The sequence below is a fragment of the Cloeon dipterum genome, chromosome X (genome assembly GCF_949628265.1).
Source record: "Cloeon dipterum chromosome X, ieCloDipt1.1, whole genome shotgun sequence".
NCBI classification, from domain to species: Eukaryota; Metazoa; Arthropoda; class Insecta; order Ephemeroptera; family Baetidae; genus Cloeon; species Cloeon dipterum.
Window position 1 is genome coordinate 28,128,885 of NC_088790.1, and position 144,179 is coordinate 28,273,063.

The 144,179-nt window shown below is 37.1% G+C and overlaps 7 protein-coding genes across 7 annotated transcripts in view; 2 read left to right on the plus strand and 5 right to left on the minus strand.

Annotated features, from left to right (window-relative positions):
* Nucleotides 1–903, plus strand: part of LOC135945775 (uncharacterized) — a 5,586-nt gene extending 4,683 nt beyond the window's left edge. Inside the window, exon 9 of the mRNA XM_065493640.1 lies at nucleotides 1–903. This exon is cut by the window's left edge and continues 307 nt beyond it. Coding sequence (XP_065349712.1) covers nucleotides 1–140 — 140 coding nt within the window. The 3' untranslated portion in view covers nucleotides 141–903.
* Nucleotides 904–967: 64 nt separating this feature from the next.
* Nucleotides 968–2,156, minus strand: LOC135945776 (uncharacterized). Its single transcript, XM_065493641.1, has 3 exons — nucleotides 1,990–2,156; nucleotides 1,467–1,932; nucleotides 968–1,321 (listed from the first exon to the last, which is right to left on the minus strand). The coding sequence occupies exons 1-3, from the start codon at nucleotides 2,024–2,026 to the stop codon at nucleotides 1,069–1,071; spliced, it is 756 nt and encodes a 251-aa protein (XP_065349713.1). The 5' UTR covers nucleotides 2,027–2,156; the 3' UTR covers nucleotides 968–1,068.
* Nucleotides 2,157–2,447: 291 nt separating this feature from the next.
* PIG-V (phosphatidylinositol glycan anchor biosynthesis class V) lies at nucleotides 2,448–4,961 on the plus strand. The gene is made up of 4 exons (XM_065493581.1): nucleotides 2,448–2,672; nucleotides 2,795–3,622; nucleotides 3,870–4,115; nucleotides 4,428–4,961. Exons 1-4 carry the CDS (start codon nucleotides 2,598–2,600, stop codon nucleotides 4,662–4,664), a joined length of 1,386 nt encoding a protein of 461 aa, XP_065349653.1. The 5' UTR covers nucleotides 2,448–2,597; the 3' UTR covers nucleotides 4,665–4,961.
* On the minus strand, nucleotides 4,938–9,261 carry LOC135945733 (leukocyte receptor cluster member 8 homolog). The gene is made up of 8 exons (XM_065493580.1): nucleotides 8,986–9,261; nucleotides 8,865–8,931; nucleotides 8,470–8,811; nucleotides 8,113–8,417; nucleotides 7,561–8,056; nucleotides 6,060–6,480; nucleotides 5,257–5,464; nucleotides 4,938–5,196 (listed from the first exon to the last, which is right to left on the minus strand). The coding sequence occupies exons 1-8, from the start codon at nucleotides 9,045–9,047 to the stop codon at nucleotides 5,034–5,036; spliced, it is 2,064 nt and encodes a 687-aa protein (XP_065349652.1). The 5' UTR covers nucleotides 9,048–9,261; the 3' UTR covers nucleotides 4,938–5,033.
* Nucleotides 9,262–22,369: 13,108 nt separating this feature from the next.
* Nucleotides 22,370–23,770, minus strand: LOC135946372 (uncharacterized). Its single transcript, XM_065494582.1, has 4 exons — nucleotides 23,659–23,770; nucleotides 23,353–23,621; nucleotides 22,727–22,766; nucleotides 22,370–22,674 (listed from the first exon to the last, which is right to left on the minus strand). The coding sequence occupies exons 1-4, from the start codon at nucleotides 23,768–23,770 to the stop codon at nucleotides 22,370–22,372; spliced, it is 726 nt and encodes a 241-aa protein (XP_065350654.1).
* A 29,694-nt stretch (nucleotides 23,771–53,464) lies between these two features.
* LOC135946734 (mast cell tryptase-like) lies at nucleotides 53,465–63,784 on the minus strand. Its single transcript, XM_065495087.1, has 5 exons — nucleotides 63,594–63,784; nucleotides 62,898–62,952; nucleotides 60,879–61,116; nucleotides 57,470–57,698; nucleotides 53,465–55,298 (listed from the first exon to the last, which is right to left on the minus strand). Exons 2-5 carry the CDS (start codon nucleotides 62,903–62,905, stop codon nucleotides 54,781–54,783), a joined length of 993 nt encoding a protein of 330 aa, XP_065351159.1. The 5' UTR covers nucleotides 62,906–62,952; nucleotides 63,594–63,784; the 3' UTR covers nucleotides 53,465–54,780.
* A 2,075-nt stretch (nucleotides 63,785–65,859) lies between these two features.
* On the minus strand, nucleotides 65,860–110,552 carry LOC135946091 (ankyrin repeat and SAM domain-containing protein 1A-like). Its single transcript, XM_065494138.1, has 9 exons — nucleotides 110,392–110,552; nucleotides 105,288–105,454; nucleotides 95,048–95,128; nucleotides 92,334–92,408; nucleotides 92,134–92,274; nucleotides 71,811–71,942; nucleotides 71,658–71,740; nucleotides 70,348–70,648; nucleotides 65,860–66,347 (listed from the first exon to the last, which is right to left on the minus strand). Exons 1-9 carry the CDS (start codon nucleotides 110,480–110,482, stop codon nucleotides 66,153–66,155), a joined length of 1,266 nt encoding a protein of 421 aa, XP_065350210.1. The 5' UTR covers nucleotides 110,483–110,552; the 3' UTR covers nucleotides 65,860–66,152.
* Between the last annotated feature and the right edge of the window lie 33,627 nt (nucleotides 110,553–144,179).

Below are 144,179 nucleotides of genomic sequence, written 5' to 3' on the forward strand. Positions count from 1 at the left end.
AGTCCGAGTTCAACAACATCGTGGCCGACACGCCGTCCAAGTACGACATGTACAAGTGCCGTCTGTCCTCGGGACACGCCACCAGCGCCGGCCTCGCCCTCCTCCTGGCCGCCCTCTTAGTCCACGTGCTCAGCTTGTAGATCTGATTTTCTGGCAATAATTTTTTGTAAGTCCGTCCATACACACGAAACTTATGATATTCTTTTTATTGTTTGGTAAATGTTTGAATGTCGAGTAATTCAAGATCTGATTTTTAGGAAAATTATTTCTTTAAGGCATTTCAAATAGAACGGAAAGAAGTATTTTTTAAAATAATGTTTTGAGAGATTTGGCAAAACTATATCAGTTGGTTAAAAGACGATAAATTTATTTTTAAACCTAACCGTCCGAGTTTTAATGCGGTTTGCATTAAAATGATATTATTTTAGTCTGCACAAAGTTGTCAAATATATATTTTGCACTCAAAATGTGAGTTTTATAAGCGATTTTTGTGACTAGTTCTTCCGCAGCTTAAAATTGGCTACAATAAAGCCAAATAAATAAACAGGTATATAGTGTAAACAAAAGTATTAAAATTTTTGTTTTAAAGCCAAACTCACTCTGTTGCATTGCCAAATTTTGGCCTGCTGTCATTTTGACCATTCTAGTTTTAAGTGCAAATCAAACTTAGTCCGTCCGACAACAATAAATTTGTTCGTATTTAGAAAAAGGGACCATTTATAGAGTGGTAATGTAAAAATAAATGTTTAAATTTAATGGATTGAGCAAGCGAGTTATGGTTAAACCCAGTTTTAATTTTTGACCATTTATATTATGTCGACTCATTCCTCATTTTGTTCTAAAACATGTTTCTGTGGTTTGTTTGATTTATTTTATCATGGTTTTTGATACACTCTTGAAAAGAAAATCATTCCATTTTATATTGTACTGTTTAAACTGTTGAGAGAAAGAAATAAACCAACGTCAGTCATGTTTATAATAAATTTGCACCTTGTTCTTTCTTATTTATCTTTACAAAAAGAATTAAAATTAGTTTCACAGCGCAATTTCACTTCCACTGAATTTTGTCTACCGACTCGACGACTGCGACCGCTGCGGCCTCGAAAAGGTCTTCATCATGGATTCGATTTTGTCCAGCTGAGAGTCAATTTCCCGCCGTTTGTTCTGCACCCGAAGCGTGTTTGAGCGCACCGGCAGCCGGTTCAGCTCGGCCAGCAGCTTTTCCTGCGCCGTCCGCAGCTGATCCAGGGTCTGCAGCCGCTCGTTGTCGCTGAACACCACTGAACCTTGATCACAGCCGCCCTTAGCTGACTCTTTGACCCTGACAATTTTAAAAACTCAAATTAAAACACTTTTAACACCACCATTACACATTCCTAATTGCCAAAAATAATCCCTTTTGACATTATTTCATCATTTCAGGGTCAATTAAAATCAATCCAGGGGCAAAAATACCGAAAACATACCCTGAATCAGAGCTGAGGTCCCACCGCACGAGTTTATCCCCCGAACTAGACGTTCTCTGAGTCACCTCGGGCCCTTCCGCCAGGTTCAACCTGAGCTCTGAGCGCTGCTCCCAGGTGCCAGCTGACGCCGAGAGCTCCTTTCCCTGATGGACGCCCCTGTCGTCGTCAGTCTGCGTGCCCTGGCTGCGCAGGATTTTCGCCTCTTCGCAGCACTGGACGGCCTCGTCGCAGGTGCTGACGGCGGCGGACGCGGCCCTCCGGCTGCCGGTCGAGTCCGTGCGGGTGGACGGTGCGGCGTACGCCGAGGCTGGACGTCTCACGGTCTGCGTCTGGATTTTGGGCTGCACGTTGGCGTATTTCTGGCTGCGCAGCGGCGCCCGCGGCTCGTCGATGTGCGTCTCGCGAAACTGCTCCTCGAGCTTCCTCACCTGCCGCTTGTTCTCCTTCAGGAAATTTCTTTTTGGTTCTGCATTATGAGATGTGAATTAAATTCTGGGGGTTTTTAACTGGATTTTGTACTCACTTGAGGTGTTTCTGCGAAAATAGCTCAGAGAATCCATGCTACTAGAAATTTTGACCGGCAACAATCGACGTCTGGCCTCGCCGGACCAACAATCGAGAGGAAACAATGCTAAAAGCCAAATTTATCAGGCCAAATTCCACAACATCGTTGACAGTGGAATGGGGGCGTGGCTATTCGCGCGCTTTTCACTAAAGATAGGAAGTACCGGTATTTTTCATTCAAAACTGGTTAAAAAACCCGAGAATTCGTGTTGAAATTAAATATTTAATTGGTTTTGCTAATATTAACATAACAAATATCCATTTTTAGGGTCAAAAACTAAATTTTTTTTCGGATTATAGTTTGTTTTCTTCTGTTCATTTTTGAGAACCGGTATTCTTGCTATCGGATCGACATTCTGTTGTTGAAAGAAGGCGTGTCTTGGCTTTGGTTACGCCCCCGAAACTGTCAAACAGAACTCAATCTCCGGTGCTGCAGGTGCAGGAGCGAGAATACAAAGTTGTTTTGATCTCTTTTTGTTGAATTAAATATTAATTCCATGTAGCGTGCGTGACTTGACAAAGAATATTCGCTTTTATATTTGATGACTTGACCGACATCGGCGTAAAATGGAGAGAGTAGCCGAGAGGAACAAAATCCGCCGATTGGCAATCGCTTCTCGAATTGCCGTCCTCTCGATTCAGGTTTGAATTATTGGCTTTTTCTGTTTTCTTATAAATTCTTCTGTAGGAAACTGAAAATTACTCTTAATTAATTCGAATTGCAAAATTAAAAGAAAAAAGATAATAAATGAAAATGTTTTTAGTGTTTGGCCAGCAACCTGCTACCCCACCACGAGACGGACGTCTTCCAGGCGGCCAAGAGCCCTTTGGATACGCCGCGGCCACTGGACCCCGTGGTCTCCTTCCTTTTCGGCGGCCTGATGCGTTGGGACGGCCAGTATTTCCTCCACGTCGCCCGGCACGGCTACACCTACCTCAACACCCTGGCTTTCTTTCCCCTGCTGCCGATGGCAGGTTCTTTCCTGGCCTCGCTTGCCTCCCCTCTGACAGTCCTGCTGTCGCCTCCCCTTCTGCTGCTCCTAATCTTCACGGGGCTCAACCTTTACTGCTTCGTACGGGCCGCCCTGGCGCTGTACGACCTGAGCGCGGCGCTGATGCCGATCAGGTCGATCCTGCCGTACCGGGCGGCCGCGCTCTTCTGCCTGTCGCCGGCCTCCATCTTCTTCTCGGCGCCCTACTCCGAGTCCCTGTTCGCCATGCTCACCTTCTCGGGCCTGGCGCGCCTCAACACCCTGCAGCCCTTCCCCTCGTCGGCCCTGCTGCTCGCCCTGAGCACCGCCTGCCGCTCCAACGGCCTGCTCAACCTGCTGCATCCCATCCACCAGCACCTCCGCTTCCGGCGGCCGCACCTGGCGCTGCTGTTGCTCCTCGTCCTGCCGCTGCCCTTCATCCTGTTCCAGATTTTCTCCTACGGAAGGTTCTGCCTCGACCCCCACTACTCGCTACCGCTCTTCCTTATAAAACACGCTCATGATAATGACTATCTGGTTGCGGGAAGCACTCCTCCTCCGCCCTTTTGCCTGCAGTCCATTGCGCTGCCCTACCAGTACGTCCAGAGCTCCCACTGGCAGGTGAAATAAAATATAAAAAAAATTAAATTAAATTATTACATCGCATAGTGAAATAATGTAATCATCTTTGAAAAAAAAGGTTTGATTTTATAATTTATTTTTCAATATCCCTTTGATTTTTCTTGTTTCTTTCAAAATATTATTTTTTATTATCAATTCCCCATAAATTTTTTTCTTTTATTATAATTTACCGGTTTTTATCGCATGAATAAAACTTTAATAAAACTAAATTATGACTATTTGGCAGGTGGGCTTCCTCAGGTACTTCGAGTGGAAGCAGCTGCCCAACTTCCTGCTAGCGGCGCCGCTGCTTTTCCTGGTGATATCGTGCGGCTGGCGATTTTTCCTCGACTACACAGGGCACTGCCTCACGCTCGGCCTCTCAGTGACGAGGCCTAAGTCGGTGCCGGGACAGCTCCCACCGCACACGCTGCCAATGGTCGTGCACACTGTCTTCCTCGCCCTCTTCTGCTTTTTCTGCATCCACGTCCAGGTAGAAAATGATTTAATAGCCGCTTTTATTATTTTACTAGCGTTAAAATCCTTGCTCACAGCTTGAAAAAAAAATGGTTCATAATTTTCAAGTCTAGTCTGAATTTTTTGAAGCAATTAGACTCTAATATCTTGACTAAACTCCTTAAGGTTTTGATTATTGGCAAATAAATTCGAGTTTAATTTTTTAAAAACAATATTTTCCAATGAAAATGGCTATTTAATCAGTAAAAAAGTGATTCGGAAACTAGATTGTCAAATTATTTAATTCAGCGATTCAGTATATTGGTTTTAAAAAATAATTCTATTTCAGGTGACAACGCGGCTAGTAGCCTCGTCATGTCCGGCGTTCTACTGGTTCGCCGCAATGTGGTCTAGTCAAAATGAAAGCAGAATTGCCGAGTCTAAGGAAAACATCAAGAGCAGTTGGCGCTGTTTTTTGCTGTGCGTCCGCCCCCAAGACTGGAGAGGCGTTTTCGTGCGTCTCTACTTCCTAGGCTACTTTCTAGTCGGTTCTATCGCGTTCAGCGTCAACCTGCCCTGGACGTGAGAGAAAAAAACCAAGTCCCTATATAATTTAAAATTTTATACGGAATGGGCGGTTCAGAATGGAAATTGTCCACACAGATTTTGGTTTAACTAATTATATTTGGCTTCTTAATTATGAGCTGAAATAATTTTTCCATGAGAATTAAGATTAAGTTGCATCATTTTGATCAATCGTAATTGCTAATAACTGTCCATTGTTTCGTTAAATTTGTTCAAACATGTGTCTCACATTAGTCAAGTGTGTGTGAATTTAAATTTAATTAAAAGACACAGGTTCTATAACGAGTAAACCTGAAAATGAGAGTTTATTATTAATAGGAAGGAGAACAAAAAACGGGGCCGACGAAGGCAGAGAAAAAAATCACAGAATTCACAGGGCGGCGACGGCGGGCATGCTGGCCTTGCAATCGATGAGCGTGCGATCGTCGCTGGTGTAAACGAGCGGCATTGACTGCGAAAAAGTAAACCAATCTTCATTATTCTCAAAAGCCAGCTGAGTTACGACAAATGACACGGGCAAATGCTGCCGATACCTGTTGAAAGAGAATAAATTAATTTTAAAGATTTTTTTATTAAGTTTAGAGGCAACTCACGCTTTAATCAGAATTTTGACTGCCACCTTGCGCTCGCGCTCTGCAAACCAGTCCATTAGGTAGCCGGACATGAGCGGCGCGGCGCGGTACAACTTGAACATTTTGTTATAGTCTGAATCGAGCCACGCTCTGTACACTTGGATGGCGTGTATCATGGCATCAGATTTTTTCTCTTCAGCCGTGATCTCCGCCAGTGTCGTGGTCAAATCTGCGAAAAGGAATATTTTTAGTAATGGGATAACTTTTACGGCAGTGTTGATTTTTTTAATTTTCATCTTCCGCGATATTGAAAGGGAATATTATTTTTTTTTAAATTGTTCCAAGACATGTGCGAGCTTGTGTATGAATTCTAGAGTGTTGTTTGCTTTTCCCTATTAAGAATTGGCATTTTAAAACTCAGTAAAAACGATTTTTTCAATCTAGAAACTATTTTCAGCGCCAAATCTCTTTTTAAAATGGAAACATTGATTTTTTTATTTTAAAAAATGATATTACATGATAAGTTAACCCTAACCGACCAGTTTTTTCTTATTTTACCGGTTACGCCCTCTAGCAAAGGAAATTAATTGCTTCCGGGGCGAGAACAATTATGAAAATTTGACAGTGAGAAGATAAAAAGTAGTAATTTAAGTCTGGAAAGATTTTTCAAAACTTTCAGCTTTTCAAGAGAGGACTTTTCTTGGCCTCATAAAATTAACCAGTTCATAGTAGCGTAAAAATAACTATATTCAGAAAGATGACTTCTGAATTCCGTTTATTTTTTCTCAGAAATTTAAAAAAAAATCCCCTAAAATTGTTCATACCTAGTGTATTTTTGGTGAAAACATAGTAGAGGAGTCTGTAGGCAGTGAACTCGTTCTGGTTTCTGCCGCCGCACTCCTTGTACAGCATGCGCAGCTGCGTCTGGCACTGGTTGAACTCCTCGGGGTCTTTGCTCTCGAGGGCCACCCTGGCGTGCGTCTCGTAGACGAGCGCGGTGAAGGGTCCGCGCTCGCCCTGCACGGTCAGGTCCTGCCGGATCGACTTGAACTGCTCGCACGCGTAGTGGTAGTCGTGCTTCAAGATCCACTGCCGCTTCACCCACTCGAGCGAGCGCCGCAGCACCTCCACCGGACGCACCGCCGACGCCTCCGGCGCCTTTGTCAGCCGCAGGTACGGCTTCTCCACGTTCTGGCACGTGCCCACGATGTGCATCGTGCTCCAGTCCGCGCTTTCTTCGTTAAACTGTGGGCAGAAATTGAAATTTTGATTGATAGACGACATGGCAGTACACCTTGGCGGAAGAAATAGTTCAATTTATTTATCTTTAAGGCAATAAGGAAATTATTTTCACGAGTAGTATTGATATTCAGTCTGTGAAAGGGGATTGATAATGCAAAACTCGTGAAAAGCCTTGTTGCTAATGTATAAACTAATTTCTTAAGCCGTAATTGAACTTGTTAGCTCTGTATTTTTTTAAGTTAGCATTTTTTCTAAGGGCGAGGACTGTGTTCCTTTTGCAAAAAGAGTTTCCCCAAGAAGTGTAATGCACCATTGGATAAATCTCGACATAAATGAACCAAAACCTGCCAATAAAATGTGGCCAAGCGCTGTAAATTTTGGATTTCAAATGTAGTAAAATCCTCTTTTGATAATTGCAAAACGTAGAGAAAATTATGAAAATAAACAATTTGATGAACTGTGCGTTCTAGCCAACAATTCCAGTTGTTACTTTAACTGTTGACTCATGTCAATCCACTGAAAGTCCATGGCAATTCAATTCAGACGATTGAATATTGAGCTGCTGACGTAAAAACTTTTAGTTTGATGGTGAATTTATTGAATTTGTGTGACCTGACTTGCTGCGAATTTAAATCAATGGTTCAAATTATTCGTTTAGAAACTTTTAGCAATTTAAGGTGGATTAAATTTAACTATGAATAAATTACCATTTTTAAATAAATTAAAATTAGTGTTAATTTAAGAATGCGGAAAAGATTTAAGGAGACAAATCGATTGATAAACGTTTCTTGGTAATCTTAATGAACGACGCCATTATTTAAAAACGTTTAGGTCTTCAAAGTTTTCATAAAATCTAATCGTTAAGCATATTTATAACTCTACGAATTCCCTATTTTTATTATCGCGCCGGAACAAATTCTTCTAGCAGGCAGGGTTTTTGGAACCCAGCCTGCAGTACACTTATATATTAAAATGATTACATTTTTTTAGTAAAATATTTTGAAATTTAAATCATATTTTCAAATTTTACTCTCTGAAGAGTAAACTTTGAAGGGGGTTAGTGTGTGTGTGTGTGTTTCTCACCTGAATGGGCGTCGGCTTTTGCGTTTCCCCCCTGAGGTGCTGCTGGAAGCGGGCGGCGCGTCGTTGGAGCTGCGCGGCGTTCGCCTCCGGAGGCGGATTGGTGAACGGTTTTCCGGTGGCACCGCCGCGGCGCCGCTGGCCGAGGCGTCCGGCGACGCCGCCGGCCCTGCCCCTCCCCCTGGCGCCGCCGGCGCCTCCCCTGGCCTTCTTGGCCGAGCCGCCGCGCACCGGGCTCGGCGACGACGAGCGCGAGGAGGAGGAGCTGCTCGAGCGGCGCCGCCGAGAACTGCCCGACGACGAGGAGCGGCGCCGCCGTCGCCGCTGCTGCTGCGCCTGAACGAGGTGCAGCGGCAGCTTCTCGGCGCTCCAGTTGTGCATGGACAGCGCGCCGGCACCGAGCTTTGCTTTTTCCGTTAGCATTTGTTTCAAGTAGATGTCAACTTTGTCCCGGTCCTCTTTCGAGTCGCACATTGAGTAGCAACGCATGACGTAATTCCTGCAACAATAATTAATTATAAATAAATCAATTAAGTGAATAAATAATAAACCTACTGAAGAGGTATGGGCCATTCCTGGACAGTGGCGATGGGCGAGGGCGACGGTTCCTCGGGCTTTCTCTCTGAAACAGGGGGAGTAGAAGGCGGTGGCGGAGGAGGAGGGGTCGGGATGCTTTCAGGAGGGGGTGGAGGTGGGGTGTTTGGCGTGTTCGGGGGCAGCGGGGGCGGCACGAACGTGTGCCGCGGCACGTAAGGGTTGTTCAGCTTGTTGCCCATTTGAAACTGCATCTGTTGCTGCTGCTGCTGCTGCTGTCGACGGGCTTTTTTGTTTCGGTTTTTACCTCGCATACCTTGCTGGTGCTACAGAAAAAAATTATTTACATCAATTTAATCGAATAAAGTAATTAATTACCATATTTTGCTGGAACTGGGACTGCTGCTGATTGTAATTATTTTGGTTTTGATTGGGACTATTCTGCGGAAAGCCGAGGCCTGGTCTTTTTCCCAGGTTGAATCGCAACGGGGTACCGTACGGCGGCGGAGGAATGTTCATCGGAGGCAGCGGGGGCGGGGGAATCGAGGGTGGAGGCGGCACGGGAATGGAACTAGGGGAGGGTGGGGAGCCGGGGGGCAGCGGGGGCGGGCTGTCATCACCCGGCGGGGTCGGTTCCTGGCTCTGCACGGGAGGCGGCGGTCGCTCAAACGGTCTTCGGGGGCCGGGACCAGCTATCCGGAAGGGCATGAAACCTGTCGACTGGTCGAAGAGAAAATTGTCAAACCTGAAAATTCGCAAGAATTTTAAGTTACCTTAATTGGCGGAAAAGAGGGCGGCGGCGTCATTTGAGGTGGAAATTGGCTCTGAAACCGCGGGTTCCTGCGTTAAAGAAAGGATTAGTGGCGTGAATTGCGCGCAAAAAGAGCGACAAACCCTGGGTGAAGCATTGGATGGAAACCGGAATACCATCCGTTCTGGGGCGGTTGGTCGCCCATTTTCACACGCGAATTTGAGCGCTAAAGAACGGCGGAGAGAGACAAAAAACGGGAAATTAAGCAAAACGATACGAATCGGCGCTAGACTAAAAGATTATTCAGCGCAAATTCGATAATTCACGGCCGGAAATCACGAAAATTCGTCATACAACGCACTCGAGAACGAATTACGAACGAGACATCAACACTGAAAAAGTCACAAGAGTGATAGATGAGGAGAGTACTTAATCCAACTCCATTGTTTTGGAGTTAAACTTCAAAAGCGCCGCACCTCTTTGTGCTTATTTCATGAATTCATTGATAATGATGGCGTCGTTCCAGTCTTTTCAGTGAATGTAGCAGCAGATGAGCGCATTTGCGCACTCGGCGATGCGCTTTTGTTCAAAATTTAAATGCCTGGCTGGTGCGGGAAGCGGGAATATCACAAGAATTCGTATGAGGGCAGCTGAACTAGTTGTAAGAGTAGCGGCCCAGCACACGAAACGGAAACGGTGAACAATTAAGAATTATAGAATTCAAAACTTGCACCGTTGCCGCGGTGCTTATAGTTAGCAACGGACCAACAATTTATTTATTAAGAAGAGTAAAAATGACAACAACTACTACTATAACTTAGTAGCGATCAAACGAGAGATCCGCCCAGCAACAGCCAGTCACCGAGACGGGAAGGAGTGCTCCTTCCCCTCTCTCATTGTCAGTGACTCTGGCTGCGTTGCTTCTCATCTCCTAACTTTTAACGCTTTTTACTTTAGAACACAGAAGGGCGAAGTTGGTGGTTGACGAACAATAATAAACAAAAGTTGAGGTGATTGATCTGCTAAACATAAAATGCGACATCGCCGTCATCGATCGCTGGCTGATTCGCCGGCCGGTATAACTTTTTTGGACGTTTTAAATAATGGCGCGCTTTTTGATGTTAAAATATTTTAACTGTATGTAATTCTTTGCGGTTTTTGGCCTAAATTGTTAAATGTTAGAGGTACTAAATCACTATTTAATATTGAATATAATTAAAACCAGGCTTTCACTATTTAATATGTTTGTACTTTGGTTCAAATAATGAATTTTAAAACAAAATGTAATTAAAAACGATATTTGTGTTGAAAAATTGTCTCAAGTTTTATTTGCAGTTGACATAGATATGCATGGTATCATATATAATACTCGTGAATAAAATATACTATAGTAAAATACTAATCAATTTAATGTCTTGTAACATATTAAAAAAATATTCAATCATCCATTAAGTAAAATGTGCAACAAATTGACCATCATAATGGACAATCAAGTCGAAATGACTCGATAAACTTACAAAAATCACAATCTAATGTTAAAAAGATAATTATAAAACTAAAGACCTAGCTTTATAACCTCTATCTACACTCCCAGCAATTCCAGGGTTGCAAAAATCACGCATTTTTTTGCAAAATGTAGTGCAGCGGTAGAAAAGGTTTTTTCAATTTTTACCAGTTTTTTTACCTTTTGCACCTTATCTTTTAACAATTTTCAAATCATGATCTCGGCTTGAAAAATCGTTAGAAAGATTTTTTAGAGAAATTGAGGCAGCAAATGGAAACTAAACAGAAAAAATCTGCACAAGAGACGAAATTTTGAGCACTCCGGCCGCAAATTTTAGACTTTCACAGTGGAAATTTGAAATAAATTAATGTCTTGCATTTCTTGGTAAGAAATTGGTGAAAATTGAGTGGAAAAAAAACCAGTGGTGAAACAACAGAGGGTGATTAGCAAATGCAACCCTGAAAATGCATTCATCAAAGCCAAGCAAACCTTTTTAAAAAGGCGATTCAAACTAGTCAAACTATAGCATGATATATCCATCATATGAATGAAAATATACATCAAACAAATAATCATTAAGATCGGTGGATCTTCAAATACCTAAATCCAAGTAATAATAATACTACCTTTAGCATGTTAAGTTTTTAAGTTTTAAAAGGCAAAAAACGGTCCCTGCGAAGTAGCAAAACCACTATATAACACTTCTATAAAAAAATAAAGGAGAGCGACACCAGATCAACAAATCTCTGCCTGCTATTCACTCGTGAGAAATTTGTTTATACAAAATATATTGAATGTCATCCAAGGATCTACAAATATAATCTAATTCTTACAAAACTTGACAGTAACAACAGGACCTTTAGCGTCCATAATGTTAAGTTTTACCAGCAAAAAATCAACTCGGCGAAATTTCTACATATTTACACATCAATTTTTAGTAAAAAAGGCAAAACGAAGAGGAATTTCCTATTCCATTCCGAGACTTAATTTTTCTCGATGAATTTTTCGAATAAGTTCACTCTGTGAACAATGGACGGGTCCAGAGTTCTTTCATCGACTCCCATGGCAAGATTTACTTCTTCGTCCCACCACCAATTTACGCGTGCAGTTCCACTAAAACTGAGAACGGAGTCAGGATGACAATCAAACTGCGAAGTACCATTCTGGAGGTTGAAATAGTACTTCCTTGAGCAAGTCTTGCTGAACGATACAGTCCAGGGGTCCAAAACGACCTTCAAAAACATAATGCCACCCACCGTGAAGAACTTGTCCTCACTGTCGTCGAGCACGTAACACACTTTTCTTGCTCCACCACACTGCTTGATTCTCTTAGAGTTAATCTTTTCAAACAGAGGATCCAAGTTGTCCAATGTGAATACTTCCTTCACACAAATCCGAGCCAAGTCGGTTCTGAGCGGCTTGTCGTGGTTCTGGGCAAAAAGTTTGCATAGTCCGACACGAGCATCGAAACCAAAGTAACCAACGCGATGGCCGTCTAGCATGTGAGCATCCATCACATGCAATGCTTTGATGCATGTTTGTGCATCCCCCTCTCCATGGAACTCTGAAACTAGCTCTCCAAAAAGCAGCGTTTTCGCAGGAAGGTCAAGTTTCACATTTAAAGCGCTAACGTTGACCCAACTGCTGGCTTCGTCTAGAAAGTAGACATTTCCTTGTCCAACGCCTGCAAGAGAAATGATTTAAGTATTGGATTTATGCACATGATAGTTTGACTTACTTAAGAACAAGGTGCAATTCTTTGAATTACGCTCCGAACTCGTAGCATAACACCTCCATTCGAGGATTTTCATATTCTCCTCTAGAATTATCGGTGTCAATTCGAAGGAGTCATGGCTGAATTCGATATGAAATCCAGCGTACACAGGTTCTGGCCGCTCCAATCTAGAAGCTGTTCGTTCCATATTGGCCAAAATATCCCTGGCAATAGTATATCTGGAAGGTCGCCGATTGTTTCCTGGAGTTTCTTCGTCTCCATTTTCTATAACAATCAGAATGACTTATCTGATTATAATTTTGTTTTTGAATTGTGGTCATATTTACAGAACAGGTGTCAAATTCTAAATAAAAATGATCTGACAATTCTTAATGAGGCAGGCATTTAATTGATACATATGTATATTAACCAATTTAGGTTATTTCTTCAACCTAACAAAAGTTTTACCCTGAAAAACGTGGAAATAACATATGAAAAAACAGAAATAAAAACTGGACAAAACACCGTGCCAAAAATCTTCATTGTTTTAATATTAAGGCCATTATTATTTCCCAATGATCATTATTGTTTTAATATTGGTATATAATATTGTATCAATGTGAAAATGTGACGCTTTTTAACATTGTATTAATATTGGCCACAAATATTGACCGCTATCATTGCGTTAATATTAATTTCCAATGAAAATCAAATGATCTCCTAATTTCCGTAGAATTTTGGTAATTTAGGGTTTTTTGAATTAGAAACATAGTTTCATTGAATTTTAAAATTTTATTTATTATATCAAGACATATTTTTGTACCACCTGAGTCACAAGAGTAATTTAAGTTTTAAAAAATTATTTACATTATATAAGCAGTTGGGTTTATGTATTACAGTCACAGCATTCAGTTGTTTGTATATATATACATTCAGCGTACAGCAGAGATTGAGACAAAGTTGGTTTTAAGTAGGGATATACTTATAATCTGTGCTACATAATAAAAATTAGTAACTTTGTCCAGTCGTCGGCCAGGCGAGTCACAGCGACGTTGACACCGGCACTAAAAGGGGCGGTCAGAAATTGATGAGGGACGTGTTATGTGCTAATAATGACCTGAACTTTACATTTTACAGAGCCACCATTATTGTTTCCCTATTTTTGACGCTGTCAATGCTGCTCGTCGGGCCAAACGATTCGACAAAGTCAAAAGTGGCATGATATTAAACATTAATTTTGCGTTAAAAAGTTTCAAAATTCGTTAATAACAAAGCTCTAGAACAAAAAATTATCAGTTTTATATAGCTGCTATGAAAAATATTTTTAAAGACCGTCTTTGACGAAGTTTCTGAGCACACCAATCGATTCTTGAAGGTCGAATTAGGTAAAAGGGATGTTTTTTCCGTCGAAAAAGTGCAGCGCGGCGTGCGTAGTTCAAGTATAACTTTTTCCCACCAAAATAATATGAACGTATGTGTGAGAAGTGCGCATGCGCGTCGGAGCTATTTGAGCACTTGCAGAGAGACCGCCTGTACAAATGACTTCTTTGTCAGATCCAGCCAGCTCTGACGCATGCGCAGTTCTCACAAATAGGGAGCAATTTGAGCAATTTGAGAAATTCGAGCCACTAAACTAACCACTTTTTGCCATTTCTGCCGGTGACTCTTGATGACATAAACTTCCACATCGCGTGCAGTTTTAAAATTAAAGACATTTTTACCTTCCAAACGTTTCCGCATCTTTCGTGTGTTCTCCTGCGGCATCATTATGGATAGAAGGCTGTTTAACAAGTTGGTTTCTCCAAATCCTAAAATGAAAACAAGGTTTCCTGTATTAAAAAGTGTATAAACCAAATGAGATATTTTTATATAATTTAAGGATTCCAATAAAAAATAGCAATATTGCGATTTATTAACCTGACATATTTATTTAAAAATCTTATAGGTGCGGTTTACCCGATATGCTCAAATGCATGGGGACTCCACGGGTTGGGTTGGTTTCCAGCGGCTTTATTATGGATAAACGTTTCAATTAAGTCCACATATTGGGCACAAGCTCCGCCGCGGCCACTCGGGCCCCTTTTCATCCGCTTTGGTGGTGTTATTGATACTACCCAGAGAGCTCATAGATGATCACGGCCAGTTCTAAAGAAAATCAACCCTTTAAATGTTACCGACGTATGTTTTTCATGTACTTCTGACCAAGAGTGCCCCAAAATCTAATTTCTCGAATTTTTCTGGTTACGCCTTCTTTTTTGAGCAAACGAAATTAATTGCTTCCGGGATGAGAAAAATTATGAAATTTAAAAGTAAAAGAAGATAAAAAATAGTACTTTTGAGTCTTGTAAGATTTTTTTATTTTTTTAAATTGCAGATTTTCGAAATGGATCTGTGTTTAGCTTTATTAAAATTCACCAGTTCATAGCAGCGTAAAAAACTGCCTAAATTCAGAAAGCTGATTAAATTTCCAGATTTTTTCCTTTTGAACCGAATTTTCGCAAAAAAATTTGACTGAAAATTTCAGCTCGCCACTAAAGAACGTTTATTTTGTTTTATTTTTTGGGGGGGAAAAATCAAAATACCCAAAATAAAGTTAATTTTTTTAAGAATCATCTGAAAAAATGTATTTTTCATTTAAATAGTTTCTATGATTTTCAGAGGCGTACTCGGACCCTTTTTGCTATCGGAGACTGCGTAAAATACAAAGAAAATAATATTATTGATTTTCAAGAACGGATTTATTATTTACCACATGCGAAAATTTCAAATTTTTCAGACAGTTAAAACATAATTAAAATGATAACTGGGCGAAGTTGAGTTGCGCGCCGGCCATCTTCTGTATTAGAACCAGAAGCGACAGCGTGAAACACGCCCCTCTGTTGGCCAGCAGCGCTGGGCGCTGACCAATCAGATGGTTTTTGCCAATTTTCTCCGAAATGTACAGTGCAAGACTCGTTCTCCCACCAATATAACTCAATAATAGTGGAGAAAATAGATCATCGCGACACACGCGCTCTACTAAAGCAAATTTCGAATAGCTTTTTATTTCCAATTAGCACTGACCGGCGAATATTACGCTTTCAGAAATAATCGGAAATTTGAATATTTCGGGATATTTATTTTAAATATTTCAGTGATAAATCAAAATTTTATTACGATAAAAATGCGTATATTTTAAGGAAAAAATTAATAATATGTGATTTTTAACTCGTGCCGCATAGACCCGTGATTGCGCAAGAAAGTTAATCTCATGTTCTGTACGAACATGGTGCACATTGCACAACAATATTTCAACGATGGTCAATGCTCAATGCAGGCGTAACATTGCTCAAGTGTGGTATAAATTTCAGGCAGTATGACATGCATAGAAAATGTATTCCCAAGCAAAAAGTGTACGATATAAATTACGTATTTTAATATTTTCTTCAAGTGAAATGTGTTATTAATAAAAAACAATAAGACATTTCACCTTCTGCAATAGCAATGTGATTGAAAATAATTGGGTTGTAACGCGCGTGTCTAGGGGACTTTGTGCTACGCGTTACTATCTGGCGCGGCTTGAAGAGCCGGCGCCCAGATCTAGCCTGTTCTGTTTTGGGCTGCGGGAACTCTCTCGTGGGAGTTCCCGCTATTAAACTGAATTCGGACTCTTTCGGCCGGTCATCGGCACCCAGAGCCGGGCACTCGCCTTGGTCGATCTCGTGGTCGACAGGCGGTGTCCTCGAACTCCGTCACTGTCAGACGGACAGTGCTCAAATGCGGAGGATTACGTAATAAATGAATTGCTTTAAGCCAAACTTACTATTATTCAGGACGGTCTCAAACAATTATACGACACCCTTATAATTTGAACACTTGAGATTCTTTATTATCAGATACGACGACCGCCGCTTGCGACGGCCTAGTTTACAATACCTCCTCCCCGCTCGCTAGCGCACAGAGGGATCGCCTTATACATAAGGTGGTAGTAGGGGAAAAGGTGGCTCCTACAGGGTGCAACGAATATAATTGAACTTATGCAACCTGAGCTGCATTTTTGGGGGTTTACTACTGCAAAAGTTCCAGTCATCCCTTGTATTTATTGGAGTCTAAAGTTATAAGAAAAAATCCAGGGGTGCACTTGTCGTTCAGGAGAAATCGCCTGTTTATTTATCAGGGAGCTACTGACCGTGAAAAATTGAGGCATTGAGGCAGAGAGAACACAATACATGTGTTCAGCCAGGGTTGAATGAGAAGGGGAGGGAGCAAGGCTTTGTAAAAAGGGACAATAGGCCGCACGCTTCCTCACCCGCTCAGCAACTTTTCGAATAAAATGCTCTTTCCAAGACTCAGAGCATGTTTGTGGGATTTTTCTGTAAAAATGCGGGTTCTTGCGAACGCTGTACTGGTCACCAAGATACCAAAAACTTTAACTCTCCATTCAACATTTTCCAAAATATTGACTTTTTTGGCACGGAATATTTAACTTTTTTGAGGTTAAATTTGGAAAAATTCGTATAAAACCAAAATTAGTGTTTTCCAGCTGCTTTTTTTGCGCAAAAAAACAGTGGTGCATTTTTGCGTATTGCAAATTTGGCGAACTCTGATTGCTTCCTTTCCTCCTCAGACTGACAAACTGATAATCTTTGGCCTTTTAATTTTAATGCTGCCATTGCTGCCGATAAAACTGTCCCTCGTCCCGCTGCAGTTTGTCCCTGTCCCCAAATTCAAAATTCGTCCCGTCCCTCAGGGAATCCATCAGGGACGGGACGGGAATCCCGTAATCCCTGTCCCTGGTCCCCTCTCTACTTTTAGTGACGCGTTTAAGTGGCTGCAAGAAAATTTGACGCAAAATAGGCGATAATTATATTAAATAACTTTGGTCTCGATATGTAGACTTAGGAAGCTCATTTTTTCAATACTTGAATTTTTTATTTTTTAGAGCATGATGTGCTAAGAAAATCTATCCCTCCATTGTCAAAAATTGGCAAAAAGTTCAGAAAATTAAATAATTGTCCGAAAAAAATTCATGATTATTAACGCAATAATTAAAATCTTTTGTCATTTTTCGAAAAATGTTTCAAAATTTGCAATTGGAGCGGAGATATGAAATATTGAAAATCAACCACTCATGAAATTTTTAAACGCCTCTAAGCATTAATAGACGTTCACGCTGGTTTTTAGCTCCGCAGATATTCCGTATGAAAAAATGTTTTAACTCACATAGTTTAAAATCTGAAAGCTTTGGAGGCACGAATCATTGAAACTTGGCTTCGAAACTCTTAAAACTAAATTTATTTTCTGACAATCATTTTTCTAATTTTAATATTTCAGGCATAACACACGCCAAAAGCAGATAATTTATAATACAAAAAGCATTTTTTTTTAATAATTTAATTCTGATAATTAACAACGCTGCAAGCTGCAACGTCTCTCAAATGCTTCTATGTTGCAACTTTCAGCACGAATGTGTATGAGAGAGGGGTTTGCAACCCTGTGCGCCCAGTACAAACATGTTGCTGGCAGTAAACAGCAAAATATTTCTTTACAAAGAAATACCAATCTTCAGCGTGCTTTGAAAAATAAAACGCAATAGGCTTTTGGGGGCAAAAGAAGAGGAAACAGACTACCGCCGCCTGACGGGATGTAGGATTATGTTTTAATAATGAGGGTTCCAACAAAAAAAATAACACACGATAACAATAAAAGGAGTTTCTTTATATACGCTTGATTTAAGCGGGTGGAAGTTTTGTGCACATTTGAAAAGAGGAAAAAAGAGCAGGGTGCATTTTGATACTAACACACCTGACACGCAATTGCATATTGCATAATATATTGTCGAACAATATTACAAAAATTTAATGGCGGAATGCGGCTTTTAAAATGGATTCTTTCCAACTAGAGGGAGGGGTTATCTGGTGACAATTATTCGTCCACAGTGATTGGTCACATGTTTGTGCGTACAAAAATTGTTACAACACATTTCAAGCGTCATTCCTCATAAGCGATATCAGATCATTATGTTATTGCTGCATTATTATATACTCACGAACAAAAGTACCACAGAATAATGATGTTAACACGCACTGATTTTATACACACTTAAACACATATTTTTTGCAACGAAGTGAGGATAAAAACAACCACAGCAAAACTTTAATTAATTGTGCCATGTTAGTAAAAAACACAAAATGAGCAAACACGGTCCGACAGCAGAAGCATATTTTGCCAAAGCGAAAATGTGGATTACGCTTGCACTTGAAAAACGTGATAGATTATTTAGGAGATCAAAAAGTAAAAAGACAAACATTATACAGGACCAAAAATTATTATATAGGGGCCCGGGAAGCCCCCTCAAAGCAGGCGGCCTCCCTATGCTCCTGTGTAAAAAAATCGCCAAAACGGGGCCGATCGGAGTGAAACTCGCGTGGTCGACCGAGGGTCACCAACAAACGTGTAAACAACGGAGAAACCAGCGATTCCTCCCATAAGCGAATTTAAATAAAAATAAAACCAAAATGGGCCTTTTTGAGGGTCTCACGGGGGCAGCGGGGGGTACGCTGAAGATGGGGGGTTGAAACTGGTGCCATCGGCCGCAGAATTTATCGGCGGATTTAATGAACACCGGTTTAAGCCCACAACTCCCATAGGTGCCGAGATATAAAATTCTAAAGGCCGAAAAACGTGGTTTAGACAATAATTTTTTTTGAGGAGCCCCCGCGAAGGCCCGCGACGTCCGACGGCCCGCCGCGACCTCTCATTCGAAAGAGACTGCAATTAGCTTAATTTTGATGTGCGGGTTCGCCATCCTGCTTGAACCGCGCGAAGGTGGAAGGGCCGAAAGTGTTAAAAACAGGCAAAAGTCGAAACTCCCATAAGATTAACACGGGAGCCCACTTTGTTTGGGATCAAAATTCCAAGATAGCCAATCTTTAAGTTTGCCCAAAAAACTAAGGCACAGCGAGTATGAAATCCGTGTGACCTCCTCAGGGTCAGCGGTGACCCTTCAAAGTTGAAAAACGCGATTTTACGTACTCGAGGCCCCCCGCGGGGTCCCTATGGGCCCCAGCGCCCCCAAACTCGAGATTCAAGCAGGCGACAAGTAGACAAAGCCATCGGTGTGCGGAAAAGATTTTTCCGCCCCATAGCGAAAAAGTTATTAACCGGGCAAATTTTGCCCATTTTCCATTCCGTAACTTTCGCCAGACATATCTTCGGACCTGGGCAAAAAATGAAAAAAATGGCTCTACCATCGATGCGCAATTTATCTGCGATCATTTTAAGACCAAATTCGACCTGATCGGTTGAAAAACCTGGGAGGAGTAGTCTTTGGCGCGCGGCGCGGAAGGGTTTTTTTGCCTCCCTTAAGCTTAACATGGGAATTTAGAATTCAGATTTCGGGCAGAAAAAAATTCTTTTGGGCCACGATTGCAGTTTCATACTCTTCCGCCCGACTAACAGTCCCTGCAATCCGATTTTGGCGGAAATCCGGCCCATAGGCAAATTACGGCGGAGCATTGAAAATCCGCGATTTGCCGTGCACGCAAATGGCCACGCTGTAAATACGCGCGGCGCCGCCGCGGAGCCGCCGCGCATTTAAACTCGAATTTGACCATCGGACCCACACGACTTAGTGCGCGGGGGTCTGAAACCGAATTTTGACCGGTCTAACTCTTCTCAAATTCATTTTATAGGCGATTTTTGGTTTTTGGTGTGCAAATCGCGTGCACGGCAGCAGCAGCGTGCGGCGCGGCACCGTGCCGCACGGATTTATTTTTGCCAAAATTCGAGTTTTCGCCGCAGCGTCGACCGCGACCCCTCATTCGAAAGCGACCGCCGAGCGCTTCAACCTGGCGTGCCCAAACGACCTTCCCCAGGATCCCCCGCCCAGAGTTAGCATATACATCGGAGCTCAAGTGCGAAGCGCTCTACGTAAGTAAAGTTGGCGATATCGCCAGCCCATTTTCAAAATTTTTAAAAGTAGTGATATCGCCAAAATTCGATTTCAACAAAAATACGTTCAGAGGGTTGAAATTAACATCAATACACCACCCCCGAACACACAAGTGGTTCAAAGGGGTTAAAACAAACGTAAAAGCCGTAGAAAACAGATAAAAAGAAAATTCAACACTCAGAAGGGTTTAGCCACCTTGAAACCTCCTCAGGTGGACTCCAAATTTTATGTAGAACAAGATAGGATGGGTTCCGAAGTGGCTAAACCCTGCACTCTACCCTTGAAAAGGGACGAAAGGGTGAAATACGATGTTTTTTCCGCATTAAAACTATTTTGAACACAGTCTGCAGGGTTTAGCCACTTCTGCACCCATCCTATCTTGTTCCTCGGTGAGGAGGAGTGGGCTGGGTCCCTGAAATTTGCGGCCTGGTGCGCCCATAACATGTGTTATTGGGACCCGGGGGTTTCAGCATTCGTGCTAGTGCAGTGCGCGCCCTTCCCGCTCCGAGAGGCCAGGGATAAAAAGAGAAAAAAAATAAATGTGCACTGTTTGCCAGAGATGAAAAGCAGGTACAGCCGATTGTACAAAAAGCTGCCTTGGGTCTGGTTTTCTGATGGGTGGTTTTCCTTGAAAACCCTCCCCTCTGCCTCTATAGCGCGATCCATCAAACGGCAGGGAGTCCATTCAGGCACAAAATAACAATATAACATTCTCTGCTCGCGGGGGGCAGGCCATAAAAGAACGTGCATACTTGTGAACAATAACATACAGAGGTTTCCCCTCTTTTACCAACCCCAGGAGAATCCAAAGCAAATCGTTTACCTAAATATGGCAGAATTAATTAATTTTTATGATGCTATTCTCTTCGATTCTGGTTGGACTGTAAGCCAATTTCGTCCTCTAGCCCGTGAAACTTCTAAATAGTAAGCAAAATACTGCCCAGCAGTATGATAATTGAATCTATCATTATTGGGGTTTACATGATTAAATTTTACTTAGAAATAAAAAACAAATCTGACGGAATCTAGTCCTGTGCGCACGGGCGCCGCAACTGGAAATGAATCGCGGATAATTAGCCGTAGTTTAGCTCTAATAATCGTTAGGTTTCGGCGACGCCTTAAAACAAGGCTCTATTTCCGGATGGGTCGGAGGAATTGTCAGTATCTTTAGTCTCTTTGTGGAAATTATTAGCTTTTGGCCACCGTCCGCACGCGGTAAATGAAAGGACTTGATATATATCATGCTAACGCTACGCAAATTGTACTTACACGAGTGAAACTAAAGTATTGCTCTTGAGAGCGAGAACTGAAACCACTGATGTTCGGCGAAGGAATGACTCCGTGAAGGGAGGAGATCGTCGCACTGCACTGATGACGCTGGCGGGCCGCGGGCATCTCTGGCCGCTGCTTATTGGTCAATCACATTTTCATTGATGCACATTGCCAACGATCGTGAAACCCCGTCGAGTTAAGAGTGTATAGGCAACCTGACAAACCTTCTAGCAACACATCATATCCTGATATGCGCCTACAGATTAGAGGCGCGGCCGCCACGGCATAAGCAAATATGATTTTTTTAATGAAAACCAACGATCCTGTACACACCACTTTGACTTGTTAGAGAGCAGAGCTAGATTACTTTTGCTGCAAACCAAAAATTTCATAATTACGGTGCTAATTGGCGTAGAATAATCGAATTTGATTTATTTGTTTTATTTTGGATTTAGGATTTTTTTAGTTATATTCAGAACTAAGCTTAACCCAACAGGAGCAGAGACATTAATTAATTACGTTAACAACAATTGAAATATAAAATGTGAGCGGTTTGATAAAAAATTTGTTTCTTTAAATAGCACAGTATTGTTGTCTGTTATCAGCTTAATTTTTTTTAAAGTTCACCTAATTTTAATCAATTAATTTAACATTGAATCCGATTTGGATTAGTGCAAAACAAAATATTTACAGATTAAAAATTGTTTTAATTATTCATAAGTAACAAATATATTTTTAAGCTTTTAAGCCAGTTGCAAATCCTAATTGCAAGCTTCTATTTCTGAATTTGAATTGGAACTTTGGTGCAGCGTAATACTTCCCGCGCCTGACCACGGCTTCTTAAAACGAGAGGCTACCGCGATGAAGCCGATGCATGCGATGGTTTAATCTTGACAGGTTTTCATTAAATAACCACCGCAATGCCAATTTTCCAAAAAATATTGTCTACCGATAGAACCGCTTTAGGTAAAACCGATATTAATTCAAATAACCCAAATAACACAAGACATTATCAAAACAAGGGATCTAATTATTTCCACAGAGGCTGTATCTTTTTTCAAGATTAAATTTTAAAATTAATTATAAAAACTGTTCTTAAATAAATCATAGTAAAAGAGCGGCTTTTCTCACCTGGAGGTGGAGGACCCTGTTGAGCGTAACGATCCGCACTCCCATGACGACAAACCCGGCGTCGACGTCGGACACGGCGGGCCTCAAGCTGAAGTGCCTGTCCGAGTAGGGTCCGTCCTCGTCGCACACGCAGAAGCAGAAACTACATTTCTTGAGCAGCAGTAACTGGTACCAACTATTGAGAAGCACGGCCGGCGTAGAGCACTTGGGCACCGAGCCTCTCGTGTCCGAGAACACGAGCCGGTCGTAACGCCGGTGGCGCTGCTCGGACAGACACGCTGCCGGACATGCCCAGCGGCTCGCACTTGACCACTTTGCCCCTGCACAAACGCTGTCTGTAACACAACTCGGCATCGCTGCAGCTGAAGACCTGGATGGATTATTTAATTGTATCAGGTTTCACTGATTTACGAATTATTTGAAATAAATAATTGCTTTAGTAAAGCGATCAGAAAGTTGAATTTTATTTTATGTTAGCATTAAATTTATTTTAAATAATTTTATTTTTCGGTGTTCTATGTCATAGGTGGAACAGAAATTATTGCTAAAATTATTATATTTAAAAAAAGTAAATCACATTAAAGAATAACAAAACAATACCTTTATAAAAATAAATAAAAAATTATTAACTCTCTTTCCTATCTAACAGCGGGGGTCCAGATATGCGATAAAATTGGTTCGCACTGCGCAGATCCAAGATGGCGTCTGAATGTGGGAAAGAAAAAGCTCTCTTTGGATTGCCGTACAAGTGTCAAGAGTTTGTTTTTACGATCAAAAAGACACAATTAGTGCAATTATGTCACAATATTGACCAAAACTTTGGTTATTTTCGCGCATTTTCACGTGACCGTTTTTTCGCGCCATACTCCACCAGACGCCATATCTGCGCGTCGCACGAATCTGGCCCCCGCTGCTATCTCATATAAAAATGTTCCAAAATCATGATTTTTGTCCACCTTAGTGTAGGTGTAATATCCGCAGGTGCTCGTGCAAGCCTGATCAGAGTTGAGGTCGCGCTCGTTCTGCACGTAGCCCTGCAGCAGCTCGGTCAGCTGGACGAAGGTCTCGTTTTCCACGTGTTTCTCAGGGTCACACCGCCACACTTGCCGACCAGAACTCTTCATCGCCGCGATCGTCGCCGCCACCTTTTCAGTCGATCTCTGCTCCGTCGTCTCGCGCAGCAACTCTTCCTCCGCGTGAAAAGTCTCTGGAAAATTATTATTACCTAATTTTCTTATTTTAATTCAAGAAAATATATATACCATTCGTGAAGTAACGCTGTAAAGTGAGCGAGTACTGCATCATTGCGTATCCTTTGAGCTCGGCAAGAGCGACCAGCGTGTATATGTTGTGAATCACCTGTTGCGGTGACATTCGCAAATTGCACACGATGCTCTCGTAATTCTACAACAATGCAATGGAAAATAAAAGTAATTATTGTGTCGAGCAAGTACATGCAGTACGATTCGAATTTGAGAGAGGAAGAACGGGAAAAACTTAAACATTCAATTTTTATTTTTCATTGCCTGAAAACCACAATTCAAATTAAAACAAAGAGAAGGAAGTAAAGTTTGGTTTGGAAGTGGAAAAGAAAGTGGGTTTTCCCGAAAATGAAAAAAAATAATTTTTCTCAGATTGTTCTCGAATAAATTAACTAATTTTTTGGTATTTTGATATTTCCTACAAAAAATTGAAGGTTCTCTGACAACCAGTTGGAATTTTCAGACGAATTTTGTGAGAAAAATGTTGCTAAATATAAAAAACTGGAAATGAAATCAGCTTTCTGAATATCTTAATGATATTAAAATGGTCTAAAAACTACAGAAGTAGAATAAATTAAGCCTCAAGTCGATTTTCTCTCAATTTCCGGTTCTTGTCGCTGAGGCCACTCCATCAATTGACCTTCTCCGCTACGCTTTTATCTTTTGCAACTTTTCTAAATATGTTGCAGTTGGCTTTTTACTGTTCTTTCACCTGACAGGCCTTAAAAAATTCACTCTGTGTTGCAAGAAGGTTTGTCAGGTTGCCTAATATACACATTTCACTCGCAGGTGTTTCACGATTTTCGGCAATGTGCATGAATGAAACGTGAGTGTCCAATAAGAAGTGGCCAGCGTGTGTGCTGCGCGTCGTCTCTCCCGGATTCATTCTTCCAGCGGACTTCGGTGATTTCAGTTCTCGCTCTCTCTCAAGTGCAACACTATGGCTTCAGCTTTGTAAGTAAAATTTATTGCGTAGCGTGTAAGCATGATATATCAAGCCCTTTTATTTACCGCGTGCACACGGTGGCCAAAAGCTAATAATTTTCCCAAAGAGACCAAAGATACTATAACCATTCCTCCGACCCATTATTTTAAGGTGCCACGCCAACCAATCGATTATTGTAGATCTAAAATATAGCTTATAATATCCGCGGCTAATTTCCAGTTGAAGCGCCCTTACCGCGCCCGGCACTCGGACTGGATTCCGTCGGATTTATTTTATTTTAAAATAAAATTTAATCATACAAACCCCAATAATTATAAATTCAACTATCAAACTGGGCATTACTTCTTTTCTTGCGTACTGTTAAGAAGTTTTACGAGCTAGAGGATTAAATTGGCTCACTGATCAAGCAGAATTGACGAGAATATAGCATCATAAAAATTAAGTCTGCCATTTATTTGGCTGACTCCACATGGAGTCAGTAAAAATGGGAAACTTCTGTTGGGAAAGGCATTGTACAGTACACAACAAGTATAAACGTCCTTGTGCCTGCAAATGCACCCTCAAAGCATACCCTCCCTCCCGCGAGCAAAGAATGTTATTGTTATTTGCCCCCATGCCCCATGAATGGACTTCCTGTTTATCTGAAGGTTCTCGCTAGGCACGGGATGGGGGGTTTCAAGGGAAACAATATAATCCATCAAACCAGAGACCCAAGGCAGCCGTTTTTAAAGAGCTGCTGCTTTTTTCCAAGAATTGCTTGCAGTGTGCTTGCGTTTCTACCCAATTTCCTTGCTTTCCAAGCTCTCTCTTTTCCTTTCTCTAAAGCGCTTTTTTCGCTTTTTCTTCTCGCTCTAGCCGCTTTTTTCCAAAAGTTGCTTGCAGTGCTTGCTTTTTTTTCCAAATTTTCAAAATTGGTTGAAAGCAGGGAAGTGCGGGTGCATTACCTGCTATAAAAAACAAGCCATAATAGAGGGAATTGCAGCAGCAGCTGGAGACAAAAAAAGAGGGGAAAAATACTCTTTTCCACTTTTTATTATCATACACTTTTGTTGGATAATAAATAAATATAAGTAAAATAATTAATTTATTGTTTGATAAAAAAAGCAAAAAATGTAAGATATAAAGCGTGTAAAAAAGGGTGTATTTTCGAGCAAGAAAATTGCCGAAAGCCAAAAAAGCAACTAATAATGACTAAAAAAGCGAATAAAATAAAAAAGCAGCCGCGAAACCCCATAGAAAAGTAAGAAACAGTATGCACCGTATACGCGTCATCCAGCCAGCCACAGAAATCAGCATTTTTGTTCTTGATATTGGGCGTCTCTAAGCAAGGTCACTAACAGGCCAGAGAGGGTGTTACAACAATTTCACTGAGCCTTAAGTATTTTATTGTCAAGTATTAATTCCGATAAAAAACTCATTCAATTAGTTTACTCCGTTCCTACTTGCATATCAGTTATTTCAATAGTGTTCAAGAGTCAATGATTTTGAGGGAAATGAGGGAAAAAACTACACACAACTCAGACATTCCGGAAGCTAGTTCAACCGTCGATTTTCCCCCTCAGTTGTTGGTTGAATTTAAATAAATTTAAAATGTAATAAAACCGTTCCCCTTTATTTGTCTAAGTCTCGCCTACGCTAAATTCAACCTCAGTAACTTAAATTACGGCCAACTTCGCGATCGCAAGTCTTTCTTTTCTGTTATAGAGCCATTTAGAACCAATAAACCAAACTCAACCAATTTTCTAAAGTCTTAAATTCTTGTGTGTTAATTCTCTCTTGTCCTACTTGATCTTGATTATTACGTCGAGAGCCACGCGAGGCCACAAGCCGAGAATAAGCAGGATGTGCAGCGGTTATCAATCTAGGTAATTTTCTATGAGCTTTAAGACAGTTAAAGGGTGCTCCTCGTCCTGCGGCCAGAGTTAAAACCTGCGGACGCGAAGGTTGCAACCTAATTCTAGATAAAAGGCACCTTCTTGAATAAATAATCAGTAAGATATAAGTCCTGACCAAGTTGCTATCATAGGCGATCGGTGCATGTAAGTAGGTCAATTAGTGTAAAATATAAATAAAACTTAAATAATTAAATTGTTAAAATATGCTATGTATACATTTGCTTTACAATTTGGTTGGGAGGTTGTTGTATACCATTTACGGTTTATATGGTTTTTTCCGGATTTTTCCACGATATTGGCCACTGCCACTTGAGGTGTATATCGAATAAAGTGTATCTGTGGCAGCGCCTTTTCCCAGCATATCGCGTTGGCAACCAGCGTCCATTCCCTGGCAATTCCATTCCCAGCATAATTTTTCCCAGCATATGCGCCAATAGGGATTTTACAGGAGAAACAAAAAACGGTGCTGTTCACACATGGCTGTCTAGATGGCGTAAAATTGTCATATTATTGAAAGAAAACACCGAAATGAACATTTTGACGTACTTTTATTTTGATTTTATTGCGTTGGCGCTTAACTACTCGCTCCCAAAGTTCAAGAATATGGGATCAATAGGTTTCCACTTCATGTTAAACGCACATAATGGCAATAAAATTTAGTTTTTAATATCCAAAACAGTTCTGGAAGACTCACACTTTTCGACAAATTCACACTTCTCGATAGGATAGTACTCTAAGATTTGTATTCTTCGCATCAGACCGAGAAGTCTAAAATGAACGGAAAAGCGTGAGTCGACTCTAATAATTTTAGTAGGTACAGAGAAATCATCACAGTTAACCTAAAACCCCTATCCCTTGATATTAAATAAAATAATGTTACTGCCGTTGTGCTAAAAAATAATATGAATAAATATTTGCCTATTTTCCATCGCCAAAACATCTGAAATTAATTCTACCAAAAAGTATTACGAAAACTGCACATCGTGCGACACTGTTCATGGTTGTACAAAATATTCACTTCACTTTTGCAGGGGGGTTTCACCATGATGTTGTGCATCAATGGAAATGTGATTGACCAATAAGCGTGATGCCTGCGGCCCCAGCGTCAGGGCAGAGTGGTGCAGAGAGCGTCTCACAGATTCTCATTCCTTCCCCGAACATCAGTGGTTTCAGTTCTCTCTCAAGAGCAATACTTTAGTTTCACTCGTGTAAGTACAATTTCCGTAGCGTAAGCATGATATTATAACAAGTCCTTTCATTTACCGCGTGCGGACGGTGGCCAAAAGCTAATAATTTCCCCTAAGAGACTAAAAGATAATGACAATTCCTCGAACCCAACCGGAAATAGAGCATTATTTTAAGGCGTCGCGCAAACCTATCGATTATTAGAGCTAAAATACAGCTAATTATCCGCGGTTCATTTCCAGTTGCGGCGCCCGGCGCACAGGACTAGATTCCGTCAGATTTGTTTTTTTATTTCTAAGTAAAATTTAATCATATAAACCCCAATAATGATAGATTCAATTATCATACTGCTTGTTTACTATTTAGAAGTTTCACGGGCTAGAGGACGAAATTGGCTTACAGGTCAAGCAGAATCGAAGAGAATAGCATCATAAAAATTAATTAATTCTGCCATATTTAGGAAAACGATTTGTTTTGGATTCTCCTGGGGTCGGTAAAAGAGGGGAAACCTCTGTATGTTATTGTTCACAAGTATGCACGTTCTTTTATGGCCTGCCCCCCGCGAGCAGAGAATGTTATATTGTTATTTTGTGCCTGAATGGACTCCCTGCCGTTTGATGGATCGCGCAATTGAGGCAGAGGGGAGGGTTTTCAAGGAAAACCACCCATCAGAAAACCAGACCCAAGGCAGCCTTTTGTACAATCGGCTGTACCTGCTTTTCATCTCTGGCAAACAGTATGCGCATTTATATTTAATTTTTTTAATTTCTCTCTTTTTATTCCTGTCCTCTCGGAGCGGGAAGGGCGCGCACTGCACTAGCACGAATGCTGAAACCCCGGGTCCCAATAACACATGTTATGGGCGCACCAGGCCGCACATTTCAGGGACCCAGCCCACTCAAAAGGGTCGCTTGCCTCCGCACCGAGGACTGAATTGAAACGCTATGCACATTCAGAGTGTTGTCATATATTTATATACATTTTTTTAACTTTCAGGATCAACAGCCAACCTTGATTAAAATAAATTATTGCCCATACTGCCAGCAATATTATTCTATCATGGGACACCGCTTCCACTCCAACTGCCCAACTTACCATCGCATAAATAATAATAATAAACTTAAATTTTGAAACTAAATGAAATGGCAAGAAATGCGCAGTCGTCATTCAGGTCGTCAAATCCTCCCGAAAGAAATGCAACAGCAGGGCAGCCAGTCGGGCAGCAAATGTTTCCATACCCGGCGGGATATGGTATAGCTATATAAAAAATCTAGCTTTATTTATTAAAAATTATAAATGCACTTTTTCTCTACTTAAGGCAAAATTAAGATGGAGCAGGGGATTGCCCAGCAGCAGTGCAGTTATTCACACCCTGGACCAAGCAACCAAAACATGTCAACAGGAGTTGCAACGCAGAATGCATCATCAGGTACAAAAAAAAATCAAATTATATATTTCTAAATTAAATTTAATTGCACTTATCTCTTCCAGTGCCGCGTGACAAAACCAACCAATGACTGGCGCGTATAAAACTACTTAATCGTCTCGACCTCCACCAACCCCTTCAACCACAAAGCTGATTCTTTGAAAATAAAATTCATCAGGCTCTCATTGAGTATTTTTATTATTTAATTTCCCCGACATAATTCGCGGTGAAGTCCTAAGTTCTAAATATACAATATAGAATCTCACAAATCAAGTAAAATAAAATATTTTTGATCTGCCTTTGATAGATAAAATAATATTTTGCTGACAAATACTAAACTCAAATTTAATTTTTGCCTCCTTGTTGAAAGCTATAGGCAACAATCAATAATATGTGAGCAGTGAAAAATAGGCTATCAAAGTACTCAATACTCGATATTTTGACTGGAAAAATCATTTATATGATTCTCAGAGCTGAGAGCGTAGTCCTCCAGGAAGTTTGAGGAAATTAAATAGTTTAAAAAATTATTCTACGCAATTATGAAGCTAATTTTCGGGGATAAAATGGTACAGAAAAATTCAGTCAATAAATTACCACTCTGTTGCTTTTTTTACCAAGCTTAAAATTGACCCATCTACATTTCTTTTATAAATTCAATTGGACCTCAGATTCGTGCAAAAAAGCCGAAATTTTCCGCTGCTCAAATGAAATATTGTAAGGCTCGATAAGAGGTGTTCCAGACTATGAAATATCATTTTATGGCACTTTTCGAAAGACTTTTTTATTTTCTAGAAATTCAGCGATAACTCCATTCCTATGATAGCTACAGAGTTTTCGTGGATTTACGAGGAAATGAATAATATTATCTGGTCTTGAAATTTGATTTGCTTAAGCCTAGACCGACGAGAAAGTATTTCGATATTTTTTTAAAGTGAAGTTTATTTTAACAGAAGGAATAACGATACATATAAGGCTGAATTATTTCTCCGCAAAATGCGCCTCCTCGGAATTTTTTTTTTTAGAAACAAAAAATGTAGGCCTGAATGCGTAGAATCAAATGGTCAAGAGAAATCGATGGAGACTCTAATTGATCGGGAGATGTTTTGAATTTAAGGATTTGTGGCGGGCGCGATCGGGCGTCCGGCACGACGAAAACATCATGCGACGATTTTACTTTCGAAATTTACGTCGGAATTTGATCTGTAACCCTACATGTTATGCATATGATTACCTTGAAAAATAAACGAGCTTTCTAGTGGTGTCCTTAAAACTTTTTTGGGTCTCAAACTTTTCAAGTAATAGCGGCGCGCGAGAAGAAAACAGAAAATGTTCAAATATTGACATTTTCGCAAGTCTCATATCTCGGGTTCTAGCCGTCAGGATTGCAAAAACTATCCACCGTTGGACTCGTCTCGACCTTCCCTGACCAGCTAATAGGTTTAGGGGTGTTTACTCTCCACCCCTAAGTTGCTAAGCTTCAACCCCCTAGAAAAAAAACCAAGTTGGAAGTTTATTGATCAGAATATCATCAGAAACACATGTTCGATTTCGAACACCCTTTTCCCTCGATTGTACTCGGTTATTCCCTCTTTTCGAGTCAATTTTCGCTCTTTTCGACTCAATTTTTGATGAGAAATTATTTAGATGAGAATGGATTCTGATATGAAATGAAAATAAACTAATTAATTATAAATTATCTTTATTGTCTTTTGGTGGGGGTCATACATCAAAAAAGGTTACAATTGCGTTCATATGCCGGCCAATTGCAATTAACTCACAAGAAATAAACTGTTCAAGTTTATTCGTTCGAAGCACAAAGCGCAGTCACCTTTTTGGCCAAAAGAACAGAAATCTGCAAATAGAATGTGTAAATTTTAATAAAATTTCCACGGTGGGTGCATTATATGACTTTTAGCAGATATGGGATGAAATAGAGCAAACTTAAAAATTTTATGTGGGCACGAAAAAATGGAATATTATTTGTAGAAAATTAGAATGCAATTTAATTCACTAAAAAACTAAAAACTCGTGTAAAAAATAATATTAAACTCACTGTGTACTCAATGAAACTGTTTGGAAGCAATGCGATTCAGAATCGAAATTCTTGGCTCCCAAAAGCACTAGAGGTTGCAGTACAGATAACCAATATTTGTGTTGCAAGCAAAAGCAAAGTAAAAACCCCAGTCACCTCCATTACAGCTCTTCTTGCGCCAGCTTCTAAAAAAAGGTTCATATAAATTATTCTGATATTGATAATAATTTTGATTTAATCGAAATAAAATATTCAAAAGATTGCACGCTTACCTACGAATATTTCCCTTGGTTCCTGGCATGTTTGAATCCGGAGTAAGGCACACATCTTGACATCACGAGGCCAAAGTTGCTTTGAAAGGTGTCTGTGCCCGTATCTGTAGTCAGTGAATTAATTAATTAAAAAGCCACATCACATTTGAGAGTATCCCTTACCTGAACATATATGCAACCTGCAGCTCATTTCTTGCTCGTCGTAGTTCGTCCATTCGTCGGTGCGAGGGTCGTGAGGGTGTGGGGTGCGCTGTCGTCGCGTCTTTGGCTGAGCGGCTGGACGAGCACTCTTTCCCGCGTTTTCAATTTTTTCGGGTAAAATACTGAAAATAGAATCAATATCAGATTGGGAAAACCTTTAAATTTCACATAATTACAAGGCAACTGAATTCAAATTCCAGACCCAATTAATGTTATTTTCAATTAATTCGAGAGAAATAATTTTTTTACTGCTCGCAATCAACGTAAGGATAAACATAAAAATATGCTTAATAAACTTGATAAAATCGTAACAAAAACAGCTAAAACATTGCGCCCTGTCAAAGAATTGATTTTCTTACCTTCACAGCAAGTTGGAATATGTGGGAGGTCCATAATTTGGGTATTTCTGCTAAAACACTGGATTCTTGGAGTAAAACACTGATCTCACGTCCAACTACTCTTGAAGCGCACAGAAAACTGGAGAGAGCGCAGTGTTTGCCTATAACCGTGCACGGATGGTCATAAATTTTCTTTTGACAGCAGCCTCTTTGTCGCATTTGGGGGCTGCAGGCGAGTGCATGTGCACGAGAACAATATCGCGCGCCGCGCACCAGAGTGACTCGAGAGCCATTCAAAGGAAATCGAAAAACATTTCTCGGCTAAAATCAATTAATACAAGTGTTGCTGCACCAACGGAATATTAATGAGGGAAAATTAATATGGCTCGAATGGCACTGTCAAGAATGTACTATTAATTTAACCTTAAAAATATTATAAAATGATTATTTGGATTAAAAAGAAAATTACAACTCTATTGCGGCTGCTTAAAAAAAGGGTCAAATTGTGTAAGAACAATTTGCAGTTTAAACTAAATTATAAAAAAACGAGCACTTCATGCAAGTGCGACTGATAGAAAAGGAAATATATACAAAAAATATAATCAAAAATACATTTAAGTATTTTTTAAATAACTCTTTAAATGCGGGCGGCGAAGACCGACGCTCTGTTCGAGGGTTTCAGGTCGGGGGACCCTGAGAAAGGTCGGCCGGTTGCGGCGGGTTAAAGATCTCGGCGGGCACTTTCGATTGAGGGGTCGTGGTCGACGCTGCGGCGGATACTCGAATTTTGGCAAAAAAATGATATACATTGTGTCTTGGCGCTGGGCGAAATGCGCCTGCAGTGCACCCCCCATCTCCAACGCACCCCCCGCTGCCCCCATGAGACCCTCAAAAAGGCCCATTTTGGTTTTATTTTTATTTAAATTAAATTCGCCTATGGGAGGAATCTCGGGTTTCTCCGTTGTTTACGCGTTCTTGGGCAATCCTCGGTCGGCCACCCGGGTTTCGCCCCGATCCGCCCCGTTTTGGCGATTTTTTTACACAGGAGCATAGGGAGGCCGCTTGCTTCGAGGGGGCTCCCCGGGCCCCTATGGGGCGGCGGCCAAAAACCTCTCGGGCCCGGACCCACCTCGGCCCCCCCTTCCCGCCCCAGGCCCCCGCCCCTTAACTCCGCCCCCCCCCTTGTCGATGGCTATATTATATAAAATAAGTTTAGCGGAAAATTGTTCATGACCAATCAATTTCTAAACTAAGAGTTGAACTATATTTTTTCAAGACCAAAGCGTTTACGCCAATTAGAACCGAAAAAATAGATCGATGTGGCGCAAAATAAAATCAGGCAGCTCTCTTGAATGAATCGACGCGGGCTTTTACGAGAAGACCAAAGTCGGTATAAAATTGCATTTTTTTCTTATTATTTCACTCCCTCATACAATTAAATCAATGATTATTTTACACAAGATAAAAATCACAATTCTATATACAAAAGTTAATTACGAGTTTGCCGAAAAAAGCAACGATCTAGACTTAAACTACAATTTTATAATTTGTGTGTATTTGATTAGTTGTTTTTGTTGATGCAATAGCTGATGAGAAAATACTGCACGCAGCTCAAAAATTCTGGAAGTTTGTTCAACCGTTGATTTTCCCCCTCAGTTTTTGGTTGAATTTAAATAAATTAAAAATGTACTAAAAACGTTACAAAGACGTGGAGCTATTAGGCTTTATAATTTTGCAACGAATTGTCAGATTGACACCATTGAGGTCAGTTTATGTACCATTTCACGAGTAGTATTTTAAAGCCCACCAGAGGTCAAGATCAGCCGCTGCCCTCTTGGCATAATCAACGCTCTCGATCTAAATTAGCACCTATAATTAAAGTCAATTTTCGTTCTTTCCAAAAATGTTACTCTGCTGGAAATCTTCGCGAGTTTAATCAGAAAAATAATTAATCACAGACACGGACTCTCATGAGACCGCTGATGAGCTCTGTGTGCTCGCTTCTCGCAGCTGCTGCATGGCTATTGAGAGCCGAGTGATTCCATTATTTTCCATTGCACTAAGTGTGCGATGTGCGGTCAATCTTTTTCGCAGATAGCAATAACCATAATTTGCAAAATAAGGACATTGCCGCATATGCTATTATTTTATTGCAAAGATTTTTTTATTTATTTGGCCGTGCTGCCATATTTTCCATAAAAAACATTTATATCGAGTTAATACTTCAGAGAGTAAAAATATATAATGGAATTATCTAGGCATTGACCGTTTCACACTCTTAAATTTATCGAAACAGCTATAAATAAAGAAATAATTTCTCTAGTGCGTTAACCCCGAGCAAGGAGGATGTCTGTTCACTTCTTGATTTTTCACGCACCCCCAGCATCGCGCCAGTCAATGCATTATTGTCAAAGCACACAAAAGCGGTCGGCTGCAAAGGAAAAGTTTGACCTGCGAGCGACTTTTTTAATTGTGAAGCAGCGCGCCCCCTTTTGATGCACAGCCTAAATATGTGCACGGGCTAAACACCCTGGATCGGAGGGTGCTGCGTTGCAAGCTCGTCTCTCGGTCACAGTTGAAGCGAGTGAACGGCAAGTGTGACTCGCGGCAATCGTGCCCAAAGTAAAATTTTCAGAATTTAATTAACTAAGAGCAGACTCGATTGCCGCATGTTATTATCTTGAAATCAACACACATTTTGAATATATTCGATGCGAATTAAGCAGGAAATCAACGATATTGTAAGCAAATTTTTTTATTTAAAGTAGCATTATATTTAGGCCACAACCACCCTCGAAAGACCCTCCCTAAAGACGAAACCCTGATGCCACACGCCTCCTCTTCCCACCATTTTAACTTAGGGCACAGTTGCCGCGGGTCACAGTTGCCTGTCACTCATTAATATCTCCCAACATCAATGATGAAATTAAAGGAAAATGATAAAAATTAGGATAAAAATTATAGATTACCAAAAGAATTCCCCAAGTTTTTATTTTGCAGGTCAATTTTCTTACGGGATTTAACAAAGCAAATTGTTCAAAATCGAATTTTGGAGAAATTCATGAAAGAATTTGTTAATTTCAATACTCTATCCATTAAAAACTTAAAAATTTAATAAAAAAAATCAGCTATTCCTATCTAAAATGTCTAAAATGTCGAAAATCGGTTTGATTTGTCTGATCAAATAATGGTTTTAAATCAAATTCAGATAAATTCAGCAAACACAATATATTTTAAATAGGTTCTCAAATTTTTCATCAAATTAAAAATAATATTTAAATCACTGATATTAACGAATCGACACATTTACCCCGCGTACGATGAAAATGTTCACTGTGTTGCAAGAGGGTTTATCAGGTTGCCTAAATACACTTATTCACTTGCAGCGGGTTCACCATGTGTGCATCAATGGAAATGTGAGATTGACCAATAATCAGCGGCCAGAGATGCCCCCGGCCCGCCAGCGTCATCAGTGCAGTGCATCTCCTCCCTTCACGGAGTCATTCCTTCCCCGAACATCAGTGGTTTCAGGTCTCTCTCAAGAGCAATTCTGTAGCTTCACTCGTGTAAGTACAATTTGCGTTGCGTAAGCATGATATTATAACAAGTCCTTTCATTTACCGCCAAAAGCTAATCATTTCCCCAAAGAGACTAAAGATACAGACAATTCCTCCGACCCATCCAGAAATAGAGCCTTGTTTTAAGGCGTCGCGCAAACCTATCGATTATTAGAGCTAAAATACAGCTAATTATCCGCGGTTCATTTCCAGTTGCGACGCCGTGCCCCGCCCGGCGTACAGGAGTAAATTCCGTCAGATTTGTTTTTTATTTTTAAGTAAAATTTAATCATAGAAACCCCAATAATTATAATATAAATTATAAATTCAAGTATCAAACTGGGCAGTATTTTTTCTTGCTTAACTGTTTAGAAATTTCACGGACTAGAGGACAAAATTTGCATACAGGCCAACCAGAACCGACTAGAATTGTATTATAAAAGTTAGATCTGCTATTTTTTCACGGAGATTTATTTGGGTAGCTTCTAGTGGAGCGAATTTAAGAAAAAGACATGCCTCGCCCAAGTCCGATTGAAGTTTATGCAAAATTTATTGGCCCCATAATTCATAGTTTCTTATTTATAGATTCAAGAAATGATTTATTTGCTGTGTCGTTCTAGATGGTTCGGCGAAAAGACTTCTGTAGGGAAGGGGATTATATTCATTATATTGAGCACAAGTATGCACATTCTTTTTTTGGCCTGCCTGAGTGTCGGCAATGCACAATGCACCCTAAATGCACCCCATGCGAGCAGAAATTGTTATTTTTATTTGGTGCCTGAATAAACTCTCTGCCATTTGATGGATCGTTCTAGGCCGGGGAGGTTTTCCAAGGCAAACAATACGCGTATACCCAACAATAGAGACCCCACGCAGGCTATTGTACAATCAGCTTTACCTGCTTCTCTGCAGAGAAGCAGGCAGTCCGCGTGTATTTCGTGACGCCCGTGGAATTTATTTTGAACGTTGTCCATCGGTTCAATGTCAATGATAGAGGGTGCAGGCTGCTTAAACTGACAGTCAACGCAATAGTTTTCAAGCTGCGCGTTCCATGGCAAATGTGTGTATCTCTTATTGTACCAATAAATAATTTCGCAATCGAAATTTCTGCACGATCTTTGTGCCATCAGAATATTTTTCATCTTTTTGGGTAACAAAAAAATCCCATCTTAAAGACAAAGATCACCTGGATTATTTAAAAGGTGGCTCCTACAGTTTCATTTTAAAAACACTCACACAAATTTACTACTACCTTTTATAATTTAAGTTACAATGTATAAAAGATCCTATTGTGAATAGCATATTTATATAAATGTTTGTATCAATTTCAGGAACAGTAATCAATCTTCAGTAAAATGAATTGTAGTATCGAAAGCTGCCAGCTAAAATTAAATATTGACGGCTTCTGCACAAACCTGTACTGCCCAAAGTACCGTTTATGCAGAATATTACAAAATGCGATGGCTTCAAACTCATCAGGCATCGCTTCAAATCACTGCGAAGGAAATGGAAGAGAGCAGCAACTCGAGCAGCAATATTTTCCTTACCAGACAGCAGGAAATGGTAGCTAATATAATTCTAGTTTTATCTATTCAAAATTAAAAATGCATTTTTTGCTCTACTTTAATGCCAAATTATTTCAGGCATTGCTTCAAATCACTGCGAAGGAAATGGAAGTGAGCAGCAACTCGAGCAGCAATTTTTTCCATTTTTTCCTTACCAGACAGCAGAATATGGTAGCTAATATAATTCTAGTTTTATCTATTCAAAATTAAAAATGAATTTTTTAATCTACTTTCAGGCCAAAGTAATATGGAGCAGGGGAATTCTGAGCAGCAGTACAATGCTTCAGCCTACTATTCATACCCTGGACAAGAAGGCAACCAACACATTTAAACAGGAGTTACAACACAGAATGTATCATCAGGTACAAAAAAATCAAATATATTTCTAAATTAAACTTAATTGCACTTATCTCTTCCAGTGCCAACACGTGATTAAACCAACCACTGACTGACGCGTAAACCTATGGCCGCCAAATGCACCCTCTATCTCTCTCCCCATACGAGTAATCGAGGAGGCTGCATTTGGGCTTACTCTTAGAAGACGGTTTACGATCTCGGCCCAGAAGCAACCACCAGTCAATTACGTGTCAATAAATCACATTATTAATCATTATATCAAACTCACACCACTGTATATAATTTGTACTTTCCATTTGAGAATTCAAAGATCATAAAGTAATTTATAGAAACGAGATTAATTATTAGCCAATCAGTTTTCGATTTTCATATTTTGCTAATTTTTGGAGAAACTGGACTATTTTATTTGAGTTTAGAGGTTGATAAAGGAAATTCAGGAAATGCAAGGCCAGCAAGACTCACAATCTATTCTGAAGATTTCTGACTTCTGACTGCTCAAGCAGGTATAGTGAGGCTATTAATATTTCTAACGTCTCATAATTATTCCAACTCGCTACCGCGCCTGACAATGAGCAGTCGAGATGGTAATAATTCTGACCGATTTTTGGCATTATTATTTTTTTTGCTCTTTTTATCCCTGTCCTCTTGGAGCGGGAAGGGCGCGCACTGCTGAAACCCGGGTCCCAATAACACCGCGAACGGATAACATGGGCGCACCAGGCCGCACATTTCAGGGACCCCGCCCACTCAAGGGCCACTTGCCTCCGCACCGAGGACTGCATTGAAACGCTAGACATTCGCCGATAGCGACGTCAATTTGAAACACTGTGCATATTATTGCACCAAAAGCTATTCCCGCCATCTCTATATGCGTTGAAAAACCATCTGGCGACGAAGCACAACTTGATTGAAAGGCCCTTTGAATGTGATTTATGCAATAGAAAATGTTACCAGAAATCTGATCTGTCAAAACATATTGAACTTGTTCATTTGAAAAGTGTCCGTGAAAAGTGTGCAATTTGCGGCAAAGAATTGAGCGCTTTGTCGATGAAAAGACACCTACTTAACGTTCATAACAAATGCTGAATCTGAGAAGTTGGAAGAAAGTCAGTGGAAATTAATGTAATTAGTATGAATCAATGAGTTGCAACCTTAAATTTTTGTTCAATTCATAAATGCAATTGTAAATATGATTAAATGGTTTGTATTTTCAAACCAATAAAAATGCTTCTTAAAAATTAACGCTCATTATGGTTTTCTTTCCTTCATATTCAATCTGTAACATGCAGGAGGGATGATTAATTAAAAGAATTGCTCTTTAGACAAAAACTCTATTTCATTCATAAAATCAGCTTCTGTTTTTTCCACACACTTGAAAACATTCTAGAGATGGTAAATAATTTACATGAAAGGGTTTCTACACAGGCATTTACAAGGGTATACAGCATTATGAATATATACACAGGAGAAGGAATATAAAATACAATAAGTAGAAACTTAATACATTAGTAACAATTCGTTTATCTGCACCAACTGTGACCAAATCATCAAATTAATTTCCATTCTTAATAACATAATATTCCCTCTCTGAGCAGGATTTTGTACTTGGTCATGATGAGGGTGCCATTGTTGAGTTGCTCGTCGGCCTGCGCTATCATAAGATTTATTTTCTCGCTGTTCGCTGTGGTCCTGCGCATCGTCGGCGGGCTCAGCTAACAGGGCCCGCAGGTCCACATCCTCGGAGGAGTGACGCCGCTCCCTGCCCTCCTCTGAAAAAAAAGGAAAAAGTGCAATTTTAATAATTTTCAAGCTTGAACTGAAACAAAGCACCCAAAAATTTATTTCAAATTTATAGCAGTGACTTTAAAGTCAAGTGAAGATAGAAAAGATAAATCATTACTGACCTTTGTTTGGTAAATGCGTTGGATGCACTGGACTGGACCCTCATCCGAGTAGCCGGCACCTCTAAGGGACGTTTCAGGTTCCAACCTCGACGTCGTGAACGCAGAATCCCGCGAGCCCGGGGTAAAACTGGGCATCAGCTCGCTCAACTTGGACGTCTCACATGACGGGCCTGTGATGCAATGCACTGCAAGTCAGGGGTGAGAAAATGTCACTGCGCTGCAGTGAGCAAATCTCACCCCACCGCATGTCACTGCAGTGTGGTGCGAAAAACTCACCATCGACACCCCATGAATAGTGACATGCGGTGTGGTGAGATTTTCTCACTGCGGCGCAGTGACATGTTCTCACCCCTGACTTGCAGTGTGAAAATTAAGAAACAGCAGAGTTTACGCCCGCCTGCGCCGAGGACGCCGGGGGCGTTCAACTCTGCTGAGAATAAATAAAAAATGGAAATTTAAAAAAAAACAGCAGAGTTTTCACCCGCCTACGCCAAAGACGTCGGGAGGCGCTCCACTCTGCTGAGAATTTAAATAAAAAAAGGAAATTTAAAAGAAAAAACAGCAGAGTTTTCACCCGCCTACGCCGAAGACGTCGGGAGGCGCTCCACTCTGCTGAGAACTTAAATAAAAAAAGGGAAATTTAAAAGAAAAAACAGCAGAGTTTACGCGTTAAACTCTGCTGAGAATTTAATAAAAAATGGAAATTTAAAAGAAAAAACAGCAGAGTTTTCACCCGCCTACGCCGAAGACGTCGGGGGGCGCTCCACTCTGCTGAGAATTTAAATAAAAAAAGGGAAATTTAAAAGAAAAAACAGCAGAGTTTACGCGTTAAACTCTGCTGAGAATTTAATAAAAAATGGAAATTTAAAAGAAAAAACAGCAGAGTTTTCACCCGCCTACGCCGAAGACGTCGGGGGGCGCTCCACTCTGCTGAGAATTTAAATAAAAAAAGGGAAATTTAAAAGAAAAAACAGCAGAGTTTACGCGTTAAACTCTGCTGAGAATTTAATAAAAAATGGAAATTTAAAAGAAAAAACAGCAGAGTTTTCACCCGCCTACGCCAAAGACGTCGGGGGGCGTTCCACTCTGCTGAGAATTTAAATAAAAAAAGGAAATTTAAAAGAAAAAACAGCAGAGTTTTCACCCGCCTACGCCAAAGACGTCGGGGGGCGTTCCACTCTGCTGAGAATTTAAATAAAAAAAGGAAATTTAAAAGAAAAAACAGCAGAGTTTTCACCCGCCTACGCCGAAGACGTCGGGGGGCGCTCCACTCTGCTGAGAATTTAATAAAAAAGGGAAATTTAAAAGAAAAAAACAGCAGAGTTTTCACCCGCCTACGCCAAAGACGTCGGGAGGCGCTCCACTCTGCTGAGAATTTAAATAAAAAAAGGAAATTTAAAAGTAAAAACAGCAGAGTTTTCACCCGCCTACGCCAAAGACGTCGGGGGGCGCTCCACTCTGCTGAGAATTTAATAAAAAAGGGAAATTTAAAAGAAAAAACAGCAGAGTTTACGCGTTAAACTCTGCTGAGAATTTAATAAAAAATGGAAATTTAAAAGAAAAAACAGCAGAGTTTTCACCCGCCTACGCCGAAGACGTCGGGGGGCGCTCCACTCTGCTGAGAATTTAATAAAAAAGAGAAATTTAAAAGAAAAAACAGCAGAGTTTTCACCCGCCTACGCCAAAGACGTCGGGAGGCGCTCCACTCTGCTGAGAACTTAAATAAAAAAAGGGAAATTTAAAAGAAAAAACAGCAGAGTTTACGCGTTAAACTCTGCTGAGAATTTAATAAAAAATGGAAATTTAAAAGAAAAAACAGCAGAGTTTTCACCCGCCTACGCCAAAGACGTCGGGAGGCGCTCCACTCTGCTGAGAATTTAATAAAAAAGGGAAATTTAAAAGAAAAAAACAGCAGAGTTTTCTCCCGCCTTCGCCAAAGACGTCGGGAGGCGCTCCACTCTGCTGAGAATTTAATAAAAAAGGGAAATTTAAAAGAAAAAAACAGCAGAGTTTTCACCCGCCTACGCCAAAGACGTCGGGGGGCGTTCCACTCTGCTGAGAATTTAATAAAAAAGGGAAATTTAAAAGAAAAAACCAGCAGAGTTTTCACCCGCCTACGCCGAAGACGTCGGAGGGCGCTCCACTCTGCTGAGAATTTAATGAAAAATGGAAATTTAAAAGAAAAAAACAGCAGAGTTTTCACCCGCCTACGCCGAAGACGTCGGAGGGCGCTCCACTCTGCTGAGAATTTAATGAAAAATGGAAATTTAAAAGAAAAAACCAGCAGAGTTTTCACCCGCCTACGCCGAAGACGTCGGAGGGCGCTCCACTCTGCTGAGAATTTAATGAAAAATGGAAATTTAAAAGAAAAAAACAGCAGAGTTTTCACCCGCCTACGCCAAAGACGTCGGGAGGCGCTCCACTCTGCTGAGAATTTAAATAAAAAAAGGGAAATTTAAAAGAAAAAACAGCAGAGTTTACGCGTTAAACTCTGCTGAGAATATAATAAAAAATGGAAATTTAAAAGAAAAAACAGCAGAGTTTTCACCCGCCTACGCCGAAGACGTCGGAGGGCGCTCCACTCTGCTGAGAATTTAATGAAAAATGGAAATTTAAAAGAAAAAACAGCAGAGTTTTCACCCGCCTACGCCAAAGACGTCGGGGGGCGTTCCACTCTGCTGAGAATTTAATAAAAAAGGGAAATTTACAAGAAAAAACCAGCAGAGTTTTCACCCGCCTACGCCAAAGACGTCGGGAGGCGCTCCACTCTGCTGAGAATTTAAATAAAAAAAGGAAATTTAAAAGTAAAAACAGCAGAGTTTTCACCCGCCTACGCCAAAGACGTCGGGAGGCGCTCCACTCTGCTGAGAATTTAAATAAAAAAAGGAAATTTAAAAGTAAAAACAGCAGAGTTTTCACCCGTCTACGCCAAAGACGTCGGGGGGCGTTCCACTCTGCTGAGAATTTAATAAAAAAGGGAAATTTACAAGAAAAAACCAGCAGAGTTTTCACCCGCCTACGCCGAAGACGTCGGAGGGCGCTCCACTCTGCTGAGAATTTAATGAAAAATGGAAATTTAAAAGAAAAAACAGCAGAGTTTTCACCCGCCTACGCCAAAGACGTCGGGAGGCGCTCCACTCTGCTGAGAATTTAAATAAAAAAAGGAAATTTAAAAGTAAAAACAGCAGAGTTTTCACCCGCCTACGCCAAAGACGTCGGGAGGCGCTCCACTCTGCTGAGAACTTAAATAAAAAAAGGGAAATTTAAAAGAAAAAACAGCAGAGTTTACGCGTTAAACTCTGCTGAGAATTTAATGAAAAATGGAAATTTAAAAGAAAAAACAGCAGAGTTTTCACCCGCCTACGCCAAAGACGTCGGGGGGCGTTCCACTCTGCTGAGAATTTAATAAAAAAGGGAAATTTAAAAGAAAAAACCAGCAGAGTTTTCACCCGCCTACGCCGAAGACGTCGGAGGGCGCTCCACTCTGCTGAGAATTTAATGAAAAATGGAAATTTAAAAGAAAAAACAGCAGAGTTTTCACCCGCCTACGCCAAAGACGTCGGGAGGCGCTCCACTCTGCTGAGAATTTAATGAAAAATGGAAATTTAAAAGAAAAAACAGCAGAGTTTTCACCCGCCTACGCCAAAAACGTCGGGAGGCGCTCCACTCTGCTGAGAATTTAATGAAAAAGGGAAATTTAAAAGAAAAAAACAGCAGAGTTTTCACCCGCCTACGCCAAAGACGTCGGGAGGCGCTCCACTCTGCTGAGAATTTAATAAAAAAGAGAAATTTAAAAGAAAAAAACAGCAGAGTTTTCACCCGCCTACGCCAAAGACGTCGGGAGGCGCTCCACTCTGCTGAGAATTTAAATAAAAAAAGGAAATTTAAAAGTAAAAACAGCAGAGTTTTCACCCGCCTACGCCAAAGACGTCGGGAGGTGCTCCACTCTGCTGAGAATTTAAATAAAAAAAGGAAATTTAAAAGTAAAAACAGCAGAGTTTTCACCCGCCTACGCCAAAGACGTCGGGGGGCATTCCACTACGCTGAGAATTTAATAAAAAAGGGAAATTTAAAAGAAAAAACCAGCAGAGTTTTCACCCGCCTACGCCAAAGACGTCGGGAGGCGCTCCACTCTGCTGAGAATTTAAATAAAAAAAGGGAAATTTAAAAGAAAAAACAGCAGAGTTTACGCGTTAAACTCTGCTGAGAATATAATAAAAAATGGAAATTTAAAAGAAAAAACAGCAGAGTTTTCACCCGCCTACGCCGAAGACGTCGGAGGGCGCTCCACTCTGCTGAGAATTTAATGAAAAATGGAAATTTAAAAGAAAAAACAGCAGAGTTTTCACCCGCCTACGCCAAAGACGTCGGGAGGCGCTCCACTCTGCTGAGAATTTAAATAAAAAAAGGAAATTTAAAAGTAAAAACAGCAGAGTTTTCACCCGCCTACGCCAAAGACGTCGGGGGGCGTTCCACTCTGCTGAGAATTTAATAAAAAAGGGAAATTTAAAAGAAAAAACCAGCAGAGTTTTCACCCGCCTACGCCGAAGACGTCGGGAGGCGCTCCACTCTGCTGAGAATTTAAATAAAAAAAGGAAATTTAAAAGTAAAAACAGCAGAGTTTTCACCCGCCTACGCCAAAGACGTCGGGGGGCGTTCCACTCTGCTGAGAATTTAATAAAAAAGGGAAATTTAAAAGAAAAAACCAGCAGAGTTTTCACCCGCCTACGCCAAAGACGTCGGGAGGCGCTCCACTCTGCTGAGAATTTAAATAAAAAAAGGAAATTTAAAAGTAAAAACAGCAGAGTTTTCACCCGCCTACGCCAAAGACGTCGGGGGGCGTTCCACTCTGCTGAGAATTTAATAAAAAAGGGAAATTTAAAAGAAAAAACCAGCAGAGTTTTCACCCGCCTACGCCAAAGACGTCGGGGGGCGTTCCACTCTGCTGAGAATATAATAAAAAATGGAAATTTAAAAGAAAAAACAGCAGAGTTTTCACCCGCCTACGCCGAAGACGTCGGAGGGCGCTCCACTCTGCTGAGAATTTAATGAAAAATGGAAATTTAAAAGAAAAAACAGCAGAGTTTTCACCCGCCTACGCCAAAGACGTCGGGAGGCGCTCCACTCTGCTGAGAATTTAAATAAAAAAAGGAAATTTAAAAGAAAAAACAGCAGAGTTTTCACCCGCCTACGCCGAAGACGTCGGGGGGCGCTCCACTCTGCTGAGAATTTAATAAAAAAGGGAAATTTAAAAGAAAAAAACAGCAGAGTTTTCACCCGCCTACGCCAAAGACGTCGGGAGGCGCTCCACTCTGCTGAGAATTTAAATAAAAAAAGGAAATTTAAAAGTAAAAACAGCAGAGTTTTCACCCGCCTACGCCAAAGACGTCGGGAGGCGCTCCACTCTGCTGAGAATTTAAATAAAAAAAGGAAATTTAAAAGAAAAAACAGCAGAGTTTTCACCCGCCTACGCCGAAGACGTCGGGGGGCGCTCCACTCTGCTGAGAATTTAATAAAAAAGGGAAATTTAAAAGAAAAAAACAGCAGAGTTTTCACCCGCCTACGCCAAAGACGTCGGGGGGCGCTCCACTCTGCTGAGAATTTAATAAAAAAGGGAAATTTAAAAGAAAAAACAGCAGAGTTTTCACCCGCCTACGCCAAAGACGTCGGGAGGCGCTCCACTCTGCTGAGAACTTAAATAAAAAAAGGGAAATTTAAAAGAAAAAACAGCAGAGTTTACGCGTTAAACTCTGCTGAGAATTTAATAAAAAATGGAAATTTAAAAGAAAAAACAGCAGAGTTTTCACCCGCCTACGCCAAAGACGTCGGGAGGCGCTCCACTCTGCTGAGAATTTAATAAAAAAGGGAAATTTAAAAGAAAAAACAGCAGAGTTTACGCGTTAAACTCTGCTGAGAATTTAATGAAAAAGGGAAATTTAAAAGAAAAAAACAGCAGAGTTTTCACCCGCCTACGCCAAAGACGTCGGGAGGCGCTCCACTCTGCTGAGAATTTAATAAAAAAGGGAAATTTAAAAGAAAAAAACAGCAGAGTTTTCACCCGCCTACGCCAAAGACGTCGGGAGGCGCTCCACTCTGCTGAGAATTTAATGAAAAATGGAAATTTAAAAGAAAAAACAGCAGAGTTTTCACCCGCCTACGCCAAAGACGTCGGGGGGCGTTCCACTCTGCTGAGAATTTAATAAAAAAGGGAAATTTAAAAGAAAAAACCAGCAGAGTTTTCACCCGCCTACGCCGAAGACGTCGGAGGGCGCTCCACTCTGCTGAGAATTTAATGAAAAAGGGAAATTTAAAAGAAAAAACCAGCAGAGTTTTCACCCGCCTACGCCAAAGACGTCGGGAGGCGCTCCACTCTGCTGAGAATTTAAATAAAAAAAGGGAAATTTAAAAGAAAAAACAGCAGAGTTTACGCGTTAAACTCTGCTGAGAATTTAATAAAAAATGGAAATTTAAAAGAAAAAACAGCAGAGTTTTCACCCGCCTACGCCAAAGACGTCGGGGGGCGTTCCACTCTGCTGAGAATTTAATAAAAAAGGGAAATTTAAAAGAAAAAACCAGCAGAGTTTTCACCCGCCTACGCCAAAGACGTCGGGGGGCGTTCCACTCTGCTGAGAATTTAATAAAAAAGGGAAATTTAAAAGAAAAAACCAGCAGAGTTTTCACCCGCCTACGCCAAAGACGTCGGGAGGCGCTCCACTCTGCTGAGAATTTAAATAAAAAAAGGAAATTTAAAAGAAAAAACAGCAGAGTTTTCACCCGCCTACGCCGAAGACGTCGGGGGGCGCTCCACTCTGCTGAGAATTTAATAAAAAAGGGAAATTTAAAAGAAAAAAACAGCAGAGTTTTCACCCGCCTACGCCAAAGACGTCGGGGGGCGCTCCACTCTGCTGAGAATTTAATAAAAAAGGGAAATTTAAAAGAAAAAACAGCAGAGTTTTCACCCGCCTACGCCAAAGACGTCGGGAGGCGCTCCACTCTGCTGAGAACTTAAATAAAAAGAGGGAAATTTAAAAGAAAAAACAGCAGAGTTTACGCGTTAAACTCTGCTGAGAATTTAATAAAAAATGGAAATTTAAAAGAAAAAACAGCAGAGTTTTCACCCGCCTACGCCAAAGACGTCGGGAGGCGCTCCACTCTGCTGAGAATTTAATAAAAAAGGGAAATTTAAAAGAAAAAACAGCAGAGTTTACGCGTTAAACTCTGCTGAGAATTTAATGAAAAAGGGAAATTTAAAAGAAAAAAACAGCAGAGTTTTCACCCGCCTACGCCAAAGACGTCGGGAGGCGCTCCACTCTGCTGAGAATTTAATAAAAAAGGGAAATTTAAAAGAAAAAAACAGCAGAGTTTTCACCCGCCTACGCCAAAGACGTCGGGAGGCGCTCCACTCTGCTGAGAATTTAATAAAAAAGGGAAATTTAAAAGAAAAAAACAGCAGAGTTTTCACCCGCCTACGCCAAAGACGTCGGGGGGCGTTCCACTCTGCTGAGAATTTAATAAAAAAGGGAAATTTAAAAGAAAAAACCAGCAGAGTTTTCACCCGCCTACGCCGAAGACGTCGGAGGGCGCTCCACTCTGCTGAGAATTTAATGAAAAAGGGAAATTTAAAAGAAAAAACCAGCAGAGTTTTCACCCGCCTACGCCAAAGACGTCGGGAGGCGCTCCACTCTGCTGAGAATTTAAATAAAAAAAGGGAAATTTAAAAGAAAAAACAGCAGAGTTTACGCGTTAAACTCTGCTGAGAATATAATAAAAAATGGAAATTTAAAAGAAAAAACAGCAGAGTTTTCACCCGCCTACGCCAAAGACGTCGGGGGGCGCTCCACTCTGCTGAGAATTTAATAAAAAAGGGAAATTTAAAAGAAAAAAACAGCAGAGTTTTCACCCGCCTACGCCAAAGACGTCGGGAGGCGTTCCACTCTGCTGAGAATTTAATAAAAAAGGGAAATTTAAAAGAAAAAACCAGCAGAGTTTTCACCCGCCTACGCCGAAGACGTCGGGAGGCGCTCCACTCTGCTGAGAACTTAAATAAAAAAAGGGAAATTTAAAAGAAAAAACAGCAGAGTTTACGCGTTAAACTCTGCTGAGAATTTAATAAAAAAGGGAAATTTAAAAGAAAAAACAGCAGAGTTTTCACCCGCCTACGCCGAAGACGTCGGGGGGCGTTCCACTCTGCTGAGAATTTAATAAAAAAGGGAAATTTAAAAGAAAAAACCAGCAGAGTTTTCACCCGCCTACGCCAAAGACGTCGGGAGGCGTTCCACTCTGCTGAGAATTTAATAAAAAAGGGAAATTTAAAAGAAAAAACCAGCAGAGTTTTCACCCGCCTACGCCAAAGACGTCGGGAGGCGTTCCACTCTGCTGAGAATTTAATAAAAAAGGGAAATTTAAAAGAAAAAACCAGCAGAGTTTTCACCCGCCTACGCCGAAGACGTCGGGGGGCGTTCCACTCTGCTGAGAATTTAATAAAAAAGGGAAATTTAAAAGAAAAAACCAGCAGAGTTTTCACCCGCCTACGCCAAAGACGTCGGGGGGCGCTCCACTCTGCTGAGAACTTAAATAAAAAAAGGGAAATTTAAAAGAAAAAACAGCAGAGTTTACGCGTTAAACTCTGCTGAGAATTTAATAAAAAAGGGAAATTTAAAAGAAAAAACAGCAGAGTTTTCACCCGCCTACGCCGAAGACGTCGGGGGGCGTTCCACTCTGCTGAGAATTTAATGAAAAAGGGAAATTTAAAAGAAAAAACAGCAGAGTTTTCACCCGCCTACGCCGAAGACGTCGGGGGGCGTTCCACTCTGCTGAGAATTTAATAAAAAAGGGAAATTTAAAAGAAAAAAACAGCAGAGTTTTCACCCGCCTACGCCAAAGACGTCGGGAGGCGCTCCACTCTGCTGAGAATTTAATAAAAAAGGGAAATTTAAAAGAAAAAAACAGCAGAGTTTTCACCCGCCTACGCCAAAGACGTCGGGAGGCGCTCCACTCTGCTGAGAATTTAATAAAAAAGGGAAATTTAAAAGAAAAAAACAGCAGAGTTTTCACCCGCCTACGCCAAAGACGTCGGGAGGCGCTCCACTCTGCTGAGAATTTAAATAAAAAAAGGGAAATTTAAAAGAAAAAACAGCAGAGTTTACGCGTTAAACTCTGCTGAGAATTTAATAAAAAATGGAAATTTAAAAGAAAAAACAGCAGAGTTTTCACCCGCCTACGCCGAAGACGTCGGGAGGCGCTCCACTCTGCTGAGAATTTAATAAAAAAGGGAAATTTAAAAGAAAAAAACAGCAGAGTTTTCACCCGCCTACGCCAAAGACGTCGGGAGGCGCTCCACTCTGCTGAGAATTTAAATAAAAAAAGGGAAATTTAAAAGAAAAAACAGCAGAGTTTACGCGTTAAACTCTGCTGAGAATTTAATAAAAAAGGGAAAGTTAAAAGAAAAAACAGCAGAGTTTTCACCCGCCTACGCCGAAGACGTCGGGGGGCGCTCCACTCTGCTGAGAATTTAAATAAAAAAAGGAAATTTAAAAGAAAAAACAGCAGAGTTTTCGCGTTAAACTCTGCTGAGAATTTAATAAAAAATGGAAATTTAAAAGAAAAAACAGCAGAGTTTTCACCCGCCTACGCCGAAGACGTCGGAGGGCGCTCCACTCTGCTGAGAATTTAATGAAAAATGGAAATTTAAAAGAAAAAACAGCAGAGTTTTCACCCGCCTACGCCAAAGACGTCGGGAGGCGCTCCACTCTGCTGAGAATTTAATAAAAAAGGGAAATTTAAAAGAAAAAAACAGCAGAGTTTTCACCCGCCTACGCCGAAGACGTCGGAGGGCGCTCCACTCTGCTGAGAATTTAATGAAAAATGGAAATTTAAAAGAAAAAACAGCAGAGTTTTCACCCGCCTACGCCAAAGACGTCGGGAGGCGCTCCACTCTGCTGAGAATTTAATGAAAAATGGAAATTTAAAAGAAAAAACAGCAGAGTTTTCACCCGCCTACGCCAAAGACGTCGGGAGGCGCTCCACTCTGCTGAGAACTTAAATAAAAAAAGGGAAATTTAAAAGAAAAAACCAGCAGAGTTTTCACCCGCCTACGCCGAAGACGTCGGGAGGCGCTCCACTCTGCTGAGAATTTAAATAAAAAAGGGAAATTTAAAAGAAAAAAACAGCAGAGTTTTCACCCGCCTACGCCAAAGACGTCGGGAGGCGCTCCACTCTGCTGAGAATTTAATAAAAAAGGGAAATTTAAAAGAAAAAAACAGCAGAGTTTTCACCCGCCTACGCCAAAGACGTCGGGAGGCGCTCCACTCTGCTGAGAATTTAAATAAAAAAAGGGAAATTTAAAAGAAAAAACAGCAGAGTTTACGCGTTAAACTCTGCTGAGAATTTAATAAAAAATGGAAATTTAAAAGAAAAAACAGCAGAGTTTTCACCCGCCTACGCCAAAGACGTCGGGAGGCGCTCCACTCTGCTGAGAATTTAATAAAAAAGGGAAATTTAAAAGAAAAAAACAGCAGAGTTTTCACCCGCCTACGCCAAAGACGTCGGGAGGCGCTCCACTCTGCTGAGAATTTAATAAAAAAGGGAAATTTAAAAGAAAAAAACAGCAGAGTTTTCACCCGCCTACGCCAAAGACGTCGGGAGGCGCTCCACTCTGCTGAGAATTTAAATAAAAAAAGGGAAATTTAAAAGAAAAAACAGCAGAGTTTACGCGTTAAACTCTGCTGAGAATTTAATAAAAAATGGAAATTTAAAAGAAAAAACAGCAGAGTTTTCACCCGCCTACGCCGAAGACGTCGGGAGGCGCTCCACTCTGCTGAGAATTTAATAAAAAAGGGAAATTTAAAAGAAAAAAACAGCAGAGTTTTCACCCGCCTACGCCAAAGACGTCGGGAGGCGCTCCACTCTGCTGAGAATTTAAATAAAAAAAGGGAAATTTAAAAGAAAAAACAGCAGAGTTTACGCGTTAAACTCTGCTGAGAATTTAATAAAAAAGGGAAAGTTAAAAGAAAAAACAGCAGAGTTTTCACCCGCCTACGCCGAAGACGTCGGGGGGCGCTCCACTCTGCTGAGAATTTAAATAAAAAAAGGAAATTTAAAAGAAAAAACAGCAGAGTTTACGCGTTAAACTCTGCTGAGAATTTAATAAAAAATTGAAATTTAAAAGAAAAAACAGCAGAGTTTTCACCCGCCTACGCCGAAGACGTCGGGAGGCGCTCCACTCTGCTGAGAATTTAATAAAAAAGGGAAATTTAAAAGAAAAAAACAGCAGAGTTTTCACCCGCCTACGCCAAAGACGTCGGGAGGCGCTCCACTCTGCTGAGAATTTAAATAAAAAAAGGGAAATTTAAAAGAAAAAACAGCAGAGTTTACGCGTTAAACTCTGCTGAGAATTTAATAAAAAAGGGAAAGTTAAAAGAAAAAACAGCAGAGTTTTCACCCGCCTACGCCGAAGACGTCGGAGGGCGCTCCACTCTGCTGAGAATTTAATGAAAAATGGAAATTTAAAAGAAAAAACAGCAGAGTTTTCACCCGCCTACGCCAAAGACGTCGGGAGGCGCTCCACTCTGCTGAGAATTTAATAAAAAAGGGAAATTTAAAAGAAAAAAACAGCAGAGTTTTCTCCCGCCTTCGCCAAAGACGTCGGGAGGCGCTCCACTCTGCTGAGAATTTAATAAAAAAGGGAAATTTAAAAGAAAAAAACAGCAGAGTTTTCACCCGCCTACGCCAAAGACGTCGGGAGGCGCTCCACTCTGCTGAGAATTTAATAAAAAAGGGAAATTTAAAAGAAAAAAACAGCAGAGTTTTCACCCGCCTACGCCAAAGACGTCGGGAGGCGCTCCACTCTGCTGAGAATTTAAATAAAAAAAGGGAAATTTAAAAGAAAAAACAGCAGAGTTTACGCGTTAAACTCTGCTGAGAATTTAATAAAAAATGGAAATTTAAAAGAAAAAACAGCAGAGTTTTCACCCGCCTACGCCAAAGACGTCGGGAGGCGCTCCACTCTGCTGAGAATTTAATAAAAAAGGGAAATTTAAAAGAAAAAAACAGCAGAGTTTTCACCCGCCTACGCCAAAGACGTCGGGAGGCGCTCCACTCTGCTGAGAATTTAAATAAAAAAAGGGAAATTTAAAAGAAAAAACAGCAGAGTTTACGCGTTAAACTCTGCTGAGAATTTAATAAAAAAGGGAAAGTTAAAAGAAAAAACAGCAGAGTTTTCACCCGCCTACGCCGAAGACGTCGGGGGGCGCTCCACTCTGCTGAGAATTTAAATAAAAAAAGGAAATTTAAAAGAAAAAACAGCAGAGTTTACGCGTTAAACTCTGCTGAGAATTTAATAAAAAATGGAAATTTAAAAGAAAAAACAGCAGAGTTTTCACCCGCCTACGCCGAAGACGTCGGGGGGCGCTCCACTCTGCTGAGAATTTAAATAAAAAAAGGGAAATTTAAAAGAAAAAACAGCAGAGTTTACGCGTTAAACTCTGCTGAGAATTTAATAAAAAATGGAAATTTAAAAGAAAAAACAGCAGAGTTTTCACCCGCCTACGCCGAAGACGTCGGGGGGCGCTCCACTCTGCTGAGAATTTAAATAAAAAAAGGGAAATTTAAAAGAAAAAACAGCAGAGTTTACGCGTTAAACTCTGCTGAGAATTTAATAAAAAATGGAAATTTAAAAGAAAAAACAGCAGAGTTTTCACCCGCCTACGCCGAAGACGTCGGGGGGCGCTCCACTCTGCTGAGAATTTAAATAAAAAAAGGGAAATTTAAAAGAAAAAACAGCAGAGTTTACGCGTTAAACTCTGCTGAGAATTTAATAAAAAATGGAAATTTAAAAGAAAAAACAGCAGAGTTTTCACCCGCCTACGCCGAAGACGTCGGGGGGCGCTCCACTCTGCTGAGAATTTAAATAAAAAAAGGGAAATTTAAAAGAAAAAACAGCAGAGTTTTCGCCCGCCTACGCCGAGGACGTCGGGGGGCATTGAACTCTGCTGAGGATTTAATAAGAAAGGGAAATTTAAAAGAAAAAACAGCAGAGTTTACACCCGCCTACGCCGAGGACGTCGGGGGGCATTGAACTCTGCTGAGGATTTAATAAAAAAGGGAAATTTAAAAGAAAAAACAGCAGAGTTTTCACCCGCCTACGCCGAAGACGTCGGGGGGCGCTCCACTCTGCTGAGAATTTAAATAAAAAAAGGGAAATTTAAAAGAAAAAACAGCAGAGTTTTCGCCCGCCTACGCCGAGGACGTCGGGGGGCATTGAACTCTGCTGAGAATTTAATAAAAAAGGGAAATTTAAAAGAAAAAACAGCAGAGTTTACACCCGCCTACGCCGAGGACGTCGGGGGGCATTGAACTCTGCTGAGGATTTAATAAAAAAGGGAAATTTTAAAGAAAAAACAGCAGAGTTTACACCTGCCTATGCCGAGGACGTCGGGGGGCATTGAACTCTGTTGAGGATTTAATAAAAATGGGAAATTTAAAAGAAAAAACAGCAGGGTTTACGCCCGCCTGCGTCAAGGACTCCGGGGGGCGTATAACCCTGCTGAAAAGAAAAAAAGGAATTCGACTCACCTGAAATTTGTGCGCGGTCCTCGATGGTCATCTGGTGGTCGCTGCAGTCGCCGGCCCCTCAGTCATCAAGCGCGGCTGCAGACCGGCACCGCGCACGTCCTCTTCCCGTCACTGCCAGTTAAAGACTAATGAGAGTGAGAGTAGGAGAAGCGAAGCAGCAGCCAGTCATCAAACGAGGGGAAGGAGTGGGGGCAATCGTCGCTTGGTCGCCCCCACTCCTTCCCCTCTTATGGTGACTCTTCGCTCCTCCCACTGCCAGAGCCAACGCCAGTTGCCGACCACGCATGCGCACTATTAATTTCTCGTGGCTTCAGTGCTTTTCTGAAAAGAACATTTTTTATTGAAATTCAGGAACCATGATGGATTACATTAAGTTAAATGTTTTGAAACAAATTTATTTGTATGATTTTAATATAAATTTGCAAATATTTGTCATTCAATTCCGTTATTTTATTTTCGTTTGGCAACTGTGATTTTTATCATTCCAAAATTCACCTGGCTTATTTTTTGGTGATTTTTTGCTGGGTGATTGCAATAAAAATGAAACAAGTGAAGGTTGGTTCAAGCATCGAAATATTTTAGTACACATTGCAGATACAAAAGGTATAAAAATAACTGTAAAAAACATTATAAGTAAGCAGGCGCATGCAGCTCATCAAGTCTTGTCGTGCAGGCTACAGAAGAGCGAGCAGAGATCCGTATCACAGTCTCGAGATTAAAAATGTCCGGTGGCGCGTCCTTCCTGCGGTTACCTTTGCGTACACATTGTTGAACAACAATAAATTACGTATAAAAAATGCCGTAAAAATAATTAGTCTCAAAATTTATAGAAAACAGCGTGCGAATCCGCAGCCGGGAATAAATAATATGAATTACAGTAGTATAAAAATATATAATATAAGCCGTCCTAAACGTATACACATTAATCAATAGAACTAGATGTTGCTGACTAGTCTGTTGCGAAACCGCAACTCATCGGCCGGCCGAAGAGATGAATTTTATTTTTACAAATTTGCGCGGGAAAATGTCCCGTCGAGATAAAGATACCGTACAGTTGAGCTTAAGTTTTTAAAATAATATATTATCAGAAAATTTTCAGTAACAAGTAGACCTGTTCCAGTGCGAGAGAGGGGGCAGGTGTGTGATTTCACACCGGGGACGCAGATATGGCGTCTGGTAGAGTTCAGCGGGAAGTTTCAAACGTAATATGAAATTGGTTTGGAAAATTTAACATGAAAATACCGTCAGCACAATGAATATTTTTGGTGTTATTTCCTTGCTAAGAGCTGATTAGTCCGGTAATTGGTGAATCGACCGTTAGATGGCATATCAGGCCAATGGAAATGTAACAAAATACGCGGGAAATGAAATTATTAGGTCGGCACGCCTCTTTTTTGACGCTTCTGATTGGCCGCTGGACTGTATCCTGATAGGCCTCCATTATTTGGACGCCATATTGACTTCTGACCGGTGGGAACTAACACAGATCGCAACCCGGACCCCGGTGGGAATTACGACTGCGCAGAACGTTTTAATTTGGGTCACGCGTGCGCAGTAATGAGTTTCAGCCTCTCTGAGATATGAAGAAGCGATCAGATCATACTGCGCATGCTTACGATGCGCACAAATTTACTGCGCAGCTTCAAAATGCGGGAATATTCAAACAACTATACATTTCGACGCCATATTGACTTCTGACCGGCAACAACCCGGACCCCGGTGTGATTTCACAAATTTAACGATTTATATTTATTGATGAATTATTCTCTACAGTATCAGTGCTCATCCGGTGGGCAGGCGTCGCAAAAATTATGGTCCTAATTCAGTTTCGCGCATGACAATCGTGGTTGGCCGCCGCTAGCAGCGGCCATCTTACTCGCGGTTCACCGAGTCGATCCAGTCGATGAAGTGAGACACCTTGGTGTAGACGCCGGGACGGTTCTTCTTGCCGCATCCGTCGCCCCACGAGACGACGCCCATGAGCACGTGGCGTCCGGAGGACTCGCAGGCGAGGGGGCCGCCCGAGTCGCCGCCGCAGGCGTCGATGCCGCCCTCGAGCGAGCCCGCGCACAGCATGCTGTCCAGGATGGCCTGTCTGCGGCCGCCGTACACCTCCGGACGGCGGCACTGCTCCAGCGGCACCACCGGCACCGACGCGGCCCGCAGCACCACCGACAGACTGTCCTTGTCGTCCGAGTCCTGCGCGCCCCACCCCGTCACCGTGCACCACGTGTCGCGCTGCACGTCCTCGAAACTCTCCGGAAGGCAGATGGCGCGCACGTGCGTGTCGAACTGGATGGCCCGGCCGCGGCTCGAGGCCAGGTGTCCGTAGGAGGCCACCGCCGCGTCCTTCACGCGGATCACCGCGATGTCGTTGCTGTACGGGCCGGCTGTAAACAAAATTCGCACTCTCTCAAGTACAAACTCAGAAAGTCATAAAAGGAATAAATATTTTGGATGAAAACGATTTTTGAAGAGGCCCAAAATGTCCAAATCTCGCTAGTTAATTATTTTAGTTCCAATTTCCAATCAGAAGCGATTAAAAAATAAATTTTTTACTACGTTAACTGTTATTCAAACTAGAATTATTTATATTTGTAACGTGATCGATGCGCTAAATAAGACCTAACTCTCGTTTACAAATTAAAAAAAACTTGGTTAATTTTCTTTTTCAAATAGTTTCAGCTTCGACCTTATTTCATAACACACAATGAACAATATTAAAAAATATCTAAATAAAATTAATAAAATCAAAATGTTAATTTAAATTATATTTTAGTGAATTAAATTGTTTGTGACGCCAAAAATGTTGTTAAACAGATGGCACCAATATAATTAGGACAATTTCAAGGCACTTTCGCCGTGATTCTTTTAAGTCTCAATCCTGATACTGTGTATTTCGCAATCACGCTCTACAACCAACTTTCTGTCATGTGAAATTTGCATTCGAGCGCGATCCTGTGTTTTTGTCTACCAATCATTTACGTATGTACAACCCACCCTTCCGCTGAAATATCCAGCCTACATGTGAATCCACTTGGGGAATCTTAGTTGCTTCTGTCTCTCTACTCATTTTGCCAAAATTATTATTTTAACCACGGTTTGACACTGCACAAAAATGCACCACTATATTTCTGCATTTTTCCGAATTTAACCCCAAAAAAGCAGGGTTCGCCAAAAATCCCACAGCATTGCAAAAAAATGTTTTTTGTGGTTTTTTTCTTCAACTTTTCACATTTTTCCCGAAACAAGTGTATTCGTAATATTGAAGATAAAAATTTCCCATTATGGATGACCAAAAATAGGGATTTAATAAAGAAATCAGCATTTAAGCTATTGGTTTCACCAGAAGACCAATAATTTCAACTCTCGCAGTAATTTTCCAAATTAAAATTTGTGTGCAATATATGACTTTTTTGGGTTAAATTAAAAAAAATGCGGAAAACTCAAATATGGTAGGTTTTTCCAGCTGTTTTTTCCGCCAAAAACCAGAGGTGCATTTTTGCGCATTGCAAAATTGGCAAACCCTGCAAAAAGGTCAAATTTTTTGCCAAACAATTAAGAAGTTTTGGAAAATTACGAAGGTTTTGAATATTTTTGGGTTTTTGTTTAAACTAATAGTTTTTATACGGATTTTTTAAAAATCCCTCATTTTTATCTTCAATAAAAATGTGCAAAATTGCATTAAAACAGCTCAAAACAGTTTTTTGCAATAGCAGAGGGTTTTTTCCAGAACATGTAGGTTTTTTTATTTGCGCAAACCAAAAATTAGTAAAAAATGAGTTAAATTGCTGTAGAAACGTAAAATTTTAAATAATAAATCTTGGCTGACGTTCCTACGGCAATTGGCTAAACTATTTTTTATTTTAAGCAAATAAAAATATTTCTTTTTTGGCAGAGAATGCACAGTTGCAGGATTAAATCTAAAATAACGGCGAAAGTGTCTTAAAAATTAAAATAATCGCAAGCGCCATCTATCAAACATTAAGAGCCATTTGCAACTGGTGAATTATTGCTCCAAAATATTTAAATTAATTCCAGGGAAAGAGACACGTGAACTTCATAGTTTCAACCATCCATATGTGAATTCTAACGTTTCCTAGAGCTATTTTTAATAAAAAGTTGGTTTTTGAGAGCGATATAATCATGTATTATTCAGACGATATTGGATTTCCTGAGGTGTTGGTTTTTTAAACCAGGTATTAATTATTTCTTATTGCGGTGTCTATATAAATTTTAGTATTTTATCAAATTAAATTCCTAAAAGTCTCCTGTTTCTATCAACATCTGATCTAATAATTAGGTTTAAAAACAATTCGCTCACAGAAAATTATCGCCAGAAGTTTTTCTCAATTTATAACTGCAGGAATAAAAATATAATTTATACACCTTTTGAGGAGTAGCAGATTTTTTCCTTTTTTCTTTCAATTATTTCCCTGGAATTCTTTCATACTATGCATTTCTCTAGCTTGCAACGGCATTAAATCTTAGACAGCATCCAAACTAATCACATATTTAGTTCCTTTCGAAATATATTAAGAATTAGGGAAAGGGTGCATACACTTCCTGAAGTCAGGGTGGATGACGACGGAGCTGGCCTTGAAGGTCTGCTCGTAGGCGTCGGGCTGGTTGCGTCTGTACTGGCCGATGGCGATGCGCAGCAGGCGCGGCTTGACGTCCTCGTCGGCGACGCAGTGCGCCGCGGTGAGCACGAGCAGCGAGCCGATCACCGCTCCGCCGCACTGGTGTTCGTACCGCGACTTTTTAGGTCGCCAGACGAGCAGCTCCACCTGCAGAGCCCATTCAGTCAGTTAGTCAGGGTTACCAAGCTCAAATCAAACGGGAAATTCTCAATTAAGAATATTTTTTACTGATTTAAAATTGGGAGAAAGTGGATTGATTGTGATTTTTTTATTTTAAAATAAGATAAATCTTGAAAAAGGCTATTTTTTCATGTGCTTCCGACCAAAAGTGCCCCTAAATCTAATTTTTCGAATTTTACCGGTTACGCCTTATTTTTTTAGCAAATTAAATTAATTGCTTCCGGGTGAGAAAAATTATGAAAATTTAATAGCTGAGAATATAAAAAATGGTGCTTTTGAGTCTCGAAAGAAATTTTTATTTTTTTTTAAAAAATTGCAGATTTTTGAAATGGGTCTGTGTTTGACCTGATTTAAATTCACCAGTTGATAGTAGCGTCAAAAACTGACTGAATTCAGAAAGCTGAATAAATTTCCAGTTTTTTCCTATTGAGTAAATGTTTATCAAATTTACTATTTTCGCCCAAAATTCGTCTGGAATTTCGAACTGGCCGTTAGAGAACCTTTAAAAATTTATTTTTAAAACTTTAAATGGCCAAAATTAATTTAATTTATTCGAGAATCATCTCAGAGAAATTAGTTTTTCATTTTAATAACTTTCAGAGGTGGCTATTTTGGAAAGAATGAAGAGCAAAATTTAAATTTTGATTTTTTTTAAAGAAGCTATCATTATTTTTAAGCGTAAATCTTTCCCGAAACAAAAAAAAAACACTGTTTTTCTTGCTCAGATTTTTTGTTTTAAACCTGTCTAGCGCATGGTCTTATTTTTACTTTCGATTTAAATTTTTTTTCTAATTTTTCGGCTGCTGGCAATCCTAGCCACGGTCTTGGCAGACATCGCGGCGACTGCTGACTCGTTAGCCCCGATTGCGTGACGCATCGAATGGACCACTTAACGCGCGTGTTTGTTGTTTGCCTCTCAACAATCTCTCTTTCCGACGAGAGACACTTTTGTTTCGCAACTTCACCGTTTTCTGTCAGAAAACATAAATAATATAAAAGTTTACAACAACACGTGTGCAAAACTGCGCCTTACTCGGTCTGAGAAATAAAGAAAACGTGCGTGTTTTGTCGTGACAACCGTAACAACGTGGTAAGAATGTGGAAAAACACCGATTCACCGTTGCCCAATTACAAAATTTATGAAATCGGTTTTATTTTTCGCATTAATTAGTAATTTACGAGCGAAAACCAGTTCCTTGTTGAGTCAGGCATCAGGCGTGATGACGATTCTTTCTAAAACGAGCCTTTCTTATTGTTGTATAGGGCTAACGTGAGTAAGCAAATCTAGCGGACGCAAATTAATTATGCGTCCGTAATTTATTTCGAAAATAAATACATTAATCAGTTTGTTGCGTTGAATTCCGCTGCTCGTTTGCTAACCACGCAATAAAACGCGCAAGCAGCGAGCAAAGCAAACACGTCTTGCCAGGAGAGATTTGTACGTGGAAATTCATTCTCTTGGGGCTCGCGTTCTGTTCGTCTAAATGAAATCACGTTCTGGCGAAACAGCTACAAAAAAAACACACATGTTCAACCGCACGAGGTTTCAATTAGACACTTGAGTTAAATATCAATATTCGCAGGAATTAAAATTTTAAAAATTGAAAAAGGACGGTGTACATCATGTATCATATTTTCACACATTATTTGCATCGTTTGCACAGCAAAAATATATTTTTAATGTTATATCAACAAATTAAATTACTTTAATCTGCGCTTATGACTGTGAATTTTTGCAATAAATTTAACAAATTCAATTCTCATCTTAATTTTAACAGAAATGATTAAAAAGAGAAAAGCAGAAATTATAAATTTCAATAAATATGGTTTAGTATTAAAATCTTGTCACAATATAACTGAACTAAAATGCAAAACACATAACAAAGAAATTTTCAGCTTTGGCCCCTCCTTTCTATAGTTTATTTCATCATTTACAGAGCCAAATAATTAATAATTTAAAACCGTCTTTAATCGAAAAGGAGGATTTCAATTTATTTTCAACAGTTTTGACTGCTAGTCGAGGCTAAATAAATCATTCTCTCAGAGATGAAAATAGCAATAAATAGAGAGGATTTTGAGCTCAATCATGACTTTCATAAATTAAGAATGTTTCAAATTTTAAGCTCTTCCAAAAAAATAACAATTTTATGAAGAGAGTGAAAATTTAATGAATTTCTAGAGTGAAAATTCTGATTGCTTGGAAAGGAAAACTACACTTTTAAAGTGAATCAGTTGGTTCAAAATATGTTGATTTGAAAATTTCACTTAACAAATTTGAGTTTATCAGAAAGCTGCAATTTTTAAGAGAAACAAAGCTTTAAGTACAGAAGTAGAAGCACATTTTTATACTTTAAATTTCTATTTAAATTAAATTAAAGGTTGATTACAGAAGTAATTTTTAGTTTTGATGGATTTTAAAAATATTAATAAATTCAAATTCAGTTTTAAAATCGTCTATAGCCAAAACGGGCGATAAATTTTTTTTAACAACAGTCAAAGTTAAATAATTGTTCTCGGAGATGAAAATAGCGAAACATAGACAGGATTTGAGCTAAATCGTGCCTTCCATTTTTTAAGGAAATTTTATGAAGAGCCAAAAAACTTTTATTTTAAAGGGAAAATATTTCCAGAGAGAAAATACTGATTGCCCAGAAAGGAAGGGTAGAATTTCAAAGTGCATTGTACAATTTTTACCGCGTTTTCGCAATAGAACTGATTAAATTTAAAAAAAGTTGATTTTAAAACGTCACCTTAAAAATTAGATTTTATAAAATTAATACCGTTTAGAAATTAGAGGGTTTATTTTCTTTGCAATTATTTTCTACTTGAATTCTATTAAAATTAAATTACAAGTTGATTATAAAAATATTTTATATCTAGTTTTGATGAAATTTAAAAATATTGACTATCTAAAATTTACTTTTAATTCAAAGCTACCCCAATCATACTGTTTTCATTCATTAAATTATTTTAAAAGATTAATATTTATTTGCCGATCCGATTCTGACAAACGATAGCACGTTAAGAAAACACATTTTATAAAATCTTGTTTATTTACACTTTAAATTTAATCAAAGTTATAAAAATCAGTGTAAACATTATGAGTTGATCAGGGAGAATTAATTAAAAAAATCTGCCGTGACTGACCTGCCAGGGGTAGGCGCCGTAGGGGGATGGGGCGCCGCCGACGATCTTGGCCAGCACGGGCGAGTGCGACGAGTTCCTGGGCGGCGAGAAGCTGACGCCCCTGGTGCCGCACGCGTGTCTCGGGGTGGCCTGCGGGGGCGGCGCCACCAGCGACGGGAACTTTTGGAAGCCCCCGCTGCGGGGCAGGCGGGCCCCCGACGCCAACAGCGCCGGCAGCAGCAGCACGAAAAGGGCCGTCCTGTCGGCGAAAGCAGAGAAAGAAAGAAAGAAATAATTATAATTAATAATTGCGTCAGCGCACGGATCTCGGCCGGTTATAATTGATGCCGCCGCGCCGACGGGATAGGTTGAGGCAGGTCGGCCCGCGGCCTTGGCCCTCGTGTCTCGCCGAGAAAGCAGCGATAGCACAACTAATCAATCACGCCTTTTCCGATCCACACTCAATTGTGAAATAATAATAAAAATAATGAAAGAGAAATTTAATTGTGTAAATTAAATCATCCTGTTTGAGGTTTAGTTTATTTTATTATTATGACCAGAATGGTAATGAAGTAAAAAAAACGTGAAAAGTGGTGCGTTTATTTTTTTCTATTTATAAAAAATATAAAAAAATAAAGAAAAATATAGTTAGTTGTGCCTTTTAATTTAAATTCTAAGATTGAAGGCAATGAGTATTTTTTCTTTTGCATCTAATTAATTTGTAGACAAGAAATGAGCACGAATGACACAATTTAAAAATTATAAATATGTACTTTATGATATTTAAAAAGGTCATAACGGCCTTCAATCGATTGAGGGGACAAGAAAGTACTATAATATAAAAACAAGAAAAAATATTCCTTATTGTGTATTATGGGATTTATTTGATTTAAATTTATTATTATTACAAATTAGAACAGATCAAATAAAAATTTTCTTTAAAATTTTTTCCGAGTTTGATAGCAAGAAAAATTTGTTTGAAATCTTTTTTAAAACGCGAAAATAATGAATAAAATTTATTACTTAATTTTCTTTTTAGTTATAATTATTGTAATTAATATAAAAACAATTTTTTATTTTATTATTTTGTAAAAAAATCCTTTTTAAACAATTCAAGTAGCTAAAAAATTAAAAAAAACAATAAATTAAGAAATAAATAGTTTAGGATTTTCACTTTACTCAATGGAAATATACATTATTATTAACTTCAAATCATCGGATGAATAAATTAATACAATCAGTGGAAATTAAAATATTAATTCTTGTCGCGCGTCTACAAGGAAACGTCCACTGAATTAAAAAAAGTGTCACGAAAGTTATGTCAAAGTCAATTGAGCAACATCAATTGAAGTAGGATTGTCGCATGTGTGAGTGTGAGTGCAGACAATAGGCAGTTTAATTTCTGGAGCATTGTGCCAAGGTGATAGATTATTCGATCATTTCTCGTCGCGGTGAAATTGACCTGACTTTGACACATTTCGATTGCCAAAAATTTGAAACGCACACGTAACGTGTTATAAAATACTCAGACGATGAGTTCGCAATAATTAAAACACGCGCCCAAAAGGATTTATTTAATTACCAAGTAAATTTCGGATTTTAAATTTATTTGCAATCATTTTTACCGTTTAATTTTACGGTGGATCGGACACTACAATAGGCAATTGAATGTCTTTGTTGCATTTTTACTCGCGGATTTTTTTTCTCTTCGTTTCCAGACAGACACAATGTGCAATTATGGGTGCAGAAGAGAAATTTTCCCTGTGTGCTATCGATCAACAATGGCCACGAGAAAAATGAATATGAAACCGCTTAAAATGCAAGTCGCTTGCAGATATAAAAAGTTTTCTTCCGCTCATTCAGCATCAAATGCCAATTAATTGCAAAAAGGCGTGCCACCAAACCAATAATAATTGGAAATAATGTCACCGCGCGCGCGAGGCGCCGAGCACGCGCGGAGAAAGCTTTTCGTATTATGGAATATACATATGTATACGATAGCGGAAAAGCCGATTCGCGTGCAAAAATTAAATTACATACCTGATCATTTTTTTGTGTGTTTGTTTTGTTTTGGTTCGAGTGTTGATTCAAGTTTCTGAAACAAATTAAATTGTGTGTTTGGTTAATTTAATTTACACGCGCAGGAGTGGAAAGTGGTTTGAGATCTATTTTGAATTAAACATCATTTGCACATCACTTTCAAATTTCATAGAAGCCGTCAGACGAGAATGTCTTGCTTTTACTTTCAGTTTCGAAGGAATAGAATTAGTTTTCTAGTGCGGAAAACGGTGGAAATTAATATTGGTTCATTTATTCCTAAAACATTAACAGATAAAAAATAAAATTTCGGATAGTTAAATTAAATTTTTAGAACAGTTAAAAACTGAAGGGTTTAATTTTTAAAAGCGATTAAATTTGGAGCTATTAATGAATTTTATTTACGAGGCAAAATTTATATTAGATATAATTGTCGACGCAACCAGCAACAACGATTATAATTTTTTGTTTAGAAATTTTAATTCTGCTCTCTAAATATTATTATTAATTAAAAAATATCTACCAACCCCATTTTAAAATTTGTAAAATTAGTCATAAAATGAATTAATTTATTTTATACAAAATAAAAAAAATCTGCAAATTATGCAACAATTTGTTCAGCAGAAGCTCATTATCAGTAAGCAATGCGTGTGCGGTGCGTCGTATTGCGCCAATAATGAAAAGTGAAATTGGAAATACCTTTTGCTGGGTGTCGGCGTCGGTTCGATGGTTGTTGGGTCTTGCTGGCTTCTTGCTTCTTGGTGTGCGTTGTTGGCCGAGCGGCGCGCGCGATTGTGTTGGACTTGAGTGTGTGACGGAGAGTGCGGAGAAAAGGTAACGAGCAAGCGGCAACGGCACGACTCGATCTGGTCGCGCGTGGTTATTGTAAATCACCTTTATACATTCGCGCCGGTCGCGTATTTGTAAACAAACGCGGTTGCATCATCCCTCCTCTCTGCCGCGCGCTTGTGCTCGCGTCGTTCTCGGCACCCGCATGACCTAAAACGCTGATAAAAGCTTCGAATCTAGGACGGATCCAGCCGCTCGAATTCGATCTCTCGCCACTTCGCCTCCAATCACGGCCACGCCGTCCCCGACCACCCTAATTTCGCACTTGGAAACTTTTATTCAGCACTAAGTTATTTTTTTTTTAAATCGTAGACACCAAAATTGGAAATCGGTTTTTTATAATTATTGTGAAATAATTTAAAATTTAATTAAATTGCTTTTATTTATTTATCGTTTTAATTATATGTAATTTTGAGGTGAATCTTTTGTTTGTTTTAATTTCTAACTAATTGTAAGCAAGACTTGTAGGAAGAATCAATAAATAGATAAAAATATTATTCTATTTCGGAGACAAGCATCAACTTTCGAAGCAAAGGAAATTAAAAAACCAGAAAAAATAATTAAAATGTTTTAATATTTTATTAAAAATTGAAAAAATTCTAGGTTTGTTACGACAGTGACATGATAAACAGTAACAATTGATTCCGTCCGCGGAAAATTCCACTCTATTCAGCAACAATTTGAATGGTTTAATAAATTCTAAAAACAAAAATTTTTAAATTAAAATAATAATTCTAATTTTGAAATCGTCATTTAAATGTAAATTTGCCTAATTAACATATTGGAATTTGATCAATATATTGAATTAAATTTAAAAATATAATTGGATTGTTTCAAAATCCACAAAGAGCGCTTTTATCACACATATTTTTCACATTTTTTACCTTTAAAAAAATAAAATCACAGCTCAAGCTCTACTTTAAAACTAATTAATCTAATTTTAATAGGAATCATTTAACAATACTGTTGTATTATTTATTTTAAAACCAAAGGAAAATCATCTTCGGACAATTTTTGACCCACACTTTTAAACATAAAATTTTTTTATTCAGCTAAAAATATTCATTGCCCTATAAAATAAAAATATATTGTTAAAACTGTTTAAATAATTAATTTTCCACCTCCTGTCATTAATACATTTTCTGACAATTTTCAAGTGCGTATTAAGTTTTGAAAATCATGGTGGTTTTAGTATTGTTTTTATTCGTTAAATGTCAATGAATTGGAAATAAATAAAGTTTAATGGACAGGCTAATCGCCATGCAGGAGCCTGAAGTGCGAATTTGCTAAATGTGTGCGTGACAGGTGGCAATCGTCACGTTACGCCGAATTACGAATGAGCCGTTTCCCGCCAAATCTGTAATCAGCACGTGCCTCGCGCCTCGCTCGAGCCGCCCACGATGGAAAGTTTTGATTTGGTGAAATATGCGCCGAAATTTACGTTATTCAAGACTGATTTTTATTTTGAATGCTTTGACAGAAAAATTCGCTGAAATATTTTATGGGTTTATTTTATTATTTTCAATGCAGAGAATGAGATATTATTAAATATTAAATGAAATACTACAAATTCAAAACGAGCAGGAAAAATGAAATTCAGTATTCTTGATTTTTCACTTATTTTAAATTTAAAAAACCCAGTGGGGTCCAGATGTGCGATAAAATTGGTCCCCACTGCGCAGATCCAAGATGGCGTCTGAGTGTGGGAAGCAAAAAGCTCTCTTTGGATTGCTGTACGAGTGTCAAGAGTTTGTTTTTACGATCCAAAAGACAAAATTAGTACAACTAATGAAAATTATGTCACAGTATATTGACTCGCACTGTCACGTGACCGTTTTTTCGCGCCACACTCCACCAGACGCCATATCTGCGCGTCGCATGAATCTGGCCCCCGCTGAAAAAAAACGGCTTTATTGAAATCTGACACTAAAAGACATTCTTTAAGTTAAATTTTCTTCTCTTATCATTTTTCATTAAAAAACCAGACTTCGAAGAACGTTAATAGATTATTAAATTTTTAATTTGTTTTGATTTTGTTAAATTTAAAAATATTGGAACGTGCAAACGAATGGTTTTAGTAGTTTAAATATTAAATCTAAAATGAAACAAACAAAAATTGGCAATGATATATTCCATTTTATTCTGACGTCAAGCCAATATTAATAGTAACATTATACAATTATTATCAGAGAGTCTACACAATAATCGAGTTGGTCGATTCATTTCTCAAGTTCAGTGTGGAAGCGGCGCCGGCAGCTCTCAGCATATTTGAATTTTCGTTTTAAAACAAATTGGATCATAATTTGACACGAACAAGTTTCGTTTCGCTCAGCCGTCGGATTGGGGACTAGGGTCTGATGAACGAATTCAGTCTCGGTCGGCATCACAGTCGAGGGGGCCGGAGGTGCGTCACGCCAGTTCGGCCATCATGCGCCGGAAGTCGGCCAGCGTGTTGTAGTCAGGGTCGGCGTCGGCCTCGGCCGCCGACGGCCGCGCGAAGCTCGGGTTGTACCGGCTCAGCGACAGCGGACACGGCAGCAGCTCCGGCATCACCGAGTGATGCGTGATCAGCGCCATCATCGAACTGAACTCCTTTGTGAAACCCTGAAAACAGAAAAATTACACGAAAATTAGCAACAAATTAAGAATTCTCTACAATATTAGATGCGTTTTACTAAGAATGGATTACAAAAATCTAGTTAATGGTGCATTGGCGGGAAAATCAAATAATGGGCGTGACAAGTGGGTGTGGCTGGCAATATTATGATAACAGAGGGAATTATAATAAATGAAAGATAAATTTTAGTTGTTTAAATTTTGAAATAGGGCAGTTCTAGGAGGTTTAGCGCCATTTTTGACCTTTAGACAACTCACTATGCCCCCTTTTATTGCGGGAAGTACGAGAAATAATGCATGGAACATTTTAAATAAAATCCAGAATTGTTACGGTCGAAAGGAATATGCAAGAATTAAATTCTTGCGATTTCTATGTCATCGGAGCACGATTTTCAAATAATGGGCGTTAAAAGTGGGCGTGGCAGGTAAAATTCTGAGGAAATGATAATCGAAGATTGAGTTTAAGACGTTTTAACTTTTAAATAACGTAATTTTCGGAGGTTGGTAGCCTTTTCTTGTAAATATTAATCACTGTTACCCTCTTTTCCATGCTGGAAGTAAGAATAAACCGTTTACAATAGTTAAATTCTTGCGATTTGAAAGTGATTCGAGCAGAAATTTCAAACTATGGCCGTTAAAAGTGGGCGTGGCAGGTAAAATTCTGAAAATTCTAAGGGAATTCATGCCGAAGATTGAGTTTAAGACGTTTCAATTTTTAAATAAAGTATTTCTCAGAGATTGGCAGCCATTTTTTGGTCTAAACCAAACACTCTGACCCCCTTTCAATGCTCTAAGTAAGATAAAAACCGTTTAACATTTTTTTTTTAAATATTAAATTATAATAGAAATTTAGAAATAAAGAATTGTAACGATTTTCTCTATGTCTGCCTGCAGAAGGAAGCATTATTTATGAAAAAAAAAACGTTTGAATAAGTTTAAAATGCGTTTGGATCACCGATCCACGTGAACAATGAGGCTCAACTGAGCCAACTCCGGTAAGGGAAAGGGGGGCTTTGTGTGCCAGTTTTTTAAATCTTTAAACCACATTCAGTAGAATGAATTTCAATCTGAACACCCCAGTAAACTAACTCAAATGAAGGGGATTTTTATATATAATGCTACTGAAGCAACTCCAGTAGGTGGAGGGGGGCCAAGAGTGTTGTGCAATTATCTCTAGGAATTCTTCGTTTTGTCTCGTTTGTAGCAATTATCCCAAATATGAGTTGCATCTTAAATTTCACGATTCAGAAAGAATTGTTATTATCTTCCATCCCCTTTGGCCTTGCTGCATCTTTGTTTTCCTCATCTTTATATTCCAATAATTTCTCTCTCGACGAGGAAAAAACACGCGATCACGACCACACGACTAAATGTCAATTGCTATTACGTCGGGAGCGAAAATATTTGTTGCCTTCTGCGCAACAATTTGCACGTGTCGCTCACGTTTTCTCCGTGTATACACATATTTTGCCTGTGAATGAAAGAATAATATAACTGTTCGCAATAAAGTGAAATAATAATAATAAAAAAATGTGTTCAAGGTGAAATCACACGCGTGAGCGCCGCCGCGATGACAATGTTTCTGATAAATCAAACGAATCGTGCAGAAGCGGCCGCGGCGGCATTATTGGTTTATTGTTGTTGTGCGCAGTTATACTTTGCACAACACGTACACTCTGTCAGCAGGCAAATAAAAATTTGTTTTCTGCGCCTGCCGTCCGGAACGGCGCAAAAATTCAACTGCGCCGCACTTTTATTTCTTTTCCCGCTTAAAATGTGCGCCGCCGCCTTTGCAGCCGCCGCAGCCGTTCATTCATTCGCACGCACTTTCATTTTCTACGTAAAATCACGGAGAGCCAGCAGACTGGCACAATTAAAATCGGGTAACGCGGCCGCGGCCTTTGTCTCGCCGCCTTCATTTCGAATAATTAATTTAAATCGAGCGTGTGTGTGTGTGTGTGTGTGTGTGTGTGCGTTACGTGTCGCGCGAGGCTGCCGCTCTGCTTGGGAAAGGCGCCGCGATGACACATATTTCACTCCCGTCCGTAGAAAGTGCATTTCCAATATTTATTATTATTCCTAAGATTTATTGGCGGCGATGAAAATTCCGTATTAGAAATCACTTGGCTGCACTTCGCTTCTTTCGATATTTTATTGATCATCTCTGAGATTTCCGGGAAGCTGCCATGATGATTTCTATATAATGATTTCACTCTCGTTTTTATTTCATGGCAAATGTGAATGCAATTTTTTTATTCTTAAAATATGGTTTCTTTCAAATCTTTGAATTTTTTGCCTGAATTTTTAATAATTATTGGATAAAATCACCTAACTGTCACTAGCTTTTTTGCTCCAGTAACAAAAATAAAATTAAAAACCAGTGCCATATAATAATAGCGCACAAAATCATGGCTTTGCACATTTTGAAAACGTTTGGCGTCCCAGGAAGATAGTAAAATTTGTTAAAAAAATTGTTAATTTTCTCTTTTTAAACTGATGTTGTGTTTTTTATGCTGTTTCGTGATTGGAAAATACATTAATTAATTAATAACGGAGATGAATTTACACTTAGAAATGATGAACTTTAATTTCCTCTTGTTATATCTCTCGGTCCAAAGCAATTTTTATGTATTGAAAAATATTTGAGTTTGTATTATTAAGTTAAACAAATTTGATCAAATAATTAGAAATACTAACATCTACTCTGTTAAAATTTAATTTGTAAAATATAATTATTTTTTTAATAATTAACATTTTGTTTGCAGATAATTCAAAATAATGTTTTAAAATAAACAATAAAATATTACAAATATTGTTAAGACATAATAAATTAGTGAACTCAGTTTAATTTGACAACTATAAATAGTGATAAATGGCAAAGTACCACCTTTTATATGTCAAAAATATTTATATTCGATTATTTTAATTAATAATTAATTATTTAATGATTTGAGCGAAAGAAAAACAACTTAATTGATTATACTGCGTTCATTAGGAAGATTTTAAAGAGTAAATTTACGGTTCATTTCGTAGACGTAAAAGTCATGTCAAAAGTTTGGAAAAGGGCTATTTTAGAGAGAGTTATTTGGTTTATTTATTTTTATTTAGCTGTGTGTGAGCTCCTTAAGGTCAGTAGACGAAGTTAAGATTATATTCTACGCAATGGCGGTTAGTTTTAGGAATTCCTCTTGATAACAACCAAAACTGAGCGAGCATTTTTCCAATATTTGAAAAATCCGTGATTTTATTTCTAGTTTAAAAGATGAATCTCTCAGTAATGAAAAGCAAAAACTACTCACTAAATTTTTCTCATAAATTCACAATAGTTGAATTTCAGAAAACTGTCATAAATTTTGTTCATTCCTTCAGGTTAGGACAATTTTGAGTATGGATTTCAATTTTTTTGGCAATACAAATTATTCTGCACAGGTTTTCTAGCAAATTAACCTCGCCACTTGTTGGTTTGTATATTCCCAGCATGCGTAAATGAATTATACGGGACCAAATTGTAAAAATATTAAAGTTTGACACAATTTAAATGTTTTTAGAAGATAATTTCCCGGAATAAATCAGTTGGGTAAGCCGCCAGCAGATGGTGCCACCGTATACTTTAGATTTTAAGGCACTTTCTCTGTGATTTCAGTCCCAATCCTGCCACTGTGCATTCATTACTTAAAATTTAATACTTTTGACGTGCTGGAAACCAAAATCAGTTAAGCCAATCGCCTTAAAATACTATTTTTTGAAGTTAAAAATATTTTCCGATTGTTTCTACAGCGAATGGCTGGACTGTTTTTGGTTTTCAGCACGTCCAAAGAAATAATTCTAAAAGCAGAATGCACAGTGACAAGATTGAGTCTGAAAACGCAGCGAAAATGCCTTAAAATTAAATTTATTACGAAAGTATACGGTGTTTCCATCTAACACTAGTGTATTGACGAACTAAGCAGTACATTTTGGAGTGTGTGTTTATTTTTAAGCAGCCCACCTTGATTCTGTATCCGCGGTTGGTGCGCAGGATGAGGTAGTGCGCGATGCCCGAGGGCTGGAAGTCCCTGGGCACGCGCAGCGAGAGGGCGTAGCAGCCGAACTTGGTGGTCGACTCGCGCACCATGAAGCTGCCGACCGGCTCCTGGGCCAGCACCTCGAGCGCGATTTCGCGCGGGATGCCCGCCTGGAACCACGGCGCCGCCAACAGCGCCCGCTCCTCCTCCTCCGCCTTTCCGCCGAGACTGTCCACGCGTTCCGGCGGCAGCGGCGGACACACGCCCCACACGCTCTCCTCGCCACTGAAAAATTTATTAAAAATGAAAATAGGGAAATCGGAGCTTGATTAAAATGGATCTTCTTGGCAGTGTTATGCTAAAATTAGATACAAACAAAAATATTCAAAAGGGGTCTCTATGCAATTTAATTTAATTTTACGACAAAATTTTAAATTCCAAGCAATCATAACATTTTCCCATTTGTATAGTAAGTCTCAACAATTAACCAGGGTTTGTAATTTTGCCGTGCGGATTTTCCTGAAGAAACTTTAAGAGAAAATTTGATATAAACTTACAATGAGCCTGCCAGCCATATTTAATTTTACAAGACTAAGGAGCTTAATTGATTAACTTTGTAATTTTTAAGAAACTTCTCAGTTATCTCCAGTAAAGATTTCTTTAAAAATTTAAGGTATTTTTTTCATTGAATCATTTGGACCTTTTTTAAATTCGATACTTGTTTCGATATTGCAAACTAAAAGTATTTAATTAGAAAAGTAAGACTAGATAGCGAAAAATTGCAATTTCCTCTTTGAATTTAATATGGATGACTATAATCTATATATTTATATAGTCATTGAAGCAATTAATGAGCGCAAACCATTTGAATCATGTTCAAAATTGTCTTAATCAGCGTACAATCAGCTAAAATAATTGCATTTTTTTAAAAATATAGAAAATGAATTTATTTACCAAAAATCTATATTAAAAGTCGCTTTCTAATTAAAATAAAAGTTAATTTGAGGTACAAATGACAAATGTTCTCAATGTAAATTGATTGTAAGTTTAGATTTGATTAATTTTTATGCGTTAAAAGTGAAAGAAGATTTTTTCCTTGTATTTTTCCATGAAAGCTCGGTTCTTTAAACTGGAAAATCTAAAAATATCTTACTGCAAATTCTATATTTCGTAAGGAAGAATAATATTTCTCCTTTTTGTGGTATACTCCAAGCATAAATTATAAAATAGATCAATCAAGACAAATTAAAACATTTTTAAAACAATTAACAAATAATTTAATTCGACTCCTCACCTAGTATTGCTGACGTCACTCTTATTCAAATTGTTGGGTGAGTCTTGCGAGCATTCGCCCAAATTCTGGATTTTCTGCGGCGACTGGAATGCAAGAAAAAGCAATCAGATTTGACAGCTCGAGTGCAACGGATGTTGTTGTTGTTTTTTTTACCCAAGAGGAAGTTTTGGCTGTGAGAATGGGCGGCGAGGCGATCAACTGTCCAAACGGCGACGTCTGCTTCTGCAACTGCGCCGCGTAGGCCATTCGAAAGGCATTTCCCACGATCGAACTCAGTTGCTCGGCCTGAAACATTTCAAGTGTTGCAATAAGTGATAAAAGATATATTATAGTAAATTTACAAGTGGCTAATTGTTAGTTATACGCTGTCAATGATTAATAATTGCTATTTAATATTCCCACTTAAATTTATCAATTAGTAGAAGTAATTTTACAAATAATATGGTTCAAATTTATAAATAGAGAGATTTGAACAATTTTAAAGAAGATTTATGCTGTCAAATGCAAAAATCCTTGTTTACAATGCAGAAAAAATTCCTAGGGACTGAAATTAAGACAAAGTAAATTTCTGAGAAAGGTCGCTGCAACGTTAGAAAACTTTTTAAATGGTAGTAACTGTCTCCCTACTTGAAATCTTATTTTAATTTCACTGTTAAGAGGTTTCTCCCGTTAGACAGATCTCGACAAGAGAAATTGATATGTGCAAAGTAAATATGGTCAAACGCTGTAAATGTGAAAGAAATTGGCAAATTTTTAAATAAAAATTTGTGGCAAGGTCCTCATTTGATTTTTTGTAGAAATAATGTTTGCCACTTAATTGAAGCAAAAATAATTCTAATAATTTCAAATCCATTAGTAATTTATTTTAAAAATTAGTTTTTAATTGAACTAATAATCCGATTTAATTCGATCGCGTTGAAATTTGAGAAAATATGATTGATTTTGTATTTTTTTCGTACGGTTAGGAGTAAAAATAGACAATAAAAAATAGAGAAATAGCAATAACAGAACCGACAGTGGCACCGGTTTGTATTGCACCGTGGCTAATCCTAACATTCCTAACCCTCATCAGTCATTTCCTTTCACCCGTCGTTTCGGAATGACTTTAGAAAAATATTTTCATAGGTCGACGAGTGACGGAGCAGCTGCAGCAGATTATTCGCGTCTTTCGCAACCTTTGATTCTATTTTTCTTTCCCTCTTTAGAGCACCTTTGGAAATTTTCTTTAGCGGCTGCTATTCTTTGTAAAACTGCTCAACAAAATGAAAAATTGCTCTCAATTCTATCATCTAGTTAATTTAAAACCAAAAGTAACCTTTACTAAAATTTTCTGAGGTTCCCAGAATTTCGAAAATATGACCAATCAATCTTTTCGTTTTGTCAAAGAGAGTTGTAGAAAAAATTAAATAGCTATGAAAATTTGTACAGTTTCTCACTTAAAATATAACGCTAGATAAAAATTTTGTATTAAAATTTCTTAAACTATAAATTTTTTTTAATCATATTATATTTTTCTATTTATTTATTTCAAAATTATTGAACTGGAAAATATTGTAAAATTTAATTTTAAAATTGAAATTCTAACAGAATTAATTACAAATTCTACAACGTACCTATAATTTCAAATAACCATTATGTTAAATAAAACAGATTGTGATTGCTTCGTACTCAGTGGAAATAATTTTAGTGAATTTCTAGGGCTCCACAATCTTAAAAAATTACGACTGATTGTCGAGATGATTGAGCGGATCGAGTTCCAGCCGCATTTTTGGCCAAGTCGAGCCGCAGGTCACGTTTTTTTATTTTATTTTATTTTTTATTTCACATCAGGCAACGAGATTAGGTCCCAAAGTGTTTTACTCGTTTCTCTCTTTGCTTTGTGCGTCCGCGCGCGCGGAAGGAATGTGTGCTGTTTGATCGTGACTGCGACGAGACATCGTGCGCCGCTTATTATTCACGCAGTTGCCCCGTCCATGATGATGCAATCCGAATAACACACACACACACACACATACACGTCTCGTAAAATTTTTTATTATGGTACGCGCCGCGAGTCTCGTTTTTGGTCCAATATATTCGCAGGCAAATTACAGCTGCGCACGGACACCATTCAAATTTAAATTAGCGCTTTCGGGGAAATATTTCGCAGTTAAAATTCTCCGGTGTAATTTGCGAAAAGAGCTTTTTAATTAGAAAATGACTGGATAATGGCAGCTATTCTGCTGGCATTTGAGGTAAATGCTTTTAACACGTTTCAACAAGACTTGTCACGAATTCCTGAAAATATAAATATGTGACGTCTGTATTTAATTTGGCTGAAAAGCTGCGTTCTGCAGAAAAATGTTTTTAACGGGGAATTTAATTTTTAGCACATCATGTCATGTGAGAAAAATGTTTGAGATTTTAAAGAAGAAGAAAATAAGAAATAATTACTACAGGAAGAATGAAAATATTATTTAATAAATAATACCGCAAAATCACTATCATCCATTTATTTTTTCGTTCATTCTTTGAATTAACAAAAAAATGTTACATAAGAAGTTCTAATAAATCTTTTTATTAAATTATCCCAGCCATTTAAATATAAAATTAATAGTTAACATTATTTAGTTGTGCAATTTTTATAAAAATTAAAACAAATATCCTCTATTAATTCTTTTTTTTTTGGTGTGTTTTCTGTTCATTATGGTCACGTCAATTAAAATTATTAATTGAGTGGAAAATTTCTGTCAAATTAAGGAAGCGTAAACAGCTTACTACAAACCTCAAGCCGCATTTAATTTCTACTTAAAATTCTTGGAAATTTAGATAATTGCCTGTTTTACTTTTGATCTTCAAATCATCATTGCACTATCAAATCAGCACGAATTATGTAATTTTAAGCCATTCAAACCACAGTTTAAACCGTAAAAAAAATTAAATAGGCTTTTAATCTGAGGAAAAGTGCAAAATTGTGTTTTTCACGTCAGGAAATTGGTGCAAAATCCGGTTTTATTGCTATTTTTTGGCAGTTTTTTGTTATTTTATTTGGGTAAAATTCATCAACAGAAAACATTGCTACTCTTCAAAACGTTAAAAAATTCACAAAATGGAAAAAAAAACTCGTACTTTACTGTTTTATGGCGAGCAAGAAGTACTTTAAAATAGCCTAATAAATATTATAAAATTGTGATTTTTATAATTACGATTAAAAATGTTGTTCAAGCGAAAGAAATACCACCCTGTGAAGAAAAAAACTACTTCAATCCTTCATTCCCAAGAAAAATGACACAAATTTATAATATTCACAGGGTTAAAAAATATGTCCAACCCCGGAAACGGTTTGATGAGGGTGTGTGTACTTACTCCACAGTTGTAGCAATAACGCATGATGCAGAATATCAGAAATTTTCTACGCGACAAGGGCACATATGTGTCTTGACCAGCTCGCAGAAGCAAACTGATTCCTTCCCGAGCTGAAGGCGGCTCGAAACGAACTTTGTGGGGGTGGAAAGAGGGAAAAACACTGTCAGATTTTCAGGGAAAAAGATTTAGTTCGAAAATCGTGAGCGACTATGATAACAACCCATAGCGTGGGAAAGGCCGGTATGCTGGCCAATGATAAAGAAAAGTTGTAGCAAACAGACCACCAAGATGTTATCTCTTTCAAACTGCGTTTCAAAGAAAGCACATGGGAAACAGGATGTTTTGAAAAGGGGTATTATTGTACCATTAAAATCATATGCCGCAGAAGGGGTGACGGAATGAGCGGTCAAGAGAGTCCCCCCATCTGGTCAAGGGAGTCCCCATCCGTGTTTACTTTTCGTTAATCGCCTTAAGTCCCAGAGGGGACGCAGCAAGCTCTTGCACAGATCTGTGTGGTCTGTTTCAGAATGAAAAATAAATATGAACTGCTCAAGGAGAATTTATTGACTTCACTGTGGGAAAGCAAAAAGTAAAAAAAGCTTGCCCAATGATTCTGAAAAATCGATTTAGACTGAATCATTACAAAAAATCATGCAGTAATTTTGATAAGAGAACGAATTAATTTGTTTTGAAGGTTTTTAAAAGAAAATTGTTTTTCCTTTAATAATGAGCTTTGCAGAAAAAAATAAAAATCTAATTTGTAACAATCATACTGCTCATCATTTTTTTTAAATTGGTCTCAGTTTTAATCAGTTTTTGTCCAGCTTTAGAGAGAAATCCTCTATCAGCAAAATTAATTAGGATTTCCACCAGGCAAACAGTGCAATTATTAGAACATCGCACACTATTTGAAAGTATAATTTCATCGAAAGTTAGCATCGACGACTTTTAGGAGTAAATTTCAGGGAAAAATACGAAAACAAATATCTAAATTTAATGCAGTTCCTTTTAAGACGAACTTCAAAGATAAGCATGGACTTTCAGAATTTAGAATCCCTGTCTATTTTTGTTTTGTGGTACGGCAAGCCATTGCTACAATTCCTTGCTAATGAAAATCTAAATTTGTGCAATTAATTTCTCCAATGGAAGACGTACTTAATTAACTTGACTTATACACTGATGCAGCATGAACGAAACGCAATATTTATATTTAAATTGATATCTGGCGTATTAACCTTGATTATTTAGTAATTTTACTAATTTTTTAGAGAAATTATAAATGTAAATGCAACACTCTTTGTGATAAAATAATACAATTAAAAATAAAGTACTGTAAAGTGATATAATAGTATTTAAATAACACACATCTTTTTATTTCTTAATATTCTTAATAAATTAATCGTTAATGTTGAAAAATATTTAATTCGATCCCTAAATAAAAAAAACACAGTTCTTGCTTTTAAAGCACACAATCTTTGTCTACGAACTTTTGAATCGATATCGACTTAACGAATAAACAAAAGCCAAGAAAATGTTGCCAACCGCAGCACAATTTTATTTTAATTTTTAAAAATTTATTTCTTTTATGCCTTTTTGGTTTGGTAATATCTTTTTGTAGAATCAAAAAACTTATCAATTGCTTATTTTAGCCAAAAGTTTTAATAATTTTCATTTGATGACCCCTATTAATCCACTTTAAACCGATTAAATTCAAGATATCTGGTGTAAAATAATAAAATTAAAAAAAAACGAGGCTACAGAATTTGTATTCTACCCTCTTATAATTTTTCAACTGGAATTTCGGTCATCATTATTTAATATCCTCTTTTTTGAAACAAATTAGTCTAATGATAATGAAGCAGAAAATTACCAAAATATCGGAGCAATTCGTTGCACCGGCGGCGGCGTCCCAATCAAAATTCTCTTGGACCGCTCATTGAGATCTCTTTCATTCGTTTTTTTTATTTTCTACGGGAGAGGAATTTCGACACCTACTCATCGCGGGTGAAACAGGAAAGTGTGAAACGGGGAGAGATAAGAATAGGCATCCGGCTGTGCTGGGGGCGTGTGACCACCGCTATTATAAGTATTAATCCTCTTTTCTTTTTCTCGCTTTTCGGAAGATTGCCGCCGCCGCTGCGATAATTTGTTTGTTGGGCATGTGCGTGATGAATCGCGGCCGCGGACGCACGGACGGACGGGATTTCTCTCTCGAGATCACAGCAGCCTGGTCCAGCCAGCCGCGCGGCGCGGCGTGTTTTGTACTCGACGCAGCTCTTGCGGGGGAAGGGGGGAATGCGAGGAATGCTAGGCTGGCGTGACTCGCGCCGCCTCCTCGTGATTTTCTGCTGACTCGCTGGCTCGTTTGTTTGTTGGGGAAGCTCCTCAAGAGCAGCAGATTAAAATGAGAAAAGGCAGGTACGCGCAGCCAGCAGCGTTCGTTTTCTTTCACGCCGGTAAAAAAGAGAAACCCGAAACCATGCAGCCCGCGGCCGGCTGCCAGTGCGAGGGTGACACCTTTTTATATAATATGCTTTTTTATTTTATATTATGTTAAAGCAGCCAGCGCGGTTGAGTCACGTCCCAGCGAAAGACAAAAGACCGGAAGAAGTCTTTGAAATATTATAAAAAATAATGCTCTTCTTGAAGGGAGGAAATTTTGATTTTTTTTTTAGACAGCCGCGAGCGGAAATTTCATTTGGCCAGTGTGACGTCACGCCAGGCGCCAATCAAACGTTTAACGAATTCCTTTGTGTTTGTGTCATGCTGAGAATACTAATTTCACCTTTCAATAGAGATTTTACCAATTGAATTCAATAAAATACTAAGAAATTAAATATTAATTACTATTTTTAACTTGGGTTTCAATTGCAAAGTTGTCGAGGACGTTTAAATAAATTTATTGATTCGAAAAACTGGGGTCATGGATGTCGAAAACAATTTATTTCATTTTAAATAGCAAAATGTAAACAAAAACAATACCATGGTAATTTTAAAACAAATTACTGCACGTAGCGTGTCTCTATAATTAAAAATAATATTGTTAAGTTAGTTTTGCAACTATAGGTTTTTTCACCACTGGGTTTTTAAGGTTTTACCCCTCAATTTTTACCAATTTCTTGCGCAATTCAATTTTCCCCTATGAAAATCTCAAATTTGTGGTCGGAGTGGTCAAAATTTCCTTTAATGTGCAGATTTTTTCCTTTAAATTGCCATTTGCTGCCTCAATTTCTTCGAAAATTTCTCTCTCGTCAATTTTTCAAGCCGAAGTCATTATTGAAAACTGCGGTGCAAACATTTCCTGCGAGAAACTGATAAAAATTGAAAAATAAAAACGCTTTTTACCACTGCTCTTCATCCGGGACACTAAATGCATAATTTTAGGTTGAACTGTCGATTTTTGGTGTTTTCAAAGTTTAATTTTCAAAAACCAACCTTTCAGAAATGATATTAGCCAGAATTCTGGTGCATTGCCCATCGCATAAAAATAAATTTGCTCAGGTAAATTTATCAAAAATATAATTGAAAGGAAAAATACGTGACCAAATACGTTTTGGCAGTAAAATATTCACACTTTATTTCCTCCCGGGACATTGATGAATTCCGGTGAGATTTGTTGGTGGTCGGCTAATAGTGCCAATCACGTTCACTTGTGTATGTTTACCCCATGTTTTCGAGCCTTTAAAGTGTCGTGGGAATAAATATTTAATCTTTTCAACCATACCTGAGAGGGAAGAATTGATTTTAAATTATTGTGACATGTGTGTGTCAGTTACGTTTCCTTTGTGCGAAATTCCACACGAAATTAAAATAAAATATTCTATCGAAAATCTGCGGACGCATTTATGTCACATATCCCGATGTGGGGTTGCATGAAAGAGATTCCATCACGAAATCGACTGGTATTTTGTCATGCTGCGGCTCCCAGCAGACGCACGCCTGTCTGCCAAGAGAAGATTTTCGACACAGCAGCGCAATCATCATCATCATCATTTTCGTTTGAAGGAATTTTTTTTATTCTTCAAGCTGCCAATTTGATATTTCCTTTTTGCTGCGATGAGAACAAGAAAATGAACAACCGCAGCTCCCGGTGTTGCATTTCTTTCTTTTCTCACACGCTCTCGCACGAATAAATTATTAGAAAATCTGTATGCGATTGTTGTGTTTTTCGGCCAGTGCATCGAGGCACCGAGCAGCAACGAGGCTTTCTCTCTTGTGCCATTTTCGACTCGGTGAGATTTGCACGCAGGTGCACACCGCGGTTTTCTCGAAAGTTTGTCTGTAAGATCCACTCACTCGTCATAAACGCCACAGAATCCAATTCTATAAGAGATATGGACCAAATTTTGTGAATTAGAAAAAATTCCTGCAATTTAAAAAAATGCAGTGCAATGATAAAAAGCGTTTTATTTCAATTTTAACCAATTTCTTGCAGGCAATGTTTGCACCTCGGTTTTCAATAATTTTATAAATATTTACTCATGACCTTGACTTGCAAAATTGTTTAAGAGAATTTTTTAGAGAAATTGAGGCAGCAAATGCAATTTAAAAGAAAAAATCTGCACAGGAGATGAAATTTTGACCACTCTGACCGCAAATTTTAGATTTTCACAACGGAAATATGGCATACGTTAATTTCTTGCAAAGAAATCGCTAAAAATTGAGTGGTAAAAACAGTTAAAAACCAGTGGTGAAGCAAATGCAACCTGGTGAGAATCCCTTTCAGATTTAAGCCTTTGTAATCCTCCTTTCCCTAGAGGCTGCACATTATTGACGATTTGTCAGACTTCTTGAAGTGGTCTTATTGTTGGGTTCAACAGCGGACCCATTTTTTAAAATTTAAATGGCCAAGAAGAATTGAATATTTATTTTTTAATTGCTATTAATTTTTTAAAATAACCCTCAGCAAATTTCAGCTGAATCCTTCCATGATTTTATTTTAGAATAATGGTTTGTCTCGAATACAGGCTTAAATTGGGAGAATTTTTAAATTATAAATTCTAATCCATTTTTTAGCCTTGAAATCATGATAAATTTATTGCAGTCATTGCAGTCCCCTCAAATAGAATCCAGTTTAAAAAAAATACCCCCATTCATACTCTCTAAAAAACTGTTTATAATAAATTATTAAAAATAATCTTCATAAAATCAAAGCATTTGTTTTAATCGCAACATTTCTTTTAAGGAATTTCTCTATCAGATGGAAATTTCTAAACCAGAAATATTTTAGACGAATTATCCTATTGCAAGCATCATTAAAAATAAAATTTAAATAAATTTTGAAGCGATTTAATGAATAAAATCATGAATTTTTTGGCTTAAGCGTCTTAAATCTACAGTTTTCAACACAGAACAAACATTTATCCGCCTGAAATTTCAATAAAAAATAAATTGTTAATTTAAATATTTTTAAAGAAATAAAAATTTAAATAATTGCTTTCATCACAATCTCAAAAAAATTAAAAAATGTAATATTTCTGTCATCCGGAGAAATAAAAGCCGCAATTCATAAATTCCAAAGCCGAAAGCCTGTGATAAGAAAGGCGGAGACGTTGAGAAATGGGCCGAATTCCGAGCCGAGCGAGCAAAACCGTAATGCCGAGTGGCGGCGGCGCGTCCTACTCTATACTTAAATACGAAGAGCGGCGAAAAGATGCCCCGAGCGCATTCCTGCCGGTTCGTCCTCCCTGAGGGGACAACCCCTAAGCAGGCGAAGAAGGGTGCGTACCTTGCGGGTGGCGGTGCAGCGGCAGCAGGCGTCGTCCTGCACCAGCCGCCGGTACTGCAGCGAGAAGGCGGCCTTCAGTCTGCCCATCCGCCGACCTCTTGCACTCGACTGTCGACTGACTGACTGAACCAACTTTGTTTCTTTCCCTCCGCATCAGAGACCAGACGACTGGCTCTCTCTCTCTCTCTCTCTCTCTCACCTGAGAGGCTGCGGAGAGAGAAGCGCGGCGCCGCGCGCGGCCAACCGGCCAACTCCCGCCTTCAAGCCAGCCCGCCAAATATGGAATTCGTGCATGCGGCGGCAGACCTGCCAGATAAATATACCGCCGCGACCTCGACAATCATTAGAAGGGCCGCCGCACTAAGGCAATTACCCACAATTTGATTTGACTGACTGCCGACTGCCCCCCAGTCTCTTCATTCGGCTCATTGATTTTTCGATTGGTCTTTTTGTTTTTTTCTTGTTCTCTTATTGGGGGGAAATAAATTGGTCATATTTATTTTTAAATTAGTTCGTCTTTGACGGTTTTGATTTTTCATTTCATTCTCATTTAATTTTTAGCACCGGGGACCAGATTCGTGCGACGCGCAGATATGGCGTCCGGTGGAGTATGACGCGTAAAAACGGTCACTGGAAAACGCGCGAAAAGAACCAAGTTTTCGTCATAATTTTGCATTACTCTTAACTAATTGTGTCTTTTGGATCGTAAAAACAAACTCTTGACACTCGTACGGCAATCTAAAGAGAGCTTTTTGTTTCCCACGTTCAGACGCCATCTTGGATCTGTGCAGTGGGAACCAATTTTATCGCTCCCGCTGATTTTTCGCTGGCAAATTTTTAACATTTTATCCGTAGTGCCGTGAATTTTAGGCGTTTTTTTTTTTCAAAAAAAATGATCATTTTTTCTTGCTAAGAAAATGATTTAAATAGGGGCCACTTTTTTACAGAATCAGACAGTTTTAAGAGATGGTACAGCGTAACAGACAAATTTTTGGTGCTAAAATAGGGAATTTTTATTAAGAAACCATATTTGTGTCAATTTAATAGGCATATCTAGTTTTCCTAAATTCATGAACTAGCAAAAATGAATAAAATGCTTCTTGGGCAAGGCGTGAATTTATTTTATTAAGTTGAAAAAATGTAATTTTTAAAATATGAAAAAAATACATAATTTTCTTGGCTGGGATTTAACTCAAATGGAATTAAAATAGGTATTAATTTTGCTCTTTTGTACCAAATAATGAGAATAGTTCTGTCTGTTTTTCAACAATTACAAATCCTTATTTCATTAGAGGGGCCGCAGGAAGGCAATTAACCACAATTTGACTGCCTGCCCCCCAGTCTCTTCATTCGGCTCATTGATTTTTGAATACGATTTTCTTTTTTTTTCGCAATAATTTGGTCAAATTAATTTTTAAATTAAATCGTCTTTGACGGTTTTGTGATTTATTCATTATTTGCTATAGAAAACCAACTTTATTTTAATCTCATTTAATTTTTAGTTTGCAATTTTAAACATTTAATACGCAGGGGTGTGAATTTTAAATGTAATTTTAATTTACGAAAATGATCGACTTGTGTTTGAGGGTTTTTATTTGCTGATAACATGGTTTAAAACGGTCGAATTTGATAGTTTTAGTCGGTTTTGAAACATTAGCATAACTGACAAATTTTTTGTGCTAATATTAAGCAATTTAATTAATTATAAATCTCTCATTATCGTCAATTTAATTGGAATATAGTTGTCCTAAATTGATGAACTTTAAAAATTTTGACCCTTTAATTAACTCTTAATAAGCAGAAAATTTCTTTCCATTTTGATTTGAACTATGTATTCATAATATAAAAGGTTTGTTGTGCAAGGTGTGAATTTTGAAGTTTTAAAAAATTTAAAAAAATAATTTAACTAAAATTGAAATGAATTTAGTAAAGGTTTATCTTTACTATGTGCAATGGACCGAGGAACAGTTAAATTTCAGATTTTGCCATTTTTTCCGTTCGTAAAATATTTTTTTTCGCTTGATTTGGATCCTTCTCATCGCGATCTTTTGGAAGGTCCAAGGGAATTATGAGCTAAATTCTCCTTCAGGTGAAATAAATCATGACTTCCGGTAAGAAAATCAGTGCTCGCTGCTTGATCAGGATGAAAACTTTTGATCTGATTTTTTATTTTCAAAAATTAAAGCAGTAGCCAGGGATATTTTTAGATTTTCCTTATTTTTATTAGTATTTCAAGTAAGAGAAGAAAGGATTTTTCAGAAATTTTCTCTTTAAGCTTAACTTAACAATTGTTCCACATTTTAATCATATGTCGGAGTTGGATTACAGCAAATCGCCGTTGCCATAGCGTTCTGCAAAGTATAAATTTATTTGGCATGTTGTTTTTGTTTAGGAAAGAAAACATTTATCAACTTACTGGCGGAAAAGATACTAGTGGCAGATTTATATTTTTTCTAAATCTAGAGATAAATTTAATACACAATTTTTTCAAATATGTGGTCCCTTTTTGAGCACTGAAATATACTTAAATAAGATTTATAAATTACGTCGTCGTCGTTTTTTTTTTAAATTATACATAATTCGATATACAAATTTCCACCTTTATATTATAAATAATGCTCAAACTAATTTTTAAGTAGAGATTTTACAAATAAACAACAGAACAAGTTTTGTATATATAAAGGTAGAAAACATATTAAAAGTTTTGTTTTTATTTTTAATTATTATTTAAATTAAAAATATTTTAGATCAAATTTAATATTTTTTAATTATTTGTTTGTGCTTTTTGTTAGTTATTAAAAATCGAGTAATAAAATTATGAATAAAGGTTTTGCATTTAAATGAATTAAAGATAGCTAAAATTGTATAAATATTTACAATCGCTTATACACTCCACTATGGTAAATCTTGCCATTCGACAGCTCTGATTTATGTGTGGATTGAAGATCAAACCATTTAAATATGAGCATCACTTGATCACTTACTCTTACTGACATTTAATTGAACAGAGTATTAATTTAAACTCTCCAGAATGCAATAACACAAAAAAGATGAATGTGTTAGTAAAAAGTAAAAAAAAACTACTTTTCAAATAGTTGACTAAAACACAACTAACCGAAGACAAGAATTTAAAAGCGTACCCTGAGCTCTGTAATTCTACATCTATGTACAATTTTAGATATTTTTCGGTGGTATTAATTTTTGGGTTTTAAAATTTCAAAGTGCAGGGAAAAGTTCAACTCTGTTGAGCCTATTTAATATAAATTTTGGCTCGGTCAAAATTAAAAAAAAAACTACATAACAATTTGTTCAACTGCTTAATGTGGGCAACAATTAATTCTTATAATTTTCCGTTGTTGCCATCTATCTGCACATTAATCCACTTTAAAAAGGAATGATTCTGGAAAATGCTTGTTTCCAATGCACAAACTCGTCCCTTAGGATTTAGTTAAAGCCTAAATTGACCTAAGAAGTACTGTAATTTTTTGAGAAAATTGGCTGGAACGTTTCCGTGCTTTTCAAATGGTAATGGCTGTCTCCTTACTTGAAATCCGATTTAATTTCAAAACCAAGAGTTTCCCCAATAAATGGCATACATTGTTTGACAGATCTCGACGAGAGGAATCGGAATATGCCAAGAAAATATGTTCAAGCACTGTACATTTTGGAGAAAATTGGCAAAAATTGAATTTTTACTGTTGGAAGGTCCTTTTTTATTATTGCAAATTGTTGAACAAATTGTTTATGGCATCCAACAATTCAAATAATTTTCACTTGTTGCCCTGTAGCATTCCACTTTAAAAAACGAGCTTGTGACTCTTCCTTGGCACTGCCACTCAATCAGAAACCTCATTTTCGCCGTCTGAAAAATAATTTTTCCCCACTCAGAGTCGGCGGGTCATTGAAATCTGTGTTGAACAAAAGACGAAAATCAAGTCTGAGAGCTTGAGAGTTTTAATTTTTTCCCGATGAGAGCGAATGAGTCGTTAAAAGGAGCGTGCATTCTGTTGTTGCGCCAAGAATGTGCCAATCAGAATGAGATTGTGCGCCGGCCGACATCTGAATTCGGCTTCATTTGATTTTTCCGAGAAACGCTTTTCGGATTCTTTCTTGTCGAGCCGGGGCCGCACCGCGCGCGCATTCCCAAGATAAATACATATTGCAGACGCGCGCGCGCGCGCAACTAATTTCAACTAACTGTCCGTCCGTCCGCTTCAGCCGGATATATTTATGTTGTTTCTGAATTATGTGCACGTTATGATCGCCGCATTATTACTCTCGGCACACAACTAACATGCGAATTAATCGCTGCAATTACCGCACAGCGTTGACGGACAGGTTTCTCAAATGTCTATAAAATTGTTTTCCAACTCGGGGATGCAGCCCAATTACGATGAGCCGGTTTTTAATTGGATCCGCTCGGCGCAGAAATGCAAATTGGCCTGCCGCGCCACTCCAGAAAAAGATAAAAAGCAGCGCTTCAAATGAGTGTGTGCATAATCGGTAATGCGGCCGCGGATGAGATGAATGCACTTGTATAATTAGTCATGCTAAAAATTCAAGAGTTCAAATCTCCTTGACGTGGATGCGAACTGAATAAACTTAACTTGGCTTCAAGTGCCTTCTAAAATTTGGGAAAAGAAGAAAATTGTTCCCAGGTTGCTATTTAAAGTGGAATGATTCTGACAATCTGACCAAAAGGGCGTCGGAATCCAATTTTTTGAATTTTATCGGTTACGCCCTCTTTTTTACCAGTGGAAATTAATTGCTTCCGGGGTGAGAAAAATTATGAAAATTTAAAAGTGAGTAGATAGAGAATAGTTCTTTTGAGTCTTGAAAGTTATTTTTTTATTTTTTCAAAGGCGTCTGTGTCTTGCCTCATTATAATTCAGCAGTTGATAGTAGCGACAAAAACTGACTATATTCAGAAAGCTGATTAAATTTCCAGTTTTATTCCTAAAGAGCAAATTTTTCTCAAATTCGCACAAAATTCGTCTCAAAATTTCAACTGTAAAGCTCTACTTTGATGTGTGACAGTACAAAATTGTCGTTTTCAGGGCTCAGCCCGTGCCCTGTGGGCCGCAGGGCGGCGATTCCAGCTTCAGTCGATGCCCCTTTGTAGGGCACGTCCGTCCGTGTGTGGTTTTCCAAAATTGGACCATTTTTCGAATTACTGCAATTTATTACTGTCCAAAATTTGGGAATAGCTAAAATATTTGAAAAAAAAAATTCTTAAACCATGACCCGAGATTTTCCCGGTAATGCAGCCTAGCCATCTCGGATTGGGTTGAAATGAAGAACATTTTGTGGAATTTTAAAGAAAATCGACCAAGCCGTTCATGGTTAAAGGCCGGAAGTTAGTGTTTTTTGGGAGTTTTCACTTATTTTGGCTTCCGGTCCAGGACAAAATTTCAAAACGGGCCCTCTGAACCATTTGATTACGTGTCTTTTGACGCCAAATTCAACCATTTATCTCGAAATTTGAGGGATTAGTAGCGTTTTGAAATTCGAAAAACGAGGTTTTTGGACTTTCTCCGCAAGAATGACATAAATTGAAAATTCTCCATTTTCCCCACAAGAGGATCCAGATTGCAATCATTACTTATCCATCGCAAACATAGGTCCAACGCTGGTTTGGCTTTCTCGCGGCCGTAAAAAAATTAAATTTTATTTTATTTCGCTTTTTTAACCTTCGCGTCGCCAGACAAATATGGTTTTCTTTTTGTTCAAATTCAACAGGTTGATGGATTTCAAGTCACGAGGTCTCATGCGAAAGCCTTACCACCTGATCTATCCTGACGACCTTTTTCAGGTCGTCAAAAGCCAATTTTTGTAATTTTTCCAACACCGCCGCCCCTTTTGGCACTTTGCCGACTTTTAATATACGTTAAAAAAAGTTGTTTGCTGTATATTATGTAAAGCGGTTCAGTTTTTCCGTACCAAAAATAAGCAGTTATTTGATTCCAGCCTTGCGAAATATTTTAGAATTATATTTATTTAAAGAAACACCAATGGTGTACAACAAACATTTTAGAAAAATTTTAGGACATTTTTAAAGCAATTTTCAAGAATGCAGCCAAACAACTCAAATTTTGTTTCCAACTCCAGTCAATTTCTCTAAAATTTATCAAATTGTTCACATTTTTAATGCTCCTAAACATAATATTTCAAAATATAATTCACCAACCATTCCAAAGTATTGAAAATTGCATAGGAAAATCTACGATAATATTGCAGAGATCCGACAGCTATATTTTTAAATTAAAAACTTCGTAAAAATACTTTGGATCCTGGTATAATGACGTTATTTTTTCGTTTCAAAAAAACAAAAGAAAATAATGAAAAGGATGGGTGAAACGAATTCAGCATTTTGCGTGACGCAGCAGACAAGGTATCTCATTTCTGGGCGAGGAACGAAAAAGTGAATGCAAGCGAGCAGCGAGCAGGCCGCCGACGCCGAGCAAATTTATACGAATAAATGTCTCTGGCTGCGCGCACCGAGAACTGGTTTCGGGGTGAGTGTACGTACACGCCGCGGCGAGAGTAAAAAAGCAGCAGCAGGGCCGTGCGAGTTGGCCGCGGAGAATGTCAAGTGTAAAGCGATCCAGCGGCGGATTAAATTCGCGCCGGATCTGGTTGCTCTTTCTGCGGCAATAATCGGCGCACAGCAGCGAATCTACCGTTTTCGCGGCCGGCCGCCGGCCGCCGGAAACGCAGGTGCTTTTTAATTGAAAATTAATTCTGGCGAGCCAGCCTTTTCCCTCGATCGGCGTGCCAAGCAGTAAAATAAAAACGGAGAGGTCAGAAAGGGCGATCCGAGCCATGCAGGATCTCTATCTGCCAGCACGATTGATCTGCATCGCGGCGTGCAAACAGTCGGCCCGCGTGACCCGCAGCACCAGGAATTTTCGAGTCTCGCGAGAAGAGCAGCTCCAATCGACACGAGATCCAGCCGTCCCACACCAAATTCACGGAAAGCAGGGAAATAAATAAATAAAAATTAAAAACAATAGTTCTGATTAGTGGTACTGATTTTAAATTAAAAAAACAAAACTGAATGGGTTAAAAAATTAATTTCTACCCGCAAAACAGGTAATTTTTATTGCTAGAAACTTTGAAAATTAATTTGCGTACACAACTTTTGGTCTTACTATACTTATTTTTATTTGAAACAATTATTTGAACAAAATAATTTAAATTAGGTGATAGAAAACATGCTCTAGCGCAATCTTTCAAATTTTGTTTTAAATTTATTCTAACAGGGAATTTAATCACTTTACAATTTACAAGAGTAAATTCGGCAGGTGTAAAATCTAAAAGGTACTTTTAAATAGCAAAAGGGATGAAATAAAGAATTTAAAAAATAAAAATGAATAATAATCGTGATATTTTCTCATAATATAGTAAAGGTCTCGCTAAAAATTATGGCTGTGTTCATTCAGTTCCTGGAGTCTACTGATTTGTATGATCACGTTTATTAAAATTGCTTTTAAAATTAATCACCAACAATCGTCAGGACGATAACCCCACTCCCCACCCTTCCATTAGTCACGAGCCAAAAATTTAAATCATTATTGGAAATCATGGCCAGTCATAACGTAGCTATTTGTATTGTATAAATATTAGAAGAGGATTTACTCCTCGATCCCTTCTCTGACAAAGTCCAGGAAGTTGAAATTATATTAAAATACATAAAAATCATTGATTTTTTGCTTAAAAAGTTTTCATTCGATTATTAGAAACTTAATTTTCATAAAAGGGTAACAATCTCATTTCAAAGGGAAAAAAATGCTTTCATTACATTCTACTCTATGTTGAACAAGACAGAAAAATTGCGAGTTAAAAAATAAATAGAAAATCAAGAGACGTTGAAAATAATTTTAGAGACTCAGAACTCTCTTGAAATGTAATAATGCACAAATAATTGCGTTTTTTGTAAATTTAAAATCATATCAAAAAATAATAGGAAACAAAAACATGCTGTAATGGCATTTTAGAGACTCTTGCGTTCGTAAGAAGTACTGCTATTGGAGTTTTTTCTCACACTGTTTTAAATTCTAGAATAATTGAACATTTCAAGGAATGATCGTTGAGCTTATTTGTTTGTAACCATTTTTCCTGCGGCGCAATATCTCATGAGTGTGAGTTGCGAGCCTTCCGCGAATGGTGTGAGTTTGTATTATTTTGAGACATGATGACCTCTCGCCTTTTGCATTCGTGCCTTCCTAGGGTTATTATTCACAACACGTACTCCGCTAATTGCCAAGTGAGAGCAGATGCAGGTCTTCTTACTTCTTAAAGAGGATCATAAACCGTGCAGCTAAGCAATCCTGTTAAACCAGCTTAAATGTGAACTCTGCGGCTGCGGTTCAAATCCAATTAGAAATTAACTCAATGATGAGTAATATTTTGTAGATTAAATTTTAAATTATGAAGTTCAATATCATTTTCTTATTTTAAACATTTCTTTAAAAATTGCATAAAATAATTTTACCTTTCTTACTGTGAATTTTTTAAATTGCATCAGCGAGGTAGCTCGTTAGTTAATTTAGTTCAAATATTCTTTTTCTTACGTTTGTAGATTTAAATTGAACTTTAAATTTAAAAATAGCTAAAAAAAAACCTGTTGAATTTAATTTTTCGTTTCCGATGAAATGCCAAATTGGCTTAGGGTCAAGCAAACTTAATTAATTATACTCCAGAAATTAGTCTCTACTATTTTAACTAGTAGATTGTGTCATAAACGAGTTGCTTTCGATTCTAGATTTTTTACATAATTTAATTTTGTTCTGATGAAATTAAGCCCCTTTAAACCAAAAAATTTAGGCCTTTTCTTCCATTATTTTTGTGCCTTAATAAATATTATGAATATCCTGGACCAACAATGCACCAGTTGCAAACGCCAACAGTGTTCACAGCCACCAACAGATGGCGCCACCGTATACTTTCGTAATAAATTTAATTTTAAGTCCATTCCGCTGCGATTTCAGACTCAATCCTGCTACTGTGCATTTTTCACTTTATATATTTTCTTTTGACGTGCTGAAAACCAAAAAAAGTTTAGCCATTCGCTGTAGAATCGTCGGGAAAGATTTTTTATCTTAAAAAATTGTTTTTTTCGATTCTATGGCAATTGGCTTAACCGATTTTGGTTTTTCAGGACTTCAAAAGAATAAATATTAAGTGAAGAATGCACATTGGCAGGATTGAGTCTGTAATCGCAGCGGAAGTGCCTTAAAATTAAATTTATTGCTAAATTAAACGGTGGCGCCATCTGTTAACAACACTAAGGGCTTATCCAAATGGTGTATTTACCTAAAAATCATCTCATCAGTCGATCCACGGGAAAAATTAACCTTTCAATCACAGCAAAATTCATTTCTCGAGCAGAAACAGTTATTTTTTATTTAAAATCTTATATTTGGATGATAATTGACTCGTTAGGCTGTTTATTTCCGCCTTAGAAAAGATTCACTGGAGCATCGAGGAGAAATTGGGCGCAAAAAGGGGCCACCAGCGGCGACAACAATTACTCTCGGGGCGGAATGGGTCGGGGCAATTGGCGTAATTGTCGGTTTGGTCGGCGAGGCGGCTGCCGAGCGGGAGAGAAAAAAAATCGGGCCGCGCGGCTACTGTTCGTTGGTTGATGCCCGGCGGCTGTGGCACGCATCTCCTCGCTCTCGCACGACCACAATTAATTCCTTTTTTCTCACGGGAATCACACAGCCGCTCAACTTTGGCCCTGTGTGCTAATAATTGCGCCCACCCCGACACCGGCCAGCCGCATTTTCGGCGTTTTGTTCCCACCACCGAATCGAATACTTGATTATTTTATTGCCTGACACGATATAAATATTTAGGATAGCAAGTTTTTTTCTTATCGGAAATGCGAATGGAATGTGAGTATTTTTTTTGTGGCGGAATAATTTATTTTTGTATAACAAGATTTGCCGAGAGAATTTCCTTTGTTTGATGACCATTAATTTGCACACAATTTGTATATCACACGACTTGATAGAGAAATAGTTTTGTTAGTCTTGTTAAATAACTCTTTCAGACGATTTTAAACAAATAGTCTTAGTGTCAATGCGAGCTAGGGCGCCAGTTGCATTTTATTGGAGAGTTCGCCAAAGATATATTTATTAAATTGAAGATAAAAGGCCAACATTGTAGCAGAAATATTCTTTGAAACTATTTAGAGGAAACATTTCTCATAGTAAGTAACCAACAACTTTGCTAAATATTTAATTTTACAAATATTATAAAATTAAAGCAATTATTTGTGTATTAAACGATAAATTTTCCAAAATTAAAAAATAAACATAACTAACGTTTTTTAATAATAAATAAATGTTATCTTTATTAATATATTAATCAAATTAAATTTTCATTCTGAAAAACTTTTGGGAATATAAGGCTTTATAATTATTTTAAATTTAAATTGTGTTTTAAGTAAAATTAAAACAAATTTATACTACTTGATATATAATTTGGTGTTAAAGACATGAGGAGGAATTTATATTAAAATTATTTGTAATTCACCAGTTGCATAAACTCTAAGTGTTCGAAGCCGCCCACAGATGGCGCCACCGTAGACTTTCGCTTTTAAGGCACTTCCGCTGCGATTTCAGACTCAATCTAGCTACTGTGCATTCTTCAATTAATTTGCTAATTTTTGACGTGCTGAAAACCAAAATCGGTTCAGCCAATCGCCGTAGAATCGTGAAAAACTATTGTTTGAAATAAAAAATCTTTTCCTACGTTTCTACGGCGAATGGCTGAACCGATTTTGGTTTTCAGCACGTCAAAAAAAGCAAATTAATTAAAAAAAGCAAAATAGCTAGATTGAGTCTGAAATCGCAGCGGTAATGCCTTAAAACCGCTTGAAACAAAATTTTTAAGAAAGTCTGTGGTTGCGCCATCTGTTGGCGGCTTCAATAACTAAGGGTTTATGCAACTGGTCAATTAAATTAAATTTTCATTCTGAATTTTTTTTTTGTAATATAAGGCTTCATAATTATTTTAAATTTAAATTGTGTTTAAAATAAATAAAAAATATATGTATCGTCCTGGTCCCGGCAAAACTGCGCAACTTTCAACAACCAAACGTGAATTTCCTTTTCCTTGTTGCAAGAAAAGGCCAACAATCAATTCGACAATGAAAATTTGGGTGTTTGTTGAACGTTGCGCAATTTTGCCGGGACCAGGACGATATGGTACTCGATATTTAAGTTGGTGATTAACATATGAGGAGGACTTTATATTAAAATTCCTTGTAATTGAGGCAATGGAAAAAATTGCTAACCCATATTTAATTTTTTTCATCAGTTTCAAGTAAATGTAACAAATTAATTTAATTAAAACTATCTATATATTTTCCAAAAATGAATTCAACTGCCTCACCTGTTGGGCTGTGGCCGTCCTGAAGGTGTGGCAGTACTGGAGGGCAAAGTGGCCCTTGGGTTCCCTGGCGAGGAAGCTGAAGAGGCACGAGTCGCACGTGGCAAAGGAAATCCTGCGCAGCGCGTGTGCCATCAACACAGACTGAAAATTTGAGTGAAATTCTTTAGAAACTGGAATAAATCAATTTGGAGTAAAAGTACCTGGCCGTCAGGGCTGCAGACCTTCAGTCCCGTCAGGGAGACGAGCAAGAGGACGGCCCTGCTCCGACTCACGCCCTGAAATTTGAAATCGCAAATAATGAAATCAAGAAGACTAAACGATTTATCAATATTTGGCCTGATTGTTGATATTCCCAAAATTAAATATTATTTGTTTTTGAAAATTTCAAGTTGATTTTAAGCTTTTTAAAATCTCCTTGCTGAATGATCTGGGAAAAATATTTTATTTCTTCTCTAGACATTTCCTATTTAATTTTCTCAAATAAATTGGCGATAATTTCACTCGCAGGTAGAATTTGAATTTTAAAATTATAATTTTAACAAATCTCCAGCGCCTGACGCAGTGACTCAGCGCGCGAGACCGAATTTCTCGTTGCAGTGAGTGAAAACAAGATTAACAATTCCGTTTGAGGTCATGTTGTGTTTGCGGCAGCGTCGGGCGCAGATCTAGCCGCGCTGATAATTGTTGTGAATACAAGTGCTCGCAAACAAGTGAGGAAGGAGAAAAGGCCGCGGCGGACGGGACAAGTGGAGCGAGCGCTCGCTCGCTCGCTCGGCTGCGAATGAATCGATCAGCTCTTTTAATTAGAAAGAGTGCTGCTGCTGCTGCTGCGTATTGTTTTCTGCCGCCAGCGATTATCCATATTTAGACGCCGAGCAGCAATCAAAATAGTGGCTCGCGTGTTTCGCGAGTTGATCTCCTTGGGCCGAAATAATCCCGGATCAAACCCTCACACTCGAGCGCGCTTCTGCAGCCTGGATGACGAGCGCGCCCGGCGGATTGCATAAGCGCCACTTTTTCGCTTCTTTTCTAGCCTGTCTAGCCGCTTCGTAGAGAAATTCGAAATTTTAAACATATTTTTGGCCAGAATATTTAAAAATAAATTCACTAGAAGTGTTCGAATCAACCAATAGATGGTGTCAGTGGTTTCTTTCGATTTTAAGGTAATTTCCGCAATGATTTAAGACTCAATCCTGCTACAGTGCATTCTTCTTCTAGAATTATTTCTTTAGACGTGCTGAAAACAAAAATAAGTTTAGCCTTTCGCTGTAGAAACGTCGTAAAATATTTTTTCTATTTCAAAAAAATGGTTCTTCACGATTCTACGGCGATTGGTTGAACCGATTTTGGTTTCCACAACGTCAAAAGAAAGCATATTAAGTGAATAATGCACAGTGACAGGATTGAATCTGAAATCACAGCGGAAATGACTTAAAAATAAATTTATTACAAAAACTATACGGTGGCGCCATCTATTGACGGCTTCGTGCACTAATGGGCTGACGAAACTAGTGAATCGAAATATATTTTTGTACTGTATTTAATTAAATCAGTCATCGCCACTGCAACGGAAATCGATCTGGGGATTTGATGTCTTAGTTTTTGGCTAAATTATTCAGGTTCAATTTCAACAAAAATTTGAGAGGAAGTTAGATTCCGTAAATTTTATCTGTAAATCGTGTAAGCTTGCCAAGGAACAATGTTTAAAAAACGTCTATTTTTTAAATTCGCAAAAAGAACAATTTTTAATTAGAATTTGGTAGAAATGATGTTCCACTCGGCTATTACAATATAATTTTTAATTACGGCACGACACTCTTGTTACTGGAATTTTTAGGATTTTATTCTGGGTTGGCAAAAACAATGCAGTGCAAAAATTATTTTTTGGGGTTTTTCTGCAATTTTGCGCATTTTGTCCGAAACACATGCCTTTTTATCTTGAAGGTAAAAAATCTCATGTAGGATTGTTAAAAAAATCAGTTTTGTTTCACCATAAGACCAAAAACTATCATTGTTTTTCCCAAAATGTATTTTTTTTGGCGGGAAATGTGACTTTTTCGGTAAAATGCGGAAAATCCCGAAACTGGTGTTTTTATCCAACTGGTTTTTGCGCATTTTATTAAGAAAGCTTAAACAGAAAGGAACTTATTTTATTTAGAAAATTAAAATCAATCAAATGAAACATAGATTTACGAATGACAATCAGAATTAAATTAACAAAATTTATTGCGTTTCGTGTGTTTTAATTTATGAGATATTTCAACTCTACGAAAAACAAAAAAATATAAAAAATTAAAATGTTTATTCAACCATCAACCAGCTAATTTTACTGATTTTACAATGGCTATACTGCCATAAAAACGAAATTCAGACATTGAACGCTAACAAGTCGCTGTACGGTACGAAAGCGTGTGATACTAATTTTATTTTACAATATATTCGCCTAATTTTGCTTGTGCTAGGAGTAGTCATTTGTAAAATCAGTAGAATTTAATTCGCCCTCGCATGGTTTTCTTCCCGTTGATTTAAGTTGATCAACATATACCAACACACTTAGCTTTACTTGCAAATTAATATTTTTTATAAATCATGTTGTTTACTGGTATCACATTTTCCTTTCCGAGCATTACTTCAAAAAGTTTGAGCTGGGAATGAGTCAGAATGTCCACATAAAAATTGTATAATTTTATGGTTGTTGATGAAGATACTAATTTATTAAACATATTTGTTTGATTCGATCCATTGATTAGTTTTTAAATAATTATTTAATTTTAATATTCCAACTATCAAGATACTAAACTAAAAAAAATCGTCAAATAAATTAATTGTCTTTCAATTGAACAAAAATTAATAATGTTATTTATAAATGAATAAAAATGATTTGATTTTTGTGAAATTTGAGACACGTACTCACCCTGAGCTGCGCGAGCTGCGTCCTGATGTACTCGGCCCTGGTCGTCTGCTCGGATCCGGCGACGGGGAACGAACCCAGGTACTGCCAACACAAAAGCCAGAGCTCAATTCCCTTTCTCTCTCTCTCCGCACATTCACAATCTGGCGGCGCAAAAAACCCAAACTCTCTCGCCAACCAACCAGCCAACCAGACTTTTAATGAGCGAATAATTTAAAAGCGTATGTGCACGGTTTGAATAACGAAAAGAAAAATCATGATTTTGCCAACATATTCGGGGGGAAAAGCCGCTTTTCTTGCGTGGTGAGTATTGATATTCGATACGCGCGCGCGTGTATTATTCTTTTCTGAGAAAATGAGTCTGTGTTTTCGTTTCGAGGCATCAGCCGTCGCGCTCGAGTGGAGCTGCACACCAGACGCCGCGATGCCACCGACCGACCGACCGAAAGAAAGAACCGCGATCGAGGGGTGCAAATAATGGACTTTTTGTTCCAAGCCAGCCAACTCTGAGGCAATTATTGCCGATTTAATTACACCTCAAATCAGCTGGAAACAGAATATCACGACGTGGATTTGGTCAAAACTGGAAGACCAATTTTTTAAAATTTAAATAGACGTAAAATTTGGAGAAAATTTAAATTTCTTAATGACACTTATAAGGATGAGTTGACAGCAAAATATTAAACTGAAATTGAGAAGTATTTTGAATGTCTCTTTAAAAATTAAGATTTTCCAAACCAAATAATTTTAAAATTGGATTCATCATGGCTAGAATAAATATTTAAAAACGTCCCCATAAAAATTGTAAAACAATGGATTTTTAAACAAAATTGAACCAAAATTGAATTTAATAATAGCAGCAACTTTAAAGTGGAATGATACTGGGCAACAATTGAAAATTATTTAAATTGTGGGATGCCTTAAACAATTGACCGATAAACAATTTGTTCAACAATTTGCAATAGTAAAAAAATTACCTTCCTACAATAAAAATTCAAATTTTGCCAATTTCCTCCAAAATTTGCAGTGCTTGAACATATTTTCTTGGCCTATTCCGATTCCTCTCGTCGAGTTCTGTCCAACTGTGTATGCCACTTATTGCGGAAACTCTTGGTTTTGAAATTAAATCAGATTTCAAGTAAGGAGACAGCCATTACCATTTGAAAAGCACGCTAACTTTCCAGCCAATTTTCTCAAAAAATTACAGCGCTCCTTAGGTCAATTTAGGCTTTAACTGAATCCTAAAGGATGAGTTTATGCATTGGCAACAAGCATTTTCCAGGCTTTTCCAGTATCATTCCTCTTTAAAATGTCTCAAAACACGTTGATTTTTATTACCGTCGGTTTTTGGAAACATTTGATAAATAACGTATGATTTCTTTGCATTTTTTGATAGAATTTATTTGATAATTTTGTTTTGTAAAACAGTTTTCCTAATTTCGACGATTATAAACGTGGCTCCGAAATCTGGAAATTGCTTTAGCTGTTCATATTTGACATCTTTAAGCTAATCAAAGCCCATCGAGCACAGAAAAATAGTCAATTAATTAAAAATTGCAGTGTATTAAAAGTACAAAATAAATCACATAAAATTTTTAAACTATTTGTAGCATAATATGTTAGTTAAAACTGTTATGAAAAATTTTTGACTTCAAAAATAGATACACTAATAATATGGTAAAATTAAGCATGAGATAATTTTTATTATTTAAATTTAACTTTTTGATGTTTTCCATTAATTCTTATGCAGTTTGCAGCATGCTATTTTAAATATTATAAATATTTATTATTTAAATTTGTAGGGTTTGCTAGAGATATTAATTTGAATGAATTTGTATGCATGAGTCCTCAATTTTACTAAGTCCGGAGAACTATTTTTAATAATAAACTATATTTATAAATTAATAAACTTAAATAAGGAATGAAATCGTGAGAACACTCATCTTTATTTCAACCTTCCTCGATCGTATCTCTATATTTAGAGAGCTGATTAAATGATAAACTGTACCAGCCGATGGATGATTGCATAATATTAATAAATCTTTTTCCAGAACACCTCACCAAAAAAAGTCTCCTTCTGCACTGCTGAATGTTACAGACTGACAAAACTTATATAACTTGTTTTAACTAAAAAATAACAAAAGGAAATAGTCAAAACAATATTTTATGATTAATTTTTATTGGAAGTGTAAAATATTAATAAAATAATTTAATTTAAAAAATAAATCATGAATTTTTTTGGCTTGCAAACATAAAAATGTGTGTTTTTTTTAATTAAAACAGTCGTTCGATTTTCATCTACCGCAGAGATTCAAAGTTTCCAGACGCGTGAGTTTTAATCTAAGGCCTTAATGGGAAAAAAGATAATGTTTTTCCTCTTTTAGTCACATATCCTGGGTTAGATTTGGGAATTTCGGTTGGTTAAAGACGTCGTTGTCAGGGATGAAAATTTAAAATCCAGCACATGATTTTTTTAAACATTTGTTTTCTGTAATTTGCGAAACATAAAAATGAGTTTTTTTTATTTAATTGAAACCTTTAAGGATTGAACTTCAAATGGACGGTCAGAGATTGAAAGGTTCAGTTTTTTTCTGAATTCCAATGAAAAATAGAGAGTTGAAAGCACACAAAAACACATCCGTTCTTCCACATTTATATTTGTATTTATACAAATAAATAAATTCAAACGTTCCCCCCAAAACGAATCAGTTGAGAGGATTATTGCTGCAAAACCATGGAAAATGGTTGCTGCCAATGCATAAACTCGTCCCTTAGAATTCAGTGAAAGCCTAAATTGATTTAAGAAGCGCAGTAATTTTTTGAGAAAATTGGCTGGAAAGTTAGCGTGCTTTTCAAATGGTAATGGCTGTCTCCTTACTTGAAATCCGATTTAATTTAAAAACCAAGAGTTTCCCCAATAAGTGGCATACACCGTTGGACAGATCTCGACCAGAGGAATCGGAATTTGCCAAGAAAATATGTTCAAGCACTCAAAATTTTGGAGAAAATTGGCAAAATTTGAATTTTTACGGTAGGAAGGTCCTTTTTTATTATTGCAAATTGTTGTACAAATTGTTTATAGCATCCAACAATTCAAATAATTTTCAATTGCTGCTCTGTATCATTCCACTGTAATTTCCGAACTTATCAATTACATTGAGAACAAGTCAATGCACGATCTGCAATGGAGCAATAGAGTCATTGTTGGTGGAACAAAATGCGCGGGTTCGGCAGACGAAAAGAATAGCGGGCGTCGGAGGAAGGATGCGCTGCGAGAGGCGAATTTCGGCTGTTTTGCGGGGAAAAAGGCGAGAATAAAAAAAAGGAGCAGGCGGCGGCGCGGATTGGTTGCAGGATGACTTGCAGGTCGGAAGAACAATCGCTTTTCGCTTTTTGCGCTCCGTGCACCAGCAGCAGCAGCAACAATTACAATTGCGCCGCTCTCTCACACTCGGCGCAGCCTCGGCATAATTGTAGTTTTAATTTCAAAGCGCGTGTTTACCGAGAGCCTGGCTGGATGGCTGCCGAGCGAGAGTTTCGCGTTTAGTCGTCGCCGCGTCGCAAAGGTCGTTGTTCGCGCGCAGCGTTGTAGGTCAGGAAAAGACTCTGACCACCTGACGGAGCTGACGTCACGCGCACGCCAAGGTGCACTCGCCCGCCAGCCCGACCGCCCGCCCGACCGACGAGGGACGCGCAAGCTGCTTGCGAAATTCACTTCAGCTTCGTTCAACCGACCTTTCAAACCCGCCTGCAGCTTCACTTTTGCCGGTTAAATGCAGCTGAGGATTTAAACTGGATTGATACAGGATTGCTATTGAAAATTATTTGAGTTTTTGGATGCCATAAACAATTAATCGATAAACAATTTGTTCAACAACTTTCAATAATAAAAAAGGACCTTCCTACGGTAAAAATTCAAATTTTTGCCAATTTTCTCCAAAATTTACTGTGCTTGAACATATTTCCTTGGCATATTACGATTCATCTCGTCGAGATTTATCCAATTGTGTATGCCACTTATTGGGGAAACTCTTAGTTTTGAAATTAAATCGGATTTCAAGTAACGAGACAGCCATTACCATTTGAAAAGCACGCTAACTTTCCAGCCAATTTAAAAAAAATAGGTCAATTTAGGCTTTAAATGAATCCTAAGGGATGAGTTTATGCATTGTAAACAATCATTTTCCAGGATTTTGTTGTGTCAATCCTCTTTAAGTCAGAGAAATATCTAAATTTGGAAACTCTAAAGAGTTTTAATGAATAAATATAAAAATTTTTACATGTGTATATAAGTTAAAAGTTATTTTAATGATTTATATTAATTTAACTACATATCATGGTATAATTAATGTATTTTAATGTTATCCTACCACTTTTCTAACTGTCGTGTTACTTTATAATTATTATTTGCTACTGTTCAAATTTATATTTTTAGGAAGACCATGTCGTCCTGCGACTAACTAACAAGTTATTAAGTAGACATGGCCAAATAAAAATCGATTTTTAATATCGATATTTTTTCTGACAATATTTATCGATTTTTATCGATGTTTTTTTGTGGCTTAACATAGGGGGGCGGATCACGGCACCGTTTTTTAGCTCGACCTTGAAACGCTGTACAATGCTTACCTTATGCCCAGCGTTGCCATTTTTTCTCAAGGTTGCGTTGCCGTGATCCGCCCCAGGTTATGGGGCGGATCACGGCAACGCAACCTTGAGAAAAAATGGCAACGCTGGGCATAAGGCATGCATTGTAGTGTTTCAAGGTCGAGCTAAAAAACGGTGCCGTGATCCGCCCCTATATAGGACGATATTTTAACATCGATATTTTTTCAGACGATATATATCGATAGTCAAAAACATTTGGTAATGTCTATTATTAAGTCGATGTGTGGAATTGTATGGATGGACATTTCATTTCAATGATTTTGAATCAGCTCAGAAAATTTGAACATTTAAATCAATTTTCTAAGGGCAATAATGGATAATTAAGAGCATTCTCACTTTTAATAGAGACTAAAATAACGAATCTCTCCAGGACATTAAAAATACCGTACCAATCTAATAGAGCATTATTGAATCTTTTCAAAATTTCACAAATAATATCCCGGTGTGGTAAGAGTATCATTGGTATAAAAGTAGAGTCTGCTGCAAAAATTTAGGCCAAAGTTTTCAGGAAGAACGGAGTGTTAGAAAAATAATTAACGAGCATATTTCTTGGCTTCTTTTGAAGATAAATAAAATCACCACACGATGTAACTTATTTGTATACCCGAAAATGTCTCTGTTAACACAAAAATTGCCTAAAAATTAAATTCAACTAAAAAAAAAAAAATAGGAACAGCAGAAAATAATTTTTATTACGATTTTCTGTGGGAAACCTAGTTTTAGTCAGCGGGAGCCAGATGGGCGATAAAATTGGCTCTCACTGCGCAGTCCAAGATGGCGTCTGAAGGTGGGAAGCAAAAAGGTCTCTTTGGATTGCCGTACGAGTGTCAAGAGTTTGTTTTTACGATCCAAAAGACAAATGCAAATTATGTCACAGTATTAACCAAAACTTGGTTCTTTTCGCGCATTTTCACGTGACCGTTTTTTCGCGCCAAACTCCACCGGACGCCATATCTGCGCGTCGCACGAATCTGGACCCCGCTGGTTTTTAGTTTCCTTTAAAATAATCGTAGTTTCATTTAATTTATTGCCTATCTAAATTTCTCCTAAAGATACTGTTTTATTTAAAACTATTTTAAAATTAATTTGCATAAAATACGAATATCAAAAAACTTCAGTTGAAATAAAATATCAATGCTAGTTTGTCGGTGTGTATAGCGAGCTTTTTCTTTTGAATTTCTTCAGAAATGATCCTCAGCCCAAGCTAATGAATTTAGGGTTGTTACAAGTTTAGCAGGAAATTTCTGAAGAAATACGGTAAAATAAACCGCGGATGCTGCATTATCTTTTTTCCTCTTGTAAATAATGACAACCTCGTGAGCCTACTTTTATTGGCATCTATTAACCATTTAAAAACAACCCAAAACTGCCAGAAATTCCCAAGAATAGACAAATTAGCGGAGAGGGGGACCAGTAATTTTTCAAATCAAGCCATTTTTATGTGATTTTCGTATAATAAAATTGAGATCAATGTCTCATTTCCAAAAAAAAACGTGATCCCTTTAGTTCTTCGGGGAAAAATAGAAGAAGAGCGATTTGACAGCTCGAATTAGCGTGAGGCAAAACACAACTTGACCTTGCTCCTTGGAATAATGGACGCCTCACACGCTATACTTACATTTTGCTCGTTACACACGTACACCGGAAATGTTCAATCCTTTAGTTTTTGTAACAACTTAAGAGAAAATTATCTGATGCTCCTCGAGAAAAGGAACAGTGGCGTTCAAAGCAGAGTTAATTAGAAAACTTGAAAATTCAGATATAATTGAATAAATTATTTTATTTTTATTTGAAGCTCAAAAATAACATGAAAATTTTTCAAGAGATGCATTTTAATTAATTACAGTGTACATGGCTCTTTCTTGTGGCCATTTATATTTATTATTTTATTTTCACTGTTTGATTTTATAGAAATCAAAGATTTTGGGATGGTCTTATTTAATCTGAGATGATTATAGTGATTAAATTATTTGAGAAAATTAAAATTAAAGACTGTACAGTCTTTTCAGTATTTTAAAAAAGAAAACAGAATAAATTTTTACTACGTCTCAGCGTTGCTCGAAACAGGATCAAAAAAGGCTTGCGTTTGATCCGCGGTCCGTCAGTCATGCATCCCCTATATTTTTTTTGCAAGGTCATCGAACGCACGCAACGCGCGGCTGCTGGGAGAGAGGCGGAGACGGGAGGGACGGAAGAGTCTCTCTCTCTCTTCACCGAGAGTGAAATGCACGTTCTCGACGACGACGACGGTGGCGGCGGCGTCTGGCTCCCTCGTTGGGAAGGCAGGCTGGCTCTCACGCCGCCGCCGCTCCAAGAGAGAGAGAGAGAAGGAAAGAAAGAGTGTGTGTTCCTCGCCACTTCCTCTCCTTTATCCATGCTTCCTCCCTCGCGCAACAACGCCGGCAATTATACGCGAAAAATCGCTCCCAAACACAATTCCCCTGTGTGTACATTCGCGAACAACATTTTTTTTCGCCTCGGGCATGTGGTTTGGGTCCGCGTGCGTGCTAAATGTATGGCGGAATGACTCATTTTTGTTTGGGTTTCAAATTTTAGACGCTTCTTTAAAACGATTCACTCAAAAATGTCTGTTTATTATTAGATAAATGTTTTTTTTTAATTTTCTTAAATTTTTAATTAGCTTCAACTCTATTTATAATTGCTAGTAATTTTTTTACATCTAAATAATAATGGGGTTTTCAATATTATTTTTAATTACAATGGTTTTTTTTCTTTATAAATCCAAACAGGAACAAATAATTACAATTTGTATTAAATATACCATATTTTTATGGTTAGAGATTCACGATTTGAAATGGAAATATGGCAATTTAAAAAGCGACAAACGTCAAAAAAGATTCTTAACAGCAATAAATCCAATTATCCGTTGAGATGATTTTACGAAAGGAAATATAATTAAAAAAAAACCTAATCAATTTTAATTAAAACACGAAATCGTCTAAGATTCGCAACCCTTTCTTCATTTTTTATTCACACGGTCGCGCTTTTGTCATTTTTCATCACATATTTTGCACGGCTTGACGGATTACACGTACAAATTCTTTTGATGCTTTGCAAAATATGCGCCCGACGGCGGCGTCGGCGGCGGCAGCGGAGACATGTGCGCGGAATTAACGCTGTCGCTCTAATGAAATGAGACCCCGTGAACATTGATTTTGTTCTGTCTGCACGTTTTCAGCATCAAAACATTGGCGTCTGCCCCGGAAATTTTAAAAAATATGGTTTTTAATACAGATTTAATGCTGCTATTTTTGTGTTAAACAATCTCTAAATTATTAAATAAAATTAATTCAGCGGCAAATCTTCTGAATTGAATTAACTCCATTTTTCTTGCGTCTTTCTGCTCTCAGCTGCACATACACCCAAACGACAATTTTCGCCTTTAGAAATAATGCTGTGATGCGAGACGAAATTGCTTGAATTAATTCCGAGTGCAATCGATTGCACTTGGTAATTAGAACCGACCTAAATATCTCGAGACTGAAAGGAATTTCGCACGCAGGGGAGGCTTCGGACAAAAGGCCGCGCGCAGAGTAATCCTAGCCCGCCAGGTGCGCTCTCGCTGTGTAATCTGCAAATGCGGGACGGGGTCGCCGAAATTGCTCTTAAAATCAAATGCTTGGAATTTGGTTTAGAAAAAATCAGCCAATTGACCAGTTGCATAAACCCTTAGAGTTTGAAGCCGCCAACAGATTGCGCAACCTTAACCACAAACTTTCTTAAAAATTTTGTTTTAAGCGGTTTTAAGGCATTTCCGCTGCGATTTCAGACTCAATCTAGCTATTTTGCTTTTTTAAATTAATTTGCTTTGTTTTGACGTGCTGAAAACCAAAATCGGTTCAGCCATTCGCCGTAGAAACGTTGGAAAATATTTTTTTATTTCAAAAAATAATTTTTCACGATTCTACGGCGATTGGCTGAACCGATTTTGGTTTTCAGCACGTCAAAAATTAGCAAATTAATTGAAGAATGCACAGTAGCTAGATTGAGTCTGAAATCGCAGCGGAAGTGCCTTAAAAGCGAAAGTCTACGGTGGCGCCATCTGTTGGCGGCTTCAAACACTTAGGGTTTATGCAACTGGTGAATTCAATGAAATGGATAGTTTAATTTTTTTTATCTGTCAGAAATTAAGAATTTTGGTTTGTCATTTTTAAAAATTTCAGGATGATTGCGTTTTTTAACAAAATTCTGATTGCTGGAATTTCAATTGCCTGGATGGCTGTACTCTGCGTGGAAAATCAATTAGACCGGCCAGCTATTAGATAAAATTTTACCAGGAAAATATCATTTTTTCTAGTAGAAGTAGAGCCATTAATTCGATTTAAAATTAACGATTAAATTGTTGCATTATATATATTTTTTAAAACCTCCTAGAAATATTAAATCTGAACTCAGTGGTAGTTCTAACCACTCACCCCTTTCAACCCCTAATAAAAATTAATATTTTCCCAGTTCCAGTTTTACAATTTTTTTTAAATCAATGCAAAAATTGACACGCGTATATTTTTTATTTTATTATTGAGAGTTGAGCATGGCTCCTAGGGGATGAAGGGTGGGCATCCGCACCCCTTCAGCTGCTCAGCCACAAAAAGGGAAGACCAAAAGGAGTAAAATGGTGTATGCTGTTTTTGGATTTCAATAAAGATTTGTAGAAAATTTTAAATAAAAAGTAAAAAATTGAATTTTTTAATTTAAAAAGAGAAATTTCTTTTGAACCAAAGTGAATTATATAAATTAATTATATTGGAACTGATTTTGAGGGGTTAATTAGAAATTATTTAAAATTATTCTAAAGTAGCGAAAACACTAAAAATGGTCAGAAAATGACTCTTAATGACCTTTGACCTTGATCTATGACCTTCAATTTGGTGTTCATTCAACTGGTCTTGACGAGAGGAATCCAATGCACTCCTTATTTTTAAAATTGGACTTAAAATAGGTGAAATACTGCGTCCTAAAATTGCTCAAAATGTCCTGTTGAAACCGGAAAAAAATAAATTTAAGTTTTGAAAGGTTCTGATAATGAAAATCAAGAATATAATTGGATGGAATTTATTTATTTGCAAATAAACTAAAAAAATTATGGTAGCTCCATCAATTTGAATTTTTAAAAAAAATAAATTAAACGATAAAAATATTCTGAAAGTGACGAAACGCAAAACATATTATTATTTATAATTTTAAAATATTAGCAATATTTATTTTAAAACCTTTCTAGCATTAATAAAAATTTTGGGGTCGAGGCGGAGTGCCTTTCGCGGGGGGCAGTGGCAGGAAAAGTGCAGGCGGCGAAGAAAATCCGGCTCGAGTGCGCGCGGAGAACGAGAAAAAAGCAGGGCAAAACGAGTCTGCATAGTGGGCGAACGGCTTACGCACGCCCTGCCCGCCGCCGATATTTTGCGAATTATTTTTTGGTCTCGTCGCCAGCGCACATACAGCATGTACACACACTCACACACACACGGTTTTGGCGAAAAACCTGTCTGGCGCGCAGGAAGTGAAACCCGGCAAGTGCTGCTGGTTCAATTGCTTTCACTGCCTTTTAGAACATTACCTCGGCGGCTCTGGCGACGATGCGGGCCGTCGTCGGGGCCACCTGGCCCTGTCCCTGCTGGCCCTGGCCCTGTCCCTGGCTGCTCGACGACGACGCCGAGTGCTCGCTCGGCACCCTCTTGAAGCACGCGCCGTCCGGAAGGCTCTCGTCCTCCTCGCCGCCCGTCTCTGCGCAATTCACAACTCATTAGTATCATCAAGCAATAATAAATCGGTCCAAAATTATATTTCGTGTCAATTAATTTTGTTTGAACTGATAATCGATTACAAATATTCAGCGTCAATATAAATAATCTTCTAAATATTTAATTAATTTCACTAAAAATCACAACTTTTCGGATATCTATATTTATATTAGATCAAATTTAATATTTGGAAATTCGAGTTAAAAACCATTCTTGTTGATACCAAGTTAGAAATGATATGAGATGCAAGCTCACATAATTTATAAAAATTTTCTTACAAAAACTGATGAATTTACCAAAACAAAATCTGTCATTTAATATACTTAAATTGCATATAAAATAAATTAAATTATAATAACTTATGTAAAAAAATTAGTTTGAATTTTAAAATTATAAATTAGTACAGACAATTGGTTATAATATAAACTTTATTATAAATAATTCAATCTTTCAAATAGAGTTACATTTCTCAGCAAATTAAATTTAACATTTGCATATTTCTAAAATTGTGAAATGTCTTTTTGCTTGTTAGGATCCCTTTGAATTTTAAATAAAAATTAGTTTTCTTTAAAATATTGGCTTTAAAATTAAAACGGCAACAAAATTTGAGCATTTATTTAGAACAGTCTTTATCACGTTAGTAGGCTCTTAATTTTAATTATCTTATAAGGGACGGCATGCAAAATTAATTTAACTAATTAAGCGTGCTGAAATCAAAGTCACGCCCTCTTTCAGTTGGCAGTAAATGATTTGATTTTTCTCTTTTAATCGCATTTAATTTTGCAAGATTCAATCTAAGTAATTAATCAGCCTAAAATTTGAAATCAATCTGTGCATCGCAAACAAAACAGCTACGGGCGATCGCTGAAAGGTGAGAGGTTATTTTAAGATTTCGTCTTGCATCCTATCCAATTCACACCCTCGCCAGAAATCGAGACATGCGACAGCAAAAATTAAGATCTTGGGAGGGAAACCTAAATAATAAAAAATCGGTCCGTTAAAAATCCAATTTTTTGCTATCATCCCACTCTATATTATTTTACCTCTTAGCCAAACTGAACTCTCTAAAATCAAATTAAAATTTTAGAGGAAAATGGTTACAATGTTTCACATCGCACCTATTCCTTTCCTGATCAAAATAAATTTAATAATGGTTACATGACAAACAATAAAAATATTTTTTAACATGCTTAAATCATGAGGTCATCTCTCTGCTTCTTTATTAATTAAATTTTGAACCATAAACCAAATCAAACATGCCATTTCAACCCCTTGTAACTCCCAGTCACCCAGCAACATTTCGACAGTTCGATTCTTAAAAAAAATATTTGTGTTTTCAAGTGGATTAATGCAGCGAAATTCTATAAAATATTTTTAACCTTGAAAACGTTAAAACAATTTAGGAAATTGCTAAAAAAAATTCCAGGCTAATTTAAATAAAATATTTGTTTACTTTTTTATATTCATATCATTCATTTTACCGGTAAGTAAATTTTCATTACACGTTCAAGCCGTTCAATTTTTAAGAAATTTGGTAAAATCAGAAATTTAATTGCTCCTGATTTAGCGATGAAACCGTGTTAAAGATAATAATGATGTGTTAATAATAATACATACATTTTTCAAGGGGTTATACGGCAACATTTGTTTTGCATTTTAAGTTTTGACGAGTGGGCCGTTGACCTTATTATTTGAGGATCAAACTAGCAACAATGTGCAACAGTGGAATAATGCAGGGCAACGATTGAAAATTATTTGAATTGTTGGATGGCTTAAACAATTTGTTCAACAATTTGCAATAATAAAAAAGGACCTTCCTACGGTTAAAACTCAAATTTTGCCAATTTTCTCCAAAATTTGCAGTGCTTGAACATATTTTCTTGGCATATTCCGATTCCTCTGGTCGAGATCTGTCCAACGGTGTATGCCACTTATTGGGGAAACTCTTGGTTTTGAAATTAAATCGGATTTCAAGTAAGGAGACAGCCATTACCATTTGAAAAGCACGGAAACTTTCCAGCCAATTTTCTCAAAAAATTACAGTTCTCCTTAGGTCAATTTAGGCTTTAACTGAATCCTAAGGGACGAATTTATGCATTGGCAACAAGCATTTTCCAGGATTTTTCCGTAACGCTCCTCTTTAAAGAGCAAAAAATATAAAACATAGATAATTGAGAGGGTAAGAAAGACCCTTTAATTTTTAAAAAACATTATTACCGCCAAAATGCGATAAAATCTAGTTATAATTACTCCCTGCATTGCAAGCATTTTCCTTGTGCTGAGAATTAATTTTCTCGTTAGAAGGGCTCTTAATTTAAGTTGCACCCTAGGTCGTCGACGTCGAGGAGATGAAAGGGGTGGAAAAAGTAAAAGCAGCTTGCGTCACAATTTGAGACTTGCGTCGTCCCTTTCCTCTGGCATACACACATTCGCTTTTGTGCTTTTGTGCGCGCACTCGCGGCGTTTGCTGACTCGGCGCCTAACAAGCAGCACACCCGTATTATGTGTACGCACACACACACACACACACACATTTCGCGTGTTTCCATGTTTGACGAGACGAGAGCGAGCCAGTCTTAAGTGCGGCGTATGTGTGCGTGTGTGTATAAATAGGCCGCGTGTGGTCGCGCTCGACCGCCAAACAAGCGAAAATTTCCTTCGTTTCGACAGCTGTCCGCAGATTAAAAGCAGATTTAAAGTGGGATTTCGTGTCGCTTCTGCGGAAAAACTGCATGATTGGCTCGCCTGCATCGCGCGCGACGAGTTTTCTTTTGTGTCTCGCGCGCTCAATGTTTTTTTCGCTGCTGGCCGCGGTACCTGCCGCTGCACGCGGCCGCGAAACGAGAAATACAAGAATTTTAACAGGGATAATTAGCATTAAATCCAAGATGTTTATGGACCGACACACACACACACACACGGCTCCAATGTGTTTCGCAACTGCTTGTTTATTGTAATGTCGTCTCTTTTCCGAAAATGGTTTTGAATTAGAATTGAATTCATTGCTAGTCATTGTCCATTCATCCGATGGAATTTCAAATTTATCGAATGCTTGTTAAAATCTGAATTTCCTCGTTTGCGAAATGAGTTTTTCCTAAAATAAAATAATTATTTTAGTTTTTGTTTCTCTGGAAGATTTTTATAATAATTAAATTGGAATTGGAACCCTTCGATATATTTCAGGCTATGAAATTTAAATGTTAGACTATTTTTTTAAGCTTTTAACTATATTTATTTGTAGTTATTTAAAAAGAGTTATATTTATAGTAGTGCAAGAAGTATGACAACAAGTTTATAAATGTTACTTTTTATAATAAAAAGCCTTTACATATTAATTTTATTTATATTTAATTTTTTACCAAGGTTTCTTGTATTCAATTTTACAGTTTAGATTTGACAAAAATAACTGTAAATTTTAAAAAATTAAAAAATTAAATTTTTGTGGATTTTGAAAGTTTTCTTGAGAATGAAAAAAATCCAATTAATCCCCAGAAAAAATAATCTAAATAGATAGTTTTATATATTCCGAAAGAAATCTGATATTCACAACCCAATTACTTATTTAATAAGATTAATTCCATAATAATAATTGTTGTTAAACTAGCATGCAAATTATGGTTGCAATAAACAGCTCCTATTGAATTAAATTTGACGAAGTTTTATTCCAAAATGTTTCCAACTCACTTAAAAAATTACTTTGATATAGTTCGGATTCATTGTTTTATTAGATTTAAAAAAAGCAAATAATACATTAATAATATACTTTTTCCTGCTCTTAAATAATTGGTTTAGCAAAATTGAATTTTTCAAAACAATCTTTTTAATCAACCTTATAGGCTACTGTGCAGAGTTTCATCTTCCAGCTCAATATATTATTTGCAACAAAAATTTACTTATTCGTTCTAACAATAAAAATAACTGATAAATATTATTAACTAATTTTAAATGCAATTATTCGCATTGCAATAACAATAGAAAAAAACCTCAGTTTATTTATTTTTAATTTGTTTCCTTTGTTGCAGTAAATTTTATTAAAATATGAAGTGTACTAAAAATATGAATTAGTTTAGCTCAAAACAATATCTAAAACACCATCTGTATTGCCCAAGAAACAGCCTATAATTGTAAAATAAGTCTCGTTTTGTTCTCAAGAGCATAAAAATAGTTAACACTGACAATATTTGACACGAATAAATGAAAAAATATAAAGACAAGCAATTTTAAACTAATGAGCTAAAAAATATCAAATGTCATCTTACTTTGCTAGCTTTTGAGATTAGTTTAATTTTGTCTTTTGTTATTAATTTTTTACATTGAATTAAATTAGTGCAACGACCATATTTTATTTTATTGTTTTATTCTTAAAAACTGATTTAATTTGGAATATCTAATTTTTTAAATTTTGCTTTATAGATCTTAAACGTAGATTCTAAATACATTTTTAACTGTGTGCTAATTTTGAAATGTTAATGTTTAAACTCTTTAAATATGTAGTAATACAAATAATTAAGTGCCACAAAAAGTGGAGTTTGAAGGGCAAAAAATTTAATATAGAAATGACAGCAGATGGAAACCATCGATATGCTTTAAAGTCAATATTTTAGATATTTTTGTGATTAACTGATCTAAATAATTCACCTATTTGTAAATTTGCGTTTGATTAAAAATAAAACTTAGCAACATGGGAAGATTTTTCTAACAAATCTTTCCAGAAATTGAATGCATTTACCCTCTAATAAATTAGTAAAAACTCTTTCAAATAAAATTCCTAAAACAGATCAACACATTTTGTCGCATGAACCGAAAAATATTTAATTCATAATTTGGAAAAAGAAACAATTTACCAAATTTTAAAATTTGCCAATTCCATTTCAGTAAAACAAATTTGAATTTTTAAAATTGGACATAATTTTTGGGGACCTGTGTCTGGGGCTTCGGCGGCCGGCGTTGGGTCGAGGGGGCCGGCGTCGTGCGGCAGGTTGCTGGCGGGGCGGTCTGGGGGCCGCAGCATCTCGCTGGCTGGCGGTTGGCGTCAGCTCCTCTCTCTCTCTCTCTCCTCTCGGCGGCGCACCGGGCTCGACTGGCCGCCGAGAACCGAGAGCCGCGACCACACGTGGCACCGCTCGATCGGCTCGCCTCGGCTCCCAGCTCACAATCAGCAGCTCATACACACACACTCACTCACTCACTCAGCCGCGCGCGCTAATCACACGCAACACACGTTACCTGGCCAAAGAATATTATTTTTTTTATACACAATCGGCCGCCGATTCGACAGCTGCAGCTGTTGTCTCAATGGGCCCCTTTTGTCTCTCTCACTACGACTAACTGCTGGAGGTAGATCACTCTCTGCTGCTGCTTGAGGTTTGAAATTCGCGCCTTTAGTTCCACCAGATTACATGTTAAGTCTTTTTGACGAGTTGGCGTTTTTAAAAATGAACAAATTTGCACATATTTTATCTCAAAATTTTTGAAAATCATAAAATCTCACTAATTTAAAGTGGAATGATAGAGGGCAATAATTGAAAATTATTTGAATTGTTGGATGCCAAATCAATTGATCGATTAACAATTTGTTCAACAATTTGCAATAATAAAACAATGACCTTCCTACAATAAAAATTCAAATTTTGCCAATTTTCTCGCAAATTTAGAGTGCTTGAACATATTTTCTTGGCATATTCCGATTTCTCTCGTCGATATCTGTCCAATTGTGCATGCCACTTATTGGGGAAACTCTTGCTTTTGAAATTAAATCGGATTTCAAGTAAGGAGACAGCCATTACCATTTGAAAAGCACGCTAACTTTCCAGCCAATTTTCTCAAAAAATTACACTGCTTCTTAGGCCAATTTAGGCTTTAACTGAATCCTAAGGGACGAGTTTATACATTGGCAACAAGCATTTTCCAGGCTTTTCCAGTATCGTTCCTCTTTAAATCAGGACTAATTTAAAATTGTCACGAAAAATAAACAGTTTGTGAATGATTTGTTTTGCTTAATTTTGATTCCTCGAGTCATGATCCATTGCAAATTTCTTGTAAATTTCCTTTTTGCTGGACTAAAATCATGATTTTTATAAGGGAAAAATTTGGCATTATTTAATTTGAAGCTGATTTTTTATAACTAAAAACTCCCATCCGATTTTTACATACACATTGATATTTCAGGCAAAGTTGCAGAATATGTTATCTTTGTTTTCTTTAGTGAAATTATCATTATAGAACCTCTGCGACGAAATATTATACTGCTGATGGAAGATTGACGGTGTAGGTTAGAGTAAAGAGAGAGGATTTTACTTTGTAATTAATGAGAATACTAAAGGTACGAAGGAAATATATTTAATTATTAAACTGATTGAAAAATAGAAAAAATGTATTATTATGCTATTTTTTGAACAAGAAAATAAATTTATATTTAAAACGTACTTTTGAAAATGATATCGAAGTAGTTAAAAACAATAATTATTGTTTCAAACTTAAAAATAAAATATTTGCAGTATGCCAGTTGGTTTTAATTTTAATTTTTAAATATAATAAAGTAAGTTGTTTTACTGTTTTAAGAAATTAAAATATTTTTCAAAAATTTAAAAAAATAAAAATCATAATCAATTCTCTAAAAGTTCTCCTAATCTTGGGCTTATCAATTTTTCTCTTTTTATTTACTCTAAATCTTGGTTCGGAGTATTTTGATACCTCTTCAGAAGTCCGCAAAGACATTCATGGCACTACTTGATTGAAGCAATCTGTTATGCACCACTCTCTGATTTCCTTAATAATAATAAAAATTAATAAAAAATATCCTCAAACAGCGTAATTTTAAATCGCAATTTTAAACAGTCTAAAGTGGCTTTAAACGCTTTAAATTTGGTCAAATATGATTTAAATTTCGATTTTCCTGCTCATATTTAGTTTTAAACAGAGAAAAACAGTTGATCGCCTGAAATCTCCAACCCTAAATAATTTAAATATAGAAAGGGTAGTTTCTGATTTTTGTTTGCTCAAAATAACGCTTCCATTGCACCTCTGTTAGGAAAAAAGAAACAAAAATGTTGTACAGACCTTATTTTATATCTTTAATCGTGTTCTAAAGGGAATATTAATAAATTCCTTTGGAAAACTGATTTATAAAAATTTTAATAATTTTTGTATTTATATTATAATGTAGTTTATTTTATTTTGTAAACTGCATAATTTGATTTTTATTTTTAATTGTGTTATGATTATTTTGTATTTATTTTTACTTGAGTAAAGGTATTGGTTAAAATAAACTAGTGAATAGACTTCATAAGATGAACAAGCGATGACAAAGTGGATTCAATTAAAAAAAAAATAACTTTGAAAATATCAAATCTAAATCATTTTTAGCCTCCTCTTCCTCTTCATTTGGAGCTAATGCACCTCTGATGACCAATGAGAAGTGTTTAATGACCCGTAAACTTCAAATATTCCAAATCAACACACTTTATCTCCTATAAAATTTAATTATTTTCCTAATAATTTCCCTCTGAAGGTCGATCCAAAATTTAAACAGCTTTATTTTGTTCGTCTAGTGTCTTCATTTTGGAATTGAAAGGGGACCAAGTGTGTCTAGGTTTGATCTGTACAAAATATCCTGCATATTTCTGGTTTCAATCAAGAAAACATTAATTTTTCTCAGGTTGAAACCAATAATAAATTTTTAGAAATGGAGCAGATAGAGTCTTCAAGTGAACACATTTATTTGATTCTGAAATGAACTGTCCTATTTAACATATATTATATATTCCAGCTTCATTTGAACAATGTAATGGATAATAATAATAATAATAATAGAAAGTGCATCTCCGACCGTGGGGTCATCTGGCATCACGGCAATAAACCACAGTCTGGTCGAGGGGCGACGCGCAAAAGTCTCAATAAATCATCGGCGTTTATTTATTGCCCACACACATGCCACGCACGAGAGAGTCCGTCCGACCGACCGACCAACCGACCGTCCGTGGCAAAGCAGTTCAGCAGCAGTAATAATAATAAGCAATATAATAAGAGTCTGGGCTGCTGCTGCTGCTGCTGGAAATTCCCCGCGCCTGCATCGCGCGCGGATAATGAGAACGAATGCCGCGCGCGTTTCACTTGCGTTTTACAACAACTGTTGCTTCAACTAAATCGGCGTTGGCTCGATAAGTGTAACTGCCGAGACTCGAATAAATATATAAATAAATTCGTTGCCAGTAACACGAGATAATTAATTGGGATGATCGGCAAGAGCGTGCTTGAGAAAATTATGCTTGATCTTCGATAATTTGTTCCTAATTTGGAAACAGAACATTTAAATCGAATTTTAAATTTCTGGCAGCTCTTATTAAATTAAATTTTGCTGTATTGCTGAAAATGATTTGGAAATTCGATTTAAAAAAAACGTATTTCTCTGTAATCGTCTCGATATTCAAGTGTATCAAATTGAGCGTAGGCAACGCCACGAGCGGGAGAGAGGCAGAAGGAAAAAGGACTATTTTTGACCGCTTTTGGCGCCAAATGCGCGTGCAAAGCTTGCCACTCTCTCGTTACATCTGAACGGCTGCAAAAAAAATTTTGAAGCAAAATTAAGCAGGTTCAATGGATGTTATTTTTTTTTAAATCAATTCAAAATGAAGTGTACCTACTAAAAAACAATATTATAATTATTTCTGATCACGCTTTGATGTAGAAGCAAGCTCGCTATTGTGATAATGTTAAGTACAGCTGCCGGAACAATAATTAATGAGAAGGATCATTTCATTGGATTCATTTGTATTAAAACTCTGTAATTAAGCAAATACATGAACGGAGAAAATATTTTTTAAAAATTAATTTAAGCTGTAAAATGGTTAAAATATAAAAATATATTTTTATTTTATTATTTGTACAAAAATAACTAAAAAAATATAAATTAAGTGATAGTAAACAATAAAAATATTGTTTTAAACTAAAAAGATTTGCAGTAATTTTATTTGTTATCAATTAATTTGAAGCTTGGCAAACAAACTAGTTTATTTTATTAACTAAAAGATGAAAACTAATTTTAACAAATAATTAATTTTCTTTAGGTTCTCCAACTTGGGTTTATCATGGTGAATGAGAGCAGCGCCACAGCCAGGAGAGAAGCTCAACGAGGAGGAGGAATCAAACGATTTTCGGCCGCTTTTGGCGCCAAACGCACGTGCAAAGCTTATCCCTGTCCCATGATAACAGGACCGGCAATATTGAAACAGTTGTACGAGCTAAATAAATTCAACAAAATTCAGATGTGAAACTTTAGAAAAATTTAATTGACTTTGTTTAACAGTTAATCAAATAATGGAGCGTAAGCAACGCCACGAGTGGGGGAAAGAAAGAAGGAAAAAGGACTATTTTCGACCGCTCTTGGCTCCAAATGCTCTTGCAAACATTTCCACAATCCCGTTTTATCTGAACGGCAGTATATAAACAAATATTGAAGCGAAATTTTGCAAGTTCAATGGATGTTTACAGTCAGATATATTTGCATCGAAGATCTTAAATTACAAGAGATACCATAAAATGGCATCTTTAGTTACAATTTAATTAAACACATGAATGTTAACAGGAGGCTATTATTTATTGTTGAGTTTAGTCTGTACCATTAAGAATCAATGCAGCCATAAATTTTATAAAAACCAACACAATAAATAATTAAGATGAATGGAATATTTAATAACTAATAACATTTATTTTCAATTATTTAAGTGTAAAATATTTTAATTTTATTTTTAAATGCGGTAATTAATTTATATTTGTGAGCATATTTAACATTGTAAAGTAGAAAAATTAAAAAATTTCAAAATATTGTAATTATTTTTACTGTTTAAACAATTAACCATTTTTTAAATGCAATTTTTGGAGGCAAGAGTAAAAAATTATTTCATAAAAATTTAGTCACCTCCATCATCCATTTCTTACGTTTCACGATACTCGAACAATTTGAATCGCTACGACATTATTGAAATTTTTCATTGCATGCCACGTTAATCATTCCTTTGTGTATTTTGCTGGAGTTGGACGTGCATCCGGGTCTCCATAGTTTTGAACGCTGGAGGAAAAAGCAAAAACTTAAAAAATGAGGACAACGTGCTTCTTTCGCAACATTCTGTTGATTTTAGGAACTGAAGCACTAATTGTAAATTCCAGCTTCTCCGATGCTAGAAATCGTGAGTATTGTCGTTTATTGATTTTTGTAAAGTATTTAATCAGCAGGTACAGAAATTATGACATTGTTCTTTTTAGAATTCATCGAGCATATGCTCAAGGAGGAAAAGGGAAAAGTAAAGCTCAAAAGAGACGATAAAAATTCGATGAAATGCGCGTACCTACACAGCGAGAAATGGACGAAAGGGTTGTGGATCGACATGGACTTACAGACCAACTCTTTGACCGTGGACCTTGATGATTTTGAAAAAGGAAGCTACGTAATATACGCTTTTGTTTTAATATAATGAGAAAATAAATCGGATTTTCAAAGGTAACTGTTCACTTGTTCCCGGGCTTTGAATTGTATGGCCAAAAAATAAAGAGCGTGGAGATTACAATAGATGGTGGAATCCAATCGACCAGTATCGATAATTTCCTTTTGACCATAGCTCCCTTAATGATTGGAGGAAGGACATCCACGGTGAAATACCTTCTATTAGGTAACAAAATAAATCAATTTGTTTAAAATAAAAGGAGTTAGGTTTTCTGATCAATTTTTGTATTAATTTGGATAATCATTTTGAGAACTTTAATAAATCAAATTGCATTCCAGAGGGGTCATTGACTGTGCAGTGGAAAATTGGCCCATTGAAGTTTGAAAAATGGGACAACGAGCTCAACTTTCAAGCTACTATTCTCAAAAACGGAATGATTGACTTCGTCTACAAGACGATTCCATTTGGTAGCGTGCAGGAATTCAATAAGCATAACCACCATATCAGGATTTTCTTTGGCGTCGACTGTCTACTCTATGTCTCAGATTACCCAGGTACTTTGGTATTTTTAAATAATTGGGCTGCGGAGAGAATTTTCTAGGAATTTTAGAATCTTAACTATTTTTCTCAGAGCATTAGAACTATGTACTTCAACCAACAGACCAGTCTTTTGCCTTGATCAAAATTACTTTTTTCAAACCAGCGGGGATATGGCGTCCGGTGGAGTATGGCACGAAAAAACGGTCACGTGAAATGCGCGAAAAGAACCAAGTTTTCGTGTTAATATTTGACCTTATTTGAATTACTCTTAACTAATTGTGTCTTTTGAATCGAAAAAACAAACTCTTGAAACTCGTACGGCAATCCAAAGAGAACTTTTCGTTTCCCACATTCAGACGCCATCTTGCATCTGCGCAGTGGGAACCAATTTTATCGCCCATCTGGCCCCCGCTTTGCCTAAAAATCATCTAAAAATGGATTATTTGGTATACTGATAAACAAATTTTTGCTTGGATACAGCGATAGAGCTCGGTTTGACCATGGAAGTCGACGCCTTTGATATTAAGGACGGGACAGTTTTCGTCTTCGAACCACTGCCCGTGTGTGTGAACTACAGGACTTGCGAAGATTGCGTCGGCGCCACAATTCATGAATTCAAGAGTTCTTACCAAGAATGCTACTGGTGCTCGGCAATTCAGAGCTGCTCCAGCAAGACGGATTTCCTTAAGGAAATTTGGCACGCCAGGCACTGCGACATGGTTGAAAATTGTTGTGGACATCGTTGTGAGCAGGGTAGGTACAATTTCTGACAATTATTTATTATAATTCTCGTTTAAATATAATGTTAAATTAATAGAAATAATTTTTCAGATTTACAGCTTTTAAAGAAATTCGGCGAAATTTCATCCATCACATCATCATGGTTCTTAATAATCTGGCTGCTCATTGGCTTCATTCTCACCTGCCTCGTTGGATGGAGTTGCATAAAAAACAGGTGCTTCGTAAAAATAATTGCTAACATATGGTTCAGAAGGCGCCAGGAATAAACTTTGGTTCTGATAAAGCGAATGAACCGAAGTGAGTACCAAACTTCGCTGACGACCAACATCAAAGCAGTTCAATTTTTTAATATGTATATATGTACATAAAAAATTATAAATAGAAAATAAAAGAGCGTCGCGTGTAGTAGCTTTGAAAATAGAAGAAATCGTTGTTTTGTTTCTTAAAGACCATCTTTGACGATGTTTCAGAGCACACGAGTCGATTCTTCAAGGTAGAATTAAGTCATTTGTTATCGCCTGTGGAACAACCTGTCGCCGAATCTGTGTATGAATGGGAACTCAAGTGCATTCAAACAAAAACTGAGCCAAACATTTCTTGCCAAATACTGATATGATAGACTGATTTTTACTATTCCCTCTGTTATCAAATAAAAAAAAAATGCTTTGTTATATTTTTTGTTAAGTTCTGGATGTGGATGTATGGGGCACAGTTGCCCTGCTGATCCGTAATAAACAAAATTTGAATCTAGAATTAAGTAAAATGGATATTTTCCCGACCAAAAAGTCCTGCGCGACGTGCGAACTTTTTTCCCGCCAAAACAACATGAACGTATTACATGCAACAACTGCGCATGCGTGAGAGCTGGTTTGAGCACTTGCAGAGAGACCGCTTCTTTGTCAGATCCAGCCAACTCTGACGCATTCGCACTTCTCGCCCTTCTCGCATATACGTTCATTTTTTACGCAATTGTACAAACTGTATTTTGTTTTTAGATTTAAGAACACATGCATTCTTTGCTACGAATAGCACAAAATTTACCAAGGTGCAGCCTTCATGCTGACATGTTTCTGGAAAATAATTTAATTAAATTGTCAGCCCTTTTCGTCGAAACCGAGTATTCTTGTATAGTGGCGTTTTTTTTTAAATTCTGAAACGGGGCACTGCAGTTAATGATATCAATCATATAAGGTTAAGGCAGATCAAAGACAGAAATTACTTTGTTTTTGACACTAATACGAGTGGAGGAACTATATTTAATAATTAATTTCCTTCGTAAAATTGCTCAAACATAAAAAAATATATTGTTATGGTAATTTTTGAACAACAAAAAATAAATTAGAAAATTATTTTTAAACATTTAATAATTTATTAAATTGCTCTCTCACTTAAAAAATTGAAACCATTTTTTTAACAAATTTAATTCAATGCACGTTCTCTTAAGTGAGCTTTGGTTTGTCATGTTGAATGAGAGTGCATCGCCACATCCAGGAGAGAAGCTCAACGAGGAGGAGGAATCTAATGATTTTCGACCGCTTTTGGCGCCAAATGCGCGTGCAAAGCTTGCCACTGACTGTCGCATGATAATAGGACCGGCAGTGTTGAAACAGTTGAACGAACAAAATAAATTTGCCAAAATTCAGATGTGAAACTTTAAAAAAATTAAATTGATTATGTAGAAACAGACGCAATTGGCTCGATTTTTTCTGCTACAAACTGAAAGTCAGATAAATTTGCATCGAAGATCTTTAAATTACAAGAGATAAGTGGCATCTTTAGTTACAATTATATTTTAAACAAAAAAATGTTAACAGGGGGCTATTTATTGTTGAGTTTAGTCTATATCATTAAGAATCAATGCAGCCATAACTTTTATAAAAACCAACACAATAAAAAATTAATATGAATGGAAAATTTAATAGCTAATAACATTTCTTATCCATTATTTAAGTGTAACATATTCTAATTTTATTCTTAAATGCGGTAGTTAATTTATATTTGTATGCATATTTAACATTATACAGTAGTAAAATTTTTAAAAAAATATTTTAACTGTTTAAACAATTAACCTTTTTTAAATTGCAATTTGTGGAGCTAAGAGTAAAAAATTATTTCATAAAAATTTAGTCACCTCCACCTTCCATTTCTCACGTTTCAAGATACTCGAACAATTTGAATCGCGACGACATTATTGAAATTTTTCATTACATGCCACGTTAATCATTGCTTTGTGTATTTTGCTGGAGTTGGACGTGCATCCGGGTCTCCATAGTTTTGAACGCTGGAGGAAAAAGCAAAAACTTAAAAAATGAGGACAACGTGCTTCTTTCGCAACATTCTGTTGATTTTAGTAACTGAAGCACTAATTGTAAATTCCAGCTTCTCCGATGATAGAAATCGTGAGTATTGTCGTTCATTGATTTTTGTATTGTATTTATTCAGCAGGTACAGAAATTATGACATTGTTCTTTTTAGAATTCATCGAGCAAATGCTCAAGGAGGAAAAGGGAAAAGTAAAGCTCAAAAGAGACGATAAAAATTCGATGAAATGCGCGTACCTGCACAGCGAGAAATGGACGAAAGGGTTGTGGATCGACATGGACTTACAGACCAACTCCGTGACCGTGGACCTTGAAGTTTTTGAAAAAAGAAGCTACGTAATATACTCTTTTGTTTTGATATTATGAGAAAATGAATCGGATTTTCAAAGGTAACTGTTCACTTGTCCCCGGGCTTTGAGATGTATGGCCGAATAATAGAGAGCGTGGAGATTGCAATAGAGGGTGGAATCCAATCGATCAGTATCGATAATTTCCTTTTGACCTTAGCTCCCTTAATGATTAGAGGAAGGCCATCCACGGTGAAATACCTTCTATTAGGTAACAAAATAGATCAATTTGTTTAAAATCAAAGCAGTAAGGTTTTCTGATCAATTTTTGCATAAATTTTGGATAATTATTTTGAGAAATTTAATCAATCATATTGTGTTCCAGAGGGGTCTTTGACTGTGCAGTGGCAAATTGGCCCATTTGAGTTAGAAAAATGGGACAATGACCTCAACTTTCAAGCTACTATTCGCAAAAATGGAAAGATTGACTTCGTCTACAAGACGATCCCATTTGGTAGCGTGCAGGAATTCAAGAAGCATTACCACAATATCGGGAATTCCTTTGGCGTCGACTATGTACTCTATGTCTCAGATCACCCAGGTACTTTGCTATTTTTAAATAAATGGGCGGTGGAGAGAATTTTCTAGGAATTTTGATCAAAATTCCTCTTTCAAATCAGCGGGGATATGGCGTCCGGTGGATTATGGCGTGAAAATACAGTCACGTGAAAATGCGCGAAAAGAACCAAGTTTTCGTGTCAATATTATGACATAAGTTGCATTACTCGTAATAATTGTTTCTTTTGGATCGTAAAAACAAACTCTTGACACTCGTACGGCAATCCAAAGAGAGCTTTTTGTTTCCCACGTTCAGACGCCATCTTGGATCTGCGCAGTGCGAACCAATTTTATCGCCCATCTGGTCCTCGCTGCTTCAAACCATTTTACCTAAAAATAATTTGAAATTGATTATTTAGAACACTGATAAAACAATTTTTGCATGGATACAGAGACACAGCTCGGTTTGATCATGGAATTCGACGCCTTTGATATTATTAAGGATGGGGCAGTGTTCGTCTTCGAACCACTGCCTGTGTGTGTGAACTACAGGACTTGCGAAGATTGCGTCGGCGCCACAATTCATGAATTCAAGAGTTCTTACCAAGAATGCCACTGGTGCTCGGCAATTCAGAGCTGCTCCAGCAAGACGGATTTCCTTCAGGAAATTTGGCACGCTAGGCACTGCGACATGGTTGCAAATTGTTGTGGGCATCATTGCGAGCAGGGTAGGCTCAATTTTTGATTATTATATTTCTTGTTGACATAAATTTTAAGTAAAATATTAAAAATTAATAGAAATAATTTTTCAGTTTCAGAGCTTTTAAAGAAAGTGAGCAGAATTTCATCCAACACATCATGGTTCTCAAAAATCTGGCTGCTCATTGGCTTTTTTCAAACCTGCTTCGTTGGATGGGTTTGCATAAAAAATAGGTGCTTTATAAAAATAATTGCTAACATATTATGGCCCAGAAGGCACCAGGAATAAACTTTGGTGCTGATTCACGTATTATAAAGCGAATGAGCCGAAGTGAGTACCAAACTTCGCTGACGACCAACATCAAAGCATTTCAATTTTTTAACATGTATATATGTACATAAAAAAATTTAAATAGAAAATAAAGGAGCGTCACGTGTAGTAGCTTTGAAAATAGAAGAAATCGTTGTTTTGTTTCATTTTAGGAAATTCTTAAAGACCGTCTTTGACGATGTTTCAGAGCACACGAATCGATTCTTCAAGGTAGAATTAAGTAAAATAGATCCAAAAAGTCGAGTGCGATATGCGAACTATTTTCCCGCCAAAACAACATGAACGTATTACATGCAACAACTGCGCATGCGTGAGAGCTGGTTTGAGCACCTCTTCTTTGTCAGATCCTGCCAGCTCTGACGCATGCGCACTTCTCGCATATACGTTCATATTGTTTTGGCGGGAAAAGGTTAGCACGTCGCACTGGATTTTCCTGCGCTTTGCAACATGTGCCACGCTTTAATTATTGGCGAATTTTGGGAACCAACCCTCAATTTCAGGTCTTTGCAGTGGTTGCTGTTCACATATAACTCTGTGAATGTGCTCAGAAAAAGCCAAAATTAAATAAAATGCTATTCACATTTTTAGCAGTTAACTCGTCGCGGAAATTATATTGTTTCAAGCAGCAATTTTAATAAAATTGCTTGGAAACCAATTTATTGACAGATTCTAACCCAGAAAATATCATATTGTTTAGCTATTGTTTAAATAATCAGCCTATATACAATATTTTTTACATCCCTATTTAAAAAACTACCCCTGTAAATTTACTATTCTTTTCATATTTTAGATTCTCCCGACCTGACCTTGATGTCTTTGATTTCAATTTTGCTCTTCGCACTTTTATCGATTTGTTACAACAACAAATTATTACAGTGATGGTCCGTGAGAATTACTATTCACCTTAACCCGAAATAAAGGGTTTCCTTTAGAAGCTCTGGTTTAATTTTTACGCAATTGTACAAACTGTATTTTTTTAGATTTAAGAACACATGCATTATTTTCTACGAATAGCACAAAATTATACCAAGGTGCAGCCTTCATGACATGTGTCTGGCAAATAATTTAATTAAATTGTCGCCCCTTTTCTTCAAAATCGAGTATTCTTGAATAATGGCGTTTTTTTTTTAATTCTGAAACGGGGTGCACTGAAGTTAATGAGATCAATCATCGCTTAAGGCAGATCAAAGACAGAAATTACTTTGTTTTTGACACTAATACGTGTGGAGGAACTATATTTAATAATTAATTTCCTTCGTAAAATTGCTCAAACATAAAAAATATATTTTTATGGTAATTTTTGAACAAAAAAAATTAATTAAAAAATTATTTTAAAAATAAAAATTAGATTATTAATAAGAACAACATTTTCAATTAAAAAATTAGAATACTTGCAATATTTTAATTTTAAAGATTTAATAATTTATTAAGTTACTCTATCACTTTAGAATTAAAACAATTTTTTTTAACAAATTTAATTCAATGTACGTTCTCTTAAGTAGGCTTTGTTTTGCCATGTTGAATGAGTGCAGCGCCACAGCCAGGAGAGAAGCTCAACGAGGAGAGGGAATCAAACGATTTTCGGCCGCTTTTAGCGCCAAACGCACGTGCAAAGCTTACCCCTGCCCCATGATAACAGGATCGGCAATATTGAAACAATAGTTGTACGAGCTTAATAAATTTGTCAAAATTCAGATGTGAAACTTTAAAAAAATTAAATTGATTGTTAAGAAGCAGACGCAATTGGCTCGATTTTGTCTGCTACAAACTGAAAGTCAGATAAATTTGCATCGAAGATCTTTAAATTACAAGAGATAAGTGGCATCTTTAGTTACAATTATATATTAAACAAAAAATGTTAACAGGGGGTTATTTATTATTGAGTTTAGTCTGTATCATTAAGAATCAATGCAGACATAACTTTTATAAAAACCAACACAATAAAAATTTAAGATGAATGGAAAATTTAATAGCTAATAACATTTATTTTCAATTATTTAAGTGTAACATATTCTAATTTTATTTTTAAATGCGGTAATTAATTTTTATTTGTATGCATATTTAACATTATAAAGCTGTAAAATTAAGAATTATCAAAAAATAACAATTATTTTTACTGTGAAAACAAATAACCTTTTTTAAATTGTAATTTGTGGAGGTAAGAGGAAAAAAATATTTCATAAACATTTAGTCACCTCCACCTTCCATTTCATACGTTTCTCGGTACTCGAACAATTTTAATCGCGACGACATTATTGAAATTTTTCATTACATGCCACGTTAATCATTCCTTTGTGTATTTTGCTGGAGTCGGACGTGCATCCAGGTCTCCGTAGTTTCGTTTGCTTTGCTTTTGAACGCTGGAGCAAAAAGCAAAAACTTAAAAATGAGGACAATGTGCTTGTTTCGCAACATTCTGTTGATTTTAGTAAATGAAGCACTAATTGTAAATTCCAGCTTCTCCGATGATAGAAATCGTGAGTATTGTCGCTTATTGATTTTTGGGATTTTTGTATTGTATTTAATCAGCAGATACAGAAATTATGACATTGTTCTTTTTAGAAATTGTCGAGCAAATGCTCAAGGAGGAAAACGGAAAAGTAAAGCTCAAAAGAGACGATGAAAATTCGATGAAATGCACGTACCTGCACAGCGAGAAATGGACGAAAGGGTTGTGGATCGACATGGACTTACAGACCACCTCTGTGACCGTGGACCTTGATGATTTTGAAAAAGGAAGCTTCGTAATATACGCTTTTGTTTTGATATTATGAGAAAATAAATCGGATTTTCAAAGGTAACTGTTCACTTGTTCCCGGGCTTTGAATTGTATGGCCAAATAATAAAAAGCGTGGAGATAGCAATAGACGGTGGAATCCAATCGACCAGTATCGATTATTTCGTTTTGACCATAGCTCCCTTAATAATTGGAAGAAGGACGTCGACGGTGAAATACCTTCTATTAGGTAACAAAATAAATCAATTTGTTTAAAATAAAAGGAGTAAGGATTTCTGATCAATTTTCGCATCAATTTTGGATAATCATTTTGAGAACTTTCATAAATCAAATTGTATTCCAGAGGGGTCTTTGACTGTGCAGTGGCAAATGGGCCCATTGGAGTTTGAAAAATGGGACAACGAGCTCAACTTTCAAGTTACTATTCTCAAAAATGGAAAGATTGACTTCGTCTACAAGACGATCCCATTTGGTAGCGTGCAGGAATTCAAGAAGCATATCCACAAAATCGGGGATTCCTTTGGCGTCGTCTATGCACTCTATATCTCAGATTACCCAGGTACTTTGCTATTTTTAAACATTGCATCAAAAAGGCTGCCGAGAGAATTTGAGGAATTTTAGAATCTTATTTTTCTCTCAGAGCATTAGAACTATGTACTTTAACCAACAAAACAGTCTTTTGCATTGATAAAAATTTCAAACCAGCGGGGTCCAGATTCGTGCGACGCGCCGATATGGCGTCCGGTGGAGTATGACGCGAAAAAACGGCCACGTGAAAATGCGCGAAAAGAACCAAGTTTTGGTCAATATTGTGACATAATTTGCATTTGTCTTTTGGATCGAAAAAACAAACTCTTGACACTCGTACGCCAATCCAAAGAGAGATTTTCGTTTCCCACATTCAGACGCCATCTTGGATCTGCGCAGTGGGAACCAATTTTATCGCCCATCTGGTCCCCGCTGCTTCAAATCATTTTACCTAAAAATAGTCTGAAATTGATTATTTAGAACACTGATAAAACAATTTTTGCATGGATACAGAGACACAGCTCGGTTTGAGCATGGAATTCGACGCCTTTGATATTATTAAGGATGGGGCAGTTTTCGTCTTCGAACCACTGCCCGTGTGTGTGAACTACAGGACTTGCGAAGATTGCGTCGGCGCCACAATTCATGAATTCAAGAGTTCTTACCAAGAATGCTACTGGTGCTCGGCAATTCAGAGCTGCTCCAGCAAGACGGATTTCCTTATGGAAATTTGGCACGCCAGGCACTGCGACATGGTTGAAAATTGTTGTGGGCATCGTTGTGAGCAGGGTAGGTACAATTTCTGACAATTATTTATTATAATTCTCGTTTAAATAAAATATTAAATTAATAGAAATAATTTTTCAGTTTTAAAGCTTTTAAAGATATTCGGCGAAATTTCATCCATCACATCATCATGGTTCTTAATAATCTGGCTGCTCATGGGCTTCATTCTCACCTGCCTCGTTGGATGGAGTTGCATAAAAAACAGGTGCTTCGTAAAAATAATTGCTAACATATGGTTCAGAAGGCGCCAGGAATAAACTTTGGTGCTGATTCACGTATTATCAAGCGAATGAGCCGAAGTGAGTACCAAACATCGCTGACGACCAACATCAAAGCAGTTCAGTTTTATAATATGTATACTGTGTATGTACATAAACAATTATATATAGAAAATAAAATAGCGTCACGTGTAGTAGCTTTGAAAATAGAAGAAATCGTCGTTTTGTTTCATTTAAGGAAATTCTTAAAGACCATCTTTGACGATGTTTCAGAAAACACGAATCGATTCTTCAAGGTCGAATTAAGTAAAATGGATATTTTCCCGACCAAAAAGTCCTGCGCGACGTGCGAACTTTTTTCCCGCCAAAACAACATGAACGTATTATATGCAACAACTGCGCATGCGTGAGAGCTGGTTTGAGCACTTGCAGAGAGACCGAGTCTTTTTCAGATCCAGCCAACTCTGACGCATTCGCACTTCTCGCCCTTCTCGCATATACGTTCATATTGTTTTGGCGGGAAAAAGTTAGCACGTGCAACGCTTGCCACTATCGCATGATAACAGAACCTGCAGTATTGAAACAGTTGAACGAACAAAATACATTTGTCAAAATTCAGATGTGAAACTTTAAAAAAAATTAAATTGATTGTGTAGAAGCAGACGCAATTGGCTCGATTTTTTTCTGCTACAAACTGAAAGTCAGATAAATTTGCATCGAAGATCTTTAAATTACAAGAGATAAGTAGCATCTTTAGTTATAATTATATATTAAACAAAAAAATGTTAACAGGAGGCTATTATTTATTGTTGAGTTTAGTATTTATTATTAAGAATCAATGCGGCCATAACTTTTATAAAAACCGACACAATAAAAAATTAAGATGAATGGAAAATTTAATAGCTAATAACATTTATTATCCATTATTTAAGTGTAAAATATTCTAATTTTATTTTAAATGCGGTAATTAATTTATATTTGTATGGATATTTAATATTATACAGTAGTAATATTTAAAAAAAATATTTTAACTGTTTAAATAATTAACCTTTTTTAAATTGCAATTTGTGGAGGTAAGAGTAAAAAATTATTTCATAAACATTTAGTCACCTCCACCTTCCATTTCATACGTTTCTCGGTACTCGAACAATTTGAATCACGACGACATTATTGAAATTTTTCATTACATGCCACGTTAATCATTCCTTTGTGTATTTTGCTGGAGTTGGACGTGCATCCAGGTCTCCATAGTTTCGTTTGCTTTGCTTTTGATCGCTGGAGGAAAAAGCAAAAACTTAAAAAATGAGGACAATGTGCTTGTTTCGCAACATTCTGTTGATTTTAGTAACTGAAGCACTAATTGTAATTTCAAGCTTCTCCGATGATAGAAATCGTAAGTATTGTCGTTTATTGATTTTTGGGATTTTTGTATTGTATTTAATCAGCAGGTACAGAAATTATGACATTGTTCTTTTTAGAATTCGTCGAGCAAATGCTCAAGGAGGAAAACGGAAAAGTAAAGCTAAAAAGAGACGATAACAATTCGATGAAATGCGCGTACCTGCAAAGCGAGAAATGGACGAAGGGGTTGTGGATCGACATGGACTTACAGACCAACTCCGTGACCGTGGACCTTGAAGTTTTTGAAAAAAGAAGCTACGTAATATACTCTTTTGTTTTGATATTATGAGAAAATAAATGGGATTTTCAAAGGTAACTGTTCACTTGTCCCCGGGCTTTGAGATGTATGGCCGAAAAATAAAAAGCGTGGAGATTAGAATAGACGGTGGAATTCAATCGACCAGTATCGATAATTTCTCTTTGGCCATAACTCCCTTAATGATTATAGGAAGGCCATCCACGGTGAAATACCTTCTATTAGGTAACAAAATAAATCAATTTGTTTAAAATAAAAGGAGTAAGGATTTCTGATAAATTTTCGCATAAATTTTGGATAATCATTTTGAGAACTTTAATAAATCAAATTGCATTCCAGAGGGGTCATTGACTGTGCAGTGGCAAATGGGCCCATATAGGTGTGAAAAATGGGACAACAAGCTCAACTTTCAAGCTACTATTCGCAAAAATGGAAAGATTGACTTCGTCTACAAGACGATTCCATTTGGTAGTATGCAGGAATTCAAGAAGCATATCCGCAAAATCGGGGATTTCGTTGGAGTCGAATATGTACTCTATGTCTCAGATTACGCAGGTACTTTGGTATTTTTAAAAAATTGGGCGGCGGATAGAATTTTCTAGGAATATTAGAATCTTAACTATTTTTCTCAGAGCATTAGAACTATGTACTTTAACCAACAAAACAGTCTTTTGCTTTGATCAAAATTCCTCTTTCAAACCAGCGGGAATATGGCGTCCGGTGGATTATGGCGCGAAAATACAGTCTCGTGAAATGCGCGACAAGAAGCAAGTTTTCGTCAATATTGTGACCTAATTTGCATTACTCTTAACTAATTGTGTCTTTTGGATCGTAAAATCAAACTCTTGACACTCGTACGGCAATCCAAAGAGAGCTTTTTGTTTCCCACGTTCAGACGCCATCTTGGATCTGCGCAGTGCGAACAAATTTTATCGCCCATCTGGCCCCCCGCTGCTTCAAACAATTTTGCCTAAAAACAATCTGAAATTGATTATTTAGAACACTGATAAAACAATTTTTGCATGGATACAGAGACACAGCTCGGTTTGTGCATGGAAGACGACGCCTTTGATATTAAGGACGGGACAGTTTTCGTCTTCGAACCACTGCCCGCATGTGTGAACTACAGGACTTGCAAAGATTGCGTCGGCGCCATAATTCATGAAGACAATAGTTCTTACCAAGAATGCTACTGGTGCTCGGCAATTCAGAGCTGCTCCAGCAAGACGGATTTCCTTCAGGAAATTTGGCACGCCAGCCACTGCGACATGATTGCAAATTGTTGTGGGCTTCGTTGCGAGAAGGGTAGGCACAATTTTTGATAATTATAATTCTTGTTAACATAAATTTTAAGTAAAATATTTAAAAATTAATAGAAATAATTTTTCAGTTTCAGAGCTTTTAAAGAAAGTTAGCAGAATTTCATCCAACACATCATGGTTCTCAAAAATCTGGCTGCTCATTGGCTTCATTTTCATCTGCCTCGTTGGATGGGTTAGCATAAAAAACAGGTGCTTCAAAAAAATAATTGCTAACGTATGGCCCAGAAGGCACCAGGAATAAACTTTGGTGCTGATTCACGTATTATAAAGCGAATAAGCCGAAGTGAGTACCAAACTTCGCTGACGACCAACATCAAAGTTCCGTTCCTTTAATATTTATATACATAAATATTTATAGATAATAAAATAGCTTCACTTGTAGTAGCTTTGAAAATAGAAGAAATCGTTGTTTTGTTTCATTTTAGGATATTCTTAAAGACCGTCACTAACGAAGTTTCAGAGTACACCAATCGATTCTTCAAGGTTGAATTAAGTAAAATGGATATTTTCCCGACCAAAAAGTCCTGCGCGACGTGCGAACTATTTTCCCGCCAAAACAATATGAATGTACATATATGCGAAAACTGCAGACGCAGGGAGACTGCCTGTACGAATGACTTCTGTATCAGATCCAGCAGATGCCTCTTTCTGCTCTCGTCGAGACGACACTTTTTTGAGTTTTTCTTTATTGAAATAAAATAAGCTTTCAAGGAGGGATAGCGTCTTCACCATTAAAAAAATCATGATAACTTAAATTGCAGCAAAAATGTGTGAGGTTCAATTCTGGCGTCAACCTAACCATTGATAGGAAAATTTTAATGCGCTTGGGAAAACATGATTTTCTTGACATTCCGTATAAATAATCGTGTTTAATAATTGGAAATTGTTCGCCAATTCCTAATGAACAAAAATGTTTGTTGGGATAAACTCTGCTTCTTGGAATTGAATTATTGGAGGTTATATTGACATATGAATGCCAAAACCTCAAAAAATGCTATGAAAATAATCTCTCTCGCTACATACGTGAAATAATTTGTCAGATATGCTCGGAATCACGATCTCACACACAGACATTTCTCTACAAAGCTGCAATTCCATCAGTCTCAAGCGAACCGAACAATTCGATCACTTCCCACTTGGACACCGAGGAAGACGCAATGGCAGGCTTCTTTCAAACCCAGCCTTTTATTTTAATTGGCATTGCTCTTATTTTGACTACTTTCCTTATTTGGAACACGAGATGTGATACAGGTGAGTAATTATTACCCGAAATAATATAGCAAAAAAATGTTAAATTTTTCATGTGCACTTTACCAGTTGCGAGACCATCGAAAATCGACTCATATAACTCAAGAAGAGCCACATATTATTGGAATGAGGATCTTGTTTCTGACTATTTCTGGTTCAACATAAGCACAGGAGGACATGGATCCAATAAACCAAGTGGCACGTTTTTCACCGAAAAACCTTCTTTGGTAGTGCATCTTCTGATAAAGATTGCATCACGAATTAATTCATTATTATTTTTTAAGTACAATGTCAGTTTGAAGTATCCTGTTACCATATCTGGTCACAAAATCAGGAATGTAATACTGACCAATGCGGGTTTCATTTACTCAAATGATGACAAGCATGAATTGAACTTATACCCCATGAAACTCAACACCACTGGAAACCCTAGCATAATCAGATACATTAACTTCGCTGGTTTGTAAACTTTATTATTGGAAAAAAAGCATAATATATATTTTTATTTTTGTCTCAAGGTTTCTTGGTAGTCGAATGGGAAATAAAGCCATTTTTTAATCACAAATACCACTACGACAAGGAGCTAAAAATGCAGGTCCATGTGCTTTCCAACGGCGATGTCTTGTTCTTATACAAGAAAATTCCATTCGGTTCACTCAGGAATTTCCGAAAAAAATTTGATGGTTTTTATGAAGATCGTTTTGGTGTCATTTTTGGTGATATATTGCCAGGTGCGTTCAATTTTGCTATATTTTTAGGCTGTGCTTCATTAAAACAATTTTGCAGATGGACGTGACGAAGTTCTTCTCAGCACTTTGTTCTCCTTTGATGAAATCAATGTTGAAGATAGCTCGGCCGTGCTTTTTAAAGCTCTGCCCTTTTGCCCAAACTTCAGAACTTGTGAAAACTGTACTGCAGCCAAAATAGAAATGGAAGACACGGGAGAAACGATTCCCTGCGTTTGGTGTCCCGGAATAGAGAGATGCTCCAGCAAGAAGGACTACCTCCGCGAATATTGGCTGAGCGATGATTGCAAGAATCAAGAAATTCCAAATCCCCCCCGCTGTCCAAAAGAGAAAGGTATGAGTAAATTATTCTTTGCACGGTTCAATTCAATTTATTTTTATTGATATTAGTTTTAAAAATTCAGGACATACAATTTTTTCTATTTTTCTCGAGGTTGATTTAAAAGCGAACAAATTTTCAATTATATTTTAGGCCCTGCTGAAGAAGTGGACAAAGCAACCAAAGAAACCTTGGCGGATGAAATATGATGAAACTGAATGTGAATTTTTCGAATTTTTCAATTTGCACTCTGCGGTCTCATGTTTGTTCATCTACAAACTGGTTTCTTATTGTGCCCAGCAATTAGGATAACGTACACTATAATTACTCTACTTTAGGGTTTAAGAGAGGAATTTTTGGATTACATGACATAATATTAAATTTGTCGCAATCAATTGTAATAAACCACCTAATTATAGAAGGCCACAGGTTTTGTAATTCTTAAGAATTCGCATAATTGATGCTAAATATGATCATCTAATACAAATTTGACTAATGAGAATAAATCCGACTACTCATAAAAGATATTCAGTCTTTGATTGAAATTTATTAATCATTTGTTATCAGAAATGTTCATTATTTACGAAAGTAATGCAATTTAATTCACATTAAAAACAGCATTAAAAAAGGCTCTGGAAAAAAGGATTTTTTAAAATTTAAAATACAGTTTTTAAAGAGTTTTGAGCTGGGATTCCAGACCAATTCTGTATTTTTCACAAGGAAAAGTAAGCTTAATTGATATTTCCAAAATCATATTTTAAGTTTTTATTCAGGTATTAAAATAAAATCAAAGTGAATTTTGATGCTTTCGATCATTTTAAGACCTTCCAGCATCGAAAACCATAAAAATATCTAAAGGTCTAATAAAATTGTTGCAGTTTTGAGTATATTAATCATCTTTATTAAGGGACAATGGTCAGAAAATTTTCCGCCATTTATTAATAAATAAAAAACATTTTTTTGGGATACGTTCTTGAAAAAATCCAGTGATTTAAAATTAAATTATGGGAAAATATACCAACATTATTTATGCCAAAGCTCAAAATCGCTCTCGCTGCATTCCTGAAATATTTTGGCAGAAATGGTAGGAATCGTAATTTCTCCTAAAGAAATTTATCCACAAAACTGAATGCGATTCCAGCAGTCTTTTATTTCACTAAACAAATCCCACTTGGACGCCGAGGAAGACGCAATGGCAGACTTCTTCCAAAGCAAGACTTTTATTTTAATTAACATTGCTCTATATGTGGCATCCTCATTTTTTAACACACTATCTGGAAATAGTCCTGAGAGTGAGTAATTTCTTCTGATTTTAACTAAGACAAGAAATAAATATTTTAGCACAGAATTAAATTATGAAACAAGCAGCTCACGGTTTTTTTTATGTTTATGTGACCAGATGAGGGCTCAAATAAGGAAGTCGGAATGCACATACCACAAGAAAAATCAAGGGAAGTTTACTGGATTGAGAACCTCGCTAACCATTACTGGTTCAACATAGGCGAAGGAAGAAATGAATCTAAACCAAATGGCACGTTTTACAGTGAGACACTGATTGGAGTAAGAAGTATATCTTTTTATTTAGATTGCATTCGCTAATTAAATTTTTTGATTTTTCTGTTTAATAGCTTGACGTAAGCTTGCACTACCCTATTAACATATCTGGTCTCGAAATCTGGAATGTAAAACTGAGCAGTGCGGGTTGCATCAACTCAACAATTGATGGCTTGTATGAATGGTCCGTTTGTCCGTTGGCAATCAACCCCACTCGTATACCGACCGAAATCAAATACGTTAACTTAGTTGGTTTGTTAAATTATAATTCTGGATTTTGGCACATTAGCATATCTTTAATTTTTTGTCTCTATAGGTGGTTTCTTGATAGTCCAGTGGGATATGGTCCCATTTGGCAAACACGATGATTTTTATGACTATCACGTGCTCAAAATGCAAGTCCAAGTGTTTCCCGACGGCAAAGTCATGTTCCTCTACAAGAAAATTCCACTTCGGTCCACCAGGAATTTTAAAAACAACTTCTTCCATTTTATTTCTGATCAATTCGGGTATTTTTTAACAGATATAATGCCCGGTGAGTTAATATACTCTTTATACCGCTGTAAAATATTTTTAAACAATTTTGTAGATGGAAATGAATTTCCTGACAACAATACGTACAACATACATAACCACGAAGTTAGACAAGGTGCGGTAATAGCTTTTAAAGCTCTGCCCTTTTGCCCAAACTTCAGAACTTGTGAAAGCTGTTCTGAAGCGAAAATACCAAAGGAAGGAACAGGAGAAACGATTCCCTGTGTTTGGTGTCCCGGAGTAAAGAGATGCTCCAGCAAGAGGGACTACCTTTACAATTATTTGCTGAGCAATGATAGCAAAAATCAAGAAATTTCAGATCCAAGCCACTGTCCAATAGAGGAAGGTGCGAGAAAATTTTTCTTTCGGAGGCTTAAAAGAATGAAATAGTTTATAATGAATTTATATAAGTGGTTAAACAAGTTTATATAATTTTTCTCGAGTCGTGACACTCTTTTGCCGACTAAATTTACAATTATTTTTTAGGTCCTGCTGAATTCAAGGCTGAAGATATCACGCGGGATAAAATATTCTGGCATTTTGTTCTTTATTTTCTCTTATTGTACATCAGGTTGCTCATGGCCGATTATGTTAATTGAAGAAGAAATTCGTAATTAGGAGAGGAAACATGCACTCTGCTTTCTCTATATTAAGGTGTACAAGAAGAATTTTCAGATCACGGCATTTTTTTTCAGAAACAATTGGCATGCCACCTAATTTCTGGAGGAAACAGATTTTTTATTTCTTAATAATTTGCATAGTTGATGCCAATTTGTATATCATCTTATGCAAATTTGACTCGTGTACACCTTAAAAACAATGAATAAAATTGACTGTTCATCCAGAATATGCAGTCTTTGATTCAAACTTATGAATATAATTTTGTAATCAGAAATGCTGATTAAATATATAGCTTTAATCATGTAATTACAAACTCACTTAAACCATCTAAAAACAGTTTAAAACCGGCTTAGATCAATGAGTACTTATTCAAAACATTTAAATATCTAATTCGTTAATTGAGTTCTTTTGCTTGAAATAACTTTCGATCGGATTTAAAGTCAAATTATTTATTTTTCAAATGCAAAAATCAGCTTCGTTGCTAATTTTAAAACCAATTTTTCAGTTTTAATTTCTTCCGTGGTAAAAATAATCAAAGTAAATTATGATAACTTATGAACATTTTAATCTTTCCGCAAATCCTTTCAGTATGGAAAAAACATAAAATGTAACTATCAGTTTTTATGGCTGCAACGATTCTTTGAAAAGGCCAAATCAAAGTTAAGCAATTTGCAGTCGTCTCATTTATTTTGCCATTTTGTAATAAAATAGAATCAATTTTAGTGAGAAATTGTTGGAACGAAATTTTTGGAGATATTACCGACATTATTTGAATGCCCTAAACCTCTGACATAAATCTTGCTCACAACATTCCTGGAATAAATTGACAGAAATAGTTGGAATCGGAATCTCTTCCTCAAATCGCAGTCTTGCTTTCAAGTATTCCTCAAGCCAAGCGAACAGTTCGATCATTATATTCCCACTTGGACGCCGAGGAAGACGCAATGGCAGGCTTCATTCAAAACCAGTCTATTATTTTAACTGGCGTTGCTCTAATTTTGGCATCCTCTTTTTTGATCACGAAATCTGAAAACAACACTAAATGTGAGTAATTTCATTTGGGTTTTAACTAAGACTTAACTTAGCTCAAAAATTAAATTATGAAACAAACATACTTAAGGTTTTCTTATGTTTACATGATCAGATGAGGGTTCAAAGGATATCAAAAAGCTCATAACAAAAGAAAAATCAAGGGAAGGCTTGTATTTCTGGAATGAGAACCACTACGCCGACTATTACTGGTTCGACATAGGCGAAGGAAAAAACGAATCTAAACCAAATGGCACGTTGCACAGTGAAAAACTGATGAAAGTAAGTATATTTCTTTTTATTAAAACTGCATTCACTAATTAAATTTTATGATTTTTCTGTTTAATAGCTTAACGTAAACTTGCACTACCCTATTAACATATCTGGTCTCGAAATCTGGAACGTACAAGTGAGCAGTACGGGTTGCATCCACTCAATAATTTTTGGCTTCTATGAATGGACCGTATGTCCGTTGGCAATCAACACCGCTCGAGTACCGACCGAAATCAAATACGTTAACTTAGTTGGTTTGTTAAATTATAAAAATTCTGGATGTGGCACATAAGAATATAGTTTTAATTCTTTTCTCTAGGTGGTCACTTGATAGTCCAGTGGGATATGGTCCCATATGACGAATTCCATTATCTTCACGGCGAGAAGCTCATAATGCAAGTCCAAGTGTCTCCCGACGGCAACGTCATGTTCCTCTACAAGAAAATTCCACTTCTTTCAACTAGGAATTTTAAAAATAGCTTCGACTCTTTTTACGATGACGAATTCGGTTTTGTTTTTAAAGAAATACTTCCCAGTAAGATAATAATATACTCTTTATATACCACCGTAAAAAATATATTTTTTAAACAATTTGCAGGTTTCAGGGAATTTACCGACAACATTACGTACAACATCCATAACCACGAAGTTAGCCAAGGTGCGGTAATAGCTTTTAAAGCTCTGCCCTTCTGCCCAAACTACAGAACCTGCAAAATCTGTTCTAAGGCCAAAATACCAGTGGAAGGCACAGGAGAAATGATTCCCTGTGTTTGGTGTCCGCAAATAGGAAGATGCTCCAGCAAGAGGGACTTCCTTAAGGAATATTGGCTGGGCAAAAAATGGATAAAATGCGGGAATCAAGAAATTTCAGATCCAAGCCGCTGTCCTAAAATTAGAGGTACGAGAAAATTTTTCTTTAAAATACAATAATTAATGACTTTTTAAAAAAGCACGGGGCAAATAATAGTAGATATTATTTTTTCATGGTGTCGTGACACTCTTCCGCACAGCACACGGGGTTGTTAAACAAGCGACTAAATTTAACAATATATTTTTACAGGTCCTTCGGAAAAAAAGGATCAAGATGTCACGCTGATTGACGTACTCTGGCATCTGGTTGGACTTTTATGCATATTGGCCTTATTTGTGCTCGCTTACGAATATGTAGTTGAAGAAGAAGAAGAAGAAGAAGAAGAAGAAGAAGAAGAAGAGCGTCGTAATTTAGTAATATAGTAAGAGGAAACATGCACTCTCTGCTTACTCTACATTAGGGTGTACAAAAGAGGAATTTTCGGATCACAGCTTTTTTGTCGCAATCAATTGGCATTATGCCAGATAATTTCACGAGGAAACAGAGTTTTTGCTTCTTAAGAACTCATATAAACGCATATATGATGCCAATTTTTGACATCTTTTACAAATTTGACTCGTGTAATAATCCTTAGAAACAATGAATAAAAACATATACTCATACTGAAAATTCAGTCTTTGATTTAAATTTATTAATCATTTGTAATCAGATATGATAATTTTAAAACTCATATCACCATCTTAAATCAGTTTAAAACCGGCTTAAGTCAGGGGACAGTTGTTTAAAATTATTAAAATAAATTTGTTTTTAGTGTTTTTGGCCTGAAAATACGGGTTTCAAGTCAAATTCTTTATTTTCACGTGCAACTGTAAACTTCGTTCCTATTTTCAGAATAAATTTAAAGTTTTTTACATTCTTTCGTGGTAAAAATAATGATCAAAGTCAATTTTGATAGTCTCGAAGATTTTAATCGTGCCACAAATCCTTGCAGCATGGGAATGCATAAAATTTTTTGTCATTTTATACGAGTCTTTCAAAAAGGCCAAATAAAAGTTAAGAAGTTTTGAGGTATAAATCGTCTTACTTATCTTATTTATAAAGCCCACAACTGATTCTATTTATTTATTTTGCAATGTTGTTATACAAAAATCAATTGTTCAAATTACCTGCTTGTTGGAACTAAATTATGGAAGATTACCGACATTCCAACGCAAAAATTCTGTAAAAGTGCAATGACAAAAATCTCTCTCGCAACATTCCTGGAATAAATTGACAGGAATGGTCGGAATCGTAATCTCTCCCAAAGAAATGTATTCGCAAACTGCAATTCCAAGAATCTTATTTTGAAGTACAAGCCACAACGGAACAATTCAGTCAATTCCCCTTTGGACGCCGAGGAAGACGCAATGGCAGGCTTCTTTCAAAACCAGCCTTGCATTTTAATTGGCGTTGCTCTAATTGTGGCATCCTCATTTTTGATCACACAATCTGAGAGTAATCCTGAATGTGAGTAATTTAATTTTGTTTTAATAAACTAAGACACGTACATACTGATTCCAAGCAAAAATATTTTAGTTCAAAATTAAATTATGAAACAAACAAGGTCACAATTTTTTATGTTTACATTTCCAGATGAGGGCTCCAAGGGAGTTGAAAAGCACATGGCACATACAAAATCAAGGAAAGCCATGTATTACTGGAATGAGAGCCTCGCCGACCATTACTGGTTCAACATAGGCGAAGGAAAAAACGAATCTAAACCAAATGGCACGTTTTACAGTGACGAACTGATTGAAGTAAGTACATTTTTTATTAGGATTGCATTCACTAATTAATTTTATATTTTTTTTAAAGCTTGAAGTCAATTTGGATTACCCTATTAACATATCAGGTCACAAAATCAAGGATGTAAATCTGACCAGTGTGGGTTGCGTGCAATCAGTTGATGACTTGTATCAATGGGCTGTATGCCCCTTGGTAATCGACACTAGTTTAGTACCGGCCGAAATCAATTTCGTTAACGCCGTTGGTTTGTTGATTTAGTACAGAAGCAAGACAAGTATAGTTTTAATTTTTGTATGTCTATAGGTGGCGTCTTGATAGTTCAGTGGGATATGTTCCCATATGCCTTACACGATGACCTTTATGGCGATCAGGAGCTCAAAATGCAAGTCCAAGTGTTTCCCGACGGCAAAGTCATGTTCGTCTACAAGAAAATTCCACTTCGTTCAACTAGGAATTTTAAAAACAACTTCTTCTATTTTATTACTGATGTATTCGGGTTTAATTTTAGAGATATACTGCCCGGTGAGTTGATAAGTATACTCTTTATACCGCTGTAAAATATTTTCATTTTGCAGATGGAAAGGAATATCCTCACGACATAATGCTCAACATCCATAAACACGAAATTAAACAAGGTGCGATATTAGCTTTTGAAGCTCTGCCCTTTTGCCCAAACTACAGAACCTGTAAAAGCTGTTCTAAAGCCAAAATAAAGATGGGAGTCTCGGGAGAAACGGTTCCCTGTGTTTGGTGTCCGGGAATAAAGAGATGCTCCAGCAAGAGGGACTACCTTCACAAATATTGGCTGAGCAATGATTGCGGGAACCAAGAAATTTCAAATCCACGGCGCTGTCCAAAATTGAAAGGTACAAGAAAATTAATATTTAAAACCCTGAAATTAATGAAAAATATTTTTAAAAAGCAAATAGTTGATATAAGAGTGTCTCGACACACGAGGTTGTTCAAAAACGACTAAATTTGCCTCTATTTTTTAAGGTCCTGTTAAAAAAACTACTGAAGAAATCGCGCTGGTTAAGTTAATCAAGTGTGTGATTGTAACTTTTGGCACTTTGACCCTATCTGTGTTCATTTACGAACATATCTTTGAAGGAGAAGATGAAGAAGAAGAAGTTGAAGAAGAAGGAGAACAAGAAGAAGAAGAAGATATTCGTAATTAGGAGAGAAAACATGCACTCTCTGCTTACTCTACATTAGGGTGTGCAAGAGGATTTATTGTCATTTCCTTTTTTCTCGGACGTAATTGGCATGTAACCTAATGTCAGGAGGAAACTGATATTTTACTTTTAAGAATTCAAACATATGCTTGTATGATTTTATCATCTTTGACAGATTTGTCTCGTGTACTCCAAAAACTAGAAATAAAAATTACTCATTATCCAGATTTGATTAGATTCAAATTTATGAATAAATTGTAATCAGAAATGCTAATTTTATATCATAAATCATGCAATTTAAATCTCACATAACCACCTAAAATCAGTTGAAAACCGTCTTGAGTCAGGGGACAGTTATTTAAACCTAAATTTGGTTAATATTACCTGAAAATACTTTCGATCGAGTTTCCAGCCGAATTCTTTAAATTTCACAAACAAATTTAAACTTCGTTCCAATTTTCTGAATTTTAATCGTGCAATAAATTCTCCCAGCATGGAAAACCAGTTTTTAAGGCATGCAGCGAGTATTTGAAAAGGCCAATTAAAAGTTTAAGCAGTTTTGTGATATAAATCGGGTCTTATTTAAGGCCCACGACTTAATTTCTTTTTTTTTGCAATTTTGTAACAAATAAAAATCAATTTTAGTATTAAATTGTTTCTCGGAAGTAAATTATTAGAGATAATACCGATATTTGAATAATGCCCATCCTTGAAACGTGCTTTGACAATAATTTCACTCGCTACATTTCTGAAATAATTTGGCAGGAATGATTGGAATCGGAGTTATTTATCCACAAATCTGCAATTCCAGCCATTAACTAAACAATTTGATCATTTCCCACTTGGACGCCGAGGAAGACGCAATGGCAGGCTTCATTCAAAAGCAGTCTTTTATTTTAATAGGCATTGCTCTAATTCTGACATCCTCTATATTGAACACAAAATCAGAATATAACCCTGAATGTGAGTTACCTAGATTATATTTTTAACAAAGGCACGAAATGTTTCCAAGTAGAAAATTTTCTCAACTTCTTTATTTAGCTCGAAATTAGATTATTAAACAAACACGCTCACGATTATTCTTATGTTTACATGACCAGATGAGGGCTCAAATGATATCAGAGAAGAGTACATCGCACATGACTTGGAAAAATCAAGGGATGTCATCGTTTATGAAAAATCACGGAATACCGTGTATCGTTGGAGCGAGGGAATTGCCGACCAATTGTGGATTAACATTGGCGACGGAGAAAATGAAATTAAACCAAATGGCACGTTTTACAGTGAAGAACTGGCTGAGGTGTAGTATAAATATTTCTTTTTTTTAGGAAGATTGCTTAAACTAATTATTTTATGATTCTTTTTAAAAGTACAATATCATTTTGGCCTACCCTTTAAACATATCTGGTCTCAAAATCAGGGATATAAGAGTGAGCATGAGCAGTATGGGTGCCATCAATTTGAAAAATAACTTGCATCAATGGTTCGTATGCCCCATGCAACTCTTCCATTATCAAGCAGCGGTCGACATCAAATTTATTAACTCCGATGGTTTGTTAAATTACAATTTTGGATTTGGCACATAATTTTTTGTCTCCATAGGTGGTTTCTTGGTAGTCCAGTGGGAAACTGAGATATATGTCGATTACTATAGTGAAGAGCTCAAAATGCAAGTCCAAGTGTTTCCCAACGGCAGTGTAATGTTCGTCTACAAGAAAATTCCACTTCGTTCAACTAGCAATTTTAAAAAACACTTTGTCTTTTTTAATGTTGATAATGCATTCGGTTTTGTTTTCACTGATATACTGCCTGGTGAGTATAAATTTTACTGCTCTAAAAAATATATTGCTTCCAACAATTTTGCAGATGGAATTGAAGCTCGTCTCGAAATTTTGTTCAAGATCAAGAGCCGCGAAATTAGAGAAGGCTCGGTGCTAATTTTTGAGGCTGTGCCCTTCTGCCCGAACTTTAGGACCTGTGAAAGCTGTTCTGAAGCCAAAATAACGATGAAAGACACGGGAGAAAAGATCCCCTGTGTTTGGTGTCCCGGAATAGAGAGATGCTCCAGCAAGAAGGACTTCCTTCACAAATATTGGCTGAGCAACGATTGCGAGGATCAAGAAATTTCTGATCCACGCCACTGTCCAAAACAGGAAGTAAAATCGGTCCTAAATGGATTTAACGAAACAGGTAGGTACGAGAAAAAATTATTCTATGAGAGATTTAACTATAAAATAGTTTAGTTGATGTTTAAAAAGGGGTCAAATAGTTGTTTTAATTTTTCACGATGTCGTGACACTCTTCGGCCTAATCTGCCCCAAGGCCATTTCTCGAGAACAAGTGTCACTTGACACGAGGTTGTTTAAAAAGTGACTTCAATTTCTGTTATATTTTTAGATCCTACTGAAGAAAAGGCTGAAGAATCCGGACTGTTATTTTTTCAAATATTCTGGTATATGATTTTTCTTTTACTCTTCTTTTATTTTTCCCGAAAATATGCTTAGAAGAATATTTTCCTACTTAGAAGAAGAATTGTTCATTCACAGCTTTTTTCTTTAAATCAATTGGTAAATAGATGCTACCTAATGTCAAAACGAAACAAACTTTTTTGCTTTTAAGAATTCATACACACGCACAGACGATGCCAATGTTAATCATCTGTTATAAATTTGACTCATCTTTGTACACTTTAGAAACAATAAAAATGACTGCTCATCCAAAAAATTCGGCCTTTGATTGAAATTGTAATCGGAAATTTTTAATTATATGCATATAAAAGTTGCACAGTTTTAGATGTAAATTGTCTTATTGAAGGTCCACGACTAATTAAAATTTTCGCAATTTTGTATTAAATAAAAAGAAACAATTGAAAATAGCCTGCTTGTTGGAATAAATATATTAGAGATTGTCGACATTTCAATGTCAGACCTAAAAATAATGTGTGCTGTCACAAAAATTCTCGTTGCAGCATTCCTGAAATAATTTGGCGGGAATGTTTGGAATCGCAATATCTTCACTAAATTGCAATTCCAGCAATCTGATTTTGAAGTATTTCTCAAGCCAACCGAACCATTCCATCCATCATTTCCCACTTGGACGCCGAGAAAGACGCAATGGCAGGCTTGATTCAAAATCAGTTTTTCATTTTAATTTGCATCTTTCTAATTGTGACCTGCCCTATTTTGAACACGAAATCTGAAAAAAGCAATGAAGGTGTGTAATTATTAATAATTATTTTTTTAATTATGAAATGTAATATTTCCAATTATTAGTTTACAGTAAAATTATTAAATAATTAGCTGCCACAATTATTTTATGTTAACATGACCAGATAAGGGCTCAAATAAGGATACGTGGCACAATATCGCACATGACTCGGAAAAATCTAGGGAGGCCTCGTATATTATGAATGAGAAACTGATCGAACGCTACTGGCTTAAAATAGGCGAAGGAAAAAATGAACGCAAACCAACTTACACGTATTACAGTGAAAAAGAGGATACGGTAGTATAAATCTTTGTTGTGAAAATTGCTTCACGATTTTTTTGCAGTTACATGTCCGTTTGACCTTCCCTATTACCATATCTGGTCACATAATCACGAATGTAAGTCTGAGCACTAAAGGTACCATCGACAGCTTTCAATGGTCCGTGACACCTTTGCGAGTCAACTGTAATGGAAAACCAAGCACAATCAAATATGTTAACGCCGATGGTTTGTTAAATTATAGTTCAAGAATGGGAAAAGGATCATAATTTTCTTTTCTTTTTGCCTCAAGGTGGTTACTTGATAGTCCAGTGGGAAATTGAGCCATTTTTCGATCACGAAGATCACCAGGACGAGGTGCTCAAAATGCAAGTCCAAGTTTCTCCCTCCGGTGGTGTCGCGTTCCTCTACAAGAAAATTCCATTTGGTTCAATTAAGAATTTTAAAAATAAATATGACAATCATATTTCTGATTCTTTCGGCTTTTGTCTCAAAGAAAAGCTGCCCGGTGAGTTCATGTACTGTTAAATATATTAGAACTTTGCTTGATTGAAATAAATTGCAGATTGGCAAGATTTTCATCTCGAAACTTTGATCTTCATTGATGACATCGAAGTCAAAGAGGGTACGATAATAGTTTTTAGAGCTCTTCCCTTCTGCCCAAACTTCCGGACCTGCAAAACCTGCTCCGAAGCCAAAATAACGATGGAAGGCACAGGAGAAACGATTCCCTGTGTTTGGTGTCCGGAAATAAAGAGGTGTTCCAGCAAGAAGGACTTCCTTCACAAATATTGGCAGATTTACGATTGCGAGAATCAAGAAATCTCAGATCCACTCCACTGTCCAAGAGAGATAGGTACGAGAAAATGATTCTTTCAATGATTTAATTGCATTTAATTTATTGTCATACAAATTGTTAAAAAAAAACACGGGGCAAATATCGTTGTTTTAATTTTGAGCTCGTGACACTCTTCGGCCTGATCTGCCCCAAGAACAACCGTGCCGAAGTGTGTGACGTCGCATGAGGTTGTTTAAAAAATTACTAAATTATCCTTTATATTTTTAGGTCCCATTGAAAAATTCTTCAAAGAACTCACACGGTATCAAATATTATTTTATTTGATTTGTGCTTTTGACTATTTGGTCCTATTTTTGTTCTCCTTGGAATACTTCCTTCAAAATTATCTTCATATATAGAAGAAGAAATATGCACTCTGCTGACTCTGCGTTAGGTTTACATGAGGAATTTTCGGATCTCAATATTTTTTGCAATCAACTGGCATATTATTCCACCTGATCTCAGGAGGAAAGGACTAAGAATTGATACTTACGCATTTATAGATATGTTGCCAATTTTGATCATGTTTTATAAATTTGACTTGCGTCCACCTCAGAAAATATGAATAAAAACGAAAGCTCATAAAACATAATTTCTTTTTATTGTAATTAACAAATAATTTGTAATCAGGAATGTTAATTGCATAAAAACGACGCTTAAAACAGTTTAAACCGGCTTAAGTCAGTGAAAAAATAGTTATATATTTCAAGAATAATATATTTTCTAGAAGAGGTTTTTCCTGATATAACTCGTCGTTGTTATTTTCATTTTCAGATGAATCCACTGGTTACGAAACGTTTCGTTTAAATTTTTATTGAAATACAAAATATGATTATTTCAAGTAGAGAGACACTTCTCACCACTTAAAAACATGATAACTTCGCAGCCACCTTTCTTAATAAGGTAGATTAAGTTTTGCTTTCACTCCATTAATTAATGTACTGACAGCATGATTTTCTTGAGGTTTTGCTGCATAAATTGTTTTTTAACGGCCTCTAAATTCATTTTTCTCAAAATTTTGTAAAGAAAAACAATTTTTTGAATACATTTTTGAATAAAACCTATTTGTTTTGAACTTAAATTATAGGAGATTCCTGACATTTTAAAGGGCAAAATCTAAAAAAT

Excerpts from the sequence above, each read along its gene's own strand:
- LOC135946734 (XM_065495087.1), bottom strand. Across the intron at positions 57,699-60,878 it reads ACGGCGCCTACCCCTGGCAG|GTGGAGCTGCTCGTCTGGCG; the intron begins GTCAGTCACGGC and ends TGGGCTCTGCAG. Across the intron at positions 55,299-57,469 it reads CCACCCTGACTTCAGGAAGT|CCGGCCCGTACAGCAACGAC; the intron begins GTATGCACCCTT and ends TTTTGTTTACAG.
- LOC135946372 (XM_065494582.1), bottom strand. The coding sequence starts at position 23,770 with ATGTCACCGCAACAGGTGATTCACAACATATACACGCTGGTCGCTCTT. Across the intron at positions 23,622-23,658 it reads ACAGCGTTACTTCACGAATG|GTAATAATAATTTTCCAGAG; the intron begins GTATATATATTT and ends TAAGAAAATTAG. Across the intron at positions 22,767-23,352 it reads GATATTACACCTACACTAAG|GTCTTCAGCTGCAGCGATGC; the intron begins GTGGACAAAAAT and ends TAATCCATCCAG.
- LOC135945776 (XM_065493641.1), bottom strand. The coding sequence starts at position 2,026 with ATGGATTCTCTGAGCTATTTTCGCAGAAACACCTCAA. Across the intron at positions 1,933-1,989 it reads TTTTCGCAGAAACACCTCAA|AACCAAAAAGAAATTTCCTG; the intron begins GTGAGTACAAAA and ends CTCATAATGCAG. Across the intron at positions 1,322-1,466 it reads GACCTCAGCTCTGATTCAGG|GGTCAAAGAGTCAGCTAAGG; the intron begins GTATGTTTTCGG and ends TAAAATTGTCAG.
- LOC135945733 (XM_065493580.1), bottom strand. The coding sequence starts at position 9,047 with ATGGGCGACCAACCGCCCCAGAACGGATGGTATTCCGGTTTCCATCCA. Across the intron at positions 8,418-8,469 it reads CCCAGTTCCAGCAAAATATG|CACCAGCAAGGTATGCGAGG; the intron begins GTAATTAATTAC and ends TTTTTTCTGTAG. Across the intron at positions 8,057-8,112 it reads GAATGGCCCATACCTCTTCA|GAATTACGTCATGCGTTGCT; the intron begins GTAGGTTTATTA and ends TTATTGTTGCAG.
- LOC135946091 (XM_065494138.1), bottom strand. The coding sequence starts at position 110,482 with ATGCTGCGGCCCCCAGACCGCCCCGCCAGCAACCTGCCGCACGACGCC. Across the intron at positions 92,275-92,333 it reads TCTGCAGCCCTGACGGCCAG|TCTGTGTTGATGGCACACGC; the intron begins GTACTTTTACTC and ends TCAAATTTTCAG. Across the intron at positions 71,741-71,810 it reads CAGCCAAAACTTCCTCTTGG|TCGCCGCAGAAAATCCAGAA; the intron begins GTAAAAAAAACA and ends CTTGCATTCCAG.
- PIG-V (XM_065493581.1), top strand. The coding sequence starts at position 2,598 with ATGGAGAGAGTAGCCGAGAGGAACAAAATCCGCCGATTGGCAATCGCT. Across the intron at positions 3,623-3,869 it reads TCCAGAGCTCCCACTGGCAG|GTGGGCTTCCTCAGGTACTT; the intron begins GTGAAATAAAAT and ends ACTATTTGGCAG. Across the intron at positions 4,116-4,427 it reads TTTTCTGCATCCACGTCCAG|GTGACAACGCGGCTAGTAGC; the intron begins GTAGAAAATGAT and ends ATTCTATTTCAG.